We start from the raw sequence: 144,179 nt of genomic DNA on the forward strand, positions 1-144,179 counted from the left end.
GTTCCTCATTTTCTTAAGGGCTAGATTGTGAGATAGGTATTTGGACAGAGGCTATATCTACACTACAGACGCTACCATAGCACAGTTGCAGGACTGTAGCTACACTTTTGAGGCACAGTAATGTAGTTGCTTCCTACGTCATCATAAGGGGTTTTTCCATCCATGTAGTTAGTCCACCTCTCTGAAAGGGGATAGAAAAATTCTGTCGACCTAACTGTGTCTGCCCTGGGGATTAGATCAACCTAATTATGGTGCTCAAGGCATGAAATTTTTCACAGCTCTGAGTGACATAGCTACTAGGTTGTTCTAATATTGAAGTGTAGACCAGACCTGAATGAGGGGCAGCACATAGGCATGTGTCCTCTGGAGCAGCTCAGGGGGGAGATTGTGATTTAGAGAGTGTCACTCTCCCTCCTGGTTTCCCCTTCTCCAAGGAGTTAACTGTACTGGATCCATACCTGGCATAGCTGTGCCACTGGTGTATTGGGGAGCAGAGCTGTGGTTCTACCTGGCCCATTCCACTTCCTCATTATTCTTTATTTGTTTTATCATAGTGCCTAGAAGCCCGTGGCTGGGATCAAGACACGAACTAAAAGACAGTCCTTGCCCATAATATCTGACAATCTAAGTCTCCATCTGTGCAGGGTGGAGGAAGTATCCTCCTCTACAATATCTTGCACGGTACCCCCATTATGTCCCTGCACTGCCATGCAAGCTGGGCCGCAATCTGCCCATGTGTAGTATTTTATTGCATACATGGGGACAGGTTAGCATCGCAGTAGGAACCTTACATTTTCCGTTTCCTAATGATGTTATTTATTACTTTGCAACCTTAACACTGCAGTAAAAAAGTTTTTTTTTCTAGAAGCAATACTGTGTATCAGTGATAATGCTACTTCGATGACATCTAATTTGTAATTGTTATAATCCTCTCTTCAATAAGTATACGAGTTGACCTTTTTTTTTTTTTTTTTGGAACAGTGCAAAACTGCCAAAGTTGTACAGTGAAGGGGTGGATCTTTAGGTATTAATTTATGTGGGAAAGTATAATCAGAATGCTTAATCCATTTATATCATTTATTTAAACAGAATATGACAATTAGGCATGGGAGGGAAATGGAATCATGCTTCTTATTTTTAGGAACCTTGGATGATCTCTTTATTCTCAAGGACTAAAGCCATGTTCACAGGAGCGGCGCCAGGGTTTCTGGCGCCCTAGGCAGAATTCGGGGGGCAGCATTTTGTGCGCTCCCCATGGGGCGCGCTGCAGCTTCCGATTCCCCTCCCATCGCGCTGCCGAAGGACTTTCCACTGAAATGCCGCAGGCGACAGCGGCAGTCATTGAGCTGCTCAATTGCCTGCCGCTGTTTTCCGCGGCACGTCGGCAGAAGGTCCTTCTTCGGCGGCGCAACGGAAGCTCCCATGCGCCCCATGGGAAGTGCACAAAATGCCACCCCCTGAATCCTGGCGCCCTAGGCGACCGCCTAAGGTCGCCTAATGGAAGCGCCGGCCCTGCATGTTCATTTCTTGAGTGACCATCAAAGCATTGCTCTTTCACTCTGAAGTCTTTGTCCGAAAAAGTGTCCTTCCTCTTCAGTAGAATTTCTGCTGCCCCCTTTTCAGGCAATGGTTATTGCTGGTAAAAAAAAAAATAGAATTATACCTTATTTTCACACTCTGAGAGAAACACTAGGCTGACATTAGCAATAGCTATCTCTGCTTAAGGGACATGACATCACCTCTTTAATAGTGGTTATTATATTTTTAACTTCTATATGAGAAGGAAATAAAATGGCACTAACAGCCTGATTTGTGGTTTTACTGCTGGGGAATGGGAAACAATTTCACCTCACGAGAAGACAAAAACATGCCCATTCAACAAGTACCAGATTCCAATAACCTTGCTCATGTTCTGTGGTACCTTTCTCCACAAGCAGCCTCATTAGTTTCAGTGGGACTTCTTGTAAATTCTTCTTGTAAATTGTTTTGTGTTTCTACAGGGCCTAGCACAATGAGGTATTGGTCCATGACTGGCGCTCCTTGGTGCTATGGTAACAAATAAATATTAATAATGTCTGGTTAGGTACCTTCAAAACGATTAAGGGTGGAGAATCTCATCTCAATGACTAAATGCTGCCCATCCTTAGAAATCAGTGACCCAGTCTCTTCCCCTTGTTTTTTTTTTTGAAACATGGAATAATATATTACTTTTGTTTAGTCAAACTTTTCTGTTTTTAATTATAAGGCTCATACCATCTTTTTTCATTTGTGATCTCATTATAATTAACTTAACGGGCCATAACTTAACTGATGGTTCAGGTATGCTAACACTTTCAGCTATGTTATTCTTACCTGTAAAATGCAGATGAACTTAGTTAACTTACTGTACTTTTGTTACTGTTTTCCAGTTTAAATTTTAATATGTAAAGTGCTGGGTTACTGAAGGTTTTAGAGGGACTTTTGTGCCAGGAGTAAACATCTATCAGGAAACTTAAATGAATGTGCATTTGTTTTTAATTAGCATTCCCTTTCTTTGACTAATGGTCAAGGATGCTGGTTATTTAAATAAGTGTTTGCTGCCTCCCCATCAAACCAACTCTGTGCAAGTTGTTCAAATATATGGCCCTGATCATACTTTGCTGGAGATTCTCATAAATAAATTATCCAGTTTGTACTTGTGGAGAAGTCTTAACTATATCCCCTAATAACAAAGCTTATTTGCTGCTCTGTGGAGCAGCATCAGTGTGCCAAATTCTTTAATTTGGTTACATTAATGCAACCCCACTGATCTGATTGTTAGACCCTCATTGACTTGTTCCAAGGAGATAACTGAGGGCAGAACTTGGCCCTATTTGTTCTGTAGACATACACACACTTGCATTTTATTGAATAGCGAGGAGAATTTGAAACTCTGGTATTAAGAAGTAAATATGTATTTAAAAGACAGTGAAGTTTATCTGTAAATACTTCTAAATATTTTCTTGGTCAGTGGTTAGGGTGACCAGATGTCCCAATTTTATAGGGACAGTCTCAATTTTGGGGTCTTTTTTCTTATATAGGCTCCTATTGCCCCTCACCCCCTGTCTCGATTTTTCACACTTGCTCTCTGGTCACCCTGTCAGTGGTCCACCCTGAATATTTGCAATTATTGTTCAATGCTGATTTTTATGAAGGAAAAATAAAGAGAAATAAAATGTTTTGTGTATAGTTGATACAAATAGCAAAAAGTTACTTTTGGAAACTGTTGCTCTGTAATCACACTAGGATGCAAGAGTGAATAGCTGAAAATTTATTTTATAAAACCTCCAATTTTGAAATAAACTGACAGAATTTCTTTACATATCTGTTGTCTGCATATTTTCCTATGCTGAAAAATTCCTTTGCTACACTTACTTTTTCAGAAGAAACCATTTTGTTTCCAATAATGTTATTTTCATGCTTAGAGACTGTATTTGCTTGTTATAAAGAAATCTTAAGAAACAGTTTGACAAGCAGAAAACTTACAGACAGTGATTGTTAGAAAACAGGAGTCTAATTTTCTCTCCCAGTCACTTTTTAAAAGGAGTAGATGTTGAGTTTAGGAAGGTGAAGGTTTACCAGCATGTAGAATCAGGTAGGGGTCAAGTCTTATGTAAGCTTCCAAAAATAATTTTGCTGAATCATGCATTTCCAGAGGTGGATAAATATCAGCTTTAGAATAAGACTTACTGAGCTCCGTTTCACCTATGATTTTAAGCATTTGAACTGGTGGTTCAATAGATGAATAGCTGATGCCTGGATCCATTTTACAGTGTTCTCCAGTCACTTCTCTTGCAGAACATCAGCGATGGGGAAGTAGCAGAAGCACAATGAGACACAGAGAACCAGGGTCTGGATCTCTGTCCTCAAGAGCTTACAATCTAAAATGGACAAACTTAGACATGCACATAAACAAAGGAAGGTGGTAGGGAAGAGAGAACTGTGGGTTATCTTTCAGTAAATGTGTGACAGCCTGAATCAGAGCAGAAAGTTTAATGGGCTATCTATCTTGCGTACTTTAGATGGCCCCCCTTAGTGTAGAATCCACACACCTCACACTGTTTAATGTAGTTATCCTCCATAATACACCACTGAAGTAGGGAAGTACTTAACCATTGGACCATCCTTTCCCACATAAATCCTGCAGGTAGTAAGTACCTCTAAGGATCTGTCACTTATACTGTCCCAATCCTGCTTCCAGTGGTGTAAATGCAAAACTTCCACTGGCTTCAGCAGTGCAGGATCCTGGTCCCTAGATATAATAAATGCTTAGAACAATGGAACTCAGCTTGTGGTTTTTAATGGTACAGTGCATGAGAATAGAGTTAGAAACAAAGCAAAAACATTTGCAACATTTGTTGCAATATGTGGCCCTGATCCTGTAATTGGGACTGTTCAGGTGTGATGCCTGGTGGCCAAGGTGGACTAGGGGCAGTCCAAAGCAGCAGTCAAGTGCATGGGTGGTCAGGTTGCCAGGAGGTCAATCAGTATCAGAGGCAGTCTGGGGCAATGGTTGGCATTCTCACAAGAGTCTGTAGCCAGAAGATCCAACCCAAGGGGCTAGATCAGCTGACTGGGGAGGTGAGCTTGGGCGAGGCAGCAAGGCAGGGTCAGGCAAGGCGATCTAGACAGCAACCAACGGGCAATGGTCTATTGCTCAGATAGCTTCCATCCTCTTCCTGTTGAGGTCTTTAAATAGCCCTGGTACCTAATGAGAGTGCTGCCAGTCCATCCAATGAGGGGCCTGGGGTGTGGCTACTGTGGGTCTGTAGGCCTTTAGCACTAAAGCTGTAGGTTGGGGTAGCATTTCAGTACACTGTTGTGGTGCAGTGGCTAAGGATACTGCCTAAGTACTTAGCAGGCTTGATGAGATTCTGACATCAGGTGAATCTAACTGCAGAATTGAGGCCTAAACGTGTGGGGCCAAAGTTCTACAGGCCTTAGGAGTCGTGTGTGTATGGAGTGCAGGATTTGAACTCTGGGAATGTATGAGTGGATGGAGTTGGACTACTAGGAGCTGAAAGTAATGCCACATGTAATTGCTTGTACCATAGGCGCCAACTTTCCCTCTTTCCCCTGGGTGCCCAACCCCACCTCTGCCTCCACCCCGCCCCCACTCCACCCCTTCCATGAGGCCCCACCCCCATTCCAACCCCTTCCCCAAAGCCCCCACCCCAACTCAGCCCCCTCCCTGCCCCTATTCCAACTCCTTCCCCAAATCCCCACCCCGGCCCCACCTCTTTCCCTGAGTGCACCATGTTCCTGCTCCACCCCATCCCCCTCCTGGGACATGCTAAAGCTCCCAAACAGCTATTTGGCAGTGGCTGCTCGGGGGGGAGGGGGAGCTTGGCTGCCAGTGGGTGCAGAGCACCCACTAATTTTTCCCCATGGGTACTCCAGCCCCGGAGCACCCACGGAGTCAACGCCTATGGCTTATACGTTTTCAACAGTCTCAGACTTTACCAACACCTCTGTCCTTAGTTATTAATAACATGTATGTAGGTAATTTTTGACTTGCAAAGATAATCTTCAGGAGAGCTTATTACAGTGATTTCTAAAATGCCTTGCTAGTGACTTTATGCAATCCTTGAGTGAGTAGTGCTGTTAGCTACCGAATATTTTCCCCTGCCTCGATATACATGCTACCTTTGAACACAATGTGAGAGTGGATCAGAGTGAAATATACAGCTCCATCTGTTGTAAATACTTTGAATTCAAAATCTTTGCATTAATGTTTTATGGCTGGTCTGTGCCATTGTGGAATTTACTTTGCCATGTGTATGTTTAATAAGAAAATGATAATCTAGCTACATTATTTGTCAGCCATCACTATATATTGCAGGTAAATCTTTTCACTTTGCAGAGTAATGATGGTCTAAGAATCTCACGTGTATTACAATTGCTAGTTAATAAAATTTCCCTAATACCTCCAGGAGATATCTTTTTATATTTGTGTTACAGATGGCTAAAATGAGGCAAGAGAGGTTAAATGACTTGCCCAAGGTTTTACCAAGAATCAGTGACTGAGCTGGAAGTAGAATCCCAGGGCCCAATCCTCAGGTGGCATAAAATACCAGAGTTCCATTGACTGACAGGTTATACCAGTTGAGGATCTGGCCCCTAAAGATCTGGTTACCTGTTCTCTGGTTTAATCACTGGAGAATAAAACCTTTCCCTTATATTTAATACTGTACCAAACTTAACTGCATTTCCCTTGAAACTGACATATTTTTGTAAGTTTTCCTATGTAAATCAGATTTCTTCATTAATAAATGTTATAGACTTGGAAGGAGAGGAATGGGCATAGTGTTGATTTGTGTTGTTATTAGTTGTGATCCAAGTCACTTCCCAAAGCTGTCAGCATAAACTTTTTGCTCTAGTTTCTTTATCTCAAGAGATGTGTTTTCATTTCAGGTTGAAACCATTGTTCTGATTAATCATCAAAAACTATACAGCTCATATGAAAAAATTACTTCCTAGGAATAATTGTGTACTTAGATTTACCAATATTGTACTGTGTGACAGTCACTGACACAAATAAATATTATATTTGATATGCAAAAGCAGGAGTGTCTAGATTGCTATTGGTTGTGTTTTCTTTCCTGACAAAATGAAGAAGCAAGTTTCAGATCAACAAATATAGAAAAGTCTTTGTTTACTAGAGAAATGGATTAATTAATTCAATATTAAGATTTTTTTTTAGTGTTTAAGTCATTGGTCCAACTCCAAGTGTCATTAAACAGATATCATTTTATAGCACATATACAATTTTGATTAAAATGGCAACATGGGGTTCCAGATTTGTTTCTTGCTCTGTTGAGTCAGAATGATGAGTTTTATAACTGCCAGCCTGTGAGCATAACCAGGGATCTGTAATGTCAAGCTGGGCTCTTTCCTTTTGAAATCATCACAAGTAAAGATGCTGCATGTCAAATTATAACCTCTATTTCTCTTGGGCAAACCTATTGCTTAACAGGAATAAAAAGCAGCAAAGCTATATTTAAGTCACCCAAAACATACACCCAGAGAAACACATTCCTCCCCCACACCCCGGGCTCAGTCCTCAGCAGAATCTTCAGCCCTCCAGGGCTCTGCAGCACACCAAGAACATATGCCTCTGCCCTGCTTCACCTAATGGAAGCCTAAGTTGGTCATTGGTGGCTAAACAAGGCAATCGTCCTGGGCCAGGCCTAACTTCCTCAGGGACACTCTTATAGACAGCATTTTCCTCAATTTCTGGCCCCTGCGAGCTTTGTCTCCTGCAGTGAGAGTCTGCTCCCCCTCCTTGCTAGCTGCCAACAGAGCTGGACTCTCACCTTTATAGCTTCTCCCTTGAAGCCTGGCACCTGCTTCAGATGTCAGGGAGGTGATTGGGCTCCTAGCAGCCTATTAAACTGTTCCTGACTCATGTGGGGTTTGAACTCCATGTCATTGAAACATTAGTCCTCATTTACACATGGGTAGCACGAGGCACAGACCACAAAAGCCCAGGCCTAATAAGATCTGCAAAGGACCCTTAAGGAGTTAGATGCCCAAATCTAACTGAAACTCCCTTGGGCTCCTTTGAAAGTCCCAGTCTAGACTTTTTAGAATGGACTCTGGGTATTGTTTTGCCCTGTATCTGTATTTTTGTATTGAGGATAAGTCATATGCATTTGTGCTTGTCATTTATTGCAGCTGCAGACATGCTAGTGCAAAATTATGAATTAGAAAAATGGCAGCCAGGTTGCAGTCCAGATGAAAATTAGATCTTAGTGACTCGACCAAAGAGTCACAGCAAGTCCAGTGGCAGAACTGAGAATAGAAATGGTCGGTTGCTTCCCAGCAATTTGCTTCAACCGTGGAGCCATACTCCCTCCCAGATAATTGTTAGCTTATTTCAAAACGTGTCAGTGAAGTTGTATGTAGTGTGTGTAGTAAAGTAACAAGACAACATTGTAGCTGGTCTCAACAGCAGAAAACAATAGAGGTCACCATTGACTTACAGTAAGAAATCACTTCAGGATCCATTTTAGACAACTGAGCAGATGCACAGAGCCAAAAAGTACGACCTATTTTCTCCTGGGATGATTTCAAAACTCAGTAGCACGAACAAAGCCAAGTACTGGAACAGAATGGGTAAAATAATTTTAAAGGTTGCAATTCTGAGTATTCTAGCACAAATGGGGTGGGGGGAATCTCTCATGACAGAATAAAAACAAAACAACTAAACAGTATGAATTTTGAAATGGAAAAAAAGAAATTTCTCTTTGCCTTACAACCTTTGTCACATGGAATAAAACATCATCTTTTTTTAAAAAATATAGAGATATGCCTCTCATAGAACTGGAAGGGACTGTGAAAAGTCATTGAGTCCAGTCCAGTCCCCTGCCTTCACAGCATAACCAAGTACTGTCCCTGACAGATTTTTGTCCCAGATCCCTAAATGGCTCCCTCATGGATTGAACTCACAATGCTGGGTTTAAGCAGGCCAATGCTCAAACCACTGAGCTATCCCTTCCTTTTTTGTTAAAGATTTTAATTCGTTGGCAGTGCCTATTTCTCTTGCTCAATCCAATCAACTTGTTTTAATAATAATAATAATAATTAATAATAATGATAATAAATAACAATAATATATAATAAAAACACACTACAGGATGTCCAGGAAGTTGAAATGCCCTGCATGCTGTACTTGTTTAGTGTTCTGTATTGCACAGGCTACATTACATAGCCTAGTGTTAAAATCTTTGAAAGGAATTTGTGAAGAAATTATCTGAATTTACAGTCTGGGGATAAACATTTAAAATCAATTTTACTTACAAAGCAGATGTCCTAAAATAATCAGTGTTTTCAAAACAGAAAAACAATCAGAATAGGGTGACCAAACAGCAAATGTGAAAAATCAGGATGGGATGGAGGGTAATAGAAGCCTAAATAAGAAAAAGACCCAAAAATCGAGACTGTCCCTATAAAATCTGGACATCTGGTCACCCTAAATCAGAATGATAAAAGAGGATAAAATACAGCATAAGTGTGATCCTTACTGTATCATTACATCAAATGTTCCTGTGACTGATTGAGGGAGCAGAGGTGTGGAAATGAAGGTAATTGCCCATAATTCTTTCTCTGAGTCCTTGGCTCAGATCTTCAAAGGTATTTAGGTGCCTAACTCCCACTGACATCAGTGTTAGGTGCCTCAATACCCTTGAGAATCTGGGCCCCTTTGCTTATTTTCCATGAATAAGCTTTCAGTTTTGAACTCTAATTCCCCCAACCTGCCCTTTAGTTGAACTTCCCCTAATCAGAAACAAATTGTTTCTTTAATGGTGGCCTGCAAAGAATTTTTAAGGATTGTTTTTTCTGCTAAATTTTACTTCAGAAATTATTAAGAATGCCAGTTTCCGCCAGTGCTCCAGACATAAGTGGAGAAATAGACTCGTGTTGTGACAACTCCCACTGCATAGGACTGAACAACTGTTCTTTCCCAGGTTCTGTCAGAGGATATAATTATTCTTCTAAGAAGGAGCAGAAAGATGCCCCTTGTATGCACTAGAAATACCTAGTCATTTTGTTGTGTTTAATAACGGGGACAGTGCTCAGTGTCAGTCAGAGGTTCACCCATGTGACGCAGGTGATGAAATATTTTGCACCTCTATAGCACCTTTCATTTCAGGTTCTCAAAACCCTTTACATATATTAAATAAGCCTCACAATGCCCCAGTTGGGCAGTAGAAAGCCCTCCACCAGGGCCACCTACTTGGCCAAATGGAAGCGATTTACCTGTTGGATGGCAAATAAGGGTTTTTTTTCTGAGCAAGTCCTGTTGCAGATCATTCTAGACTACCTCCTGCACCTCAAGCATCAGGGTTTGTCGCTCTCATCTATTAAGGTCCATCTAATGGCCATCTTGACCTTCCACCCACTGCTTGATGGCAGGACAGTTTTCTCTCAGGATATCACAGCCAGTTTCCTCAAGGGCCTGGAACGCCTCTACTCTCATGTCATGGATCCTGGTCCTCTGTGGGACGAGAATCTGGTGCTGTCACAGCTCACAGCCCCCCCTTCGAACCTTTGACTCCCTCCTGTCTTCTTCTCATCTTCTGGAAGGAAACGTTCCTGGTCACGGTCACATCGGCCTGCTGAGTATCTGAGATTTGGGCGCCCACCTCGGCGCTGCCTTACATGGTCTCCTACAAGGACATGGTCCAGCTCAGACCATACCCGGCCTTCCTTCCTAAGGTGGTCTCTCAGTTTCATTCAAGCCAAGGCATTTACTTACCGGTCTTCTTTCCAAAGCTGTGTAAGTTGGAAGACGAGTGCAGGCTACATGCCCTGGATGTCAGGAGGGCTCTGGCCTTCTACAATGACAGGACCAAGCCATTCCGCAAGTCAATGCAATTATTCATCGCTGTGGCCAACATGATGAAAGGTCAACCCGTTTCCACTCAGAGGATTTCCTCCTGGATAACTGCCTGCATTCGCCTTTGCTATGATCAAGCAAAGGTGCTGCCCCCAGCGATCGTCACTGCACTCTACCAGGATACAGGCCTCTTCGGCAGCCTTTTTGGCCCAAGTACCTATCCAGGACATCTGTAGGGTGGCCACCTGGTCATCAGTCCATACCTTTACGTCCCACTATGCATAGGCACCAACTTTCTCCAGCGCTGGTGGGTGCCCGTGTCCCCCTCCCCTGACTCCACCCCTTCCCGCCCCTGGCCCTGCTCCATCCCCAAAGTCCCTGCCCTAACTCCACCCCCTCCCTGCCCCTATTAGATCCCTTCACCAAATCCCTGCCCTGGCCCTGCCTCTTCCCCCAGCCCAGAGCACCCACGGAGTTGGCGCCTGTGCCACTATGCACTTACCCAGCAGGCCTAGGGTGATGCTGGTTTTGATAGAGCAGTACTGCAAGCCGCCAAGAGGTGAACTCTGAGCCCATCTCCATAAGTACTGTTTGTGAGTCACCAAAAATGGAATTGACATGAGCAAGCACTTGAAGAAGGAAAAAACAGTTACCTACATTTTGTAACTGTTGTTCTTCAAGATGTGTTGCTCATGTCCATGCCGTTACCTGCCCTCCTGCCCCTCTGTCGGAGTTGTTTGCAAGAAGGAACTGAGAGGCCGTAGGCGCTTGATATAACTTGGCATGAGCGTGGCACTCTAGAGGGTGCCCCAGCTGGCCCAATGGATACTGCTAAGGCAAATCTGACAACTCTGCACGTGGGCGTGCACACACCTAGAATGGAATTGACATGAGCAACACATCTCAAAGAACAACAGTTACAAAAGGTAGGTAACTGTTTTTTCCTATTTGTTTGCATAGTGCCTAGCATAATGAAGCCTCTATCCTGTTTGTGGCCTATAGGTGCTACTGTAGTATGTTAATAATTTGAACCCATCAAGTTATACATATGGTTAATTCATGAATACCTGTGTTATTACAATTACAGTGGAGCACCCATAGGGACACATATCTCAAAGAACCTCAGTTATTGTACAAGGTGAGTAACCTTCTCTTTCCTTCCCCCTGCAACTTTCCTCCTCTTGTTTGTCACACTCACTTACTGTGTCTGGTCTTAAATCAAACTGTAAGCACTTTGAAGCAGGGACATATAATCTAATGTGTTTGCACACTGCCTAGCACCATGGGCCTGATCCTAATTGTGGTCTTGATCTTAAGTGGGACCTTTGAGTGTGACAACAATACAAATTATTATAAGTATTCTGATTCCTTCTCATGTCACTGGGCACAAATAAGGCTCAGTCATTTCTGTCTATCCTGGACCGCTCTTTGCACATCCTTTGTGTTGTAAAGTCTCATATGCTTTCCTCCTCTGAGTATGCTGAAAGGAGGGTTTATTTTGGGCAGAGCCTTCTGCATGATCCTCCAGCTGCCCAAAGGCATGCCAGCTGTTGCAGTTGCTTTACAAACCTCAAATATTTTCATTTTCTTTTCTGGATAACTTTAGAGATAAGGGGTTGTTGAACTCTTTGGAGAACCTCAGCATTTGTCATAAATTAATTCCATGTAATAGTTTTCTAAGGCATTTGCTTTCAAAGGCATTTAGACATTTGTTTGTATCTTTGGTGGATTTTCAGCTTTCATATCCATATCAGTTGGAAATAACATTTGAGTTGAAGATTTGTAGTTTGGCCTTTAAGTTGTAGATTTTTGATGACCAAAACTTATGTAAACCTCGCCAGTTTGTTACATGATATCCTTCTGGACATCCCCATTGGCTTTCATGTTACTGCCAAGATATGCAAATTAATAATATTAGTAATTAATATGATTGATATTGCCCCATTCCTGCAGAGAGAAAAATAGTATTTTTTTGGCTATAGCTTACTGAGCCTCCTGAATTTTACAGTGCAAAGATACATGCAGAGGACACAATATACAGCAGCATGCAAATTATGCCATTGAAAGTGAATTGCAGTAGATGAGAAATGAATTAAGGAATGAATAATTAATTCAGTGGACCCAGGGTTAAGGTAAAAATGAACTCTGTCAATGCTCAGGATGTAGGGAGGGGCAAACTTACAGATCAGCTGGCAGAAGGTACAATGATTGAGGTCAGTGATACCTGTTAGATTTCTGACTTTAGTGAAGTTCCTGAGATGCAAAATTTAGTGCATGCAAGTGCTGTCAAATCTGTAAAATACCTCACGCTGGGCTTATAGGAAAATTTTGCTGCTGGCATCTAGGATGGAAAATGGACTAGAAAGAAGTACTTGTAATGGGGTGAGATCTATCAGCTGTTCCCAACTGACACAGTAAATCCTGGTTTCAGAGGCGTAGCGAGCGCCCTCCGTACCCTCTGACCGGAGGGGGCCCCGCAAGGAAGGGGGCCCTTAAAAGTGGCAAAAAAAAATGTAAGGTATAACTAGGTAAGTGACATTTATTGACGCTATTGCACAATCCATGTCGGTTTTACTGACAAAACTGTGAAGTCATTATGATACATCATAATGCTATTGGCTACATCAGTTGTCTGTCGGTCAGTTTCGAATTTTAGTTGGACCCATTCAAAGAATGTGTATTTGCGTTCATAATGGCGGTCAGCGGATGTTATTAATTTAGTTGTTTAGTTTTTTATCATTTCTGCATTGTAAGGGGCCCCGGACATATGTTCGGACGGGGCCATGTTCTTTGTTGCTACGGCCCTGCCTGGTTTCAACAATCCACCATGTCTCCTGCCTATCCACCCCAGTGTGTGTATGGGAGGGAAGGGGGTAATGGCATGGAACCTCAGGCTTCCAAAATTCTTTCTACCTCTAGTTCCATTTACTGGGCCACCAACTGCCATGGATTCTTTGGGTTCCAATGTTCCACCCTGTCTGTTGAACGATGATGCTTGCTATTTAAATGGCACTACAGGAGAAAAGCACATCATCCCATGTATGCACTGCATTACACATGCAGTTTGTCTGCACCCACCACACCCAGCAGTGAGAGTATAGCTGTGGTGAAGGCCAACTCTTCAGGCTCCAACTGTGTTGCATATAATATGGACCATCCCAAGGCTGCAATTCCTCAATTGGATGCTGCTGCACAGCAGCAACTCATGCAGCTCACCAAGGCTACAGGAGGCTGTAGGAAGGAGCTGGTTATCCAAAATACTGACCAGGCCCAGGTAAATCTTTTCTGGGACTATCACTAGGATAGGGGTAGTAAACAGGGGGGCTATGGGCCAGAAGATGCTTTTGAACAGAACCCAAAATCATTTTACTTACTTATTTTTATTATTTTCTTTGGAGTCTGGACCTTGACCAAGAAATATAAACCTTGACAAAAAATTGACTACCTCTGTACTAAAACACCATTTTGTCAGTGTGATGACCTCCCCCACCAGAAGTGCTGGAACTAAGAGTGGGGGATGCTGCTGCACCCCCTAGCTTGATGTGGTTTCCATCATATACAGGATTTACAGTTTGGTTCAATAGCTCTCTGCACCCCCATTATACAAATTGTTCCAGTACCCCATCCCCCATCACTGCCCAGGGTGATAGGAGGGGCATCTCTGTGATGAGATACCCCCATCCCACTGACTGCCCAGGGAAGTGAGAGGGGGCATCTATGTGAGGTAACCTCCATCTCTCCACTCCAACTCATAGGGAGGTAAGGATGCCAATTTTGCATGGACCTATTCCTGGAGGTTTCCTTATATGAGCTAATCTTTAATTAACAATTACTTTTCCATTTTTTGAAGACTCCAGGACCAGCCTGGAGGGTTGGCAACCCTAATGGGAGGGGACAGGTATGTGCCATAACCCCCCCATCCCTCTTATGCGGGGAGGTTAGAGGCAGCATCTGCGTGTGCTACCCCCCGTGCAGGGAGAGGGCATCTGCGCGTGATGCCATCTCCCGCCACGCAAAGTTCAGCAGGGAATTGAGGGAGAGAAGGAACGCACGTGAGTCCCCGGAATGTCCCAGCCGTCCCAAGCGTTTGCTGTCTCCTGTCACCTAATTGGCCTTCCTCTAAACCTTTGACCTCTCACCCCCCTTTTTACTCCAATCGCCTCACTTCTCTCATGGACCGGGGAGGTGGAGAGTATGAACTGTGGGGGATGGAATTCTCAGAGCACGAATACGCTGCCTGCGTTGGGCGGGCCTATTATTGTGGGCGGAGGGCTCGGGGCGGTGCTCTCTTTGCGTAGGGCCGGCCTCGCAGGGGGAAGGGAGGGCAGGAGGCTGTCCCGGGCCCAGGTGAATGGAGGAACCTGACAGCTGGGGGGAGTCAGGCGGCGGCGGGGAAATGGCGGCGGGAGCAGCACAATGAGACGCGGCCTGTAGCGGGGAGGCTCTAGGCTGGGTCTAGTCCGGAAGGTAGGAGGCGGTGGCCCTGGCATGTGTCCTCCTCGACGGCTTCATGGCGGGCTCGGGGACTCAGCACCGGGGATGGGCAGCTTCCGCTGGGCTAGTGATCACGGCCCGCTCCGGGCATGTGCGCGGCTCAGCCCCCTTGGCGCCCGGCTGAGCCTCCCTTTTCTCCTGGCGGCTGCAACGCATGGTCCCCCAGCCGGAGTCGCGCCGGGCCCCCGGCACAGCCCCCACCCCCCGCCAGCAGCACTTGGGGCCTGCTGAGACGTGTGCGCCCGACTCCTGGGCCCCGTCCCGGACACCGCTGCCCGCTCAGACGACAGGCCTGTGGCTCCTGGGGGCTGCTTCCCCACCGTCCCAGGGCCCTTGTCCTGGGTTTGAGTTGCGGGCGGAGGAGAGGAATAGTTGTAACTTAAACTCCCCCAAAGAGTAATATTAAGGATCTTTATTATCTTTCTCTTCCTTCGCCACCTCCCGCAATTGAAACGAGGGGGAGGGGCGCTGCATGCTTGTAAGTATATAGTGATAAAATTGAAAGATCTTTCTCCAAAACCTGTATGTAAAATATTACAAAGTGAAAGCAGTGCCATTAAAGCATTTAGATATCCTAGTTCCACATGCTATAGAAAGCTCTACAATAGAAAAAACAATAAAAAAGTGGGTCATGTATTGATATAACTTGAAACAAACTCAGACACTTCATTGTGTGTTGGTTTTCTTCCAGAGGTAACAGGCCTTCTTTGGTAGAAGATATCTTGTTGATTAGGTATCAGGGGGTAGCCCTGTTAGTCTGTATCCACAGAAAGAACAAGGAGTCCGGTGGCACCTTAAAGATTAACAAATTTATTTGGGCATAAGCTTTTGTGGGTAAAAAAAACCCCTCACTTCTTCAGATGCAAGATTAGGTTAACTTTGATAGCTAAAAACTTAGATCTTTTACACTTAATATTATTAGTTGTGAGTGTTCAGAGTGGGTTTTTTTTTTGTTTTGTTTTTTTTAAACATGAAATGATTGTTTAAGCCCAGTGACATGCATTCCACTGGTAGGTGAGAGAGATCCTGCCAATTTAGTTCACAAATCTAGGCACCTCTTCTCCCTCCTCCGCCACCCCAAAAGTGAAAAAACCTTGACCTATATCTTGAGTCAACCAGTATATGTTTAGTAATGCTCATCCTCCTTCCCCTGAGCCGTTGTCCTGTGTCTTGTCTTTCTCTGCTAGATTGTAAGTTCATTGGGACAATGAGCATGTCCTTTATATTTGTGAAGTGCTATGTACAGAAGCAGAGTTACATACATATTTTTAATAACAGGTCTTTTTTGATGGTTTGATATAGGCACATATGGGAATTGAGTATATTTTAAAATACTTTTCTAAAAGGAAGAACCTTCTACACTGGTCACATCTTGTGGGGTCATAATCTGTAGTACTTAATGAAAAATATGAAAACATTCCTCTTTAGTCATAAGCAGCTCACTCGTAAATAGTTGATTTTTCTCCTGTTTCTTCACTTTTAATTCATAGAGATAATGGTGCTCAGAACTATTAGATTGCACTAGTGCAATCTGCGTCATCTTATCAAGTATCAGAGGGGTAGCTGTGTTAGTCTGGATCTGTAAAAGCAGCAAAGAATCCTGTGGCACCTTATAGACTAACAGACATTTTGGAGCATGAGCTTTCGTGGGTGAATACCCACTTCATCAGATGCATTAAGCTCATTATCTCTAGCTTGCTTATATATATATATATATATATATATATACACACACACACATACACTTGCCCCTGGAAATTTCCACTACATGCATCTGACGAAGTGGGTATTCACCCACGAAAGCTCATGCTCCAAAATGTCTGTTAGTCTATAAGGTGCCACGGGATTCTTTTCTGCATCATCTTAGTGAAATTAATCTGATTTTGTAAGGGTATGTCTACACTACAAAATTATGCCCACTTAAGTTATGTCGACATACAGCCACTGCAGTAATTAAATTGTTTTTGCATGTCCACACTACACTCCTTGTGCTGACAGTACACATCCTTACCAAGAGTGCTTGCACTGATTTAACTGTCAGTGTGGGGCATTGTGGGACAGTTTATGAAAGGTAGCAATAGTCGATGTAAGCAACACAGTGTCTGCATTGACTCTGCATCGACCTAACTATGGTGATCTAACCACTACATCTCTCACAGAGGTGGAGTTATTAAGTTGGCATAAGGGGCAAGGTACATTAGCAGGAGCAACATTTTAGTGTAGATGCTTTCTGAGTTAAATCAACGTAAGCTGCTAAGTTTCATATTGCTGATACTCTTGGGGTAGAGGAGCTGTAACATTGATGCACCTGCTTATGTTCAGGAACAGCAGCGACAACAAACATGTGTTTTTGCTAGTGGGTAGGAAAGAGACAGAAAAAGAGTAATATCTCTTCTTAGGTTGCAACAATCTTGTTGTCTGGACACTAGATTATGTGTTGCATTCTTCCAGCTCATCCTGACTCAATGTGTCCTTGGCCAATTCACTTAACTTCTCTGCACTTCTGTTTCTCATATGTAATATGGGAATAATTGTTACCTCACAATATAGGGATAGAGGAACATTGTTAAGGAGTGACAATAACATATTCTCATGTGTTTGGGTTTTTTAAGCGTAAACTGTATTATAAACTTTTCTGGGCTTGGGTTTGTTTTGAGAGAACTAAAACATTTGCTCGTTGGCTCACTGTGCAGCCCACGGGCAAGCAGTGGGGTGGGGCTGCTGGGTTTGCCCCCTGCCTGGGGGGGGCCTGCCTCACAGCCCCACGTGCTGCGCTCTAAATGCCCTAATGGCCAGAGCAACACGTATCCTGTCTCCTGGTCCCCCTGCCTGGTGCACAGCAAGTGCGTCACTTCCAGGGCCTGCTGATGCGGGAAGTGCTGAGCGAGGGGAGGGTTATCTGGCCTGGGTTTGAGCTGCAGCTCGGAGGGGGGGGAGGACTGGGCCGAGACACCCCCCTTTCAGTTGGGGGTGGGGCGGCTACTGCGCTGACTGGTCCCAAGGCGGCCTCCATAGTGATCGGGGGGGGGGGGGGGCGGTTTGAACTGTCTGTGGGAAGCCAGGAAATCCCAGAGGAAGACCTGTGTGTGTTGTACCTGCCCTGCCCCAACTGCTGCCCCTCCCCTGGTCCGGGGACTTTCCCCCTCCCTGGCCCCTATCACACTGCCTCCCGCCCCTCGGGCTTCCTGTGTTTGTGTGTTGGACAGTCACATCCAATCCCTTCACACTGCCCCCCTTTCCCCTCCCCTTATTTCATAGCCCCAGAACAACCCTTCAAACTGTCCCCCTTTTCCCCTCCCCTTATTTCATGGGGGGATGATTCATAATTTTTTTTAAAATAATAATTAAAAAAAAGTTTGCTTTAATTGAAAAATTCTTAATAAAATATCACCCCTCCCCCTCACACCTTCCTTTTCGTCCCAAAGCTGTTTTGGCGGGGTGGCGCTGGGGAAGGAGGGTTTGTTTCCACGGGATGAGTGGTGCTGGGGCAAAGGATGTGTTTTGGAGGGGATTGGGTGGGGCTGGGGGTTTTGGCCCTCAGTTGTTTTCTTTGGAGTAATATGGTCCTCGCAAGTTTACGAGTTGTGGAGGCCTGGCTTAAGGGTTAACATCCTTTAGTAATTGAGAGAGATTTAAAAAACTAAGTTCAGAGCCATTATGGTTTAGTGGGTAGGCTGCTGACCTGGGGACTATCCCTAGCTCTGTCACTGAACTGCTGTGAGACCTTGGGAAGTTACGTAGCATCTGTGCACCTATTTTTCCTTCTTTCCTTTGCATGTCCTTTTTATTTATATTGTTAGCTCTTTGGAGCAGGGATTATCTTTTACTGTGACTGTACGTTTTCTAGATGATGATGCCTGTGGATATAAATGTAATACAAATTAGTAGTAAAACATGTTACCTGGGAATTTTCTTAGGCAACAGGCCCTTAAAAATGTTAGTTTGAAACTTGTGTGTGCCCTGTAGTTAAAAGTATGATCACTAACAGAAGATGCTTGGTGTGGGGTTTTTTAATTTATGGGGATAGCAACAAGTGTGGTTAGGCCCTTTAGCTTTGTTTTGATTTGAGACTATGTACCCTTTGTGCTGGTCCACCAGCCAGCCAAGTTGCACAGTTAGTAAGTTGGTGAGTCTGTATCTCTAGCTGATCTCCCTAGGCGTCATTGATAGATTTTTTTTTCCTGTTAAAACAGTTAAGGAAAAAATAGTGTTATACAAGTAGTTGAATTTGAATGCCCTTTTTAATAAGTAAACGTGCCAGATTTATTATTCAAATCTCTAATATATAAATCAGACATGATGTGATCTTTTGAAAATGCCTTTGGAAAATATCCTTGATCAGTAAGTAGAAGTCTATCTGTTAGTTACTGTTAAGCAGTCTACTACCATGTTGTCTGGATAATCTCCCAGATTTTAAAAACAGTGGCGCTTTCTGAGTTGCATACATGGATGCAAGAGAGAGATGCAAAGGTTCCCTACAGCAGATTTTTTTTAAAAAGTGGCTTCTACCATTTTTATTGCTTTATACCGTGTAAAGAGGGCCTGAAAAGTTCTTTTTAAAAAGAAGAAAAATTAGAAGTATTTGCATTACTAAAATTGGTCTTGCCACTGTTGCTGGAGTACTTCTTGGTTGTCTCAGAGTAGGTGTATTGTGAGCTGTCTTGATTAAAGTGGCAATTTTTGACTAGGACTTCCTTTCTTCAGAATGTTCATTATTAACTGGTGTTGAACAAGTGTTAACAAAACCAAAGTATTTTTATCAGCCTTTCTAAAAATTCCTTCCTTTTTCAGTTGCTCAGCTTTCACTCTCCTAATTCATATTTTATAATATCATTAGTTCTCCAGTCACCATAGGCTTCCAGATTGGGCAACCTGAATTTTCTGTTTAAGACAAAAACGTCTTTCAGATTTTATAAATGTAGAGAAGCAAAAAAGCACAGTGAACTTTGCAGGTTACCTTCAAAGCACTTAAATTTTAGTTGAGGTAGGTCCCTCTAATCGACTCTTCACAGGAATAAGACATCAAGGAAAATTCATCCTTTGAAAGTTAAAGTTACCGCTTGCTGTTAATATATCTTAAATTTGTATCAGTTCAATTCACAAGGCTGGATCAAGGTACTTTAAATCCTAGGATTATGCTTTGAATAGATAAATAGATTTTATTAGACAGAATTGAAAGTAGTTGGGGAACCATCAGAAGATGCACAGTATGGTGGAATTTCTCTTGAACAGTGGTAACTAGAACATTTAATCAGGAATTTTCCTACTGAGATCTTTTGGGGAAAAAGCGTGACCTATAACAGATGAAAACATTTTGGAGGAGCAGGTGTGCTTTTTGTTTTTAGTTGTTGTTTTATTTTTTTTTTGAAGGGGGGGGAGAGATTATAGGTGCTCCAGGTCTGTACTTTACCTTGAAGTAGTTCATTGAAAGGAACTGGGAGAATGCCAAAAAGGTTTGATATTCATTGGTCTTTGAAAGACATGCAATCAGGTCCCAAGAGACAAGTAATTTTCTCTGTGGCTTACTTAACATAGTTAGTGCTTTACTTGTGTAGGACTTGAGATGTGAAACCTGTGTCTTGGTTAATGAGTGCTCTGGCAAAACTGCAGTCTGTTCAGAGCTGCATTTTACTTATGCAGAATGGAAGGGGAGTTCCAGTAAGGAAAGTCATGGTTTCAATAATACTGTTTGCCTTTATATCAGTGGATAAGGGTCTATAAGGAATTACTGGATAGTGTTTAGTGTATGTTGTGGCTGGGATGAGGAGCAGGTGTTCTTTTCTGGCAGGGTTTCAAGCAATATGCCTGTAACGATTTCAAAAATGGCAGTTGATTGCCAAGAATATTTATAATTTCTAAAAATGTCCATCAGTCCATTCTATCCCTGCTGCCCACCACCATTAATGTTCTCTCCTACTAAACTCAATCACTCTCTCCCTGAATAATCAATAAGGGACTTGCTTCTGAAGCTCTGTTTATTGCCATTAGAGCAAGACTATTAACACAAGACAGCAGGAAAGAAGATAAGTTAGTGTGTGTTTCTCAGCAACAGTCAAAAGCCTGTTATCCAAACCTCTCACTCAAGCTAAGTAGCTTCATGTTCCATGATCTATAAAATACCCTCTTTCCTTTATTCAATTAATTCTATATCCCACACTCCTCCCTTTCTCTCACTTTCCATTTAGATACTTAGGCCATGGCTACACTTACAGTTCTGCAGCGCTGGTAGTTACAGCTGTGTTCGTACAGCTGTGTAGGGCCAGCGCTGCAGTGTGGCCACACTGACAGCTACCAGCGCTGCAGTGTGGCCACATTTGCAGCATTTGCAGCGCTGTTGGGAGTGGTGCATTGTGGGCAGCTATCCCAGCATTCAAGTGGCTGCAACATGCTTTTCAAAAGAGGAGGGTGGGGTGGAATGTGACAGGGAGCGTGGGAGAGACAGAGAGATTGGATTTTTGGACTTGACACTGTTCTCAGCTCCCTGCCTTGCAAGTTCTAAGGACTGGAAGACTCACAGTGCCTACCTTCAATCATTTTAAAAGTTCTGACCCCTTCTCCCACCCCTCTCTCATTCACTAAATGCAAATTATGTACTCCTAAATAGCCGTCAGACCAGATAAGCATCTGCTCAACATGGACTTCCCCCTCCCCCTCTGTCGTGTGAGCGTGCTGTTTCTGTCTTCAAGCAAACAGCTGTGAACATTCCAAAGTAATTCCCCTGCCTGCCTCCGCTCGCTCAGCAAACAGGAGCTGTGTTTGTTTTTTAAATAAGCAGTTTGGCTGAACTCCGAGCTCTCCCTTTCTTCCGGTTTGTTGTGGACAGGAATTCTGCGATACCTCCTTATACCCCAGAGGTCAATAAAAGCGCTGGTGGGGTCCACACTTGCTGTCCAGCGCTGGAATCGCTACACCCGAGGCTCGACTGGGTGTACAGCCAGCGCTGCAACCAGGGAGTTGCAGCGCTGGCCGTGCTTTGCAAGTGTGGCCGCATCCTAAGTTGCAGCGCTGTAACCCCCTCACCAGCGCTGTAACTCTCTAGTGTAGCCATGGCCTTAGTTTGTTTTACATGCTTGATTAGGAGAGGTGGTGCAGTCATCTTGAGCTGCTTATGTCACAAAAATTGGCTAGGTAAAGCCATGATTTGGACCAAAGTAAGTGTTTTGAAGTGTTTCTGTCTAATATGATATCTGGGAAGAAGAAACTAGATTGAACGAACTTGTGTGTTTGGATATCTAATGAAAGATTTCAGCAGCTTCATACGCAAAGAGCTAGCTACTGTGAAATCTAATAACAAAGGTTAAATTTGGAAAGAAGCCAAACTCCCACATCTAAGCTTTTGGTTACTCAAAGCAAGTCTAGAAAGGAGTAGGAACAGAGCCAGGTGGATAAAAATCATAATTAATTTTTTTAAATGTACATGTTCCTAGTGTTTATACTTTCCATTTTGAAGTCTTAAATTGCTAAAGTGGATATTTTGTACTTGTTTCTCTAGTTTCCTAATTGTTACATGTAAAATCTAAAGTTATACTGTCTTTTTTTCTAAGAAGTTTCTCATGTAACAGGTTGATCTATGGAAAGATTAAGATCCCATTAATATCCTGCCCACGAGAACAACACAAAATTGATTAGCAAATAACCTGCACTATATTTACCAGTAGCACCATCTTCTGACACACTGAATTTCCACAAATCAAGAAAGCTGAACAACTTCAACCTGGCTGTACTCCTCTAGCAGGCGTTGTCATTTGAAATTAATGGGACTTATGCTCCAAAGTCATTTAGGTGCTTTTGACAGTGTCAGCCTTAGGTGCCTAAGTATGGGCTTTGGAACCTAATTTTACATTTCAGTGTTTGAAAATTTTAGCCTTTGTACAAAAACGTTCACAGTAACTTTGTCAGTGTACTGAAAGTGTAAATAACTTTTCATTGTTAATGCTGCAGCAGTTTTGTTTTGAAATGACAAAAATTTAATGTCACTAAGAAAATGTTAATGAAAATACAGGTTTAGTGCCTGATGCAGATAGCATACTTATCTTTAAGCATATTAGTAGACCCATTGAAATCAGTGGCACTAGTCATGTGAGTTAAGCTATGTATTTGCTTCTTGCCTGGTCTACACGGCAAACTTAGGTTGACATAAGCCATTTTAAGTCTATCTAATAATATATATGTCTACATTACCAAGTCCCTTCTGCCAACCTAGGTGGTCTCTAAAGTCAGCTTCTGTACTCCACCTCTGCGAGAGGTATATCGCTTAATTCGACATCCATGGGTCGACATAGGGATAGTGTAGACACTGCATTGCGAAATTCAAATGAATTGGCACTCAGGAGGTGTCCCACAGTGCTCCGCTGTGGCTGCTCTGGAGAGCACTTTCAACTTCACTGCGTGCCAGCCAAGTACACAGGAAACAGCTGCTCCCTTGTTAAAGCCCCGGGAACTTTTGAATTTTCATTTCCTGTTTGATAAGCATGGAGAGTTCGCCAGCACAGCTGATTATGGAGACTCAAGGCTGTAAACGCGCTCCAGCATTGAGTACACAGGAGGTGGAGGATCTTAATGCCATGTGGGGAGAAGAGTCTGCAGGGAGAGCTCTGATCCAGCAGAAGACATGCTGATATCTATGCCAAGATTACATGGGGAGAATTGCTACACCAGGGACATGCAGCAGTGCCACGTGAAAATAAAGGAGCTTCGGCAAAAATGCCAGAAGACAAGGGAGGCAAACACTTGTTCTGGTTCTGCCCCACAGATGTGCCTCTTTTATGAGGTGCTACGTGTGGTGAAGTACTGGAATGGGTTACCTAGGGAGGTGGTGGACTCTTCTTCCTTAGAGGTGTTTACGGTCAGGCTTGACAAAGCCCTGGCTGGGTTGATTTAGTTGGGAATTGGTCCTGCTTTGAGCAGGGGGTTGGACTAGATGACCTCCTGAGGTCCCTTCCAACCCTAATATTCTATTCTGTATTCCATATTCTATGAAGCTGTTGTGCTTTGAACCCCCCACCCCCACCCTGCACCTAGGGCAGTGGGGCTTGGGCTTTGGCACCTTACCCCCCACCCTGGGCAGTAAGGTTTCGGCAGGCTCAGGCTTCAGTCCCCTCTCCTGGGGTAGTAATTTTTGTTGTCAGAAGGGGGTTGCAGTGCAAAGATGTTTGAAAACCCCTGATCTAGTCTGATTTCCTGCACAATGCAGGCCACAGAACCTCACCCCCCACTTCGGTAGTAGGCCCATAACCTCAGGCTGAGTTACTGAAGTCCTCAAATCTTAAAAGACTTGAAGTTACTGACAATCTACCATTTATTCTAGTTCAAACTAGCAACTGACCCATTCCCTGTGCTGCAGAGGAAGACAAAAAAACAAAACAAAAATCCCAAAACAACCCAGAGTTTTTGCCACTTTGGTCTGGGGGAAAATTCCTTCTCAACCCAAAATATGGCAATCAGGTACACCCTTAGCATGTGGGTGAGACCCACCAGCCAGACAAGAGTTCTCTGTAGTCCCTCAGAGCCCTTCGCCTCTAGTGTCCCATCTCTAGCCATTGGAGATTGGCCATATGCCATTGTAGGCAATCTCGCCATACCATCCCCTCCATAAACTTCTCAAGCTCTGTCATGAAATAAGTTAGATTATTTTGCCCCCACTACTCCCTTTGGAAGACTGTTCCAGAACTGTAAAAGCAGCAAAGAATCCTGTGGCACCTTATAGACTAACAGACGTTTTGGAGCATGAGCTTTCGTGGGTGAATACCCACTTCCTCAGATGCATGACATGCATGACATGACATGCATCTGAGGAAGTGGGTATTCACCCACGAAAGCTCATGCTCCAAAACGTCTGTTAGTCTATAAGGTGCCACAGTATTCTTTGCTGCTTTTACAGATCCAGACTAACACGGCTACCCTCTGATACTTGTTCCAGAACTGCACTCCTCTGATGGTTGTCTGCTTTCAAGCCTAAACTTACTGATGCCCAGTTTATATCCATTTGTTCTTGTGCCAGAATTGTCCCTCAACATAAATAACTTCTCTCCCTCCCTAGTTTTTATTCCTCTGATGTATTTATATACCACAATCCTATTTCCCTTTAGTCTTCATTTTATTAGGCTAAATGGAGCCAAGTTCCCCAAGTCTCATCTTGTAAGGCAGGATCTCCATTCCTCTGATCATTTTAGTAGCTCTTCTCTGTATTTATTCCTGTTTGAATTCATCTTTCTTAAACATAGTAGACCAGAACTGCAGACAGTATTCCAGATGAGGTTTCACCAGTGCCTTGTATAATGGTGGTAACATTTTCCTATCTACACTGGAAATACTTCACCTGATGCATCGTATGATTGCATTAGCCTTTTTCACAGCTGCATCACGTTGGTGGCTCATAGTCATTCTCCTTCTCTGTCGCTTTCAACTAATATAGCCCCACTCTATAGCAAAAATTCTTTGTTAGTCCTGAAGTGCTATTAAATTAAACCTTGCGTTATTAATTTTCATCCCATTTCTGTTACTCCAGTTTTCAAGGTTGACCGTATCTTCTTGTATGATTCCTGTTGTCCTCCATATTGGCAGTACCTCCCAACTTTGTGTCATCTGTAAATTTTATTAGTACACTCCCACTTTTTGTACCAAGGTCATTAATGAAAATGTTAAGTAGATTGGTCCCAGGACTAATCCTTGAGGAGCTCTAATCGTAACCTCCCTTTCCAGATCTCACTCCTGCTCCTCTTTTCCATCTCATGGCCAGCTAAAGGAATTTTCTGTTTCGTAATAGAGTGTAGCTGCTAGAATAGATTCACTCCCTGAGCACCACATGTTTTCCCCATACTTTCCCTTGCAGCCAAAGGTCTTTGAGTGCCTTTTGAATAGCTTCAAAATGAACTGGAGCTAATTGAGACGGTCCAGCAAGGTGATTTTGGCACCTGAACATTAGTCTTGCCCCCCCCCCCTTTTTTTTCTTCAGGATTACCATTTTACTTCCAGTGGAACCTGCACTTTGCTAGCAGTCTGTTTGGGATCACATCGGGAGAGCTGCAGAGCAGTCTTAAAGATAACACCTGCCTATCTGCTCCTGTTCCAGAACCTGCATCATATTGGAAAGACTACAACCATATTCAGATAGGAGGAGGAGAAAAACACCTTCAATGGCACTTCACACAAATATCCACCATAACTACTTCCACTTGTCCTGCGAGTACCCTTTTTTCCCACTGCACGTACTCCTTCTGCTAAACCCTGAAATCTTGTAATTTCAGAAATGTTCCCTGCAGTGTACTTCAGAGTTGTGTACACATGCTCCCTGTACTGGATTTACAACTCAAAAACTATCTATAATACAGTCAATTAAGGGGAAGGAAGTAATTTCCTGTGCCCGTGGTTGTGCATTAATACTCTGTGGTTCTCTTTTAACTGAAGGTCTCTCCCAGCCCTACGTGTACTTAGCCTCAAAGCAGTTTGTAAGAATATAGAGAAAGTTAGGGCTAGTTAGAAAAATTTATACTATCTTCACGTTCAAACCTCTGCAATAGGCTTCTTTGAAAGGTTGTGGAATCCCCATCAATGGAAGGGTTAAGAACACATTGGGCAAACACCTGTCTATGATGTCTAAGTTTACTTGGTCCTGACACAGCATAGGGGGCTGGACTTGATGGCTTCCTGAGGTCCCTTCCAGCCCTACATTTCTATGACTCTGCCTCTAATAGGTTTTCTAGTCCTATTCAAAACTCAAGTAGGCGTAGAGAGGTTATTTTACGACTCTGTTTGGCACTGGTGAAACTGCTGCTGGAATACTATGTCTAGTTCTGGTGGTCTCAATTCAAGACGGATGTTGATAAATTGGAGAGGGCTCATAGAAGAGCAATGAGAATGATGAGGGTTAGAAGATCTGCCTGTTAGTGACAGAGTCAAGGTGCTCAATCTGTTTGATTTAACAAAGAGAAGGTTAAGGGGTTACTTGATTACAGTATAGACAACACGTAGTTAATAATGGGCTCTTCAATCTAGCAGAGAAAGGTGTTAGGTAATAAAGCAAGTCCTCACTCACCTCTCCAACACCCGAGGTTGCTGCGGAGTTGGAATATGGGCCCACAATTCTGTCAGAGACCAGACACAAATGCGTTGATCAACGGGCACACACTACCCCAAAAGCTTTAGAATAAGTGTGGCCCCTTTATTAGGGGTGGGCATCAATATTTATACACAGAAGTAAACAAAGTGATTAACAAAAGATAATGGTCATGCATAATCAATCAAGATTTTACAGGAAGAGCAAGTTTAACAAGTAAATGCATAGAGATAAAGGCTAATGGCTACTTGAGGAAGGGGGTGTCATGAGTAGTTTGCAGGTCAGTGCTTTGTTCAAAAAAGGTTCAGAAAGGATTATGCAGAGACGGCCAGTCTGGGTGTTTTTTGGCTCCAAAGTTCACCAAAAGTTTAGACCCAACATTCCTCCATTTGTAGCTTTGAGATAACTATTAATCAAAAAGCTACACCCTATTTCAAGATCTCAAGGGCCGCTTGGCAATTTCAGCCTGGGCCAATTCGAAGAGAGTAAGGCTTTTAGCTGAAGTGGGAAAAGAATAAACTGACTTACATGAGTTTATGAGGGAGGGGACACACTGAATACAGCAACACAGTATTATAAGGACTACCATGGCCCCAACAACACCCACCAAGAGGTTTTTAACCCACCCAAATCCGGGCAGCCAATTCCATAAGGCTCCCCACCAATCATAAGGTGGCTGGCCAGAGGAGTAGTTTTTAGCCATTTCCCTTAGGTGTTTGGTACGTTGAAAAGTGTCAGAGTAGGTGTCATTTACAAAAACACAGCATTTTTCATTTATGAGGGCGCAAGTTCCTCCCTGGGCTGCTAACATCATATCTAAAGCCATTCTGTTTTGCAAAGCCAACTGGCGCAGCTGGGACATTTCCCCGGCCTGGTTCTCAAATAGGGTTGCAGTTTCATTGGTCAAAGATTCTAATAGTCCCTGTAGACGGATGATAGCACCCTTCAAGCTAGTGTGACCAGCCCACCGCTGCCAGGACAAACCATCACGGAGATTAATATTTCTGTCAGTTTCACGGATGTTACGAACGTGGGGAAAATGAGGGGGGGTGAGGGAGATCCGAGAAGGCGGTGCTAGCCATGCCAAATAACATGACCCTGCCCAATCAGGGGAGAGGAAATAATAAGCCTTGGGCCCGCACACCCAGTATGTTCCATATAATGCGTTTTGGGTATTCCATTTCTCAAAGTAGGAGGTAACCCACCGCCCGTTGTACCACTGTTCCCCTGGTAACGCAGAGGGGTCGTTGTGTGAACTGCAGAGGCACAATTTGGTAGTGTTGTCCTCAAAGGGCAGTGTAGTACTGCTTGAGCAGTTGTAGAAGGCAATTGTGTATCCTTTAACAATTAGTTGGACACCCTCGAGCTCTGAGCAGGGCTTTTTAAAAACTGACTCTGAAAACCTGCCCCTCCATGAAAAAGTTGAAAAGGTTGGATCGGGGTGAGGGATCCACATATGGGATAAGTGGGATGCGCAAGGCTTGAAGCCAAGATTTTACTAAAGGCGGTGCCATTAAAATATATGTTGCATTTACTTGTTCCCACAAAAGTTGACCCTTTTTCTTTAACAAAACACAGTGATCCTGTTTGATTGGTTACCCTGAGATATTTGTTAATTGGCACTTCTGTTTTGTCCCATGTAAGATTGGGTTGGACTGGATCTTTTATTCTAGTCGGTGGCATCCAAGTCATATTAGCAGTGGTTAGGGGAATGGGTGTGAAGGGGAGTCCCTGTGCTGCATTTACTGGAAATTGAGTACATACCCAGCAATCACTTCTATTTCCTAAAATACGAGTTTTAACCTCATGGGAATATCTAATAAAAGCATTATCTTCATAAGCAGAAAATAAACTGAAAAAGCATAAAAAACATACAGTTGTCAGAATAAAGGGTCCTCTCATTTTTTTCGAGTTAATTTAAGTCTAATGTCTGAGAGAGGTAAGCTGGTCCACTGGTCGAAGGCAGTGTCCTCAGTGGTGACAAGAGCTGCTGGTCCGTCACTGTGGTCCACTACGGCTGGCTTGACGTGGGAGTGGTGGATCCAAGATTTGCGTCCTTCCAGGAACACTGCAGTCTGGGTTGTCAAAAGAACCTGGTGGGGTCCAGTAAACCTTGGCTGGAGGGTGTCGTCACGAACGAACTTTTTGGCCCAGACGAAGTCCCCTGGTTGGAACGGGTGGATTTGTTCCTCCAGCGGCACGGTCTGGGAAAACTGCGAGGCTTTCCAAAGGGTACGGAGGCGAGCCTGTAGGGAGAGAAACTGACACGCAGTCATATGATCCCCTCCCAATAGTGAAACATCAGCACGTGGTAGCGCCCCGCCTTTGAAAGGGGGGTGTCCATAGAGCAGTTCAAAGGGGGATAATCCCAATGCGCGGGTTGGGCGAGTACGAAGGTGAAACAGGACCAAGGGAAGTACCTGAGGCCACTTTAATCCTGTTTCCTGACAGTATTTAGCCAATGTAAACTTAAGTTCCCTATTCATACGCTCAACTTTCCCGCTAGACTGGGGGTGGTAGGGTGTATGAAAGGAGTGTGAAATGCCCAGTCCTTGTTCTAAATGGCCAAGGACATGACCAGTAAAGTGAGGTCCGCGATCTGAGTCGAGCACAAGAGGGATGCCAAAACGGGGTACAATATGTCTAAGGAGAATCTTCGCCACTGTGGCAGCAGTACAATTAGCAGTAGGAAAAGCTTCGACCCAGGAAGTCAGAGGGCAAACCAAAACAAGGAGGTGCTTTTTTCAAAAGCCTTTGGCATATCTGCAAAATCAATTTGAAGATGTTGAAATGGAGCAGCAGGCGGAGGTCTTCCACCCTTAATTTTGTTAAGAGGTGGAGCAGGTCCATTACGCTGACATGTGCTGCATGCTTTCACTATTGATAGGCAATAGGGTTGAATGCCTGGAGCATACCAAAAGCGAGCGATAGTGTCCACGAGGGCGTGCGTGCCGTAGTGACCCCCTTTATCATGGTGCCAGCGAACTGCCACAGGGTATGTGGAGCGAGGGAGGCAGGCTCGGCCATGTGGCATAAGCCAGGTCCCTTTGACCAGAGTGGCCCAGAGGCTTTCCCATGATTTTAGTTCAGCAGCGGGTACTGGTACGGGGTGCGGTGGAGTAAAGGAGGAGGTTGCAATAGCCAATGTGGGCATGGCTAAAGGTAAGGTGGCAGCCTTCTTGGCGGAGGCGTCAGCCAGGGCATTTCCACGGGTAATGGGGCTACTATCTTTAGTATGGGCCCGGCAGTGAACTACAGCCAGGACGGAGGGTTTTTGGAGGGCGTCCAAAAGCTTGTGGATGAGGGGGAGGTGCTGAATGGGTTTACCGGCAGCTGTCTGGAAACCTCGAAACTTCCAGAGGTGGATATGACAATGCACAACTCCAAAAGCATATTTGCTATTAGTAAAAATGGTAACGGTCTTACCAGCGGCCAACTGGCAAGCTCGGGCCAGGGCATAGAGTTCAGCGGCTTGGGCTCCCCAGTTGCCTGGCAGTGAGGCGGCCTCTTGAATGTCCCATTCAGAGGTGACAGCATAACCAGTGAAACGCTTGCCATCAACATAGAAGGAGCTTCCGTCCGAGAAGAGGATGCAATCGGGGTTGTCCAGTGGCACGTCAAACAGGTTGTCTCTTATCTGTAAGATGCTGGAAACTACTTCCACACAGTCGTGCTGGTCCTGGGGGACTGGCAGGTCAGGAAGCAAGGTAGCTGGATTAAGGGGTCCACACCTTTCAAAAATTAGGTTAGTGTCTTCTAAGAGTTCGGCCTCTAGCTGTTGCTGACGATGGGCCGAAAAGACTTGGGTTGTGCCCCTACGCAGAAGGGCTGACAAGGCATGAGAGGTCCAAACCGTGGTAAAATGACCCAGGGTTAGGCTCTTTGCCTTTGTGATCAGCAGGGCAGCTGCTGCCAGAGTCCGGGTGCAGGATGGGGTTCCCTGAGCGACAGGGTCGATTTGCTGAGAGTAAAAAGCAAGCGGGAAATGGTGGGGCCCGCTCAGCTGGGTAAGGACACCACTAGCAATTCCGCCTCTCTCGTGGACAAAAAGGTGAAAGGGTTTGCTGTAATTGGGGGGGCGGAGAGACATGGAGGAGGCCACACTGTCCTTGAGTAACTGAAAGGCTTGAATAGTGTCCGGGGACCACTGCAAAGGGTCAGGAGCAAGGTTAGCAGTGAGTCGGTGGAGCGGTTTGCTTAACTCCCCGCAGGACGGCAACCAGGGGCGACAGAAGCCAATTAATCCTAAGAAACCTCGAAGTTGTTTCTTGGTGTTCGGTAGAGGGCAGTTTTGAATAGTCTTTATGCGGGCTGGGTCCATCTGTCTTCCTTCTGGGGTTAACAGGAAGCCCAGATATCGGACCTTCTGTGAGACCCACTGAATCTTTTTAGGGTCTACCTTGTGGCCTCTGGTGTGTAGGTATAATAAAAGTGCCTTACCATCGATGCGGAGGGCAGCTTCTTCGCGATTACCTAATAGGATGTCATCTACGTATAGGACCAATGTGGATCCCTGCGGACTGGTGAAACCTTCCAAGTCGTGGCGGAGGCACTGGCTGAAAATCGTGGGGCTGTCTCTGTAGCCTTGAGGAAGTCGTTGCCAGACATAACTTTGTCCCTCCCAGGTGAAACCAAAGAGATACTGAGAGTCTGGGTGCACAGGAATGGTGAAAAAAGCTGATTTTAAGTCAATAACAGTGAACCACTCAGCATCCCAGGGGATTTGGCTGATGATAGTAGCTGGGTCAGGAACTACTGCATGAAGAGGGACCACATACTGATTAACAACTCGTAGATCCTGTACAAAGCGCCAACGAACAGGGTCTCCGTCCTTTTTAGGAGGCTTTTTGACAGGCAGTATAGGGGTGTTACAGGGAGTGCGCTGAGGGCGGACTAGCTTTTGTGCAATGAATCCCTCAATAATGGGGCGGATGCCCTCCCGGGCTTCCAGCGACAGGGGGTATTGAGGGACTGACGGGGGGGTTAAGGAAGGCTTTACCTGAATCCTTACGGGCTCTGCCGAAAGGAGCAGGCCAACATCAGTGTGAGAAATTCCCCAGAGGGTTGAAGGCAAGTCAGTGAGGTCAGGGGAGAGAGAGGGGGGTGTTTCCCAATTACCCTGAGTAGGGGCCGAATCTCCTAACACTGTCATCAATAATCCTACCCCTTCAGGAGTGCAGGTTAAAGTAGCCTCAAGCTTACAGAGTAAATCCCGGCCCATCAAAGGGATCGGACAAGCTGGGGAAAAAAGAAAACGGTGAGAAAAACATTTATCAGCATAAATAACATTCAAAGGCAAAGTGAGTCCCAGAGACTGTGGGTTGCCCTCCACCCCAGTCGCAGTTTTAACCTCAGAGGATAGCCAGGGAGAGGGGGCATGATTTAAAAGAGAGAAAGTAGCCCCAGTATCAATGAGGAAAGAGACAGGCAGTCCCTGGACTGAAAGGGTTAAATGAGGCTCTTCGCTGGGAGGAGAGAAAGTGAGAAAGGAGCCGGCTAAAGACATTAAGGAAATAAGACCATCACATTGTTTGCCTTCGCCCCCGGGGTACCGTCATTGAGGAGGCTGAGTTTGCTGCGGCTGCTGCTGTTTTCCATAGTTGATCCAGGCCTGGGGGATGGGCTGAGCTGGTGGTGCAGGGGTGTATTCCTCACTTGTGTAAGCATCTGCGGATGCAGCCAGACCTTCTGGGCGTCCCCAGGGGCATTTACGTTTAAAGTGACCAGGCTGTCCGCACTGAAAACAATTTCCTGATGGCTGGGGTCGCCAGGACCCTCTTCCCCGGGCACCCTGGAATCCCCTGCCACGGCCACGGCCTTTGCCTCGAACACCACCGTGAAAAGCTAAAGCCATCAGCTTATATTCTTCCTTTTTCTCTTTCTTTCTACTACTTTCCCTTTCTTTCTCCCAGGCAAAATCAGCTACTTCCAACACTGAAGTGACTGACTCACCTCCCCAACCAGGGCGAAACTTTAAGAAGTAATCCCTTACAGGGGGCACCGACTGATTCACAAAAAATGAAATAAGAGTAGGGTGGTCTGCTTTTCTCTCAGGATCCATCTGAGTGAACATTCGGGCCCCCTCCAATAGCCTCGACCAGAACTTTCTGGGCGGCTCATCAGATTCCTGCCGAATCTGCATGAACTTAGCCTGATTAGGCGAGCGGCGAGCCATTTCCTTGAGTCTCTCTAACAATCGCTCTCTATCTGTTCGCAGCTGAGTCAGCCTTAGCTGAGTCCAGTCTAGGGGATTCCAGCCAGCGGCCAGATCCCGCCTATCCATCCAAGTAACATTAGCTGCATTGCTATCTCCCCATGTCCTTTCTGCCATCCACAATTTACTACGTTCTTCTCCAGTCAAAACTCTACTTAACAACTGATCCACATCCGTATAAGTAGGATTATAACTTAAAAACAATCTTTCTAGAAGTTCTATGATCTTTCGGGGATTTTCCCCAAAAGACCCTGACAACTGTCCCCACTCTTTCAAATCCCATTCTAGCCATCCTTTATATTCCACAATACTAGCATGTTGCAATCGTCCATCATTGCTCATATAAGGTTGATCGTGCACCTGTAAAGGCATCTCTATAACCATACTTTTATTATTCGCAAGAGATTTGACAGAGACATCCTCTAGGCTATCCTCAGGGGGGGGGCATGCACCCTGCTGTACCTGCTTGGACCTAAGCCTAGTAACTACTCCTCCCGAGGTTGGCCCCTCCAATTCCTCCTCATCCTTCTGCACAAATTCCAATCTGGGATCCTGCAGATTCCCCTCTGCTACAAGGAGAGAGTTCCCCTGCGGAGGAATAGGGGCAGGTGCAGAGGGGACCAGCTGACGAGTCAAAACACGCCGTGGTCTACACCCTTCATCGAAATAACCTGGAGGGGGTTCACTCTCGGGAGAGTACCTGACTGCCATAATTTTTAAAGATTTCCACAGCTCTGCTGCTGTGTCCCAACAAAACCAGTAACATAACTGTCCCGGATGGTCTTTTTCGATCTGGCTCTTTACTCCTCTTAAGGCAGCCTGCTCGAAAGAGCCATACGAAGGCCACCTCATCTCCGAGTCGGCCAATACCGCGGTATACCCAGTCCAATTCCTTACACATAGTGTGTACAACTTCTTCCTAGACATTCCTGTCTGTACTGGGAGTTTCCCTTCATTCCATAACTTATTTACAATCCCCAACGGACTCTCAAGAGGCACGCTAGTCCCTTGACCCATGGTGTCTGACAGGAGCCCTCCAACTGGCGTTTACCCTGCTGTCCAATACACGACCCCTCAATATTGAATTGGCTAGGAGAAATCTCCTGTGGCGCCTTGCCAATTCATATATGAGTGGTCTGACCACTGGACAGAGGTACCGCACCAGAAGGAATCCCGGACGAGCCCCCAAATTGTTAGGTAATAAAGCAAGTCCTCACTCACCTCTCCAACACCCGAGGTTGCTGCGGAGTTGGAATATGGGCCCACAATTCTGTCAGAGACCAGACACAAATGCGTTGATCAACGGGCACACACTACCCCAAAAGCTTTAGAATAAGTGTGGCCCCTTTATTAGGGGTGGGCATCAATATTTATACACAGAAGTAAACAAAGTGATTAACAAAAGATAATGGTCATGCATAATCAATCAAGATTTTACAGGAAGAGCAAGTTTAACAAGTAAATGCATAGAGATAAAGGCTAATGGCTACTTGAGGAAGGGGGTGTCATGAGTAGTTTGCAGGTCAGTGCTTTGTTCAAAAAAGGTTCAGAAAGGATTATGCAGAGACGGCCAGTCTGGGTGTTTTTTGGCTCCAAAGTTCACCAAAAGTTTAGACCCAACAAAGGCATCACATGATCCAATGGCTGGAAGTTAAACCTAGACAAATTCAGACTGAAAAGGCATAAACTTTTAACAGTGAGAGCAATTAACTGCTGGAACAGTTTCCCAAAGTCATCATGATAGTGAGTTTTAAGTGTTCCACTACAGACACTTCAGAGTAGAAGCTCAACATTCTGAAAATCAGACTATTTAAAGTTGTCTCAGGTGGGGACACTCCAAAAATGAAATTCTCCAAATCACTAGTCACTTCTGAAAATATACACCACTGTTCTGTATAATCATTGTGGAAGGAATGTTCCCTGTGATCAGTAGTTCGGTTCACAGTAGTGATGACGGAAGACTTTCTTAATGTTTGTTTGCCCTTAAACTATTTGCTTAGGAGGCTACTTGGAGCCGATGTGAGTTTTGGTACTGATTTCAATGGCAGAAGGATTGGGCCCATGGTTATTAAGAAGTCAGATAGTAAGGGTAATTGCGGAGAGAATTTTAGCCCTACTCTTATAATTAGGATGGTATTTTATTTTACTGTATGTATCTTTTTTTGTGTACAAAATGTGTATTATTTATAATGCTAATAATTGCATCTAGTCAAAGAACTAATGTTTTTTGGTTACTGCAGTAGTGTCAAGAATTTGTTTTGTTGCATTTTGTTTTCCAAAGAATAGTTAACATTTAAACACTGCTAACCTTAGGAAAAGGTTTATTTGCTACTTAATGTTACTATGGGCTGCCAGCCACCCTGAGTTGTCAAACTGCTAGTTTATTCCGTCTGAATACTTTGTTTGGTTCTGAATGGGAAGAATGGAGTTTTTTGTGTTTTTTTTTAATCCCGGAGATTTTGCATGAAGTCTTTAGCAGTTTTAGAAATGACTTCGTGACTGTTGACATAAATACTGATTCTGCAATGGGACCCATGCTGGCAACCCTTACTCCTGCATGGAGATCCATTGACATGAGATCAATTGTGCAGATCCAGCAGCAGGATAGGGGCCTAATGAGTTAATTTTGTGAATTATTTTTAATAATTCCATGATTGCCTATGGTTTTATTAGAAAATTAGTGTAACAATTTGAGGGGGGAAAACTTCTGTATTTCAAACTATAGAAGATCTTTAAATCAAGCAGCAGCTTTGATAATTTGTATTGGAAAACACTGTCATTACCACACTTCTGGAGGGTTTTTTAATTCTGAAATTCTATTTTGGCTTTTTTTCTGGCAATCTTTGAATTACTAACTATAAATAAAGTAAATTTTAAGGTTTGGTTTTTTTTTATTCTTTTTACTGCACAGCTCTTTGAATTACTTTTTAGGTACCACAATGCTTGTGAATCAGTGTCTGCCCTTCCTACTGGCCTGGTGTGTTTTGGCTAAATTTACTGACATTTGGCTGAACTTTAAGTAGCAATTAGCCAAAATGCCTGGAAGATTCTTGCCAAGGTTTTCAGAAGTGACTATTGAGTTTGGAAATTATATTTCTGAGTGCTTAACTTGAGCCACCTTGAAGATGCCTGATTTGTAAAGGGTGGGTCCTCAACACTTTCTGAAAATCAGGGCCCTTTAAAATTAGTATAGTTAGGCCTCCCAAATCAATAGTTACTCTTGGAAATCTCAGCTTTTAGCTTATAAGTGATTTTTTTTAATATTGCATAAACAACTCAAAGAAAATTTTAGTTAATCATACTGCTAAACTAACCTTGTAAAGCTTATGAACCAGTCATAGCAAGTGTTCATAGAATATTAGGGTTGGAAGGGACCTCAGAAGGTCATCTAGTCCAACCCCTTGCTCAAAGAAGGACCAGTCCCCAGATAGATTTTTTTTTCCCCAGAGCCCTAAGTGGCCCCCCTCAAGAATTGAACTCGCAACCCTGGGTTTAGGAGGCCAGTGCTCAAACTACTGAGCTATCCCTCCTCGCTTAATTAATCTTTGTCATTTATTTTACCTTTATTAATCACAGATGAATGTGAGCCCTATTATCCTACAAAAATGAAAAACCTACTTTGTCTATACAATTTCTTTCTCCACAGTAACACCATTGTACATTAAGTATCTTCTCTTTCTAGTTTTGTCATTTAGTAGTGTCATGGTTTCCCCTTTTCGTTTTTTGTGTTTTTTAACATGCTTTCCACTTACTATAGATTGCTTGTTCGGTGTGCAGTAAAAGAGACCTTTGACTAAAATTTGACTGGTATCTGCAACACACCGCAGTGAAGGAAAGGAGTGGGTTTTGTAGTTTGTTTTGGTAACCATTCGCTATTGCCATCATTCGGCAGTGCTCACTGGCAAGTTGTTGATTCCTTAGGCCTTCAGACAGGAAGGGTTGCTGTCTGCTGCAACAGGTCTTTGTCCAAGGTTTCAACCAACATCATTTAGATGCTAATGTGTTGTAAACTTGCTGTTTTGTACTAGAATTTGACTGAGTTTCTGGTATGTGGCCTATCTGGGATACATGTTAATTTTGACCTCAAAAGGGCCTATTGTGCTGAAGGGCAGTCAGTGTCTGATTCATTGATGCCCTCAATTAAAATTTCAATCCCCTGTTTTACAGCTATGTAGTGTTAAAACGGAAGTCAGTGAATTTTTCATGAATCAGTGATACTTAGTCCATTTCCATTTTGTCACCTTAATATATTTGCCTCCTACATTAATAATCAAAAACTAATATTATGTAGTGTATGAAGTTAGATATTATGCCAAAGGATTGTGGCATTTTTTTCTGTTCGGATTAGTACATCATTAGAAATTAGAAGTTCAATATTATAATAATATATTTTGACTACCTCTGTGCATCAGAGAAAACATTCTGCTCCTCTTGTGGAGAGAACCATTTCTATCTTAAACAAGGTGTTTTTTTTTTTACCAGATTTAGCAATTTTACTAGATAGAAAACAGTGATTTCTTTAATAATATACTAACAGCATCTGAAATGATTTTACTGTTAGACTAGATACTATTTCAATAGAAATTATGCATGTTTTAGACAGTGCAAATGAGCAGTTTGATGGTAACTAACAAATTAGACATAACAGGAACTCATTAAACTTCAGCTCTGATCACTAAATGTACCAAGTGGTTGTCTGTACTTTCTGGAGAAAAGAAAGGAAAAAAGAAATTTTATCCTGGAGAAAAGGGTCATTACATGAGACAGAGACATGGCTTAATATGATATCTTGAGGTATAAAGTTCAAGCAGTTTTCTTTTGCACAAGAGTACAAAATATATCATCTGATTTTACATACTGTACCTTATATTTTCCTGAATGTAATGGAAAATCCTTTTGTAAAATGAAATAATAATTGTGTTTGCATTTATTTCTCCATAAAACTAATGCATGCTATAAGCCTTTTAAAGTATGGTGAATATTAAGTTTCTTTAAAACTCCATTTTGGTAATAAATGAAAAACACAGTGAAGGGGTTTTTTAAGCTGTAAATCTAATTGGACTCTAGCAATTACTTTAGCAAATAAAACAGAAAATATGCAAATATCTCCTGAGCACCTAGAACCAATATTTCAGACACTCACTGTCTGTATCCCCAGCCAAGAAAGGACATATGATGATTAGATTTTGAAGGACCATATGCTGTTGCCACAGAGCGAAATATTAAAATGCAAGAAAACAGACTACCACATGGCATGATTGATTTTTATGGGAGTTCATGTTAAAGTGTTCTCTTTTTATATTACCTTTTAGGTTACCTAGGGTGAAACAAAATTACAGGCTTGAAACTCTGGAAAAGCTCAGTAGCAGCATTCGAGGTAAAAATGAACACACTGAAGTAATCTTTAGGAATGTCCTTTTTTGTTAATATTATTAAAACCTATTAGGATAGAAATTCTTATCAAGGTTCATTTTGTATTTTAACTTTTCAGTAACAGTTTGTTTACAAAAATGGATTTTAGAACTTTTTTTTCTTTTGGTGAATGGTTCAGTCATTCCTGGAATGCTTACACATTGGATGAATAAATTGAGTAATTTCTGTTGCTCCCTTTTCTGTATGGGGATGTATATAGTTGTGGATACACGAAGTAGAATTGCTGCTTAGAGACTATCCATACTTTTGGGTTTCAGATGCAAGTCTGTGGAGCAGCAATTACATGTTTGTATTAAACTAAATTATTTGTTAAATCCTGATAGTTGCATTGTACAAATGACATTTAAATATATGGATCCTTTTTAAATTGAACTTCGATTTTGGATAATGCACCGTCTTACTAGAAATTAATAAGATATATTTTAAATTAATTCAAATATGAATGTATTGACATGTTCAGGAGGTAGTAAAATACGCTCTGCTTTTTCATGCATTGAGGGCATTTGTTGAGGCTCAAATTAAAATTTGCACAAAACATAATTTGAACTGTTTTTGCCTTTTTTGTTTAGAAGCGAAATGAAAGGAATTCTTTATTGATGTGTGTGAAAAAATATAGCATGATTAAACAAGATACAGAACTACTGCATTTCTCTTCTAATTGTCATTCTTGTTGACTAATAATAGCTTATTGGGTTTCAGCAGTTGCTGAATTTAAAGTATGATTTTTGTAGTAGTTTTAATGTGTCCAGGAAAAATAGATCTTGTAATTTATCTCTTCATTTCTTGCTGAGTCTTCCTTTTTTGAACTTTCATTTCTTGAAATATTTTTTACTCATTTTAAAAAATACAAATTTCAAAATTTTTAACATCTAATTCTGACTGTTAAACTAAAATACTGGAGACTATGTTGTCGCTTTCAGGATAGACCTTTAACACGAGCTTGCCTTTCGTGTGTACTGATATAGATACATCTGTGTATGGTTTTGAGAAATTACATAAGGGATATTTATATTACTACTTATGACCAAAATATTATTGTCTGTTCTTTTACAAATTCCTTGTATTTTGCACTATTTACAGAATTTTTGAGCTATCCTTTTTTAATTCCACACTCCTGTTCATTTTTATTTCATTTTAGAGCAGAAGTTTGCAAATGATGCAATTAATGTATAAACTGATATCATGATGTCAAAATGCAGTTCAAAGAACACAAATACAGAGATCTCAGAAATTAAAACGGTAAGTCTGTGCTTTATAATACGAGAGAAACAGATTGCAAACAAATATATGTGTATCAAATTAGGCATTAACGTGTTTTATTGAATTTCTTTAAATGGCTAAACCCTTGGAACAATACTGTAAAGGCTTTTTAGGTTCACAGTCTAGGCTAATATAACATTACTGAATAATCTGTAGTTTAATTTTATATATACACACACAATTTTTACTAAGAAGTAGCTTTATTTTCTCCATAGGTGCGGACTATATAAGAGGCAGGTAGCTAACCAAAAACAATTATAAATACTTACCATTAGATTAGTCAAACTACAGACCTTTAAAAATTTTATGAAACGTAACATGATTTGAAATATTTAACTTATTTTTAAATTTCAACGATATTTTAGATTTAAACATTTGGAGTGTTGTGAACTCAAGCATTAAGATGCAAGTGAATTAGATTCAGAATGAATATATACTTTTTTAAAAAGAATGGAAGAGTGGAATCTCGCTCATCTAAACTGAAAGAAATACAGGAAGTAAACAGCACAAAATAAGTCATATTTGATTAAAAAGTACTTTGTTTTAACGATAAGGCAAAAAATAGTAAGGATTTGCACTTGACTCAATTTTAGCAGGAGAAGAAAACACTGTCAGTTACTTTTCGTAGTGGGTAAAAGTGGTTTTTTGTTTTGTTTTTTGTTTTTAAAGTTCTCTAGAAGGTTCCACAATGAAGAGTGGTGCAGAATGTGGTTTTTGTTTTTGTGTTTTTTTAATTTACAGTAGTGTGCTTCTGTCTGTGCTACATTTTTAGCTAACCTGGAACTCTGCTCAGTTAACTGGTGTGGTGAACGTGTGCTGTCCTGATTCTTGTGACTGCTGGGAGCCAAGGCTGCTCTGACATAAGCTTAAAATGGCCCCAATGAGCAATCACACGAGGCTGGGACCTCTGGAGCTGGGTGCTTTGGCTACACTGCCTCTGTCAAGGCTAATTCCTCACTCTGGCACTTGGAGTGCAGAAGGTGGGGGCCCGCAAGGATTCTAAAAATTAATACTGGCCATTCCAGGCTTGTATTAAACTCCCAAGGTTACAGCTTTTCTCTGATCTTGAATTGGTAGATGGTGCCACCATCCAAGGGCAGAGCCCCTTTGAGAGCTCAGGAAGGCGCACTTGGGAATTTCTTCCTGTTGGGTACCCTCAAGCCTGTTTACAACCCCCCCCCCCAGGGAAGAGCTAAGGAAGGAAGGAAATCAGCTGTTGCCACCAGCTAATTAAACAACATGTGTCTTAATAGGTTTGCGCACATAAATCCAATTCTGTTTTTAAAGGTAAATTTTATTTTTTTTTAAAAAAGTGAAAATGCATCTGGGAACTCAGGCTATTGCTAGATTTTAAAAGAGCAACTACAAGAATTAAGCACCAAGAATAGCTTTCTTGCGGTCCAGCTTAAAGGTTACAAGCAAAACAAAAGCACCTGGGGTTAGCACAGGAATCCACAAGCCATAAAGAAATAAAAGGGATAAACCTAATTGTGTCTTCCTAGACGTTTCCTGATCTACTTGCATATCTGGGGTTTTAAATGAGTAGTTTCTAGGCATGGTACTGATGATTTTTTTCATACCTGGCCCAAGCTTCTTACAGCATAGTTGCAGCCCTGTCTGCCTCTCCCCAGCTATACCAGCAAACATTTTCTAGTATAGAGCTGACCTTAGTGTCAGTTCTTTAGTCTCCTTTCTCATTACCACAGTTTTAATCTAGGACAGGTGGGCAGACTATGGCCTGGGAGCCATTTGGGGCTGGCCTGCAAGTTCCCACTGGGAAGCTGGGTCGGGGTCGCACCACGCTGCTCCCGGAAGCCGCGCCATGGCCCCGCTCTGAGGATCGCAGGCTGCTCCACACCTAGGAGCCAGAGAAGGGACATGCCACTGCTTCCGGGAGCCGCTTGAGGTAAGCGCCGCTCAGAGCCTGCAGGCATGAGCCACTCCCCATGCCCTAGCCCTCTGCCTCAGCCCTGATCCTCCTCCCACTCTTCAAACCCCTTGATCCCAGGACAGAGCACCCTCCTGCACCCCAAACCACATCCCTAGCCCCACCCCAGGGCCCACACCCCTGGCCAGAACATGCACCCCTGCCCCAGCCCTGATCCCCCTCCGAATCCCTCGGTCCCAGCCCAGAGCACCCTCCTACACCCCAAACTCCTCATCCCCAGCCCCACAACCAGAGCCGCCCCCTACCCCCCAGACCTCAATTTTGTAAGCATTCGTGGCCTGCCATACGATTTCTGTTCCCTGATGTGGACCTCAGGCCAAAAAGTTTGCCCATCCCTGACCTAGGATGAGGTACTTCAAAGGTCCTTAATTTTCTGAGACTAAGTTCTGAATTGTCCACCATTTCAGCAGGTCAGGAAGAATCCGTCAGGAACTCCAGCTGTTGACAATACTACATGGGTTATAGAAGAAGCTCTTCAGAGGCAGGTCAGTCTAACATGAGCCTCAACATAATCCTGATCTTATTAAAGAGGCTTTGCTGAGCAACAAAAAAACAGCCTTTTATTCTCTCAGTATGCTTGTTGAGAAAGCAATGTTCTGCTTACCTGTTGTATAGCAGGTGTATAAAGATATATTTTTGGTTCACATCTTGTTATACATCACCTTAAAAAGTCTAGGGTTTTTTGGTGTAAGGAAATTAAAAATGAGGTTAAATAATTGCACCATATTTCCAGTGAAAGAATCCTCAGGGAAACTTGTTCCTAGAGGGCTTTTAAGTATTTCAAGTACAATACATTCTCTTTGCACTTTTCTTGAGTTTAAAGAAAACAAACCTGAGATCCCAAACTTTTCTAAGAGATATTGGAAGACAAAACAAAAACTAAGCCCTGGTCTACACTACAGGGTTAGGTTGAATTTAGCCGCGTTAGGTCAATTTTATAATGAATGTGTCTACACAAGTACCCCAGTTCCACTGACCTCAAGGGCTCTTAAAATCAACTTCCCGGCGAGGGGAGTAGTGCTAAAATCGACCTTGCTGGGTCGAATTTGGGGTAGTGCGGACACAAATCAATGTTGTTGGCCTCTGGGAGCTATCCCAAAATGCTCCAATGTGACAGCTCTGGACAGCACTTTCAACTCCGATGCACTAGCGGGTACACAGGAAAAGCCCCGGGAACTTCTGAATTTCATTTCCTGTTTGGTCAGCGTGGCAAGCTCAGCAGCACAGGTGACCATGCAGTCCCCTGTGATGCTCCCTCGCTCTCTTGGTCAGAGGGAGGCCACTCACTCTGACCCTGACCTCACAGGCCTAGCTTATGTCAGACAGGCAAGAGCCCCCAATAGGGCTGCGTGATTATTAGTCACTACCAGGCTTTAGCCTGGGCTTGGGTAGCTCAAGTAGTCAGCCCTTAAACACAGTCCACCAGGGTTGGCAGGGGCCTGGGCAGAGCTCAGGCAGCCAGCAAATAAACAGTCTCTAAGTGCTGACTTTTAAGGGAAGCTCCTCTTCAGGGCTGGAGCCTCCTTGTGCAGTGTGGGGGGGAGTTCAGCCACCCTGGGTTGGGGTGGCAGGGGGACGCGCTTCCACCTTACTCCACTGTGTCCCAGCCCAGGGCCCTGGCAGGGGCACGAGTGGCTGCCCCAGCATCTGCAGGGATCTGGCTGCAACACGCCGACTGAGCCATGCCAGGCTCTGCAGCTGGCTGCTCCGTGACTGCCCCTGGGCTACTTTCTGCCACTCCAGTGTTCAGTACCTGCGGCTTCCAGGCCTCTTCCGACTCCTCAGGATATACAGCAGCAGGTACTCCAGGCCAGTCATTGTCAGCGTCTGGGCATCGAGAACAGCCAGGCGCAGGTTCCTCTCGGGGATGCAGGAGAACAGGCAGAGCGTCCTTCTCTTCTGCAGGCTCTCCCCCAACTGTGCTATGGGGCCAGCCTTTTATACTTCTGGCCCCGCCTTGGTACTTCCAGCTAGCGGGGGTGGGGCAATCTAGGCTCTGCCCTCCAAGGGCCATGTAATGTTCCCTCGCTCTCCTGCTCTCAGAGGGAGGCCATTCAGGCTCACTACATTTCCCCAGAATTGTAAACAAGGTCCAGCATGGAGCGAACAGAAGACACTGGATCTGATTTGCTGTATGGGGAGAAGAATCTGTGCAGGCAGAACTCCGATCAAAATGAAGAAATACTAATATATATGCCAAAATCGCACAGGGCATGGTGGACAGAGGCTACAACAGGGACATGCAGCAGTGCCACCTGAAAGTCAAGGAGCTCAGGCAAGCCTATCAAAAGACAAAGGAAGCAAATGGTCACTCTGGGTCAGAGCCCCATACATGCCGCTTCTATGATCAGCGGCATGGCATTCTGAAGTGGGGGAGCCTACCAGTACTCCACCACAGTCTGTGGACACCTGCAAGGGAGGAATCTCATGCAATATGGAGGAGGATTTTGTGGAGGAGGAGGAGGAGGAGGAGAATACACAGCAGGCAAGTGGTGAATCCGTTCTCCCCGGCAGCCAGGACTTTTCATCAGCCTGGAGGCAATACCCTCCCACGGCGGGATCCCTGACCGTGAAGGTGGAGAAGCCATCTCTGGTGAGTGTACATTTTGTAACTATAGTACATGGTTTAAAAGCAATAGTGTTTAATGTTTGATTTGCCTTGAAGACTTGGGATGCATTCATGGCCAGTACAGCTACTGGAAAAGTCTGTTAACGTGTCTGGGCATGGAGTGGGAATCCTCCAGGGACATCTCCATGAAGCTCTTCTGGAGGTACTCTGAAAGCCTTTGCAGAAGGTTTCTGGGGATGGCTGCCTAGTCTCCACAGCAGGACACTTTTACCACACCTATCCAGTAGCAAGTAGTCTGGAATCATTGCGGCACAAAGCATGGCACTGAATTGTCCTGGGTTGTGGTCGCATTCAAGCAACATTTGGTCTATATCAGGGGTCGGCAACCTTTCAGAAGTGCTGTGCCGAGTCTTCATTTATTCACTCTAATGTAAGGTTTCATGTGCCAGTAATACATTTTAATGTTTTTAGAAGGTCTCTTTCTGTAAGTCTATAATATATAACTAAACTATTGTTGTATGTAAAGTAAATAAAGTTTTTAAAATGTTTAAGCAGCTTCATTTAAAATTAAATTAAAATGTAGAGCCCCCTGGACTGGTGGCCAGGACCCAGGCAGTGTGAGTGCCACTGAAAATCAGCTTGCGTGCTGCCTTCGGCATGTGTGCCATAGGTTGCCTACCCCTGGTCTATGTCTTTCTGTGTTAGCCTCAGGAGAGTGCTATCATTCCTGGTCGCCTGGTTGAAACGGGAATTTTTGTAAGGGAACAGTAAAAGGACCCCATTCAGGCTGGGCTGTTTGCGCTTGGCTAAAAGGAGTAATCCCTGAGAATAGCCGTGCGGTGCGGGGAAGGGTGAAGGGATCATCCCAAATAGGCACAGGGAGGGTTGAGGGGAGGTGTGTGCTGCACATCCACCCAAAAACTGCAGCTTCTCCTTTTAAGTGGCAAACCCAACCAGCATTGCTGCTATGGGAAAGGAGGGCGCTGCAGTTAGCACACATTCCCACATGTTATGAAGGCGTTAGAAGCCAAACCCGCATACCCTTTGGCTTACCATGGCTGCCTGGAAACCGAATTCTGTTGCCCAGCCGTGTGTGATGTCACCATTCCGTCAGGCGCTCAGTATAAAAGGCAAAATGTGACCTTGTACCTAAAGAACATGTGCTGTCTGCTGTGAATTGCTTCTTTCACTGTGAAAGAGTCTCTCTTTTGTTCTCAGAAATGTATCATCTTAAATTTTACTCTCCCTTTTTATCCCCCTGCAGGTGCAAATATTTCTGTGCTCCCCCTATCATCTCCGTCCCTGAGGTTATCGCAGATTAGAAGGTGGAAAAAATGCACTCGCGATGACATGTTTTCTGAGCTCGTGCAGTCCTCCTGCATTGATAGGGCACAGCTGAATGCATGGATGCATTCAGTGACAGAGTCCAGGAAAGTATTAAGTGAACGCGATGAGAAGAGTCAGGATGCAATGCTGATGCTAATGGGGGAACAAACGGACATGCTCAGGCATCTGGTGGAGCTGCAGGAAAGCCAAGAGCACAGACCGCCACTGGATCCACTGTACAACCACCTGCCCTCCTCCCCAAGTTCCATATCCTCCTCACCCAGACACCCAAGAATGTGGGGGAGGGAGGAGGGCAGGCTCCGGGCACCCAGCCATTCCTCCAGAGGATGGCCCAAGCAACAGAAGGCTGTCATTCAAACAGTTTTGATTTGTAGTGTGGTTACAATAAGCAATGTGGCCTTGTCCTTCCCTCCTCCCCCACCCCACCCTACCCTTCCTGGGCTACCTTACCAGTTATCTCCCTTCATTAATTAAAAAAAAAATAATTAAACAAAAAAGCATCGTTTCAAAACAATATTGACTTTATTTCTTTTGCCAGCTGTGATCGAAGGAGGGAGGGTGGTTGGTTTACAGGGAATTAAAATCAACAAAGGGGACAGGTTTGCATCAAGGACAAACACACACAACTGTCACGCCATAGCCTGGCCAGTCGTGAAACTGGTTTTCAAAGCCTCTCTGATGCGCAGTGACCTACCTGTGCTCTTCTGATCACCCTGGTATCTGGCTGTTCAAAATTGGCAGCCAGGCAATTTGCCTCAACCTCCCACTCCGCCATAAACGTCTCCCCCTTACTCTCACAGATATTATGGCACACATAGCAAGCAGTAATAACAATGGGAATATTGGTTTCACTGAGGTCTAACCTAGTCAGGAAACAGCGCCAGTGAGCTTTTAAATGTCCAAAGGCACATTCTACCACCCTTCTGCACTTGCTCAGCCTATAGTTGAACTGCTCCTTACTACTGTCCAGGCTGCCTGTGTATGACTTCATGAGCCATGGGAGCAAGGGGTAGGCTGGGTCTCCAAGGATAACTATTGGCATTTCAACATCCCCACCAGTAATTTTCTGATCTGGGAAGTAAATCCCTTCTTGCAGCTGCTCAAACAGCCTGGAGTTCCTAAAGATGCGAGCGTCATGCACCTTTCCTGGCCATCCCACGTTGATGTCGGTGAAATATCCCTTGTGATCCACCAGTGCTTGCAGTACCATTGAGAAGGACCTCTTGCGGTTTATGTACTGGTTGGCAAGGTGGTCCGGTGTCAAGATAGGGATATGCGTTCCGTCTGTCGCCCCACCACAGTTAGGGAAACCCACTGCAACAAAGTCATCCATTGTGACGTGCACATTTCCGAGAGTCACTACCCATGGTAGCAGAACATCGGTGATTATGTTGGCTATTTGAATTACAGCAGTCACCACAGTAGATTTGCCCACTCCAAATTGATTCCCGACTGACCGGTAGCAGTCAGGCATTGCAAGCTTCCACAGGGCTATTGCCACTCACATCTCAACTGTCAGGGCAGCTCTCATCTTGGTTTTCCTGCACGTCAGGGCAAAGGAAAGCAACTCACAGAGTTCCAGGAAGGTGGCCTTATGCATATGAAAGTTTTGCAGCCACTGGGAATCATCCCATACCCGCAACACTATGCCGTCCCACCAGTCTGTGCTTGTTTGCCAGGCCCAGAATCGGCGTTCCACTGTATCAACCAGCCCCACTGCCGCCATGATGTCCCAGCTGCCACATCCCATGCTATGTCCATGTCCTCACAATCGTCCTCGTGCTGCTGTCTCTTAGCCAGGTTCTGCACATAACTGTAGTATAATGCGCAAGGTGTTTACAATGCTCACAAGAGCAGCAGTGAGCTGAGCAGGCTCCATGCTTGCTGTGCTATGGCATCTACATGGATAACCCAGGAAAAAAGGTGCAAAATGATTGTCTGTGGTTGCTTTCACAGAGGGAGGGCGGGGAGACTGACGACATGTACCCAAAACCACCGCAACAATGTTTTTGCCCCATCAGGCATTGGGAGCTTAACCCAGAATTCCAGTGGGCAGCGGAGACTGAGAACTGTGGGATAGCTTCTCACAGTGCACCATTCCATAAGTCGATGCTCGCCACGGTAGTGAGGACGCACTCTGCCAACTTAATGCGCTTAGTGAGGACCTAGACAATCGACTGTATAAAATAGGTTGATTTTATAGAAGTCGATTTTTAGAAAACTAATTTCGTAGTGTAGACGTACCTTAAGGCTCTCTTTCTAGAATGCTTCAACTGAATGCCAACGCAGAGAAAAGGAGTTTCATACAATCATATTACAGAGATTATAGAAATGGGAAGGGTGCATTATGTCATCCAGTCTATCTCCCAAGGTCAGCTTGTTTGACTAGTTCCGAAGTGTGGTTCTTACAGTTACAGATGAAAGAAACTGACTTTACACAAGACTCTGAAGTGCAATCCAGAATTCTTAACTCTTAATTTTGGAAACATCCAAGAAATCAATTACTGTAGAAAGGAAGAGAATCCTATTTCATTGAAAGTGAAACTTTTCCCACTCCATCTGGTTATTGTTGAGGTTTTTCTCCAAGGTTAGAGTGTCTTTCATGAAAGACTTCTATTTCTCAAGTGAAAAACAAAGTGAAATCTTAGGGTAAATCACAATACTGTTTTAATTTTCAGTTCTTATGTTCACTAAATATATCTTTGATAAAGCAAGTGGAAGCAAATAAATGTTTAATGCTGTTTTTAAAATATACAAATGTATATGCTACCTTTTGTTAAATTATAGTATTGTGAAAGGTATATTGTGTGTTTGGCAAAGAAAGGACAACTTCTGCCTCAAAGACGTTATCCATCAGGATGGCAGCAAATTTAAAAGCAAATAAGTCATCAAATGTACAAAAATAGGAATAGACTCTCTCCAAATTTTGCAGGAGCTGGCATGGAATGCTTCCAGTTAGTATTTTCGATTTCATGGGTTAATGTTTACTTTCATCTGTTGATGCTCAAGTTCCATTACATTTTCTTCCTTGATACTCAACAGATGGAACATGATATAATTTTTTATCTTTCTGAGTTTTATTTAAAATGATGTATTTGGCTGAGTTTGAGTGTTGTAGCAAGAGAGAGCAGTTAAGCAGAGAAATTTGAATGCAATTTTTGTATAGTTGACGAATGACTTGCTTTTAAATTTGCTGCCTATCCTGTGGATTCATTCCTGGAAACACATTTCCTGAACATCTGAGTGTTATTTAGAGGGGAAACTAGAAGTTTGTTGGTAGAGTTAAAGCTGGGTACAGAACTTTGACATCCCTAGGATTATGTCAGATAGAAATTCATAGATCAAGGTTAGTAACTGCTGAAAGAACAGATTACTTAACTATTGGATATGAAAACAATTATCTTCTGTTGATGAAACAGAAAAATCCTAAAATGTATCACAGATTCGTGTATATGATATGTTACACACACAAGAATTACGTTAAAAACATAAAGTTGCAAAGTCAAGTACTGAAAAGTACTGAAAACCTTAATTTAGCCCCTTTGTGCTTACATGATCACATACTAGTTTTTCCACAGGACTCCTGTCCTCATTTAGTTTACAGGAGAGATAGTGCCTACTTACTGAGCACCTACTCTATATTTTGTTTTCTTATTGTTTGTGACCTCAGTCCTTATCTACTGCATACTATTCAAATTCTGCTCTGAACACAGAATTATTAATTTTCTTTGGGTTTTTCTGTGGCACTCAACACTATAGTATCCAGGGGCTTCACAAACATTAACAAATTTATCTTCACAACACATCTTTGAGATGAGGGGATAGTATTATCCCCATTTTACAGATAAGGAGCAGAGGCACAGAGATTAAGGTCAAAAATTTCCACTAACTTTGGGTGCCTAATTTGAGATGACTGGGACCTGATTTTTTTCAGAGTACGTAGCATTTGGTAACACTTTATATGTTCAAAGCATTGCTCCCAGTCTTCTTTACCTGACATTTCCTAAATCAAGTGATTTACTTTGCAACTTTAATGTTTTTAGGTTTTGTTTGTAATATGTTTTATTTATACACATGTGCACACACACACTTTTTGTGTAAAATCTATACAGAAAATAAAATGTACTCACCCACTGCTGAAGTGCAGCCACCTCAAGAGTAGAATGTAGTAATTTTTTATGATGAGACTAGTTACTCAAACTGAAATTACAAAGAAAATATTTACTAGGCAGAGTGTATTACTGAAGTAAGTAGTAATGTGAGCAGGATTCTGGCGTTAACCGCTTTTGCTCTTTCGAATCTGTTATGGAATCTGTTTAATGAATGGGCTAGTCAGGACCTTGGTTTTACATTTGACCTGAAAGATTTCAGCTCCAGCAGCACATTTTCTCCCCATGAGACTCAGGGTATAACTTCAATATTGCTGTGAATGGAAGTACCACCTTCTGAATCACTACCACTCTTTGCGGCATCTGAGTTTTTCTTGGAGGTCTCACATTTAAACACTCACCAGACAGTCACAACCCAAAGTGGTATGGCTGCTATCCTACCAAGGCTAGTAGGCCTAAAATTGGACCTGTCAGTTTTGTTTTGATGCAGCAAATAAGCTTGCATGTTGTGCTGCCTCTACTCTGTTTTTGTGAGCCAGCAGATAGCTTATACAATAATTCTGAAGCATTTTTCCCTCCCCAAATTTGGCTTCAGCAGCTTCTTTGGGTTTTCTTTTTCACTTCCACTAATTTACAAAGTAATGTAGAAGATAAAGATTAACAAGTATGTTTATTGCCCACACTGACCTGGCAGGCCAACTATTTTACTTTGTCCAGCTGTTGTCTGCTTCCCTTCTTGGATAGTTTCAGGGTCCAGTTAATTCCTCTCAGTAGATTCTGAACACAAGTACTTAGTTGTTGACTGTTTCCAGTTATAACCTTACATTTTTTTTCAGATAAACCAATTAATTTTTTCTTGGTTTCTAGATACTTCTGTACTATTTCAGTTTATTAAAGAACTTATTGTTTTTCTTGCTTTTGAAATAGAAACTTTGAAGGGTACAAATCTTTCATTATTCTTCTTCCAGGGCTTGCTCATGTCCATACCATGTTAGGTATGTGCATTCCGCATGGACTGTTGCCAGAGATTTTCCCTCAGCGGTGTCTGTTGGGCTGGCTCCAGTACCCTCTGGCGCTGCACGAACTTATGTGGGTTGGCATGCAAGTCTGAGACCCCTACAGACATGGTTAGTGTCAATTTACTCCCCGAACAGACACCACTTAGATTCAGTGCTCACTCTTCCACCCCTGGTCCTGACCTTCCTGGACTGGTGGAAAGACCCAAGGTCAGTGATGATGGGAGTACCTTTTGTTATCCTTTGAGCCATCAGTGTCCCTAGTGTTGGACGACTCAGATCTAGGTTGGGGAGCCCACCTCCACCTGCTCAGGACTTGGGGCCTATGGTCCCAGGAAGAACTGTCCCTGCATGTAAATATCAGGAAACTCAGGGCTGTATGCTTAGCCTAGCAAGTGTTCTTCCCCCAGGTCTCGGGCAAGGTGGTGCAAGTTCTGACAGACAATACCATGGCCATGTTCTATATCAACAAACAGGGAGGTGCTCGATTCTCTTCCCTATCAGGAAGCCATTTGTCTGTGGGACTTTGTGTGTGGCACTCCATCCACATTGCATCACCACACTTTCTGGAATCCCAGAATACACTGGCAGATCATCTCAGCAGATCCTTTTTCTCTGATCAGAAGTGGCCCCTTCATCTGGAGATCGCTAGGTTCTTCTTCCAAAGTTGGGGTTCTCCCTGGGTAGACCTGTTCATGACCAAGCAGAACAGGAACTGCCATCAGTTTTCCTCGCTACACAGGCACAGTCCAGGCTCCAACACCTTCTTGTTTCCATGGATAGGGCTCCTGCTGTATGCTTTTCCCCAGTCCTTCTGGTTCACAAGGTCCTCCTGAAAATCAAGCGGGACAAGAGGGTTATTTTTTTAGCCCTGGTGTGGCCACGTCACATCTGGTTCGGCACACTAATGGATCTATCAGTAGGATCCGCTCTTCCAGTTCCACCTCCGCTCCGTCCGGACCTCATCTCAGAAGACCACAGCTGGTTGCTCCTCCCCAATCTTGCCTCCCTTCACCTAATTGCGTGAATGTTATATGACTGAACCCTGAGGAGCAGGCCTGTTCAGGGCAAGTTCAGCAGGTCTTATTAGGTAGTAGGAAGCCTTCCACTTGGGCCATCTACCTGTCCAAATGGAAGCGCTTCTCCCTGTGAGTGTCTCAGTGAGATCTCTTTCCCGTTTGTTCTTCCCTCCAAGTTATCTTGGACTACTTGCTCCATCTAAAGCAGCAAGATCTGGCCCTGGTATCTCTCAGGGTGCACTTAGCAACAATCTCGGCCTTCCACCTGCTGATGAACAGCAGATCAGTGTTCTCTAATCAGATATTGGTTCGGTTTCTCAAGGGATTGGCGAGATTCTACTCTCAGTTACACAAAACGATCCCTCCATGGGACTTAAACCTGGTTCTGTTGGGGCTCATGGGCCCTCCTGTAGACACACTAGCATCGTGCCCTCTACTACTTCTCTCTTGGAAGGTCATCTTTCTGGTAGTGATCACCTCATCCAGGAGGGTCTCTGAAATCAGGGCCTTATGTCAGAAGCACCATACAGTGTTCTTCAAGGACAATGTCCAACTACATCTCCACCTGTCTTTCCTGCCAAAGGTGGTCTCACAATTCCATAGCAACCAGGCTATTTTCCTGCCAGTTTTCTTCCCAAAGCCTCATGAGAATTCTGAGGAGCAGCAGTGTCACTCATTAGGTGTTAGACCTGCCCTTACCTTCTATATTGAGTCTTTTTCAAATCTAAACAACTCTTTGTAGCAATAGCGGAAAAGATGAAAGGGCTTCCAGTGTCAGCCCAGAGGATCTCCTTCTGGATAACTGCCTGTTTTCGGGCTTGTTATGAGCAGGCGAATGTCACACCTCCAGCCTGTCCTAATCACTTACTCCACGGGAGATCAGGCCTCTTCATTGGTGTTCCTTGCACAAGTCCCAATCCAGGGCAGCAACTTGGGCATCAGTGTATATTTTTGCATCCCACTGTGCCGTCACTCGACAGGCTCAAGACGATGCCAGATTTGGAAGACCAGTGTTGCAGTCTGCATGTCCATGACTAAGCACACCTACTGAGGGTACTGCTTGTGAGTCCCCTAAAGTGGAAGCAAGCACTCAAAGAAGAAAAAATGGTTACTAACCTTCCATAGCTGCTGTTCTTTGAGAGATGTTTCTCATGTCCATTCCACAACCCACCTCCTACCCCTCTGTTGCAGTTGATCGGGAGGAAGGAACTGAAAGGATGTGTGGCAGGCGGCACCCTTTAAACCAGCACATGAGCGTGTGGCTCGAGAGGGCACTAGAGTCAGCCTGATGGATACCACTGAGGGAAAAATCTCCAGCAATGATGCACACACCTAACGTGGAACATGAGCAACACATCTCGAAGAAAGCAGTTATGGAAGTTTAGTAACCGTTTTTTCTGGTTTACCTCCATACTCATTTTAGACTGTGATCGGGTCAAATCTCAAAGCTAAACAAACATGTCCTTGCCCTTTACTCTGATGTGAGAGGGATATATAAAGAAAACCCTGCTGCTGTAGAAGTTAATGGTGGTGGTTCAGAAGAAGGCCTTTTTTCCTCAAGGCAGTACTGGTACTTAACCCAAATTCCCATTACATTATGCTATTTCAGATGCCGCTTACCTGATGAGACAGTGTATGTCATTGTATGGCATTACTCATCCCATTTATGTTCATTAGAGATCCCATGGTACTATTTGTTTCACTGTAGGATGGTGGTTGCTTCAGTAGTATGACCAAAAACAATCCAACTATGGTAGTTATCGTCTATCTTCTTGCATTTCTCCTGAGTTTAAATTGGATATATAATTCTTCATTTGCTCCAGAAAAGACTACTGCTCTGGCATAGGGAGATTGCTGTACTTTAATCCTAGAAATGACAACTTTTCCTGATGATAGGCAAAAAACAAAATTATGGTTTTAGAACAAATGTGATGATCAGTCTTTTACAAACACAGCCAAAACTGCTTATGAATATGAACTTTACGCCATAAATGATAGACGTCTTATCAGATAGATGGCATCTGATAAAGCGTAATGTCATGGGAGTTTGTCTCAGGAATTGCAGGAAGTTAATCACTGTTATCATAGAGGGGTATGAAAGAAGGGAGACATGCTCCATTTCTGGCTTTATGTCCAAAATTCAAAATTTTTGAAAGTAGTTTGGTCACTGGAACATGTTCCTGGAAAAAGAAAGAAACGTCATACAAGTTTTCTGAAATGAGTTTTGATGTCTCACCAAAGTTTAAACCTGTATGAACATAACCCATAGCATCCCCAATTACAAAATTCATAGTATTATCAACTTCCCCTTTGTTTGAACTGCACTTTCTTTTTTGGAATTCTGTAGCTGTTCTCTTCCAAACTTGACAATTTCTACTTATTTGAAACTAAAATGTTCCATCCAGTCTGCCAAATTTCAGCAATATTGTCATACACACACACTTCATTAACAAAGGAACTGTATCTTCTCCATCAAAATACATTTTGGCCTAGGGAAAAGTGCATTGGGCTGGGAGCCTGAATACCATGAGTCGAAGTCTTCCCCCCTTTGTTAACTAGTATTAATTATGAGTGATTCATAGCACTACTTATTGAGCAAGGTCTGGGTGTCATGCCCCTGAAATGAACACCTTGAGACACTGCTGAGAATAGAACGTCTATGACAGAGCCAAATCTCATCAAGTAAACCAGACTACCTCTCAGAATAATTAGGCCAAAGCTTCATGCTTGCCTGTGCTGTCTATGAAATGAGGCTACTCTTGCATATATCCATAAAGCACAGTGAGGTGCACAAATGAATGATCCTGTTGAGCTATGGAATCATATACCGCTTTCTACAAGGTGGTGAAACAGAATTGCTATGGTTTTTAATCCTTTACTTCACATTTTTGAGGTCCTTGATGCACACTTTAAAATTTAAGTATCTATTACACCATTACAAAATTAAAATATTGAGTTTCTAGTTTCCCTAATCTGTCTGATATTCTGCATTGTTTTTTCTTCTGGGGAATATTCAAAGGGAAACCTGTGTCATATTATTTCCTCATCAGAATTTTTCCAGCAAAAGAGAGACAATTATCACTCTTCTTTTCAGAATTTTAGAGAGACAAGGTGGGTGAGGTAATATCTTTTATTGGACCAACTTTCCAGAATTTTATCATGTTACTCTGTTTTACTTAAAGTGGAACTAGCACATGTATGTTATTTCGTATATCTTGTAATTTAACATGTTTCTGGACCTTGTAAATAAAGACTGTATTAACAGAATTAAAACAAATTCAAGAGTGTGAACTTGATGTTCCTCTGGGTTTCCCTTTAAAAATGCAGGTTCTCTGAGTTTCTGTGACATTGGTTAATAATATGCTGTCCTCAGTATAAATATGAAATTGAAAAAATGGCTGTTTGTTTAGACCTCTTAGTTTAACTCTGAATTATTGTTACTATTCTGTAGATGTGAGTAAACAAAAGGCTAGACCTTCCAAGAAATAAAATTCCAGTAAAGATGTTCCCAGATAAACTCATATCGAAAACCTGTCTTTTGCTTTGTGCTTTTAATAATGCATGATTTTAATGCCTTATTTTTTCATAGTAAGCTGTGCTGGAACAAAAATGCAATGAAAAAAACACTGGATGAATGAATGAATGAATGAAAAGCCCTGCTTTGCAATCCCTCAGCATGGCAGGACTGCAGCTTATGACCCCTGCTTCCTCACCAATGGGTCCCTTTTTTGGACTGCCATGGCAACAAGAAGCAATTCATGATAACATTTACACACCAAGAAAATATCAGGTACTAATGACAATATTATTATTCATTGTCTGTGCATAAGATTTTATTTTCATTCTATCTATTTATTCGAGATAATCTTCTTGAGACTGGTTTTCTTGTTGTATGCGCATTTGTGTTAAGAGCTTTCCATTGCAGAGGGACCACTGGACGGTCGAGATGATAAGGGAGCACTCACGGAGAATAAGGTCATTACAGAGAAACTAAATGAATTCTTTGCATTGGTCTTCATGTGAGGGAAATTCCCAAATCTGAGCCATTTTTTTTTTAGGTGACAGATCTGAGGAACTGTCCCAGGTTGAGGTGTCACTAGAGGAGGTTTTGGAACAAATTGATAAATTTAAACAGTAATAAGTCACCAGGACCAGATCATTTTCACCCAAGAGTTTCAAGGAACTCAAATGTGAAATTGCAGAACTACTAACTGGTTTGTAACCCATCATTTAAATCAGCTTCTGTACCAAATGACTGGAGGATAGCTAACGTGATGCCAGTTTTTAAAAAGGGCTCCAGAGGTGATCCCGGCAATTATGGGCCAGTAAGATTGACTTCAATACCGGGCAAACTGATTGAAACTATAGGAAAGAACAAAATTGTCACTGCATAGATGAACATGATTTGTTTGGGAAGAGTCAACATGTTTTTTATAAAGGAAAATCATGCCTTACCAGTCTGCTAGAATTTTTTGAGGGGGTTAACAAGCATATGGACAAGGGTGGTCCAGTGAATATAGTGTACTTCGATTTTCAAAACGCCTTTGGCAAGGTCCCTCACCTAAGAAAGTAATCTGTCCTGGGATAAGAGGGAAGGTCTTCTCATGGACTGGTAACTGGTTAAAAGATAGGAAACAAAGGGTAAGAATAAGTGGTCAGTTTTCAGAATGGAGAGAGGTAAATAGTGGAGTTCTCCAAAGGTCTGTACTGGGACCAATCCTATTCAACATATTCATAAATGATCTGGAAAAAAGAGTACAGAATGAGGTGGTAAAATTTGCAGATGATACAAAACTACTCAAGATAGTTAAGTCCCAAGCAGACTGTGAAGAGCTGTAAAGGGATCACACAAAACTGGGTGACTGGGCAACAAAATGGCAGATGAACTTTGATGTTGATAATGCAAAGTAATGCACATTGGAAAACATAATCTCAACTATACATATAAAATGATGGGGTCTAAATTAGCTGTTACTACTCAAGAGAGAGATCTTGGAATCATTGTGGGTAGTTCTCTGAAAACATCCACTCAATGTACAGCGACAGTCAAAAAAGCAAACAGAATGTTGGGAATAATTAAGAAAGAGATAGATAATAAGGCTGAAAATTTCATATTACCTCTATATAAATCCTTGGTACGCCCACATCTTGAATACTACATGGAGATGTGGTTGCCCCCTCTCAAAAAAGATATATTGGAATTGGAAAAGGTTCAGAAAAGGGCAACAGAAATGACTAGGGGTATAAAATGGCTTCTGTATGAAGAGAGATTAATAAGACTGGGACTTTTCAGCTTGGAAAAGAGACAACTAAGGGAGGATCTGATAGAGGTCTACAAAATCATGATTGGTATGGAGAAAGTAAATAAAGAAGTGTTATTTGCTTCCCTTCTCATAACACAAGAACTAGGGCTCACCAAATGAAATTAAGAGGCAGCAGGTTTAAAACAAACAAGCAGGAAGTATTTCTTCACACAATGCACAGTTAACCCATGGAACTCTTTGCCAGAGTATGTTGTGACGGCCGAGATTATAACGGGGTTCAAAAAAGAACTGGATAAATTCATAGAGGATAAGTCCATCAATGGCTATTAGCCAGAATGGGCAGGAATAGTGTCCCTAGCCTCTTTTTGCCAGAAGCTGGGAATGAGCAACTGGGGATGGATCACTTGATGATTACCTGTTCTGTTCATTCCGTCTGGGGCACCTGCCATTGGTCACTGTTGGAAGACGGGATACTGGGTTAGTGACCTTTGGCTGATCCAGTGTGGCCGTTCTTATGTTCTAATTGCAGTGCTCACGCTACTTCTTAACAGTTGCAGCAATGATAGTGGTACCATACCTCTAGCCAATTGGAAAGTCAAGACATTATTTTTCTGTACTAGCCACTGTTTAGTGTGCAAATTGGCCAGAAAGCATCGCTCAGGAGTATTGTCATGCTCATTTCTTTAATTATTTGAAAGCCTTATGTGTGACGAGTGATCTGAAACAGCTGCTTTGATACCTAAAATGTTGGTCATCCAGCTGTCAGAATAAAAATTGCTTTAAGTTGATGTAAATTTTTCGTCTAACGCTGGGTGAATCATACAAGTATTTCAACATGTAGAAGCCATAGAAGTATAAATGTGTAACCCATGTTAACATGGTATGGCTCCTTGTCCTTCTCTAGTGGCTACACCACATAGAGATTAGAGACTCCTGCTGCCTTTGAGCTAATGGATCTGGTCTTTTTGCTCAACTGGTGAGGCTCATATTTTTAGATCCAGAAGTCATCTGCAGGAATTAAATCAAGCACACTGAACTAGAGACATCATTACACGTAATAAAGATTTATTTAATCAGATATTGACAGTACACCTCTGCCTTGATATAACACTGTCCTTGGGAGCCAAAAAATCTTACTGCATTATAGGTGAAACCGCGTTATATTGAACTTGATTTGATCCGCCGGAGTGTGCACACACATTTCCCCCCCCCCCCCCAGAGCACTGCTTTACCATGTTATATCCGAATTTGTGTTATATCGGGTCACATTATATCAGGGTAGAGGTGAACTAGCAAAGTGAGGTACTATAGCTTTTAAAACACAGCCTGGTTTATAGAGCTGATAACTTGTTTCCATGTTTTAAATGAAACCCGACAATGTGCTTTGTGGCAAATAAATTTCTTGTCCTAAAAAATCAGTGGCAGTTCTTGGGGACTAGTTAGCTTTAAAAATACCCATTGGTTCATCCACAGTTCATCCAGGTACAACTTCTGTGGATAGTTTTTGCTTTTTTTCATTGTTTTTAATTACTCTACCTGTGCAAATAGTGACTTCTATCATTTGCAAATTTAGGTTGAACTGCTTGAAGCAGCTTTGGATCATAATACGATAGTCTGTTTAAACACTGGCTCAGGGAAGACTTTTATTGCAGTACTACTCGCTAAAGAGCTGTCCTATCAGATCAGGGGAGACTTCAACAAAAATGGAAAGAGAACAGTTTTCTTGGTCAACTCAGGTAACAAAAAAATGGGATTGGTTTGTTTGGTGTGTGTGTTTATTACGGGAATAATCCTTAATAAAAACTAGATAAAAGTGGCCAGTTTTGTTTCTGACATGCTGCACAAAATTGCAGGATAGAATTACTTATTCAGTCAGGCATAGTTTCCATAAATGGTTTGAAGGCTTCTATGTGTCCTTTACCCCATGACTTTTGTCTACTAGAAACTCCACATTTTTTTTTCTGTTGTTTTGCTAGTTCCCAAGACCAGACCAAGAAGTGAATGAGGGCCAATTTACTTTGAGATGTTTAATTTCTGATCTCTCTTGGTGGGGGATGAGAAACAAACATGGAATGGTATTGTGAGCCATTATGCTTCTTTGTATGGTGCCTGATTTTTGTCGTCTTATAATTGTGTATATCTAGTTTAGTTAATTTATTTATCTAGTTTTATACTAATTTTAAAGGTGTTATAAAACTCATGGATACAATAGCATGTACACTTAAGACTAAAGTATTTAAAAATTCTTTGCCATTTTGTAATTGAAAACTGCAAACTTTTTTTTTTTTCCCCCTAAAAGCAAATCAAGTTGCTCAGCAAGTGTCAGCTGTTAGGACCCATTCAGATCTGAAGGTGGGGGAGTATTCAGTTTTAGAAATAATTGAATCATGGACAAAGGAGAAGTGGAATCAAGAATTTGCTAAACATGAGGTGAGATGTGTAATATAAACTGCCAAAAAAGTGAAAAGTTTACAGTGCAGGTGATCTGGGGAAGAAACTAATTTTTACCCAAACTGAATGCTATGTTTTGACCAAGTCCTTCTCATGCTCGGTGCAAAGTTCAACATACTTGGGGTATTTAAATGCAAACCTAGAGAGAGAATATTCATGAGAGTACCCATGGTGTGTCTTTGAGAAACTGGGCTTTCAGTGCTCCTTTTTTCAATCACCATATCATCCATGACACTGATGATGGTGCCCAATCAATATTGGTATTGTCGAAAGCCCCCATTATTATTGGGTTTTCTGAGCATTTCACAGTCTCCATCACCACAGTGCTCAGGTGGTTGGCAGTATATTCCTACAACTATACTCTTATTATTCTATCCATTTTACTACATTTGACTCTCTGCTTTCTTTCACATATGGTGCCACTCTCCCACCATCACAACCTACTCTGTCATTTCTATATAGTTTGTACCCTGGTAATACTGTGTCCCATTGGTTATCACATTGGCTAACACTGGTACCATGATAGAGGTGCAAACTATATGTATTCACCAAATAGTAGTAGTACTAGTAGTAGTAGTAATAACAAAAACAGTAAGAGGACCAGAAAAATGCCAGTATCGCTAAACAGAGTAAAAGAGGCAGTTAGAAACCAAAAGAAATCTTTTTAAAGTTGGAAATCTAACATCCTACTCTAGAAAATAGAAAGGAGCATAAACTCTAGCAAGTCAAGTGTAAAAGTATAATTAGGCAAGACTTTGAAGAGCAGCTAACAAAAGATACAACCTAACAGCAAAAGTTAAAGTACATTGAAAGCAGGAAACTTGCCAAACAATCAGTGGGACTACTGGGCAATCAAGGTGTTTAAGGAGCACTCAATGGGGAAAAGATTGTTGCGGAGAAACTAAATTAATTCTTTACATTGGTCTTATTGCAGAAGATGTGAGGAAGATTCCTATACCTGAGCCATTTTTTGAGGCAATACTTCTGAGGTGTCAGTAGAGAAGGTTTTTTTGAACAAATTGATTAAATTAAACAGTAATAAGTCACCATGAGAACATGGTCTTCACGCAAGAGTTCTGAAGAAAGTAGCTTCAGTACCAGGCAAATTGGTTGAAACTATAATAAAGAAAAGAATTATCAGACATCTAGATTAACTCAGTATGTTGAGAAAGCATCATCATGGCTTTTATAAGGAAATGCCCCACAAATCTATTAGAATTCTTTGAGGGTGTCAACAAGCATATGGACGGGTGATCTGTCAATATAGAGTTCAGTACTTGCACTTTCAGAAAGCCTTTGACAGGGTCCCTCATCAAAGGCTCTCAAGCAAAGTAAACTGTCATGGGATAAGAGGGAAGGTTCTTTCATTAATTAGCAACTGGTTAAAAGACAGGAAACAAAGGGTAGGAATACTTGGTCCATTTTCACAATGAAGTGGGGGTTTTCCAAGGATCTGCACTGGAACCAGTATTGCTCAATATATTCATAAATGACCTGGAAAAAGGGGTAAATAGTGAGACGGCAAAGTTTGCAGATGATACAAAATTACCCAGGACAGTTAAGTCCAAAGCTGACTGTGAAGTGTTACAAAGGGATCTCTCTAAACTGGATGACTGGGCAAGAAAATGGCAGAAGAAATTCAGTGTTGATAAGTTCAAAGTAATTCACATTGGAAAACATAATCCAAGATAAACATACAAAATGATGGGTTGTAAATTAGCTGCTCTCACTCTAGAGAGATCCTGGAGTCATCCTGGATAGTTCTCTGAAAACATCTGCTCAGTGTGTAGTAGTAGTCAAAAAAGCTAGCAATGTTCATGGTAACATGGTAATAGCTAGTATTTGTTGCATTTCTCTTTGTATTTTTTAGGTTCTGGTTATGACATGTCATGTCATTTTGAAAATTTTAAAAAACGAATACTTATCCCTGTCAAACATTAATCTTCTGGTGTTTGATGAGTGCCATCTTGCAATCCAGGACCATCCGTATCAAGAAATTATGAAGGTAAGTCACCATTATTTAACCTTTTTATTTTCAGCGTCTCTAATTTCACTGAGGTTCAGATCACAAATCTGTTAATGAAAAGCTCACTGGCTAATTTGACTTAGTGTAAAGATTATTACTTAAAATCATTTTGGTATGTATTGCTCTCAAGAGGGGAAATATTTGAATTTTGGCTACCATTTTATGATGGAATGATGTAGCAACTGATAGTCAATGCTTTAACACTATTCAAAAATGTAACTCTTCATAAAATGGTTTTATTTGGTGCTGTGTAGGTTTTTGATTAGTCAAATTATAAATATACTGTAGAGTTTCTTGATTAGATAATTTATTCTAGTGTATTTATCTCAAATAATTTTATATTCTTATTAAGGTGTTCCTGTTTAAACTATGTTCATTTACAATTGGGGTAGTAAGAACAATAGCACTTTATTTTATTTCATGTAGATAACATGGGCTTCCTTCATTAAGCAAGTTGCTTGGAAACAAGAACTTAACACTTGTTTGTGGTAAAATTTCAGATTAGAAATGTGAAATGTATCTAACTTTTGCATGGCAGCTAAAATATGGATTTATACCTTAAAAGGTATTTAATATTTTTAAAATAAAATGCCCAAGTGTCACCCCTCTTCACTACAGAACTGACAATGAGAAACAATGGGAAGTGTACAGTGTAATTTGGGATGCTGAATTTACTGAAGAGTTATTGGAGTAAATTGACATCATAGAACAGTGATCCATAGAATGGTGAAACCAGTATCTTTACCATAACTTACATTGGTTTTTGGTCAGGAATTGATGTAGTAGTGCAGCTAATTTTATTGTAAATTTAAAATTGAATCTTATTTTGAGTAAATGGAATTACTGAACCTTTAAGAAACCATTGATAAAATAACCATTTGAGAGAGTGTGGATTTTTTTTTTTTTTTAAAAAATACATAGGTACTGATTTCTAAAGCTTTAAGCTTTCTTTTGTTGTGAGGGCATTTTTGGCCCTGTGAGTTATTTGTCCTAATTGAAGTGAACCAAGCAACTCAAAGAGCATCTACTTCTGTATCTTTTTTCCTTCATCCTTCCTTCTTCCTCCAACCTTTCCCCAATGAATGATAGGCTTAACCAGGGATCATGTGGTAGGTTTAATTTTTTTATAGTGGTATTTTAATCCTTTGACATGATGTAAACACTTAAAAGATGGTCGGTTTTATGGTATAAATGTTGACAAGGTACCTCACACCTGCTTTTATGTGCTTTGACTATCTCTCCTTAATAGAATGTTTAACAAATTTCTACCTTTGCATACTTTTACTAAAACAATAAAAGTTAAAATTTTATATTTAACATATTTCAATTTTCTAATTTAACTGTAGTTGGTTAGTTATATTAGATTGAAAATATCTATTGTTCTTTTTCTGACACCTGGTGCTGAAATACTAGTTGAACTTGAGATCTAGAAATTTATCTGTAAAGATACACTTGGGATGCGTTGGTGGAGGAATTGACAGTTTTATTACCCTGCTGTTCTGGTTACTTCGCAGATCTGTGAGAACTATCCAACCAGTCCTCGAATCCTGGGATTAACAGCTTCCATTTTAAATGGGAAATGTGATCCTGCTGAGTTAGAGGAGAAGATTCAGAAACTGGAGAAAATCCTAAAGAGCAATGCTGAAACTGCAACTGATTTGGTGGTCTTAGATAGGTACATTTTAATAGACAATTGTCAGTGTTAAATTTATATTTGTGTTTTCATATCAGTAAGACTGAGGAAGGAACACCATTAGTAGCTATGTTTTTTAAGCTCATGGATATATATGTGTGTATATATAAAATTATACATACAGTGCCATCACTTTATAAAAAAAATTGATGCCAGGTTTCTTTCTGAGTAGTGAGAGCTTTTAAATATTTTTAAAAGGAATGGTGAAGATTACCTAAGAAGAGATTTCTGAAAAGCAACTGTTCCTTAGACTGAGAGCTTTTGGGGGCAGGGACTACAATTTATTATATTTGAAAAGTAACTAGCATATTATTGGAGCTTTATAAGCTGTGAGCTGGTTTTGGCAGGATTTTACAACTCGCACTGTAAGGTCTTGCAGATGTTAAAATTTTACTATTGTTGTTAAAAAACAACAAAAGCAGTTCAGAAATACTGTCACAGTTAAGGACCGTTTTCTGTATGTTTGTATAGAGTCAAGAACATTGTGAGTGCTACCTAAGTACAAATAAGTAGTAATAATAGTATGTCTCTTGCTTGTCACGTAGCAGAAGAAAAATGTGTATGTTCATCAACTTTTGCATCTATAGTCAGTGAGTTAATTGTAATTGACCCTATTCCTCCCCCTCTCCTCCCCGTTTGGTTGGTATAAATATAAGTAGATGCTTTATTTAAGACAAAGTAAAAGATGGTACAATTGCTTTATCTACTAGCATACATTTCAGAGGGGGCCCTTATCTAAACTTGAACAATTCTCTTTTGCAAAGCTCACTTTCTTCTTTGAGTACTGGTTCCTATGTGTATTTCACACATGGGTATGCATGTGCACCATGCACATTCACCCAGAGTTTCTTAACAAGCACTGTCTGTTGGCCTGCATATGAGCATTTGCTCGCCTCGTGCTCCAGACGAAAAGCATAAGAGACAGTGTGAGCTGATGCCTCTACAGGATCTTCTTACCACTGCATTGCCTGAGTCAGAATCCTCTGTGTCCAGATATCTTCAGATTCTTTCTTCTAATACGTTGTAAATAGATATTGTAAATGCGTTTTTATATTAGTATTGTTAGTTTTTATAGTATAGCTAGTAGAGCTTGCTTTTCCTTTTGCTGGGGAGCCCCTTCCCTCCGCCTGGGACTGTGCCCAGAGTCTCGGGGTTCAAGAACGTTGCATCACTTGCCCTTGTTCCTTCCCCATGAATGAGGACCACCAACATTGCCTCTGCTTTTTGGATGATACTCAGATTTCTGCAAAGTGCAGCATCTGTTGCTCATTTTCCCCTGCGAACACGCACAGTTCATGAACCTTAGTTGAAGAAACACCTTATGGAGAAGGCTATGAGACCCCTGTACATCAGCCCCCAACGTACAAACAGCACAAGCTTGGGAACGGAGCCAAAAGCTGCTAAGCTCAAGGACTTTGTATGAGAGAAAGTGAAACTCATGGTTACGAGGACAAATCCCTGTCCAGGTCTCTTCCTAAGAGAAGAGATCCCTTTCCAACACCGGACAGGTCGAGCGAGTCTTCGCATGCAGATGTTAAGGGCTCAGGACTGCTTAAGACCCCCTAGCAGGAGGGTAAAGCATGAAAGAAAAAGGATCCATCTGTTCCATTGGTAGCTCTGTCTCCTAAACGTAAAGACCGGCATCCCAGAACTCTTGGATGGAGTTGGTGATCTGACACTTCAGCAGTGCAATCTCGTTCTTCAAAGGACCAGCCTAACAGCAATGTCTCAGGACACATCGTCACTTTTGATTATGATCACCGGAGCACCCCAAACACTTGGATGTATGGACACTGATGTCTCCTGAGAGGATATCATCTTTCCCTTATCCTCAATCCACTCTCCTCTTAAGCCTGTCCTGTGAAGGACTGCCACACCAGAGGATAAAACTGCTTAAGTAACAGAGGAGCCATCTCCACTCCCACCCTCAGAATCAGATGCTCCTGCCAGTCCTTTATCTTCTCTTAGAGAGATGAGTTCTGGCACAGAGTCAAGGAGATCTGGATGCCCTTCTCCCTGGTATGACTTTCCTAGGGATTGCTGGTACCTGACTCCATGGCAGCCCCCTCAACTGGTTGACCCCTCATATAGGCCCTATTGGGGCTTTTGGGATCCATATAGTAGACTCCTGGATCCATTCATGAGACCGAGACCAACCCCCTCCACAATCTTATCATCACCAGTGTTCAGCCAAGCCTCTGCGCAAGCGGCAGAGGACTCATGGGCTGAAAATCGAGGCATCTACCACCATGACCTCCACCAGTTCCACTTGGCATCCTTTGGATCTGTCAAAGTAGGATGTGGATATTGATCTGGATCCATAGGAATCAGTGATACCAACATCCTCATTTCTGGATTTGAGAATCACTCTGTCTTCACCAGACGACCACAAGCAATACCAGGAGCTACTGCAGAGAATAGTGAATCACTTTCATAACCCTTCTAGGGGAGATCCAGAATTCCCAGCACTGACTGCTTGATTTTCTGCAACCTACAGGTCCAAGCAAGGAGTACTCTGAGGTTGGACCTGTTGGGAAGATAGGTATTCTCCTGTGGGCATGCAATTCTGTATTACTATCTGAGGCTTTGTTACCATAAAAAGATTTTAACTTCTACTATAGACTTGCAGACTTTAAGGACAAACTTCCCCTTGAGGACACAGCCCAATATCAGTCCTTCATCGAGGAAGGCTGGCCAGTGGCAAAAACATCCCTACAAGCTGCAGTGGATGGAGCAGACATGGCAGCCAGAGTGCTAGCCACTTCTATAGTTTTGAGGTGTAAATTTTAGCTTCACTCTTTAGGGTTCCCCAGGGAGTATCATAACATACAGAGGACTCACCATTCAACAAATCAGATTGTTTAATGAGAAAACTGATCATTCTTTATGCTTGTTGAAATACTTTAGTCTAGATCAACCATCCGCACTCTGGGAATTTTGCACCCCAGCCCTGAAGAGAAAATACTGCATGCAGGTGTATAGACTGAGACCCACCCCCTCCACAATCTTGTTATCACCAGTGTTCAGCCAAGCCTCTGCACAAGTGGCAGAGGACTCATGGTCTGAAAATTGAGACCTCTACCACCATGACCTCCACCCATTCCACCCACCTGTAAAGGGTTACTGTTGACTCTTCGGTTGAGAACCTCCCATCGTTATTGATGCCAACAACTTCTAGCTCCCCTGTCTTTGGGGGCCAACTTGCACTTTTTGCCCACAATTGGAATGCTATCACAAAGATATTTGGAGTCTAGAAATTATCCACTATGGTTAATCCATCAATCTTCTCTCCTATTCTTCCCACAAACCCACTTCCTGGTTCCTCTTCAGAGATCACTTTCACAAGCAGATTCTTCTCCAGAAGGTGGGTTCTCTTTTCCAACCAGGGGCGACAGAATGACTGCCACCTCAGTATCCAGAGAGGGTTCTATTCCACAGACCTTTTTTTAATAAAGTCCTCCAAAAAGGTAGAGAGTGGATACCCATTCTGGACCTTCAACAACTGAACATATTTATTCAAACATCAAAATGCAAGATGGCTACACTAGCATCAATAATTTACCTCCTCTGTGTGGGGAGAAGTGGTCCATGACTCTTAACATGAAGGATGCTTATTTTCATGTAGATATTTATCCATCCCACAGAAAGTTTCTTCAGTTCCTGGTAGGTGACGTGCATTAATGATTTAGACTCCTACCCTTTGGACTAGCAATAGCGTCCAGGATAGTCACAAAGATTTTCTCTGGGCTGGTAGCCCAAATGAGATGTCACAGTTACTTAGGTTTCCCATATTGGGATGATTGGCTCGCAATAAATTGCTCCAACAATAAGGTCAGGTTGGTGACTTTGTTACTGCTTTATCTTCTAGCAGCGCTGGGTGTCTGTGTGAACAAAGAAAAGTCCATTTTGATCCCCACACAGACAATAAACTTTATTGGAGTGACATGACTTAATTTCAACTGGAGCTCTCCTCCCACAGAAATATTCCAATCAGTGAGCAATTTGATATCACAGGTTACTTGCAGATCAAAGACTACGGTTAAAGTATGCCTATCTTTATTAGCCCACTTGGCATCTTACATTTATGTGACACGATTCGCCAGACTTCAGCTGTGCTGACTACTGGCTTGGCTCTGGTCCATCTACTCACCAGACAAGGACCACATCAACAACAGCGTGACCATTCCCCCAAGGATCATCACATCTTTTACCTGGTAGTCGAACCTGGAACCGGTGCAAGTGGGAGTTCATGTCAACATTCCCATCCCTAGTGCCTCAGTCATAATGGACTTATCCCTTCTGGGTTGGTATGCTTACCTGAATAACCAAACAGTACACTTGGAACCCACAGAAGGCCAGACTGCACATCAACCTGCTAGAAATGAGAACAGTCTACCTCAGCCCATCGTCTTGCTCTCTTGGTCTGCAATCCCTCTCTTGCTTCAGGACAAAGAAGACCTTGAAGAGCAACTAGCAAAAGACAAAACTAACAGCAACATTTTTTTTAAAGTACATCAGAAGCAAGAAGCAGACCAAACAATCAGTGTGGCCACCGGATGACCGAGGTGCTAAAGGAGTGCTCAAGGGAGACAAGGCCATTGCTGTGAAGCTAAATAATTTTTTTGCATTGGTCTTCACTGGAAAGGATGTGAGGAAGATTCCCACACGAGCCATTCTTTTTAGGCGACAAAACTGAAGGAACTCAAATTCAAGACTGCAGAACTGCTAAAAGTGATAACTAACCTATTGCTTAAATCAGCCTCTGTACCAGATCACTGGAGTATAGCTAATATAACACCAATTTAAAAAAAAAAAAAGGGGGCTTGAGACACAATCCTGGCAATAACTTCAGTGCCAGGCATATTGTTTGAAACTATAGTGAAGAACACACAGATTAATACGGTTTGTTGTGGGAGAGTTAACAGAGCTTTTGTAAAGGGAAATCATGCCTCACCAATGTATTATAATATTTTGAGGATGTCATTGAGGATGTGGACAAGGGTGATTCAGGTGATATAGTGCACTTGGACTTTCAGAAAGACTTTGATAAGATCCCACACCAAAGGCTCTTTAGCAAAATAGGCAGTCATGGGATAAGAGGAACTGTCCTTTCATGGATTGGTAACTAGTTAAAAGATAGGAAACAAAGGGTAAAAATAAGTGTTTCATTTTCACAGTGGAGAGAGGTAAATAGTAGGGTCCCCCAGGGAACTGTATTGGGGCCAGTACATATTCATAAATGATCTGGAAAAAGGGGTAAATAGTGAGGTGGCAAAGTTTTGCAGACATTCACATCCAAAGTTGACTTTGAAAAGTTACAAATGTATCTCACTAAACTGGATGATTGAGCAAGAAAATGGCAGATGAAATTCAGTGTTGTTAAGTGCAAAGTAATGCACATTGGAAAATATAATCCCAGCTAAACATACAAAATGATGGGTTGTAAATTGGCTATTACTACTCAAGAAAGGGATCTTGGAATCATCCTGGACAGTTCTCTAAATTATCTGCTAAGTGTGCAGCAGCAGTCAAAAAAACTAACAATGTTAGGAACCAATTAGGAAAGGGATAGAAAATAATACTGAAAATATAATGGCACTATATAAAGCCATGTTACTCTCGCATCTTAAATAGTGTGTTCAGGTTTGGTCACTCCATCTCAAAAGATATATTAGAATTGGAAAAAGTATAGAGCAGTGCAACAAAAACTATTAGGGATATGGAACAGCTTCCGTAGGAGTATGGATAAAAAAAAACTGGGCATGTTTAGCTGCGAAAAGGGACAGCTAAGGGGCTTTATAACAGAGGTCTATAAAATCATAAGTGGTGTGGAAAAAATGAAGAAGAAAGTTTTACATACCCCGTCACATACACGGGAACCAGGGGTCACCCAATAAAATTAATTAGTAGTATGTTTAAAACAAACGTATGAAACACAGTCAGCCTGTAGATCCCATTGCTGGGACATGTTGTGAAGGCCAAAGGTGTAAGTAGGTTCAAAAAAGAATTTGATAAGTTCATGGAGAATAGGGCCATCAATGACTATTACCCAAGATGTTCTGGGATACAACCTTGTGTTCCAGGTGTCCCTAAACCTCTTGATTGCCAGAAGCTGGGACTGTATGACGGGATGGATCACTCGATAATTTCCCTGTTCTGTTAATTTTCTCTGAAGCATCTGCACTGGCCACTGTTGAAAGACAGGATACTGGGCTAGATGGACCATTGTTCTGACCCAGCATGGCCATTTTTATATTCTTATGTTCTTTAAAATATGGAAGAGTCAAGTAAGAACTGCTTCCTAGCTAAATGGAGATGTTTCTCTACCTGGGTGCAGATCAGTCAGTCAGTCTTCTTCACACTCTGCAGATATTCCAGTCATATTAGATTACCTCCTGTCATGGAAGATCTCGGGTCTCTCCCTTAGCTCACTGAGAGTCCATCTCACAGCAATCAGTACTTTCCTTCCTCCAGTAAATAGATGTTCCATTTTTACTCGCACAACAATAGTGAGATTCATAAAGAGTCTTTCCATCAATGGTCAAGGCTTACTTCAATGGGACCTCAAGCTTGTCCTTTCAGTACTCACCAGACCACCATTTAAACCTTTAGATATATGTTCTGTGTTCTCACCTTTCTGTGAAAGATGTATTTTTAGTTTTTACTTCAGCCAGAAGAGTGAACAAGATGGGGGTACTCATGGCAGACCCACCATATGCAGTTTTTCACAAGGAGAAGTATCAGAGGGGTAGCCATGTTAGTCTGGATCTGTAAAAGCAGCAGAGAGTCCTGTGGCACCTTACAGACTAATAGGCGTATTGGAGCATAAGCTTTCGTGGGTGAATACCCACTTCATCGGATGCATGTCAGGAGAAGGTTTCCCTTCACTTTCATCCTAAATTCCTCCCTAAAGTAATTTCTGAATTTTTTTGTCAAACAATCAGTCTACTTACCTGTTTTCTTCTCAAAACCTCATTCTTCCATTGAAGAGAAAACCTTAATTCCCTGGATGTCAGATGTTCCCTGACATTCTATTTTCAAACGACCAAACCAATGAGAAAATCAATAAGACTGTTTCTCTCTGTCGCAGAAAAGTTTCAAGGACAAGCAGTATCTTCTCAGCAAATCTCTAAATGGATTTCTGGTCGTATCACCACATGCTGCTAGAGTATCCATCCTCTGGATGGAGTAAGGGAATGCTCAACCAGAGACCAAACTGCTTCTACAGCATTTCTATGGGAAGTACTGATACTGGATGTATGCAGAGTGGCTATCTGGAGTTCCAGTCACACATTCACAAAACACTGTAGCTTCTCGAACCTCATCTCCAGTCTGAATACTGCTTGTCAGTCACCCACTTGTGGAATACACATAGGCACTAGCACTCAAATAAGAAATGAAGGTTTACTTACCTGTAACTGGAAGTTCTTCAAGATGTGTGGTGTCTAACTGTAGTCCACTACCCATCCTCCGTCCTCTCTGCTTTGGATCCCACTGGATTCATAGTTAAGAAATGGAACTGGAGAGGCATTGGCCCTTACTGCCTCTTTATACCCTCAGTCTGGAGCACAAGAAGACCAATTGGGCACTGCCTGTTGAGAATCTCCAGATGCGGGCACGTGGAAGCCATGCGTACCCATGTATGAAATATAGATAGGGATCACACATCTCGAAGAACTTCAGTAACAGGTATGTAACATCCATTTCATACATGACTTTGACACTTACTCACTCATTCCTGAAAAGTTCAAATATATGTCTTTAGCTCCTGCATAGTGTGTGAATTATATTTATGTAGTCTTTTTTGAGAGATACTAACTCTTAAGGCATTAAAAAATAAGTACACTATTTTTGATGTACTATATAATATCTTAAACTGTGTATTCATTTGTTTTCTGTTTGTTACTGCTAAAAAAATTTTAAAACCCTCTCAAATTGGGTATGACTGTCCTTCCTGTTTAATGTATAGCCTTAGTGGCTAAAAGCAACTGACTTTCAACAGCTATAGTTGACCAAATCTTTTGCTTCTCTCAATGAAGATATACTTCTCAGCCATGTGAGATTGTGGTAGACTGTGGACCATATACCGACAAAAGTGGGCTGTATGAAAGATTGTTAAAAGAATTGGATGAAGCACTTAACTTTCTAAATGACTGCAACATATCTGTACATTCAAAAGAGAGAGACTCTACGTTAATTTCTAAACAGGTAAGGACATTATGTCCGATGTAAAACACATACTTAGATTTTTATCGTTGATTGTTCATTGCTTTCCAAGTTAATTACAGAAACTTGTATTTTAATTCAGCCAACCTAAAATATATTAACAAAATTAATCTTAATTTCCTGTGACTGATTGTGAAGTTTTCCTTTGAACCGTGGGTGAAATCTATTGAAGTCAATAGCAGAACTCCTACTGATGTCCAGGATTTCACCCCCTAACTCTGTGACTTTAGAATTTTGTCAGACATGTGGATCATATATATTTTCTTTTTCATTCTGCATAATTATTTTATTGCTTATATATTGGCCATTATTGTTAAGACTCAGTGACTTTTCCAAATAAAATTTTAATAGTGCAACCAAAAAAAAAAAAGGAAATGGTGCTTCAGGAAGTATTCTGAAAAAATCTCCAGTTGGTGTAACAAGGTGAAATAAACTCTCAGACAGATACTCTGCTTCAGACTCTTCCACTTCTTTCAGTTCCCACATTCTTTGGGTCTCTTCAGTTACAGGAGCATTGCCTACATTACCTGCCAAATAAGCTGTAGAGAAAGGAGTGCAAAATTGCACAGAGATTGTAAAGAATCGTCCTGATTACGTCTGAGCAGTCAAGAATGGAGAGGCAGAGAATAAGGGGAAGAGAGAAGGATAGTGTTTTCAAGTGCAGTTTTCTAGAGCTATAAAAATCTCATGGTGCAATATTTTAACTGTATTGTGATGCTTTCATTGTAATATTGAATCAGAATGTGATGGGTCATGAATCTGTTTTAGTGATATAGCAACATCACAACACAATGTCAGTATGTCACACTATAATATTTTTATGTGGCATTTGGCCGCTTGACTCAGTGGCAAACGTGCTTTTCCAGCAGGTTGAATACTGTTGCACTCACTCTATTTAAATTAATTGAAATGAAATTTGTTTTTTCTTTACTGTTCTTTTCTCTGTTTAAAGTATAGTTTTCATTTTCTTAGTTTAATTTAAAAGGTTTCCTTTGATAGAACGGACTTCACGTGCACTAATTAAATACAGTGAATAATATATAATGAATTGAGAGCCTTATTTGTGGAATTTGTTGGTAAATTATCAGTCTCAGATAATGATGCAGAAGTGCCTATGGAAAATATTGCCTTGTTTAAAAACTTGTTTCCCCATTAGTCTAGGGGGACGATACTGTCCAGTTGCTCATAACTGCATTATGAATTATTTTTAGCATAGTTATTTTAAGGCAGATTTCCAGATTGCAATGCAGTCGGACTACAAAATAGTAATTAAATCCTTCTTGTCCAAGGACAAAAATGATAAAATATAGAGTGTAGCTCTAGTGGCTGATGTTTCTGGTGAAGAAGTATTTTTACGTTTTCTCCTATCATGTTTATGGGGGACTTCTAAATGAAATAACTGTAGCTATCTTTTACAAAGAAACCAACTACTGTTGTGCTTACAATGAGAATTATCCTCATATTAGAAATGAAAACCTAATATAAAATGAATAAATTATTACTTTATCCTATTGAACTGGAGTTTGAATTCATTTGTTGTAGATACTGTCAGACTGTCGAGCTGTGTTGGTTGTTCTGGGACCCTGGTGTGCAGATAAGGTAGCTGGAATGATGGTGAGAGAGCTACAGAAGTACATCAAACATGAGCAAGAGGAGCTGCACAGGAAATTTTTATTGTTTACAGACACTTTCCTAAGAAAAATACATGCACTGTGTGAAGAGCACTTCTCACCTGCCTCACTTGATCTGAAATTTGTAACCCCGAAAGTAATAAAACTGCTTGAAATCTTGCGCAAATATAAACCATATGAGCGGCAGCAGTTTGAAAGTGTTGAGTGGTATAATAATAGGAATCAGGATAATTATGTGTCTTGGAGTGATTCTGAAGATGATGATGAGGATGAAGAAATTGAGGAGAAAGAGAAGCCAGAGACAAATTTCCCTTCTCCCTTTACTAATATTTTATGTGGGATTATTTTTGTGGAAAGGAGATACACAGCAGTCGTCCTAAACAGGTAACACTTTTAAAAATGAAAATCTTAAAGAATGTAACACATTGCCAAAGGGAAATGTATGTTATCTAGGAAATTGTGCTGTATTTCAGGAAAGCCACTCCATTTTGTATTTGAGTCAAATAAGAGACCTAGGACATTCATCCAACAACCACTATGAGCTTTTGAGTAAAAATTTCAAAAGTACCTTAGTCACTTTTGAAAATAGGACATAAGCTCCAAAATCACTTAGGCACCTCTAAAAATTTTATCCTGTCACCATATATCAATGTGATTCCAGCTTAGTGGAGCCCAAGTTTATAATTGTAAGTTTAAAAAAAGTATATACATGCAATACTGGAACATTTGGAGTTTATTTATTTATTTATCTATTTATTTATTTAGTTTATCTTTATTCAGTAAAATGTCAAGCCCTTGTGTTCCTTATCAGCAACAATAAAAAGGTGGCCACTGGGGCATCTACTAAAAAATATTGAAGATGTGTGCAATACTCTAGTTGCATGAGGTATGTTTTTTTCCTAAAAAGGTGATCTGCATTAGCTATACATAAGCACCACTTTACCAATAAGTGCTGATTGCCCCAAGTAAACAATGAAAGAGGTACTTCAGCAAATAAATTAATGTGTTTTTTTTCTGTTTTTAAACAGCTAATATGCTAAAAAATACCCCCATACAATTTATTTTTGTGCATTCATCACATATTAACATTAAATATTTTTACTTAAGTTATAAGTTTAAACAAGATCTCTCATGGAAGGAAATGAAAAGTTATTCCTCCTAACAGTACATATCCTCTACTCCACCATGCACAAGCACACACCTTGCCATTTCCACAACTGTCATACACCACAGATCTTGCTTCACAGCTTTAGCGCTGTTCTGTTTCCACTCTTCTGTTCACATCATTTTACCAGAATATTTTTTCCCCAGCAATAGAAGTTGATTGTGTAGGAAGATGCTAAAGGGTTTTATGCAGAAGGATGGTATTTTCTGTAGTAATTCCCTGGGTTGTTTCTACAGCTTAATTAGGGAGGTTAACACACTTGTGGGGATGCAAGGACAGCAAGAGAATGTTATCTTTCAATAGTTGTGCATGAATTCTGAGTTATAGGATAAAATCTGCAGAAAAACCTCCAAGGGGGAGCAACCCTTATATGCAACCAACCCCCTATCAATCAGGTTTGCATTCACCAGTCCCTGTCAATCACGCTTGCATGTACCCTCCCTCTCTTCATTCTCTCTTCTCTCTCCTCACCCCACCAAATCAATCAGTGGGATTTGTATGAGCCTGCTCCTTGTACTCACCTTTCAACCCCTCTCTCCAATTCCAATCAGTCTTTTGTGTACCCAGTCCCCATTCATCAAGCAAGGTTATATGCCCCCTCAGTCAGGTTTGTGTTCACTCCAAATACATTTTCAATTATAAAAATAGTGGATAATTGTCAAAAATGACCCTAAATCCAAAACTGTCTTTAAAAACAAAAGCACACTCTGTTGCATTAGGGTTCCTCAGGATCCACCTCTCTGCAAATTTTTGTGTAGATACCTGTTAGACAATATTTTTATCAGTCAACAAGGAAGAGTTTCAGACAGAGCCCAAATTTAAAGACTACCTGTTTAGTTTCTCTTCATAATTTTTTTTAACATAAATTCCACAGAAAATTCAGAGGATATGAAAAGTAACTATGGTTGAAACTTCACACCAACTGATCTCCTCCATTTAGAGAGAAACAGGATTTTATGCTGACTGTTAAGCCCATTTTGGAACACAACTGTGAAGTCACTAATAGACACCTCTATATTTTTTGTGGGATTTTCCCCACACCCCCCCCAACTGTAGACACATTGGCTAAAATCGAGATTCGGTAAAACTTTGTTGTACTCATAAAATGTTTTCATATCTAATTACCTGTTTGCATCCAGAAACACACAAATGAAAATGTTTGCCAGGCATGCACATATGCATTCTGAAGAGGCATAAATTAAGCCATGTCTGTTTGAAGATATGGTCCACATTTTATTGAAAAGCCTACAGCAGTTACAACAGCTTATTGATTTTTGTTCAGTGGCGTTTGCAGTAAATGCTTCCTATTTTTTTTTAAACTGCATAGCTAAATAATTTTATTTCTTTTGGAAAGAAACGTAATGTTCTGCACCTGCCAGTACTTAAGATTTATTTGGAATTTGGGCCTGATCCAGCATCCACTAAAGTCAATGGAAAGGCTTCCATTGACTTCCAAGTTTTCGATTAGAACATTAGTGTGTGTTAATTGAGTGTACACTTTAATAATTTGATCACTGGACATATCCTTTGAAGTGTGCATTCCCCACATGCACACTTTCAGTGTATTTTTTTTCTTTGCGTTTTTGCACCCATAAATGGATATGTAAAAGCAGCAAAGAATCCTGTGGCACCTTATAGACTAACAGACGTTTTGGAGCATGAGCTTTCGTGGGTGAATACCCACTTCCTCAGATGCATAACATAAATGGATATGGTAATGGAAGTGTATTATGTGATACAAGTCAAGCCTTCCAGTGAAATGAATACGTTTTTAATAACTTTTTAAAAGTTCTTTACATTTACTGAAATCTGATAAATATGCCTGGCAACCTGAAATAAAGATTACATTATACTTCAGGGAGTAAAGGGGATTATGAAGTCACAGTTAATATAGACTACTAAATTATACATTTGATTCAAATGCTATTGTACTTTTTTCATTGCACTGTACATACCTGCTTACTTTACGTGATTTATAAATCAAACTACATCCTGGCTGCCACAACACTTCAAACTTACAGTACATTAGATTTATAAAGAATTAACAAAAAGGCACTTACCTTAAGACTCTGGGCAACCTTCACATGAATTATGGTGACCAAAGTATAAAATGAGTATTGAGCATCTAACTCCCACTCCAAAAGTCAACCATTGAACAAAAGTTCTCCAAAAAAGAGTCTCCCCACCCTCACGCAAGTTCCAAACTTAACCTTCATCAAACCCTTCCCTCTGCATAGAATCATATGGTTAAAAGGTACCATAAGGGTCATCTAGTCTAGCCCCCTGCCAAGATGTAGGATTTGTTGTTTTTAAACCATCCAAGACAGATGGCTCTCCAGCCTCCTTTTGAAAACCTCCAGTGAAGGAGCTTCCACAACCTCCCTAGGCAGTCTGTTCCATTGTCCTATTGTTCCAAAAACATTTGTGAATAGATTGGGTTTACAGATTACTTGGAAGGTCAGCAGATCCAAGGTGTTTGAGAACAATGGCTGAAGACCTCTCACTACTGCCAGTTCCTTGTCCTTTCAATTGAGAGGGATTCAGCTCAAAGGCATCCGCTGCTTGCAGTTGCAGCAATAGGGCACACAGAGAAAGGCAGTCTTCCCAAGTCGGAAGATCCCAGAACATTTAGGGCTTTATAAATTATAACCAACACCTTAAATTCCACCCAGAATCCAATAACCATGCCCTGCACATCACAAAGTGGGGCCAGATCAATATATAGTTACTGTTGACTTGTTTTGTTGTTGTTATAATAATAATAATTACACTTGGTCTACAGCTCCTGGAATTATGTAATGGAGTCTGATACTGGTGGTAAAAAGGGGTGCATGGATATGTCTACACTGCCATTAAAAATCCTCGGTTGCCTTGTGCCAGCTGACTTGGGCCATGTTTAATTGTGGTATGGACTCTCAGGCTGGTGGGAGGGTCCCAGAGCTCAGGCTGCAGCCTGAGGCCAAATGTGGATACGGCAATTAAACAACCCTTTAGCCCCAGGCCTGCGAGCCTGAGTCAGCCGGCACAGGGCAGCCTTGGGAGTCTAATTGCAGTGTACACATACCCTGTGGCAGAAACAGGTAGGAATTTAATATGAAATGATACTTAACTACTAATTCCTTTCTTTAAAAACTAGTATTATTGCCTAAATTGTAAATATTACTGGTCAAACCAAAAATTTGCCTAATCTATTTATAGTAATGATCACATATCATTTTCGCCCATTGGTTACAAATGCACAGCAAAATCTGTTGCATAAATTATTAGATGTGTATTAAAAGCATTCGTTCATTCATTACCATAGGTATTTTTGAACTTGTATTTCAGTTGTATACCTCGGGGAAATGTGAGGGAAAAAATCTATTTAAGAAGGTTTTTAAAATACTTTTTACTATTTTTGTCCATATAAGGAAAACACAGTATATGTGTGACATTCCTGGGTACAGTCCAGACTAATGAACAGTTCTGTCACCCCTGCCTTGCAACACTGGGTGTCTTACAATGCCTTACTGAAGGGGCTCCCACCTGTGCCACTCACAAGCAACCTTCCAGCATGCAAGCCGCACCCTAAGTGTTTGTGTGTAACTACAGCCTGCCAGCCACACTTGGGTTTTACTCTGTCTTTCCCCAGCCTTGGTTATACTGTAGGGTGTCCCCAACACAACCTCAGTCTTAGATTCCACCCCCCGAGAAATCTATGGCCATTGCTGCCCAGCCTTCTCCTGAATAATACAAGTTTTATAATAAAGTCCATTATTACTTTAATAGAAATAATATACATGTAACTTGCCATCCCAGTTGGATTTTCCCAGAGACTTCAATTTAAACATACTTGCTTAGATAAAACAATAAAGCAAGTTTATTAACTACAAAGAAAGAGATTTTAAGTGAGTACAAATAATGAGGCATAACAGTCTGAAATGGTTACATGAAAAACAAAGATAAAACACCACTGATACCTAACTTAACACACTGTCACATTCAAAGCAGAGCTTTCTCTCCACATCCTTCTTAGGATCAGGTCAGGACCCCGTCTCCCAAAATCCAACATAATTCTTTGTTGCTTCAGGTACTGTCAGTGCGATGGATAGGGAGAGAGAGGGAGGTGCCTTGCAGTCTTTAACCTTCCTTTTTATAATTTCGGTCCCTCCTTTGAAAAACATTTCTAGCTGGGTACGAGGGAAACAAAAGCCTATGAGGAAGGATGTTCCCTGCCGCATGTTCCTCACCAGTTTGAGCTATCTTTGTTTCTTTTCCTGCTTGATGACTCTGTTTGCTGCTTAAATGCAAATTAAACAGGTCACACATTCCTTTGTTTGAGATAGACCTGTTTGCCAACCTCGGTTTGGAACATACAGAGTTTACACCATATAGCAGAATCTTATAACTTCACATACAGTGTTACCCCACACATTTTATCAGCAAATTGAGGTTTTCAAATGAAACCTTACAAGGCATATTTGTACAGAGATCATTACAATACTGTGCAAGTTGTGAATATATGGATGCATTCTATCACAGTATGTTACTAGTTCATGGTTACAGATAGAATTAAAGATCTTAATACATTTGTCCTGTAAGTAATTGCCTATAAAGTTGTGCACTTTGAAATTTTATCTCAATATCATTAATTGTATATTTCTCTACAAGTGAAGTGCTTTAAGACCTTATGGAAACTTTAAGTAGAAATTCAAATTTGAGATTTCTTACTTTTGATCATCTTTGATGGAATAAAAGAGCTTTAGAGAATAGGAATGTCACCTATAAGAAGAAACAACGGTAAAGATTTTCAGGGTCTGTCTCCCCTCTCTTCCCCCTCACCCCTCTTCCTCCCCCCCCGCCCCCAAAATCAGGCACATAACTACCCTCCCACTTTTCTGCAATATCCCTTTCTAGTGGCTGGGCCAGGGAGGGATTGATGTCCATACAACCTTTGAACTTAACAGACTCTGAGTCTTTTAACACAGGCAGTAAAGACACATTTTTAGACCCAGAGATTTTAGGTTCATCCCCCACTGCAGAGGACTCACCATTGGGCATTGCATTTCACAAGCAATTACTGTGATTATACACACGTGTATTTATACAGACAGATGGCTAGTTGCTTAACTTATTCATGAAATCACAGTGTTGCACAGACAAATTTTTGTTAGGCCTATAAGAAGAAGGGAAAATATAAAAGAAGAGATCTATTTAAAAATGAATGCAAAAGGATGAATAAATATGTATAATCATATAATCCATGTTCAGTATTATTGAGAACTTATTATTAATTTCACCAACTAATTGAAAACATATTTAGATTAAATAAGAAAGGTACAGGTCTAGATTTTTAATCACCGTGCTAAACATATCTATATTCTCATTTCTCAAAACATTACAGCAAAGTCTTAAAACTTTTTGTCATTAGCATATATGAACAGAAAATATAATTTAAATTATGCAGGTATTATCCTTAACATTAACCTGATAATCTTACATTCCAACACAATTATCCATAACAGTAAAACAATTTCTGTATATCTCACTTTCTAATACTACCTTATTTAAGCTGCAAAGAATCAAGTGGGTCTTGAACTGTTTTGTGCTGTGATTGTAGAGTCAATGTTCTTTCGGAAGCTTTGTTAATTTGCAGAGCTAAGCCTTGATTATACAGCTAGCTCCTTGGTGCACGAGGTCCACCCACACACAGATAGTTCCAGGGTATGGGACCTTACATTTCATGTTCAAGATGTTTTTATTTGTGTGTGTGTGTGTGTGGTATACATACATGCTTTTCAGTTTGCTTTTCTATTTTTGAATGTGTGCATATGTATACTTATGCAGAATACACATTCAGTGTAGTTGACAATGCCACAACAGATAAACGTGTAAAATGTTTGAGTACAGAGGTCTGTAACATTTAGAATAGATGTGAACACTTGGTGCTGGTTTCTTAGTTTCTGTCCTTTGTAGATTTTGACCAAATGACTAGTGGTGTGGGATCCTGAGTTCTAGGGTGACCAACATGAGGTTCCTTTGGGGTATGTCTACACAGGAATAAAAAAAAACTGCTGGAGCCCGAACTTGAATGTCTATACTGTGATTTTTAGACCCACAGCCCTAGCTCAAGTCAGCTGATGCGAGCCAGCTGCAGCTGTGTTGCAGGTCTTTTACTCCTATGTAGACATACTCTACGAGGGGCCTTTTTATTCCAGTGGGGATTCTTGGCACTTCCTGAAAAGTAAGTGTCTTTAAAGACGTCTCAGTTTGGGCACCCAGAAACTGAGGAATCACAGAATCGCTGGTCCCTTCTGAAAATCTTGGCCTTCAAGTATAGACTTTTCCATAATAGACCCATAACAGAAGGGTTTTCACCATAAACTTTCACTTTTAGAAAAAAAACATACTAAGGTCATCTGTATATATGTTGGCAAAGTACCCGATTACCAAACTTCAATTTTTAATATAGGTCTTATAAACGAAAGATTAACTTTCATTTTCTCAGCTATGCCTGACTCCAAAATGTGTGTAATATTCTTAGGTTGATAAAGGAAGCTGGAAAACAGGATCCAGAGCTGGCTTACATCAGTAGCAATTTTATAACTGGACATGGCATTGGAAAGAATCAGCCTCGTAACAAACAGATGGAAGTGGAATTCAGAAAACAAGAAGAGGTAACTTAAGTGAAAAGAATTATACAATAGTACTATGTTCAGAATCATTTAATTTGCAGGCAAAATCTGTGTTCAGTAACTCCTGGAATCTCAGGAAGTATTCTGACTTGACAGATCTGCACACTTATTTGTGGTGCAGATGTTTTTACAAAAAATATGTGTGTTAGAAAAATTGGATGGTCAAGTTATATAATTGAATAGAATTTAAAATAACTAGTTTCTTGTCTTGTCACATAATTAACCACTTAATTCTCCTCTAGAGGGTTAACAATGCTACATTACTGTTTCACAGAAAATAAAGTGTTTTGGAATTTCCTGACTGCTGTTTAGAATGTTAAGCTCTTTTGTAATAACAGTAAATTAATAATCATTAAAAGCTCAGATTTACATTGAGTCAACTGTATAATGAAAATCCATGGTCTTGAATTTTATGTTGGGACCTTTTTTAAAAATTTTTTTTAGCTTTTAACTGCATTTTGGATTTGAACTTGACAAAAGCCATATTTATAACCTGAACCTCAGTAATTGCTTTATTAAAAAAATTAAAATCGCCTACCCTATTACAGCCTGACATACTTTTTGATACCATTAGCTTATTAAATTCAAAGAAATAAAATTTAACACTTTAAAAAATACTTCCAACTTGATGATAAAATCTACGAAAATGGAACATCCTAGCACTCTGAAATCTGTATTTGAGTCATTGAGCTGAGTGACTGATTAATTTTGCTTTACAAGGTTTGTTAGAATATATTATTGGCCAGGATCTTTTTAACAATAAAGTTTTGTTGTGTGGAATGTTTGTTTGGGCTGTATGCATGATAGGGAGTGGGGGAGCGTTCACAAATGAAAGACTTACAATATTGCTGTGTATTTTTCAAGACTGTTATTAAATGGTGATGTGGTGTAACAGGTGTTAAGTAGAACCCATTAATGATTTAGCAACCAATTCATTTAAAAAGCCAATGGCTATTTTAATAAAATCCTAAAACAAAAGTCAAAGAGGACCAAAATTAGGGAGATTTAGTGTTTTAGCTGAAGGGAAAATATTTAGAAAGAACCCTCATATTTATCATTTAAAATACTTGCAATTTAAAAACAGTTGAAAAGTTAATCTTTGTTAGTTCTATTTCAAAATGGAATCTCTTTTGAAAATTAGTATATCCAACATTTCCAGAAGGTGGGTATGGGCGATGAGATGGAACACTTGATGATTACCTGTTGTGTTCTTTTCCTCTGAAGCACCTGGCATTGGCTACTGTCAATAGGCGGGACACTGGGCTTGATGGGTCTTTGGTCTGACCCAGAATGGCTGTTCTTATGATCTTGCCTACATTGAAATTTGAAATTAGTAAATACTGTTGGTAATTGTTCAGTAACAAACTTGATATAAAAAGTAGCCTAAAACCACATGAACTGCAACAAGTAGTTTACTATAATTTATTTTGTAGAGGAGGGAGGCTGTTTCTTTCACACATAGTATAATGGGCTATACATTCTTAGGGGTTTTTTCCCTTTTAAGTGAACCTGATTTTTACTTCCTTTATATTCCTTTTCTGGATTTTACAGTATAGTTAGACATTGTTCTCTTTGCAAGTATTTTCATCTGAATTTCTTATTTCAGTTTGTTTTTATATATCTGTTGTGACTTTCTTTTAGCAGGTTGACCATAATTAGCAGAAACATCAACTGTGAAAATTGTCATTTCCAAAATGATGCTTCAACATCAGAAATGCTGATTGGTTATTCCCAAACCGATGTTCAGAAATGCTTTTCTGAGCACAACATTGCTGAAGTATAGCCAAAAGATATGTAGCATTGTAAATAAGCGGGTTTTCCCCACCCTCACGATTAGTGGTTCCCACATTTTTTTTAGATTCCCTCATAATTTGATATTTAAGATTTAATTCCTAGGAAGCCATACTGTTTTTCTGATTAAATGTTGTTGCTCTAAGAGTCTCTGAAAAGATTTTTTTATTGTTGTTTATTCTGGTTGAGCACTGTAATCCTTCTGATTCTTTTTAAACATGTTTTTAGAATTCCAATTGCATCCTTTTGGGTTTGTTTTTTTTTACGTAGCATTATAAAATTCATTAAAAGTAATTCAAACAGTTATGTACAGAACTGATTTCTTAGACGTTTCTTTTCTTGATTACTTTTATAGGTACTTAGAAAATTTCGAGCACATGAGACCAACTTGCTTATTGCTACTAGTATTGTTGAAGAGGGTGTTGACATACCAAAATGCAATTTGGTGGTTCGTTTTGATTTGCCCACAGAATATCGTTCCTATGTGCAATCCAAAGGAAGAGCTAGGGCACCAATCTCAAATTACATCATGTTAGCAGACACAGACAAAATCAAAAGTTTTGAAGAAGATCTTAAAACATACAAAGCAATTGAAAAGGTATGTATCCAAAGGAACATACTTCTTGGTTAGCAGTGTAGTAAAAAAAAAAATAGCCTGTTTCTCATCACATTCTGTTCTTAAAATGTTAAGATCCTCAGAAACAAATGCTCGAAGTCCGTTGATACTAGTGAAACTGAAACTGAACCCATCGTTGATGATGATGATATCTTTCCACCCTATGTGTTGAGGCCAGGTGATAGCAGTCCAAGAGTTACAATTAACACTGCGATTGGACACATCAATAGGTATGAGGCAAATTCACTTTTTTCCTTACACTTTGACATCTTCAGATACTGAAGTTCTCCATTGACTCTCACAACAGGGCAGCATAAGGCATGGCACTGCAAACTTCCTCATAACACTATACCAACATACTTCAACTCTGTTCTCAATGAGATCACCTCAAGTTAGAGAGGGCAGGCCTGTTGTCAGATCCATTCAGTCCTTGTCTGAGACTGCCGACAAGGATACCAGTTCTGATGGTTGGATTAGTGATGTGGATTCCCTTTCTACTAGGAACTGCACAGGGATGTGAACATAACATGGCTGATGTGTACTCCCATTGCTTAATGCATTGTTGGAATGTATTGAGTTACTATGATGATATGGGCTGTATAAAAACCTTTGTAAAACAGAGACCACCAGCACATTTAATGAAGTCCACTATTCAGCCATCAAATGGGTAGAGATGCAGTTGCTTTTGATAAGGCTAAATTTAAAGAAGTGCTATAGTTGAGAGAGGCCACATAAAACCCTCTTGCTCACATTTCTGATAGTTTATGATCTGCAGTCTTATTTTAAAAAGGGTATTGGATGATGCCATTAAATCATTTTACTTCACTAAATATTAATTTTGGGAAATTCAAGAAATAGGCAGAACTAAAATCTTCCATACTTCCTGCATTAGTAATTTGAGAGTCCCTGTAAGCTGTACATCGGATCTTGCTTTTGGATTTAGAAAGATCGGCTTTTTAAAATCTATTTCAAATTAGGTATTGCGCAAGATTACCAAGCGATCCATTTACTCATCTGGCTCCTAAGTGTAAAACCCGAGAACTACCTGATAATACATTTTATTCAACTCTCTACCTGCCAATCAACTCACCTCTTCGAGCCTCTATTGTTGTAAGTAGTTGGTATGGGGATGGAAATAAGTGAATTATATATGTATATATGCGTGAATGAGTTTTCCATTGGCATTAATTTGTAGCCAGTATATATGCTGCTTTTTTTTGCTGTAACACACTCTGTAACTACTTGCAGACTACATCAGCTTATTTTGTTTGTAGTCTGTTTTCTCAGCAACTTCCTTTCATTGTACATCCCAAAGACTTTTGCTGCTTTTCCTGCAGCCTCATCTTCATACACATTTGCTTATTTGAGTTGTGGGATGTGCTTCAGATATATATTTCTGCACTTTGCATAGGCAATATAAGAGTTGATGATGTTTTTAAAAACAGTAACTCCTTTGTGATGAGTTTTAATGTCTCTTCTGAGTTTATGAAACCATTATAATGTTTATGTTAAGTTCTGACCATTTAAATATATTGGTAAACTATGTACTGGTAAAGACAGATTTAAGAGATTTTGTGAAATATTTTGTAGGGTCCTCCAATGAGTTGTGCAAGACTGGCTGAGAGAGTGGTAGCTCTTATTTGCTGTGAAAAACTTCACAAAATTGGTAAGAGTCTTTGAAAACAAGGATCTCTTTGGTTAAGGAAAAAAACCTTTATATTGAGGCATTTGGAAAGTTGTAGGTATAGACTTCTGTCATATATAATATGGTAGTGGAGTTCATGATTTAACCCCCATTGTGCAATGTTCTGTGATGTGATCATATAATGAAATAATTTAGCATGCATCCATGTAGAGGTATAGAGTTTAAGGTTGTCAAGGGAATCTCGCCACTGAATTTCTGTGGTTTTTAAAATGGTAAATTCAATATCAGTTGCGGTAACATAAATTTTGACATGAAATATGGTTTTTATATAGGAAAAAATTTCAGTGTCAGCTAGCAAATCACATTTCAGAGTTCTGGTGTAATTTGAGGGCTATATTTCTTTGCCATGAGATAACCATAGAATATTATTTTCTAAGAGTTCATTATAACGCTTTTGTTATGTACAATCCAAAATTCAGTGCTTTAAGTGGCAGCTTCTCTAGTTAACTACAAAATATTTATGAGAACTCTAATTTCTTCAAATGCTGGTCCCTATGTGTGTTCCATGTGTAAGTATGCATTTGCACCATACACCTGAATCCAGAAAGATCTTGCAAGTAGCGTCCATTGGTCTGCCTCCAAGCCCAAGTTTCCCTTTGAGCTGTGCACCAGGGATATAAGGGGAGGTGTGGACTGACTCCTCCAGTTCCTTTGTACCGCCACAGTTGGAATCCTCCAGTGTCTTTAGCTATCCTCACATCGAGTTTGTCTTCATGTTGTAAATATAATTGTATATACTTTAAGTGGTTTTATAGTTTCTGTACTGGTAGTGTAGTTTAGTTCCTCATGTGGTAGGGAACCCTCTCTGTTTCCCCTTTTGGGAGTAGGACTATGCCAGAATTTCAGGATTCAAAAACTCTCCATCCCGCTCTTGCTCTTTCTTGGGCAGTGATGACCACCTAAGTTCCCTCGGTTCCTTGGCTGCGTAGTGGGGCAGCCTGCACACCAAACCCCTCATCCCCGGGCCCCTCCCCAGAGCCCTCACCCCCTACGCACACCCCAACCCCCTGTCCCAGCCACCACCTGTACCCCAAACCCCTCATGCCTAGCCCCACCCCAGAGCCCCCACCCCCAGCCAGAGTCCTCACCCCCCCTGCACGACAACCCACTGCCACAGCCCTGTGAAAGCTTCCATAATACCGGTACCAACATTGGTGCTGACCACGGCCTTAAAGAGTCGAAGTTCCATCAGCTGCCAGTACCGATGAGTACCAGATGGGATCCTCTCTCCCCAGCTCTGTACCAACCTGGTCCTGAAAGCACCCGTCAACAAACCGTCACGGCACCGGATCCAACAGAACTGACAGCCAGGACTGTTTGTACTCCAGAATGGACTGAGACATACACTACACTAGAGGAAATCTTCATCCTCCTGGACTTGCAATTTCCTCTATTTTTTGGCCTAGTCCTTCTGAGGCCCATATTGACCCCAGAGAGGACACTCCTTCAAGGAGGAGGAGTCACTCCCTCTATTCCATCTGTAAGCCAGAGTTTTCTTCCGCTGTGTCTTGGACCTGTCCTCTGCGCAAACAGGATTACCCTCCAAGAGAGCACTGGTACCCACTGTCCTGAGGTTCATCCCAGCCAGCCTTCAACCCTTCATACTGGCCCTGTTGGCATCCATGGGACCCTTATGCATGACATACCGAATCCATGCACTCAACCAGAGAGTCTCACCATCCTTCTCCTACTGGATAACAGCAGCCAGTTCTGTATCATCTTCCAGGAAGAGGAAGATGATGAACTGGATCCTCTGGTACTAGCAGTGCCAATAGGCATATCATCTTCCTCACCTCATGAAGTAGTTGCCCGGTCTTTGCTCTCACCCAGTGACCCTAGGCAATACCAAGCACTGTTGCAGATGTTGGCAGCAGAGCTTCAGATTCCATTAGAGGAAGTTCAAGATATGCAGCACAAATTCTTGAACATCTGGCAGCTGACTGGATCCAATTGGGTAGCATCCCTATGAATAAGGCAATTATGGAGGCCAGCTAAAGTGGTATGGTGTACACTGACAACTTGTACCCTTACTCCTAAGATGAAGAATTCTTGTTCACCAGCTCTACCCTTAACTCCCTAATAGTGCAAGCAGCCATGGGAAGATCCAGGCAGCGACTCCCAGGAACTACCCATACTTACAAGGGAGCTCAACACCTTGACCTTCAGAGAAGGAAGGTATTCACATCCATCAGCCTTCAGTTGAGAATTTCTAACTATCAGGTCCTCTTATGAACTATGCAGTGTTACTGGAGTTCAAAGAGAAAACTCCTCCAGGAGGAGAGGACTCAATTCCAGACCCTTTTTGAGGAAGGTAGACTTGTGGCAAAACCTCACAGTAAGCTGCAGTGGAAGCAGCTGATGCCACATCAAGATCTATGGCACCCACAATAGTAATGTGCCAGGAGTCATGGCGCCACTCTTCAGGGTTCCCAAGAGAGATTCAGAACACCACCAAGGAGTTGCCTTGTAATGAAACTGAGCTCTTTAACGAGAAGACAGACAAGTCTTTGCACTTGTTAAAAAACTGCAGGTCAACCCACTGCTCGCAAGGCATTAATTCTCTGGGCCTGGAGAGGAAACTTCATAAATGATCATATAGGACAAGGCCTTTTTCCTTAGCCTTTTTTTCACCGATGACCCTACAAAACTGTGCAACAAGTTACAGAAATCAAGTTACAGAGTCTTCTCCATATCAGTGATAGCTACCCAACCTCAGCCACCAGCTAAACTATAGAGTGAGTGCCACCTCAGCATCAAGGGAAAGGGTTCTATTCCAACTGTTTCCTATTTCCTAATAAAAAGGGAGACTGGAGGGATTCTTGACCTACATCAGCTAAATACCTTTATTTACACATTAAAATTCTGCCACTGGTTACACTGGCGTCAGTAACTCCTTCCCTGGAAAAAGACACATGTTCGCAGCTGTCCACATACAAGATGTTTGCTTTCATGTGAACATCCACCTATCCCACAGAAGGTTCCTCATATTTCTGGTAGGTCAGGAACACTATGAGTACAGGGAACTCCTGCACAATCTGGCAACAGCACCCAGGGTCTTTACAAAGGTCTTTTCAATGGTGGGAGCACAGATGAGATGAAACAGCTACACCATCTTCCTGTACTTGGATGACTAGCTTCGAACAAGTAGATAATGCCTAAGAGCTCTGTTGGCAATCTTGTCATTACTCCTGTTTTTTGGCATTATTGGCAATCTACATTAAAAAAATCTGTCCTGATTCCATGCAGAGCAACTGGACTTAACTACACCAAGGGCCTACTTTCCTGTGGACAATTCCATGCCATGAGCAGTCTAATAAACCAAGTCACTCTCAGATGTTGAATGGTCCAGTTCTGTCTTTCTGTGTTAGGCCAAATAGGCTGCTATACCTATGTAATGCCTTTCATCAGGCATCTCCATTATCTACATGTCAGATAATTATCTGGCTCCTGTCAGCATATACATCAGTCAGGCACAACTCTGTAGTGACAATCGCTGTCATGGTCAGAGATTCACTCATCTGGTGGATGAACTTGGGACATGTATATGTTGGAGTCTATTTCCTAGCTCCCATAGCCAACATGACAATAATCACATTCACATCCCTTGTGAGCTGGGGATCCCTGTGCATGGACACCTCGGAAAGCCAGTATGCATATCAACCTCCTAGAACTAAGAGCAGTCAGGTGGGCCTGCAATGCATTCCTTCCATTTATACAATCCTACCATTTCTGGATAAAGAAAGACCTTCTAACTCAAGAAGGCAGCAAGGTTAGGCATCCCAACCCAGATTCTCTTCATCTCACAGCTTGGTATTTGGATAGTTTTCAAACCCAAAGCATTCATATTTGGCAGTTGAACTATTCTGAATAATAGTAGAAAAGATTCTATCAGAAGATGTTACCTAGCCACAGATAGGCATTTCTATATCTAGGCACAACAGATTCAGTATTATCAAAGTCAGCGGGTATTCCTGCTATTTTAAGACATCCAGTCTCTATGTTAGCTTGCTGTGGCCTCACCTAGCAGCATCAGTGCATGCCATCCTCTGATTGATAACTACTCTTTACTCATTTGGTATCAACCAGATTCCTAACGGGTTTGACTAGGACAGATCCACCAGTAATGAAGCCAGTGCCACAGTCGAACATCAGTCTTGTACTTTCAACAGTTACCGGGCCACCTGTAGAATCGTTGCCCATCTGCTTAATGTCCTACCTATCAAAGACGGTCGCCTTCCTGGTTGCCATTATGTTGGTCAGAAGGGGGAATGAGCTGGGGGATCTTATGGCTGACCCACTCTACACTACATTTCACAAAGATACAATATCCTCTCTTCTTCATCCGAATTCTACATAAACTAATAGATTCACTTACCAGTATTCTTCCCAAAGTCTCACGCCACGAGAAAAGACAGGAGACTTCTTTCACTTGAGCTCAGATGAGTACTGGTGTTCTATATCCAAAGAATGAAACCTTTTAGGAAATCTCCTAGACTGTTTGTTGTTGTTGCTTGACCTCATGCTTTTTCTGCTGTATCTTCTCAGAGACTCTAGTGGTATGTCTACACTGTAATTAAAAACCCACATCTGGCCCATGCTAGCTGACTCGGCTCATGGGCCTCAAGATAAGGGGCTGTTTAATTGCAGCGTAGGCTTCTAGGCTCAGGCTAGAGCCTGAGCTATAGAACCCTTCGAGGTGAGAGGTAGCCTGAGCCCAAATGTCTATTCCACAATTAAACTGCCCTGTGAGCCTTAGTCAGCTGGCACAAGCTAGCCATGAGTCTCTAAATGCAGTACAGCCATACCTTGCATGGATTTTTTTCTTTTTTTTAACAAACGCATCTATTCCACTAGAGCACAGAAAGCCTAAGTAGCTTCTCTCAGAGAAGACTCTCTACTGGACATTCAAGGTGGCAACCTGGAGTTCCAGCAACGCTTTCGCAAAACATTATATATTGGCCCAAGATTCTTCTGCTGACATAGCCTTTGGAGCTGCAGTCTGGCAAGCATATATATTGCCTGCATCCTCGCATCCTCCTCCTCTTTGAATACTGTTTGTCAGCTATCGTGTGGAATACACATAGGGACCAGCACACAAAAAAGAAATGGAAATTACTTAACCTGTAACTGGAAGTTCTACAAGACGTGTTCCTATCTGTATCCCACTCCATACCCTCCTTCCCCCCGGCTTTGAATTACAACTGGATTTGTGGTAGAGAAAAAACTGGAGAGGCGTTTTTTAATATTTATCTATGTTTGTTGGAAATTTAAATACCCGGGGAAAATGAATGAACTTTCTGGGAACTGATGGTTCACTAGGCAGTTTTAGTTTTAACTTCCTCTAATTTTGATTCTTAAATGGCTTAGAAAAAAAATTAGGCCTTATAGTCCTCCCATTTGTGTGCTTAGTCCGCACTTCTACTTATATCCCCAGTGTAGAGCACAGGGGAAACCAGGGCGCAGGCATGGGCCAGTAGACACTATTTACAAGATTTTTCTGGTCTCGGGCTCATGATGTGCATGTGTATCCACATGTGGAATACAGTCAGGGACCACACATCTCGAAGAACTTCCAGTTAAAAGTAATCTGCGTTTCTAAAGAGGGCAAAGCAGATTTTCTCTGAGCCATAGAACATGGTCAAAAAATGAAAATCTAATGCTGACTTCAGCTGTATCTCTGCTAGTAAATACGTCATAAGTACATTTTTCTATTGGTTTAAAAAAAACAACAACACTATCCTGTAGAATATTGCTAGAGGTGCTCTAAACCAATACAGAAAGTCTGTACATATCCAAAGAAAAGGGAGTAAGAAATCCTGGATAGTTGACATTACTGTGTGCAAATTAGTCCAATCAAGTAACTCAGTCCCAGGCTTCCTTTAATTGGTGTGGGAAGTTGATTTTTCTGTGTCAACTTCAGTACAGGGAGAATATTTAATTTTTTTATTTTAAATGTACTTTGTAAATCTAGAATTCTGCATCAGTATTATTTTTACTCAGAACAAATTAGCAACTTTAACTGGTAAGAAGTTAATGTGTACACGGTATCATGAATAGCATGTTCTCACTACTATTTAATGAGACCACCTAAATATTATGTAGCCTCTAAGGATATGTTTACACTTTAATCGGACACCGGTGGGTGGCCCATGCCAGCTGACTCAGGCTTGCGGGGCTTGGGCTGTTTAATGGCAGTGTAGATGTTCAGGCTTGAGCTGCAGCCTGAGGTCTGGGACCTTCCCACCTCGCTGGGTATTACAGCATGAGCTCTAGTCTGAACCCTAACATTTACACCACAGTTAAACAGCCTCTTAGCCCAAGCCCTGTGAGCCTGAGTGAGCCGGCATGGGCCAGCCGCAGATTTTTTATTGCAGTGTAGACATACCCTCAATTCCATCTAACCTGCAAGATGCTAGTTATTTTATTGAATGAACACAGCTAATCCATAATATTTGAAAAATTGGAATGTGATTATTCATACTACTATTCACCTGTAACTCATTAATAAAATTAGGTGAACTGGATGATCACTTGATGCCGGTTGGAAAAGAAACGGTTAAGTATGAGGAGGAACTTGATTTACATGATGAAGAAGAAACCAGTGTTCCAGGAAGACCAGGATCTACAAAAAGAAGGCAATGCTACCCTAAAGCTGTTAGTATCATTCATTGCTGTCCACATCTAAGATTTAATAGATTCTGTTATAGACTAGAAATAAGACAAGCTTTCTAAGTTTAAGTCTCTAACTTGTCTGACAAAGAAGTGTTTTTCAAATGAAGGTTTTATTTTAAGGTGTGTTTCAAACTTTCTAGCAGGATGGTCTTTACATTAAAAAATGTGTACTACTAACTTCTAGCTGCATGTCTCTCTCTCTTAGAGAAAAGAGGGTAGGTACTAGCTGTCAAGGTAAATTTGTTCAGAGGAATGAAAAGTATTTTGCATGCTAGCTAGCAATTTTTTGTTTAAAAAAATTAGCTAGTTGCATTTTATCCCATGTATAATTACTATGTATATTATAGCTTTCAAAGCTGGTGGAAAGAAACAAAAAGAAATTGTGAAGTTTTGGATGAAGTTTCTTTTCTTATATTGAAAAAAAAATTGTCTAGTTGTCATATCCAGACAGTTTTTCTTCTTTACATCACAAAGATAGCTCTCTATCCCTGCTGGAGTCTTGAAAATCATGGACCAAATTCTGTTGTACCAGTGCAATTCTGTTGAAGTTAGTGAAGTTTCACTAATGTAATTGAGTGGAAAACTTGTCCAAACAAGTGTCAGAAGAAGTTTGTAAAACTTCAGCATCCAGTTCAATATGTCAAAGTATAGAAAGTGAAGAATTTCTTTTTCTAAAGTCTGTGAAATGAAGTCATATGACTCAGACTGTTGTTGTGCTGTGGGTAATTTTGACTTGTGGACATTTTCCAGAGGCAGAACTTGCTGCTTTTTATTAATTTCAGATATTTACTTTTGATTTAAAGTTTTACCATTGAACGTGGAACATCAAATTCTTTTGGTTTGAACCGTAAGTTGGTAGAGATTACTTGTTTCAAATAGAGATTTATTACGGCACAGTGTTGGTATAAGTCATGCTATTTCATAAACATGTTTATCACTTTACAGGAGTATTCGTCCATTAGATTTGTTTAACATAATATATAATAGGACAACTAGTGCAGAGTTGATCTGTCACTTTGACAGGTTTGATATAAGCTGCATTCGTTATTCCTCGTCGTGGAAAGTTCCAAAGGTTCATTATGATGGGTCTTCAGCTTGCTTCCATGGATGTAGAACAAGCCCCGTCAGTCACTGATAACAGAAGGCGGCCCCATTCCCTGAAATTCCTTCCAGAGGATTGATAATTAGTAGTACAGGATATATCCTTTCAACCAGTGTATTTTGTAGCTGCTCAGGAGGGCCATGGCAACCTCAATTAAAAACGGAGGCAAGAGACTGGAAAGGCAACCCGAAGGTTCTACCATATGCACCAGTCCAGATCCAACCTGGTGTCTGTCCCAGAAATAGACTTGGTGCACACACGTATCTCACTCCTCTCCATCAAGGACTTGGTGATCCCAACTGAGGGAGATTTTTCTACCAAAAAGACATCATGGATGGGAGAGTGGACTCCTTAATCAGAAGGAGTTGCAAGGTGACTGTGGACATCCACAACCTCTGTGTACTTTGCAAGAGAAGTTTTGTGTCATCTTTCTGGAGAAATTCTTTATCAGCAGCCTCCAGTCACATCTAGGGATATTCTGTTGCTCTCACCTAGAGCAGTGGGATACAATACAGTATCATGTAGGCATATGTAGCATCAATTGTAGAGAATATTTGTCCAGGTAAATCAGCTTCTGGCAATTCCCACACACTCCAGGGGGAAGCTTTCTGGAAACCAATGGATAAGGTAGCCACAGACATCGGAAAAGTCTAGGGAAAACTTGGCCCTCGTCAGATGTTATAGAAAGGAATATAGATAACATGAAATTTTCAGTCACAGAAGTACAACAAAAGAGAGGACCTCTTCAGAAGCAGTCGATTGAACAATCCAGGGTAAATGGGGAAAACTTATTTTTTACAGCACTAAGAACTCATCAGTTTGAACCACTGGTATTGTCATATTTCGTTTCCATCAGAGTGTCCTTCCCAGTATCTATTACCTCAACAAGGTGACTTTTTGCAATATGGTTTATGCTCAAAAGGCTCAGTAAAATACCTGTCATTCTGAGATGATTTTTCAAACTGGCAAAAAGAAAACTCTGTTTTGTTTTGTTTTTTCATAGAAATCAAGAGTTTTTCGTGTGTTTTTGTCCCAACTCTTTACATCTGGAAAAGAAGCTTTAGCACACTTCAGATCTACAAGAAGCACTCAGCATTTTTTATGTAAAAGCCAGGAGGGTATCTGAAACACCTAATTTTTTTTATTAATCCAGATGGATCATTTTTCACTCCCACAAAACAGTAAACCTTACTCGTATATCAAATATCAAATCCCATTTCTTAAGAGTAATGATGAGCACAGGAGCAGAGAAGTTATATCGTTTCTACAAGGAGAGCTGGAAGGCAGTCACATAGTCACCATAAATGCATATGATCACTGAAATCCACAGATTGCTCATCCAAACTTCAGCCAGTGTCATTTTAGGCAGAAGAATTCTGTGGCCAGTGCCACAGCCAAGGAAAGATGGGGCGTAAATATTGTTTCCCTCATTTTTTGATGTACATAAGTAAAGCATGAACTTGCTTCTCATTTTGGAGGCATACTACTGAGAGAATCCTAATGCAATGGGTCTTTGAATCTTAGTAGAATGAAGAATGGGAAGACTTATCCTACCTTTATATAAAAGCTGCCTTTATTTGAGAAATAAGGTCCATAGAGCATGGACACAAAGGGCTCATCCAGAGATGGATAGATATGGAAAATGGCATTCAAAGCTTTCATTTTATTCATAGAGAAGATTATTCTGGTGCTCTGCAGTAGGGGAGACTTTTGTTTTTCAATGTAGAACACAATTGTTAATTTAGGAAAGTAATACTTGTCTCAGCTAGCAGGAATTTATCGGCATGAGGCATTCTCCTGCTGACTAATGACTGTGAAGTCTGGTTTTGACCCAAACCTGCAAGTAGGCTGAAGACCATTTATAATGGGTCTTGTTGTTTTAAAAAAAAAAAAAAAGAGGGGGGGGATGGGAATTCAGGTTAGTTTGGGTGAATTTTCTTATTCTGCCTTTTAGAAACATATCTCCAAAGGTTCTAATAAAGTATTATAATTTTGTTTCATACCAGTCTCAACAGATCTTATGAAATATTTGTTCTAGGAATGAGAATTCAAGTGAACTTTGCTGAATAGTCATATTAATGTATTTTTCTCTCTTTGATTGTAGATTCCAGAATGTTTGAGAGAGAGTTACCCCAAACCTGATCATCCCTGTTATCTGTATGTAATAGGAATGGTGTTAACTACCCCTTTGCCTGACGAGCTCAACTTTAGGAGGCGAAAGCTGTATCCTCCTGAGGATACAACACGATGCTTTGGAATACTGACAGCCAAACCTATACCTCAGGTAATTAATCTGACTTTCTCTTACCCGTCTGTGCCTGACAATCCTACTACTATTCATGACTCAAAGCACTGAGGCAGGCCAGAGACCAGAACGCACATGTCAGTTCTGCCTTCCTGGATCAGTCTTGAAAACTGGATCTCCAGTTATCATAGAGTATTGTATATAGTTATTTCCACAGTTTAACTTCTTCCTATCAAACATTTCTCACTGTAATTTTATATGCTCTGATTGAGAGTGCCAAATTCTTCTCTTAAGGTAGGACATTTCTGACTAGCCTCATCTGAGCTGAACATGGGAAATAAGGCTAAGCACAGGCTGAGGAAATATACCTCTTTCTGTGTTTTTTCCCAATCATCCATTGTTAGGGGTTCTGTGTTTATGTTGCGCTCAGAACAATTCATGTTCTGTTACCTGTTCAGAGGGCTTATCCACACAATACCAACCTTGGCCCTGCACTCAGCAGTAACACCAGCACTCTGCAGCTCCATCAGCACCTCTATAGCAGCAGGCCTCTGTGGGATCACAGTGCAGGGGTAATGGACACTTCTAGAGCTCTGCTGCTCCTTCACTGTAGTGTCCACCTCGCATTCCTGGGGTGCCTGTCCCACATTCATCAGCTCCCTCACTCCCAGAAGATTGCATCTGACTATTGGTAAAGGTAATAACCTCTCCCTCCCCATAAATCATCCCATAGATTTTGTGTTTTATAGTCCCATTACACATCTTCTTTCTCAGCACACTCCTCCCCCAATGAGGTTAAGACCCTTTGGGCCACTCGTTTATATTTCTATGCCCTTCTGGGCACAGAATCTTATCAGTCAGCCTCTAGGAAACTATGTAATTCCAATTACACAAAGAGCAAGCACTAGTGAATCTGCTCATGCACAGCATTACCACCGAGCCCGTTTCTAGCAATCGTTCTCCACACCTGCCTCCTATAAAATTGGCTGACAAGTTGAGAAACAAGTAAAATCCTTCATGCTAGTTCTCAGTAACACAAGGAAAGGGATGATTGCATTGTTTTTTATTCAGATTCTGATCAATCCTGAAAGAAACAGTTAAGGATCAAATCCAAAAGAAAATGTCCTTCACCTAGCACTGCCCTTGTTATTGGTAAGAAAATGCAGGGCAATTAAGAAAAACTCTAGAGAGAAGCCAAAGTTTAAAAAGGTAACTTTATCAGGTAGTCCCTGCTCTCTAAAAAAGGGTCATTTTCTAGGTCAGAGAGAACTTAAACTTGTCAAAATGATGGCTTCCACTGGCGTTTATGTATGTGTAAATTAATGTTCTTTAATACCTAAATCCTGACAAAAACATTAATCACTGTGCTATAGGGATAATCCTATTCTGGAAGAAGTATGTATAGTATTTTCTAAGACATCTTTCAGTATATACTTTTTGTTATCTTTTGTTTTCTCTTTATGTACAGATTCCTCACTTTCCTGTGTACACACGTTCTGGAGAGGTTACTATATCTATTGAGCTAAAGAAGTCTGGTTTTATGTTGTCTTTACAAATGCTTGAGCTGATCACAAGACTTCACCAGTACATTTTCTCTCATATTCTTCGGCTTGAGAAACCTGCACTAGAGTTCAGACCTACAGAAGCTGATTCAGCCTATTGTGTTCTACCTCTTAATGTTGGTAAGGATTGAGTTTCTTTAAACATTCCCTTTAGTTTACATTATAACAAACTAGTTACTTTAGTATTTTGTCAGCCTTCAGAGTTATCATATTTCATATATCATTTAATATAGTAACAGCAGAAATATAGTAGTATGCAGGTTGGTTTCTGTTACCTTTCCCCGCTTCTTTGAAATTCTAAGTGTGCTTGAAATTAGCACAAATCATCTTTTAACAGTATGTTTTCAGGTGAACCGGGAAGAATCTGAAACTATCTAGATGTGCTGTTATAAGTGCAAGGTTTCCCTCAAGATTTTAGGGAAGAGGGGAGGCAAAGAGTATATTGACAGCAAATAGTCTTTGCAAGTTAAAAATAATGCAGCTTCCAGTTTGGGAAACCCAACAGAATAAATGAAATATGTCTCTTCTTTTTAAGTTGATGACTCCAGCACTTTGGACATTGACTTTAAGTTCATGGAAGATATTGAAAAATCTGAAGCACGTACAGGCATTCCCAGTACAAAGTACACAAAAGAAACTCCATTTATTTTCAAATTAGAAGATTACCAGGATGCAGTTATCATTCCAAGGTGAGGATTGTATCATCTATGACATTTAGTGAGTAGAAAATGTATCTGTATAAATATTTGCCATATAAGTGATGTAACTTATGTATTGGAGCAATTGCCTGTACTTAGCGTACATAATAAACCTGATGACAAATTATATTATTTAATAATAGAGTTATTTTGATGACAAGTTTGTGGCATGATTCATACAGAAATATAATACTGGGATTTTAATGTATGGTCACTACAAAATCTGTTACATCCCCATAAAGAACAGTGCAAGTCACCACCTAACTTTCATAGTATTCTACCAAAAGCTGTGACTCTGCCAGCAGCTAGTTTACTAGAACTATTTTAAATTGGGGAGACTGGTGGTGATCCTGTCTCTAGTTACATCTCCTTGATGCTGAAGTCTTGCCAGAGCAGTCCCAAAGACAGTGAAGAATGATCCTCTCAGTGCAGCTCCATCAGCAGTATCAGTGATGGGAATGATGGTGGAGACAAGCTGCTAGCGGACCACCAGTATTTTAACCACGCGTCATCTAAGAATGGCTTAATGGCATGGGGGAGGTCCTAAACTGGCATAAATATCATAGTTGCATTGACTTCAGTGAAACTATGACATTTGATCCCAGCTGGGGATTTGCTCCGTTGTGGTTAAAGCACAGTGGATGGTCTTCATTAGCACCCCCTCTGTTGCTACCCCCCAGTGGAACTGCATTGGTAGTAGTAACAATGGGAGATTTAAGAGTTCAGGATGGGGAGACTTGAATTACACTCCTAGCGAGAATTATTTGTTGCCAGCTGGTAATGGCTAGGCAAGGTGGGATGGACAACATGGACTACTGACATAATTGAATATTCTGTCTCATTTGTTTGTATCTTAAAAGAGAGAACCTCTTAAAACCTGCAAAGAGTGCATGTATTCAGTCTACATAAACACAGTTACCCTTGTTATACCCCTGTTTGACTGCAAGGGATTGTCTCTTAACTATGTGTTTGTACAGTGCCCAGAATCATTAGAGTACACATAGTAAGTATTCAAGGGCTGATAAGATAAATGAGTTTCCTGAAGGCTGCTTTAACTTAAGCATCCACTGTTTTCTAGAATTTTGGAAAAAAATAAAAAATCAAATGGTCATGCAAAGTAACAGTCTTGGTTTCGACTTTGGAATAAGGTTGAAAAGATTAAATACATTATTAGAGATTTTACTTCATTTAGAGAAGTCTACTCAGATATGTAAATATTTAGATAGGAATTGAAAATGACAGACACATCAGAAACGAAGACCAAAGTGCCAAAAAAAATATGCAAATCTCATTGTTAAGAATATATCTTGCTAGCTATCACAATTTGTGCAAAATGGCATGTGAACATCTCATTTATACTTGCTTTAAAGGGCAGTACTAAACCTCTGGAGTATTCCAGTGCTAGAAAATGGATATTTGAAACTTTTTCTACTTTTGTAAGAAGGAAGAGACCATAAATGGGTTGAGAACCAGGCTGAGATGCCAAGTGTAGTATTGGTATAAGTTTATATCATTCTGGCTTCTGTGGAACATTCACCTACCCTATGGGAGAAACATCCTCCCATCTTTCTTCAAGGGATTTTTTTAATTTTGCATTTGGCTTGTGTTGTTTTTGGTTTGTCTTAGGGAATTTTTTTATTTATTTGAAATAACAAAAAAAATCTGTTTATTTAATCATTCTAAAATTGTGTGATAGGACCAATTTTTTTTATAGAAAAGCTTAAACGTATTTAAGAGCTTCTGAAAAATTAAAAATATTGGGACTAAATTTTGATATTGGTTAACAAAAATATTTATCATTTGTAAAATAAGTACTCAGATTGAAGCAGACAGTCTAAAGTATATATTTATTTCATTATACATAACCCTTTTAAAATTTATACTTAATTTTATTAAAATTAGGTGTTCTGGGTTCCTATCTCTTCACAGAAAATAATTTATAGGGTAATTAATTTTTTTCTACTCTATTGTATATAAGGGTACGTCCATACTACAGGATTATTCCGATTTTCCATAAACCGGTTTTGTAAAACAGATTGTATAAAGTCAAGTGCACACGGCCACACAAAGCACAATAATTCGGTGGTGTGCGTCCATGTACCGAGGCTAGTGTCGATTTCTGGAGCGTTGCACTGTGGGTAGCTATCCCATAGTTCCCACAGTCTCCCCCGCCCATTGGAATTCTGGGTTAAGATCCCAATGCATGTTGGTGCAAAAACAGTGTCGTGGGTGATTCTGGGTAAATGTCGTCACTCAATCCTTCCTCTGTGAAAGCAACAGCAGACAATCATTTCGCACCCTTTTTCCCTGGATTGCCCTGGCAGACGCCATGGCATGGCAGCCATGGAGCCCGTTTTGCCTTTTGTCACTATCACCATATGTATACTGAATGCCGCTGACAGAGGCGGTACTGCAGCTCTGCAGAGCAGCATTCATTTGCCTTTTCAAGATAGCAGAGACGGTTATCAGTTGTTCTGTACCGTCTGCTGCTGTCATGGGTGCTCCTGGCTGACCTTCACTGAGGTCGGCTGGGGGCGCAAAGACAAAAATGGGAATGATCCCCCAGGTCATTCCCTCTTTTATGTTGTATCTAAAAATAGTCAGTCCTGCCTGGAATATGGGGCAAGTGTACTAGAGAACCAGTGTACCAGAGAGCACAGCCGCTCCGTGTCAGGTCCCACAGAAATGATGAGCTGCATGCCATTCTAGGGGGTGCCCCTGCAACAACCCCACTGTTGCTTCCCTCCTCCCCAGCCCTTCTGCGCTACCGTTGCAAGGTCCCCCCATTTGTGTGATGAAGTAATAAAGAATGCAGGAATAAGAAACACTGGCTTTTTAGTGAGATAAAATGAGGGGGAGGCAGCCTCCAGCTGCTATGATAGTCCAGGCAGGACATTAAACGGTTAGGGGGAGAGGAGCCCAGCATCCCGCTGCTATGATAGTCCAAGCAGTACAGAATCTTTTCTTTAGACATTGGGGGGGGAGGGGGGAGGCTGATGGAGTTCAGCCCCCAGTTGCTATGATGAGGACGATTACCAGCCGTTCTGTACCATCTGCCGGGAATAACCAGGAGTCATTCCTATTTTTACCCAGGCGCCCCCGGCCGACCTCACCTGAGGCCAGCCAGGAGCACTCACGGGCTGATGACGAGGATGGCTACCAGTCCTACTGCACTGTACCGTCTGCCACCGGGGAGGGGAGAGGACGCTGCTGTTCAGTGCCCCAGCACCGTGTCTACCAGCAGCAGGCAGTAGACATAGAGTGACATTGAAAAAAGTCAAGAAACGATTTTTTTCCCTTTTCTTTCACGGGGTGGGGAAGGGGAGTAAATTGACAAGATATACCCTGAACCACCCCGGACAATGTGTTTGACCCTATAGGGATTGGGAGCTCAGTCAAGAATGCAAATGCTTTTCGGAGACTGCGGGGACTGTGGGATAGCTGGAGTCCTCAGTCCCCGCTCCCTTCCTCCATGAGCATCCATTTGATTCTTTAGCTTTCCGTAACGCTTGTCACACAGCACTGTGCTGTGAACTCTGTATCATAGTCTGGAGATTCTTTTCAAATGCTTTGACATTTCGTCTTCTGTAACGGAGCTCTGATAGAACAGATTTGTCTCCCCATACAGCGATCAGATCCAGTATCTCCCGTACAGCCCATGCTGGAGCTCTTTTTGGATTTGGGACTGCATCGCCTCCCGTGCTGATCAGAGCTCCACGCTGGGCAAACAGGAAATGAAATTCAAAAATTCGCGGGGCTTTTCCTGTCTACCTGGCCAGTGCATCCGAGTTCAGATTGCTTTCCAGACCGGTCACAGTGGTGCACTGTGGGATACCGCCCGGAGGCCAATACCGTCGATTTGCGGCCACACTAACCCTAATCCGATATGGGAATACCGATTTCAGCGCTACTCCTCTCGTCGGGGAGGAGTACAGAAACCGATTTAAAGAGCCCTTTATATCGATATAAAGGGCCTTGTTGTGTGGACGGGTGCAGCGTTAAATCGGTTTAACGCGGCTATAATCGGTTTAAACGCGTAGTGTAGACCAGGCTCAAGTTCTTATACTGCACTCCTCATCACCAAAGTCTTTTGGTTCTGCACAAAAAACTAATTACTTAAGTTATATAACAGCTTAGAATCATAGAATATCAGGGTTGTACAGGACCTCAGGGGATCATGTAGTCCAACCCCTTCTCAAAGCAGGACCAGTCCCCAGATTTTTTTGCCCTAGGTCCCTAAGTGACCCCCTGAAGGATCGAAGTCACAATCCTGGGTTTAGCAGGCCAATGCTCAAACCACTAAGCTAGGCCTCCCCACAATGCAGAATCAGAGCCTTAGGTAGAAAATTTGCTCAAAGAATACTTTTCATTCCAAACTATCTGATTTTGTTTAGGTATCGAAATTTTGATCAGCCTCATCGATTCTATGTAGCTGATGTATACACTGATCTTACTCCACTCAGTAAATTTCCTTCCCCTGAATATGAAACTTTTGCTGAATATTATAAAACAAAATATAATCTTGACCTGACCAATCTCAACCAGCCACTGCTGGATGTGGACCACACGTCTTCAAGGTAAGGAGATTCTGAATAGTATAAACCTAGTTTAAATCTTTGGGTTTTATATCTTATGGTTTTGCAACATTTATAAAGAACCGTTTAGTTCTGCTGTAAACTGTGTGATAAAGTTGACAATCTTATTTTCAAAGATTTTGATGTCAATTTTTGGGCAGTCAACTTGAGTCATCATTAAAGGGCCTGATTTTCAGAGGGCAAATACTTTCTGAAAATAAAGGGTTTTTTTTTTGTTGTTTTGGGTTTTTTGTGTGTGTTGATGGTCAAAATCATTTGAAAACGTAGTTCAACACGGTTTAATTAGAATTTTTTGTATATTTGCATTAAAGGAAATCTCTTCACAATATATTTTTAGACTTAATCTTTTGACTCCTCGCCATTTGAACCAGAAGGGGAAAGCTCTTCCACTAAGCAGTGCTGAGAAGAGGAAAGCCAAGTGGGAAAGCCTGCAAAATAAGCAGGTAATGAACTGCTCTCCATTCTAAATTGTTTAATTCAGCTTATTTAATTAACCATACTTAAGAACTTTTGAGATTATTTTTAAAAGTAAAACTCTCTCCCTCCTTCAAAGATATTGGTTCCAGAACTCTGTGCTATACATCCTATTCCAGCATCACTGTGGAGAAAAGCAGTGTGTCTCCCCAGCATACTTTATCGTCTGCACTGCCTGTTGACAGCAGAGGAACTGAGAGCCCAAACAGCCACTGATGCTGGTGTAGGGGTTAAATCACTTCCTGCAGACTTCAGGTATTTACTGTGTTACACATATATGTATAATAAATCTTCTTGAACAACTAAGTGAAAATTTGTAAATGCTGCAACAGTGCAAAATTGATCTGCTCTGTATGACTTATATAATTTTTTCAGTTGGGCATATAGCTAGAAAATACTTGATTGTAAATTGTAGTATCCAACTCCACTATGATTGTTCTTTCTTTAAAAAAAAAAAAAGCCATACTTTTAAAATATGTAAAAATGTACATACATAAGGAGTTTTCTCATGCCTTCGCTTTGAGATATTTTTTAATCAAAGTCAACATTTATTTTGCAGATATCCTAATCTGGACTTTGGGTGGAAAAAGTCCATTGACAGCAAGTCCTTCATCTCTATTCCTAGCTCTTCTTTAGCAGAGAATGAAAATTACTGTAAGCACAGCACAATTGTAGTCCCTGAAAATGCTGCACATCAAGGTGCTACTAGAGCCTCCTCTGCAGAAAATCATGACCAAATGTCTGTGAACTACATAACACTGCTCAGTGAGTCACCCAGTAAACTCCAAATTGATGTATCGGTAGAACTTGCAGCAATTAATGGTGTTTCTTATAATAAAAATCTTGCCAATGGCAATTGTGATTTAGTTAATAGAGACTTTTGCCAAGAAAATCAACTGAATTACTGCAGGCAGGAAATACCTGTACAACCAACTACCTCATATCCCCTTCAGAATTTATACAACAGTGAGAACCAGCCCATGCCCAGCAATGAATGTACTCTGCTGAGTAATAAATACCGTGATGGAAATGTTAACAAATCTACCTCAGATGGAAGCCCCAAAACGATAGTGACCACCAATATTTCAGAAGCTCTTAATTTTTCAAAAGACAGAATGGATTCTGAAAAGAACTGTTCCAGTGGATACTCCTCAAAAACTCTTGGCCCAAACCCTGGTCTCATTCTTCAGGCTTTGACTCTTTCAAATGCTAGTGATGGATTTAATCTAGAGCGGCTCGAAATGCTTGGTGATTCATTTTTAAAGCATGCCATCACTACCTATTTGTTTTGCACTTACCCAGATGCTCATGAGGGACGCCTCTCATATATGAGAAGTAAAAAAGTGAGTAGCTAATGATCTGTCACTATTTTGTTAAACATTGGCTACAATACATGATTTATAGATAAAATATTTGAACACTGAATAGGTAATATGTTAATATATTTTTATATGTACCAGATATTTTCAGTCTAAAACAAAATTACATTCTGTGTTATAAATTTGCTAGCATGCATATTAGGAATACAATTATACAATACAGTCCTCTCTCCTTTAAAATGACTAAAATAATTCCTTTGATATACCATCAAAATGAATTAATATCTGGATTATATCGTAATTAAAGCTACATTTATGGACAAACTCCTCCTCAGAACTGTTAATTTTTTTTTAATTTAAACAATGGGCTTGTGATACTCTTGTTAAGGTGGTGTGGTAATCAAGAATACTACTGTATAATGGGATGTGTATTGTGTAAATGTTTACTGTTATTCAGAAAGTTATAATTTTATTTATAAATAAGGCTTTAACTTCTCAAGAAACTATAAACATAAATATTAAAAAGTTACTTCTGTTTTTAGGCCACGATTTGGCCAGTCACAGGTACAATGTTAGGAAGGCTGCATAATAACCTCTGAGAACCTCTGTATGTAAATTATTGTGTGTGTGTTTTGTTTTAAATAAGAAATGCATGACTGTTTTAAAAACATGCTATCATTTATTTTAAAGGGCCAAGAATTTATTTAGGCTTATAAAATTGACTATATTTGTATTCTCATATACCTTTGTATACATGTATATGTAGATACTTATAAGCGGGTTTTTTTTCTTAAAGGTCAGCAATTGTAACTTGTATCGTCTTGGGAAGAAGAAAGGGCTACCTAGTCGTATGGTGGTATCTATTTTTGATCCACCCGTCAACTGGCTCCCCCCTGGTTACGTAGTAAACCAAGACAAGAGTAACACAGACAAATGGGAGAAAGATGAAATGGTAAGTGCTCATTGAAATATGTTAAGACATAAACATCTTTTTGTATATAATATTATATCACAAAGTGGAGGGATGGGAAAATGAGCTCTCATTTTATCATGCCTCAGCAAAATGTAGCTTCCTACATCTTCATTTCCTACTTTTCTTTAAAATATCTATATCATTTATGAAAAATGTGGGGGAAAGAGATGCTGATGGAGAATTTAGGAAGGGCAATTTGTGAAACAAATTACTGAACATGGTTCAGAAAGGAGTGTATATCCATTATTCTCAGCAAACTTTTGTGGAAGCTCACGTAATTTGAAGTGTTTCTTCCCTCATGCAAACTCTGAAATATATGTGTAAATGATGTTTTTGACTAGCATTTCTGTACTGCACACTATTGGTGGCTAAACATCATTTTGCTGAAAAATGAGCCCATCTTTGGCAAAATGGGCAGCACATCAGAGTCTGTGAGCTAGTTTTTGTCCTGTTTTACCAGGTGCCCTAACTAGTACAACTAATATTTTCTTAGTTGTGTGATTGAGTGGAGTGGATGGTTGGTTTGAGAAGGTTGTCAATAGTAATTGACTGTTGCTAGATGGCATTTTATCTTTAATGGTTAAAGATTGATGATTCCTTTTCTACAGTGGTCTCAAACAGAAGGCATAAAGAATCTGTTTAGCTCCTATCCAGAGTGAACACAAAAAGATCCTGACTACTTTTAGATATTTTGTTTGTTTCTGACAGTGCAGTTCTAAACTCATGTTGTACAGTTCATCTGCTGACCCTAAACCAGAGTTACAGCTGACTGTAAACTGATCTTTGATCCCTAATGTTAAGCCCCGATACTGCCAAGGGGATGAATTTCACTTTTCTGTGAAATTGTGCCCACCAGCAGGCTCAGAATGGCAACTCTCAATTAAAAACTTTGCAGATTTCATTTTGTAATTGAATTGTAATACCTGTATGTTTCATCCTATGAATTCTCAGAAAGTTAGAGTAAAAATGGGTGCTCTTGCTTTAAAAAATAAAAATAAAAAAAAAAATCACTAATGATATGGCATTAATGACTTAATCTGGTAAATATTCAGAAAAAAAATTTTTTTTGACTCAATACCATACTCTGACTACAGAACCACCAGAGGGCACACAAGAGGACTGTTAAACAGATGTACTGTCTGACTACATCTTTATTGAAGACTAAAACCTGATTATTGTAGTTCTGTATTCTGCCAAAGTTTCATTTCAAAAGGATTTATTATTATACTATTCTAAACATAAAATGGCATATTTGAGGCTGCAGCTGATAAATTACTTAGGGGAAAAATTTATTCTTTGTAACCCTTTAACTGCTTATGTCCTTGCCAGTCACAAATTTTATACATATATTTCAGTCCAGTACTCATATTGGACAGTGATCTCACCAGATATGTTTATTGCTGCAAAGTGGTAAAATAGTTGTTTTACTGTCAAGGAATAAATTTCATTCTTTCTGGGGAGAGGGCTAAGTAGAACTCTGATAATACTTTGAATAACTGTTGTTAAAACATTGTAGACAAATGCTGGGATTCTTGGCCTGGCCGAACCATATATGAAAAATGCAAATACACCTGTACCCCGATATAACGCGGGCATGGGGAGCCAAAAATCCCTACTGTCTTATAGGTGAAACGCTGTTATATCTGGGTAGCGGCGGCAGGGCTGCAGTGGTGATTTAAAGTGCTCCAGGCTCCGGCTGCTGTGGGGAGCCCGGACCCTTTAAATCGCTGGCCGAGCCCAGCTGCCTCAGCCCTGGGGTAGCGGCAGCAGGGCTGCAGCAGTGATTTAAAGGGCCCTGGGCTCCCCGCAGCAGCCGGAGTCCCAGACCCTTTAAAGCACTGCCGGAGCCCTGCTGCTGCTGCGCTATATGCGAACCCATGTTATATCAGGTCGCATTATAGCAGGGTAGCGGTGTAGTTTAGTTGTCTGATTAAATAACTAAATTTGAAAAAGCATAAAAGGAACATTTAAGTGTATTTGATCTTTGGTTTGAAATACACATAGTGACAGGAAAAAAATGTTTATAATTTATTTAAAATAAATTGAAGTTTGAGATGTGTGGGTTTTGACGTCTGGGGCAGTAGTTTCTGAAAAAGTGCTATCTAGCACAAAGAAAAATGATCAGAATTACCTTTTGGCTTCCAAATGACTATATAATGAGATATTAGGACTAGTTTATTCTTTCTCACAGAGTTCACTTATCTATATCAAAACTATTTTTTGCTCAGAGTTGAGGGTGGTTTTTTTCCCTTTGGGAAAATTTAAAACTGATAGATCTCATTCATAATCACTTAAGTCTATTTTGAAACTGCTGTTTGGGCATCTGTCATTCTTAATTGGAGTAGTCAGAATTCTGCTTTCAGGCCAGATAGGGAGTATGGAGTTTTTACTGTTCGTTTTCCTTTCTAATATGGAAATGTGGCCTCCTTATACTTCATTTTCTAAATTACTGTATGCTTCCTTCTGATCATATTATTTGGAACTCTGCATGTTAGGGCCATAGTATCTGCAAGCCCTACATCCATACTTTAAAATGAGGGCAAATATAAACTCTTCCATTTTATTCGAAGTGGAATAGTCCTTAGCCTTGTAGGCCCCATCCAGGAAAGTGCTTTGGGTCTGATCCTGCTCTCATGAAACGGCAAAACTTCCATGGACTTCAATGGTGCGGGATCAAACATGCAAGCAACTGCACTGACCTTAAGTGCTTTCTTGGGTCAGGGCCTTAGCAAGCTGCCAGGGCAATCCTTAGTTAGGTAACATTTTGACATACCTGTTTTTGATGATTTACTCCAAGCCAGACAAATTTGATACCTGTTATTTTTCATTAATAATATGTATCACTAAATTTTACTCCTTTCAATGACAAATGCACAGAGTAGAAATAAAATCGAGCAACAGTATAAAACAAAAATTATATCCATTTCTAATTAAACTAAAATGTAACCCAGGAGATTTTGCTTAACTGAATACCTCTTAAGAGAATTAACAGTCTCTTAATGTATCCCCTTTGGAGTAGTTTTTGAGTTATTGTATTGTTTCACTAAATGAGCACGTTAATATTTTGTCCAAAAATGCAGTTTTTAAGAAACATGCTGTCTAAATGTGTGTTTTCTACATTCTTAGCCTGATCTTATGAAATATTTGCAATATTACAAAAATGCATAACAAATTGGAAAAATCTTTTTGGCAAAACAGGGTATGGAAGATTCTCTGTTAGAATTATATTGTCTTAATTTTTTTCTGACTGACTTTTTTCAAATACAGCTTGTATTGCATAATCAAAAATTGGCCTGTTTCCTCCTGCCCCTCCCCCACCTTAAAAAAAAAGAAAAAAGTTAGATGACTTACCGAGTTACTGAATCCCCAGCACAATCTATCCAGGCCATCACCCACATAAACATCAAACTGGCATTAGAGCTCCTGTTTTTTTGTCTTTTCCGTCTATATATAAAAATCACCGTATGTTGATTCTCTAAATTTGTTTTCCTTCATGTTTGCCAGTAGACTACAAACTACTTGTTAATGTGTGAAAACTGACACTTTGCTGCTTAGAGAATAATTATTACAGTAGCCCAAGGATAAAAGGAATTTTTATAATTGTTTCACTGGAATCTTTTTTCATGTTTCATGTATGTTGATGTGAATATCTCAAAAGCATGAATATGGGGCAGCATGCCTATGATTTACCTACAGTAAGGTCAGCAGAAACCCTATAATTAAATGTATGTACTGTAGAAATGCTATTCATATTACCTTCCTTGATTGTGTATAGTAGCATTACTTAGCAGCCAGAGAGAAAGAAACAAATTTTGGTACATCTAATGTCACTATTTTAAAATTGGTGTTGCTGTGTCCCCCCAACCCCGTTTTCTATCTGCATGAGTGGGTTATGGGTGGTTTTTATTTTTTTTTAAGCGACTTATGTACTAGACACAAGTAAACAAAAAAAAAAAGCCTCCACTTTTTTTTGTATTCCTATGAAACTTAGATGCTCGTTGTAAGAAATTCTATTGTAACAATAAAGGTTGCTTATAGAAAATTTAATTGTACCACAAGGCTTTAGTCTTAAATGAGAATTGGTATTGCTCTTTGCATCTGATTAAACAAGTTAATCCATATCAATTAACAAAAAACAAATGGTCATGCTTTTAAAGTTCGCTGACAGTGGTTATAATTGAAAATTATCTCTTGTGCTTGCAGAGTTATGAAACTTGTTTGAAAGATAATGATACCTTTTTTTCCCCGTGCCTCATTTTATTTCTTTCAGACACAAGAAAGCTTGTTAGCTAATGGTAAACTTGATGACGATTATGACGATGAAGAGGATGAAGACCTAATGTGGAGATTACCCAAGGAAGAAGCTGACCTTGAAGATGATTTTTTGGAATATGATCAGGAACATATCAAATTCATTGATAATATGTTAATGGGATCTGGGGCTTTTGTGAAGAAAATTTCTCTCTCACCATTTTCAACCACTGATTCTAGCTATGAATGGAAAGCACCCAAAAAATCATCCCTGGGTAATATTCAATTTTCTTCAGATTTTGATGATTTTGACTACAGTTCTTGGGATGCTATGTGTTATCTGGATCCTAGCAAGGCTGTTGAAGAAGATGATTTTGTAGTAGGCTTCTGGAATCCATCAGAAGAAAACTGTGGTGTTGACACAGGAAAACAGTCTATCTCGTATGACTTGCATACAGAGCAGTGTATTGCTGACAAAAGCATTGCAGATTGTGTGGAAGCCTTACTGGGCTGCTATTTGACTAGCTGTGGTGAAAGAGCTGCTCAGCTTTTTCTGTGTTCATTAGGGTTGAAGGTGCTCCCAGTAATGAAAAAAACTGAGTGGAACAGCACTTCATGTTCTAGCAGGGAGAATTTTAACAGTCAACAGAAAAATCTTTCATCAAACTGTGCTTCTGCCTCTGTAGCCAATTCAGAATGTTCTCTGTGTAAAGAAATGGAGTATGGCTGTTTGAAGATTCCACCAAGATGTATGTTTGATCACCCAGATGCTGATAAAACCCTGAATCACCTAATATCTGGTTTTGACAATTTTGAGAAGAAAATTAACTACAGTTTTAAGAACAAGGCTTATCTTCTTCAGGCATTTACTCATGCCTCCTACCATTACAATACCATTACTGGTAAGTTGTCTGAAAGAAATTACTTCATTTCAGTATTAGATTGATATAAATAAAGGATATACAGTGCAGGTTATTTTTTGTGCATAGATCTTGACTTTTTTATATGTCAAAATAATTGCCTCTTAATACAAAAATAAATACCAAGAAGGATCTTCTTTCTGCTGTTTTTAAGAGGTCTGCCAGTTAACTGTGTGTGACCTCTCCCTCCCTAAAATGCTACCAGGGCACATGAGCGACTCACAATTCCCTGGACCAAGTGCATGGTATAGGGCACCATAATACAGGATTTTTTTTCTAGACTGTGGAGTTTTTTCATATTTTACCTCTGTCCCCTCTCTCATCAGCTGTTACGTGCTCAATACTAATCCTATATTCAGCAGGGTGACTTAGCAAAGAATCTCAGAAACTGCCATGCCTCTCAAACTAGCCACCATGGTTTTAAAAACAAAAAAAACAAAAAACAGTTTTTTCAAAAAATGACATTTAAAAAAAAAAAGTAGGTATTTCACTGATTTTCATCCCAAGAGCACCAGCTTGACCATATTCACAAACCACCTTGACTTCACTGGAGCCGAGATTTCACCTGTAGGCTGCATTAGGCTGTTTTTCGGTGGAGTGGCCAAGTTTGGGAATGCTCAGGAATACCTTTAGAGCCCAGTCCAGTGTGATATATGTATTGAGTGTCCTCAACTCATACTGAGGTCAGTGGTAATTGAGGAGGTTTGTACCTAATGGGATCTAGATCTTAGAAAAGGATCACTTTCAATCAAGTGACGCCTTGACCAAACGTCATGGGGCCACGGAAAGTGGGAGTGATGATTTTCCAGGAGAAACTCCTCTCAAAAAACCCTCAGCTCTTAACACACATCCTATTGAAATGTTAATATGCTATGATAGAGGTCTAACAAGGAGAATATACGTAGTATTAAAAATTAACATAGCATTTTAAAGTGCTTTACCTGGAGAAAGAGCTGTTCTTCTACAGACATTAAGCTTCACAATACTCATATGAGGTAAGTGGTAGGTAATTATTCCTATTACACAAATGAGAAAATTGAAGCATAGTGTTTTGACCAAAGTTACACAGTCAGCGGCAGAAACTTGAATGGAATCTAGGAATTCCCAGTCTCCTACTTTAGTTGACAGGGAAGAATATTTGGGGGAAACTATTAATGTTAGTGATATATATTTTCATGAACAGTAAAAGTTAAAATGTGTCAGGATCCATATGATAGGTACCGAAAACTGCTTCATTCTAGTCATTTCATTTTTAAAGCTTTCAGTTTGTTTGATTTTCTTTCTCTCTTTCTTTCTTCCTCTCTTTCTTTCTACATTAACAACAAACCCCCTAATTCAAAATTAACATCAGCACATCTGAGAGTGAAACATCATTGAACACTTAAACTACAAAAAGTCTAAAGGAATAGAAACATTAATATTGAAAGTGCCCCACTTTCTTTTTTTAGTGTATTGATTTCTTTATTGAATTTTTGAAAGCTTGGTTACCATTGTCTATTCAGATGAACACAGTTGTACCGTCACTTGATGTTGTTTTTGGTCAGTCAGATTTAAGGCATTTGAGCCTTCATTATAAGCCCATATTTTTGCCACGGTGCTGTAAGTATTTGGTTCAGAAGAAGCTTCATTATTACATATAAATTGTGCAGCTTTTTCTTATATTTGGAATCCATTAAAACAAACAGAACAACCTTTTAAGATAACACTGAAAACAAAATCCAGTAAAAAGATATCTGTGTTTAAACATGGATAGATATTTATCTTTTTTTGAGCATTGGTTAACTTGTGGTATTTACATAGTAAAAAGCCAAACCTTCTATCCAGAGAGGCTAGGAAAGAATGTGTTAGTTAAATAAACGTAATTGTATTGCTGTACATTTTTTTTATTTCCAATGCTTTAAGATTGTTACCAGCGCTTGGAATTCCTGGGAGATGCAATTTTGGACTACCTCATAACCAAGCACCTTTATGAAGACCCACGGCAACACTCTCCAGGAGTTCTAACTGACCTACGATCTGCTTTAGTCAATAATACCATCTTTGCATCATTAGCTGTAAAGTATGACTACCATAAGTACTTCAAAGCTGTCTCTCCTGAGCTGTTTCATGTTATTGATGACTTTGTACAGTTTCAGATGGAAAAGAATGAAATGCAAGGAATGGATTCTGAGGTTAGTAGTATTTGAAAGTATTTGCGTTCAGTGTCTGATTTTAGCATGTCATCAGAATTCTTAGCACAATGCAGGTTTTTATAATGTGTTAGCTTTGAATGTATAGCAGCCAAAGAAGCAGATGGATGGCAATAATGTAGTAGTTTACTTAGCATAACTGCATGCTTTCGTTAAGCAGTTTTTACTAAATGAAAGTGCTCAGAAAATAATTTTTTATTGGATTGATACCAGATTTTACCCCTGAGATCTTCTGTGATATCCAGAGTAGGTGATATCACACTTTCATGCTTACACCAGTTTTTCCCTAAACTACTTCAACAGTGTTCTTCATCACTGACTGAGAGGCCCTGTATCCTCTGGCCAGGGAAACGCAGTTAGTATCTTTCAAGTGAACTATTTTAAGAGCAGTTTGGTTGAAGATTTGTAAACACAGGCTTTGGACTGGCCAAGAAAACTTAAGTAAATTACATGTTGATGGACACTTGTTTTCTGGGAAAGGAACTAAAACCAAATCATTTCAGATAAGCTACTAAACAACCACATAATGGCAATGGCTTTCTGTCTCAGCTGATCTGGGTCAGATTCAAACCAACTACCTAGAACAGAAAGATGAGACTCTTCTTTTTATTATCAAGCCCATCTAGTCTTCCTTAACATTTTGGTTTGATCTTTGCCTGATAAGTGTCCTCTGTAGTAGTCTTAAAAAATATGGTTTAATTGCTTTTAGAGCAAGAACCTACCTTCAAAGAATAGTGTTGATTAAATCTGTGACTAAATACCTGCCATCTTTGTCTTCAGTAGTTTGTTCACTCCATTACTCAGTTTAGATTCAACTCCTTTATCTCCTTTATATAGGTATATATATAATCATTTTTATAGCCCTTGCATTTACTACAAACCAAAACCTTTGAATTTTCCATTGCAAGATGAGAAAACAACTGAGGAGACAAGTGTCAAATGATTTAATCACAAAGGATCAGACTCTGCCACCGTTATATTGTGTAGTATTCATTATGGTGGGTCTGCCCAGTGTGAGTAAGTGGCGTAGAAGCTAGCCTTAAAGTTTTACAACAGTGGTTTTTGGCTTTGTGAAAGTGACCTAATCATTTAATATGGTTGAGGTGGTACCTCAGAAACACTAGCAGGTTATCAAATGGCTCGAGTTATTTAGTTCTTGTTTCTATCTACCACTCTACCTGCTCCCTATGCTAGTCTGGCACTGGGTTACTGTGTCTCTTCCTTTAATTTCATCACAGTTAATGCAAGAATCTTTGCTTTAGCAGATCCTGCCAGTTGAACCAATCTCCATGCAACTCTCCTTGTCACCAGCTCTTCTTTTTTCAAATCTCACTCCTAAAACATCTTTTGTCCCTTATCTTGTACCTTACATTTATTATTTATAAGGGGAATAGAACTTCCTAAAGTGTTTTGCTGTTCATATGGTGTGAAATACACTGTGCAAATACAGTGGCATATTTGTTTAACAATAAGATTGCTGTTTGAAGAGTTTTCACATTCAGTCTAGTTCCCTGTTAGACCTATTTTAGGAGTAAATGTTGATGGGACTAATACATGGAGTAATACTGTACCTTTAAAGAGGGCAGCCAAAGTATTTGCCGTAGAATTTTAAACTCCTGAACAACCACCAAGTGAGTGAGAGGCGGCCAGCAGGGGAAGAGAAAAGATAGGAAAATGTTGATTTCCATTTATTTGGGGGTGTGGTAGTCAAAAGCAGTTTTATTCAATTCAGCTTCCTGTGTTATTTACACTAAGGCAAAATGTGGACAAAACTGCATGTAATTGAAAAAATATTATTGTAAAGGACTATATTAAAATCAAGATGTGCACATCACACAATACGTACACCTTTTTGCAGTGCAAAAATAACAGAACTGCATAAAAGCAGTAGTAAACCATAGAATAAAATGCTGCATATATGTTAAAAGCAGTCTCTCTGGCATCAAGTAGTTGAGCATACAAATAGTGTAAACACAGTCTGACGCTACTGAGTTGTTGTTAATAATGGCTCTTTTCAATTACACTTATGCTACACCTGCCTTCTATAACTAAGAACATATGGAAAGAGTGTATGTGAGTTACATACCATTTAAACATGGTCTTTTCAACAAAAAATTAGACTTAGGCTTTGAAAGCCTCCTTATAGGAGATGTTTAAAATATGAACTCTCTTGGTTATGCATGGCTTACTAGCATTAACTGACAGACACAAGTCTGTTTCTTACTGGGAATAACAGACCTACGGTGAAATTCTGCAGAACTAGTACAAGTGGGATTCAAAAAGCATATATGGTATCGGTATGTGGTGGATTTATTTTATTTTATTTTATTTTATTTTTTACACTCACATGTTTGAAAAACACTAGATCCAGCTACTTGGTTTCATTTGGGAATACAGCAATGATTTAGCTGTGGAAAGGTGTCATTGAAAGACTCAAAGAAGGCACATGGGACAGGGCATTAGAGAGATCTTCCATATCTGAAGATTGTTGTTTTTTTTTAAATGTTCAATGTGACAACTGTCTCTTATAATTTCAAACAGCTCAGAAGATCTGAAGAGGATGAAGAGAAGGAAGAAGATATTGAAGTACCAAAAGCCATGGGAGATATATTTGAGTCACTGGCTGGTGCCATTTATATGGATAGTGGGATGTCTTTGGAAATGGTTTGGCATGTGTACTATCCTATGATGAGGCCATTAATAGGTAATGTGTCAGCTTTCATAGAGAAAAAAGTTTTAGTATTTAATTGTCTTGTAAGGGGGGAAAAATCAAGTTTACCTCTTTTTTTTCTTCTTTTTTTTTTTAAACCATAGAAAAGTTTTCTGCAAATGTGCCTCGTTCCCCAGTGCGGGAGCTGCTGGAGATGGAACCAGAGACAGCCAAATTTAGGTAAGAGTAAATTTGCTTGGTAAGCATTGCTGTAAAATATTTTTTAAACTGTGCTTCATAGACTACTAAGAAATGTTAATGGATATTGATTGTGTTTAATCTGTCCTATACTGAGCGGGAAAGATGTTCTTTGTGCTTACTGATTACTTTTTTAGAACGTTTACCCTCAGAAAACTTTCTGAGTAAGATAAAAATAAAGTCTATTAAATTATATATTTTATACACATTATATACTTTATCCATAGGAAGACCATGTGAAGAGTCTTTTTTCACCTTTGCTTATGTTGGTGATAATGTGTGTGTTGTTTTTTTTTGTTTTTTGTTTTTTTTTTGCAGTCCTGCAGAAAGAACTTATGATGGAAAGGTCAGAGTAACAGTGGAAGTTGTAGGGAAAGGAAAGTTTAAAGGTGTTGGCAGAAGCTATAGGATTGCCAAATCTGCAGCTGCAAGAAGAGCACTACGAAGCCTCAAAGCAAACCAACCTCAGGTCCCAAACATCTGAGACGCCTCTTAAAACAAAAAAAAAAAAATTTAAAAAAAAAATTAAAAATTAAAAATCCCACAAAATAAAGTAATTTTTTTTTAAGTTGATGTTGAGAGGAACAAATTGAAGACAGAATTTAATGTTTGTTTGATAACAGAATAGCTAACAAAACATTTAACGTGTATAAAATTTTGGAACTAATTGTAGTTATAGGGTTTTGCGCAAACACAATCTTGTCTTCTTTCCTCACTTATGCTTTGTTTAATCACAAGAGTGCTTTAATGATGACATTTAGTTAGTGTTCAAAAGAATTGTTGTCAGGTTTTTTTGGTTTATTTTTATTGTCAGTACAGCTTTGCTTAGTGTTAGAAGGCCGGGGATCTTATGCCTAATGCAGATGCTTGATTTATACATAGTAATCTTGAAATTCCTCAATCTGTGCACTAGTGCCAGTCATAAAGCAGTTTATAAACTGCATAGGATGATTTGGTATAAAAGAGAATAAGTGTGCCAGTATTGTCGTCCCTTCACCCCCTCCCTTCCCATGTCATCTTTGCATCAAGATGACATTCTCAGTCATTATTGCACTTATTTGTTAGGGACAGGTCTTTAGTTGAAATGGCTGGCATACTGGCAGAAATAAATTTCAACTTCCTGATGCCACATAGTCTTGCATAAAAAGGTTCTTGCCTTAAACGTAAATAAACCCTCATTAACAATCTTTAATTTCTGATCTTTCTGGAACAAACTTGTTTTACATTCCCTTCATTTTTATTATGCATTTTATGATGATACAGCTCTATATTTACAGTACAACACATTAGTATAGCTGTGACTTAACTTATTACAGGATTATAATAGAAATTGTATTCATATATATGTAATGAGGTTATTTTTAACAATTCAGAGGAGTGGTTAGTCTACAGAATTTTTTTTAATACCACAAACAAAAAATGGTCTTTGGCTAAAATTCCAGTTTTACACAAACGTGCAAACTAGATAGTTCCAAGACTTGGAAACAAATAGTAATGAATAACTGCACAGTGCAGGCTGTTGCTCTAACAAAATAACCTTAGACATATCACACCTAAAATATGCTGCAGATTTTATAATCAGTTGGTTACTTATTTAACAAATGGAGCACCTTTACACTTGGAAATATTTCCACATAAATTTCTTACTGTGCTTTTCACAGAGTTGAATGCATATTTCACTTACCAAAGCTGTGCTGTTAAATGCCATGAAAGCTGATGTTTGAGATGAACTGCCGTACTTTTGATAAATCTGTGATTTAGGTCCTTAATTTAGAGAAACTAGCTCATTGTTTTTTCAGTCTATTGGGAAAAAATCATACGTTTTTAGGCTTTGCCTAAATCATACATGTTTCTTTAATTAGATTTTTGTAGGCACTCTTCACTTAAATACCTCAGTTCTGTTCTGTTCTTTGCATGCATTGTTTTTTGTTTTTGTTTTGGTGCTATGTTTATATATTATGCTTGAAATTTTAATTTTTTGCACTGTAACTATAATACCTCTTAATTTACCTTTTTTTTTTTTTTTTTTTTTTTTTTAAAGCTGTGGGTCAGTCTTGTACTCCCACCAGTATCAGCAGAGATTTGCTGCAATTTTGCCCTGTTAATTATGCTTGAAGTTTGAGAAAGCTGAGCAAGGTGTTTTAATGTTTTCCAGCACATTGGTCTGAACTTGGTGCTGTTTTATGTGTTTAAATTACGAATAAATACTGTATTTCCTGCTTTGAAAACCCCACTCCCTCCGTACACTCTCACTAAATAACAACAAAAAACCAAACCCTGTCAGCTCTAGCTTTCTAGAAAATAGAAAAAGAAAACAAAAAGCCTTCGTGCAAGGGATGGACATTAAGCTTCTCTGAAATACAGAATTTTGTAATTAGATTTTCTATCTAAAGTTTTTTTAATCTTAAAATTATAATAATTCTTACAAAAATCTGAAAACAAATTGCTGGTATCAATAGTATAATAATATAAGTGCAATGTTTTAAAAACAAAATAACTTTACTGTTTTGGTTCTTTAATCATGAGAGTAAAAATGTATCCTGGGAAGTTTAAAACCCGCAAGTCTTGAAATATATTTAAATTAAACTTGTTTTATGCAAAAAAAAATCCCCAATAATAATAATAATAACTTTGTATGAGTAAATTGGTATGAATCACCACACAATTAAAAATTTATTGATAACCATTTCTTTCAGCCAGGAGTCAGGATTTTACAGCACACCAACGGAAAGTGGATTATCACTAATGTGAAAATTCCATGGCTCCTGGCCCAAAGGTCAATTTTTAAAATGTCATAACATCCTTAAGGCTTAAAAAAAATAAAAGTTAATTATATTACAATGAATAATATAAAATAAAAATGGTGGGGTCCTCTGCAAACACTTTGAGAAATAGGTTTCTTTTTTGGACGTCTGAAGGTCATGGATTCTCACAGTTTTGAGGTAAATCTGCTAGCAGTAAAAAATGACATGGAAAAATCAAACTTTTGCTACCAAGTGTTTGATGTAAAGAACACAAACAAACTGAATTTGGTGTTATGCTCTGTATTTCAGCAGTGGTCAATGATCCCCTTGTTACCTGTTTCCTATGAATTAGTAATAAGAAATGTATTGTGGCTGACTATAGTTTCTGCTGCTGCTGTTTTTTAAATGCCGTAACTCTTTTCCAGTGTGACCTCATTGAAATATTTCAAATCCTTTGGGATAGAAAAATCATCCTAGTTTCCATGCTGTACAACTCTTGTGTTTCACTCTTCAGTTGATATGATTATGATATTGGACAGTGTATGCTATTAAAGACCTAAATCTGATCATTTGAAGGTTGGGATAGAAATCACTTGGCAATGCTGTAAGCACAAGTGTAAGTGGACTGTTGCAACCCATCTTCAAAAGCAACCACACAGATGCCTCATAAATAGTGTGGGGGTTAATTGGCATGAACTTTGTTTTTTATCTTCTTAGTTCTATTATACTGTACTTTAAACAGTCCTCCTAACTATGCTGTGTTTTTATTTTATGGCTTTTTTTTTTTTTTTGCGCTGTTCTATTCATGTAGCACAAATAAGCATTGCACTTGGTACCATGCTTTACCTCATTTCAAGGAAAAAAATATGCTCAACAGAGAGGAAAAATGTGGTTTGGCCTTGCTGCTGTTTTGATTTACTGAATTTGAAAAAGATAATTATAATGTCTGCAATGTGTCATTTACTTGCACAACTTATATAGGTCATTTGTAATGTCTGTGGCATTTTTACTGGGTATGAAAATACAACAAAGACGTTATGAAAATCTTGATTGTATTTTAAAGCTATTGTTTTTTACTACATCATTTTTACTGTTATGTGAAGTAATTAAAATTAGAATGACCTCTGACACTCCTGTAGTTATCTCTGAACAAATCAACATGTTGTGCGCATAGTGTAGTTTTTACAAGAAGACAGCCCATAGCAATTTGGTCAACTTCAACTAAATCTCCCCTTTTTCTGGATATTGAGGGATCTGTAGTGACTTCTGAAATGTTTATTCAGCTTGATGCTGCTAACATTTATATCAAAAGGCCTACTATTTTTCAGTCTCATTACATGAAGCTATGCTGTGACCACAGAGTACAGAATTTAACAAGAATTCAAGCCAATCTGAGTACCAGTTCAGAGTATAATGCAAAGCCTAATAGACACAGGGACAGATCCTTAGTTGGTGTAAATTGGTGTGGCACCATTGAGGTTTAGAGTCATTTCAGTTTACATCAGCTGAGGATATGCCATTAATTGTTTGTGTCTGAGTTTGGGTTTCTGTCCCGGTGTTTAAAAATAGTCGTCATCTGGGAAATATGTGCGCTTATGTGTGTGACATACATACTGTAGACACACCTATCTATATAGAAAATACAAGAGGCTTTGGATCACAATCTTAGCAGCACTTATGAAGCTGAAGACAACACATTCCTATGTAATTTGCTGTGATGTTACACTTGTCTGTATTTGGCCACATCCCATTCACTTTTTTTTCCCCACATGAACAGTCTCATTGAAAATCAGTGGATCTATTGTGAGTCCAGTGAGAAGGATTTTTACCTGTGGTACTTGATTGACACATTTGTATTTTTCAACCACTTAAATCCATTTTAACTTCTTGAAAATTTTATCTTTATTTTACACATTAAGTTAAAAAACATAAAACTACAATTTACGACCCTGAAATGTAATCTAAATATCAGCTGTAGCTCCATTAGAATTATGTTGGCAAATATGAGTAGAGGTCATTGCTGTATACTCCACTAGCAGTTAAAATTAACTTATTTCAAAAGTAACTATAACTATATACACTTTACCCAATACATCCTTTAGATCTCTTCCCCCTTTTAATTTGGATAGCAACCACAGACTATTTAAATTGCTTTGTAGATGCACTCAAAATGCACTGCAGCAGCAAGTTATGTAGAAAAAGGACAAATGTGGACAAGAACTGGGAATTGCAGGTGTTTTTATTGTATATAGTTTGACATAAAGGGTGGTTAAAATCAAGTAGAATGAATAACAAAATTTGATGAACAATAAAATATTTACCATCACATGCTGCAGCTATCTTTAAGGGACATAAAATGTAATTCATTCATACTGTAATCATGCTGCAGAAATGTGCAGCCTGCACCTTATGGATCACAATTACTTTTAATAGTTTTTTGTAACAATTGTAGCTGAGTATATCTCCAATAAAGTTATGGTCTGTTCACTTTGTGTTGTCTTTCTTTAGTTTAATTAGACTGTTAGAGCCTTTCAAGAAATATTAATCTTTTATTACTCACAATTTTTACTTTCCCATTTGAATCTAAGTAACAGTCTTCAAATGTAAAATGTATTTAAATTAGACTAGGAAATAATGTTTGTGTACAGTTCCACTCATCCCATTCCACTGATGGCTAGTCAGAAAAAAATTCTCAAGGTTTCTTTAGAATTATTTTAAACCCCTCATGCATACCTCTTAAGTCCAGTGAGAAATAATTGCCCTGCAGCCACAACTGGATCTGTGTGGGTGTGCCCTTACACCTGCACAAGATCCCCATGAAGTCAGTGGGACGTATATGCACCCGGGTCTGTCTGCAAAAGTGGGATTGCACAATTTGAGTCAATATTTTTAAGAAACAAACTTGTTAACCTATGCAAATAAAAATACATTGCCGGTAAAATTTTTTTCCATTTATGGTGTTTTTCATTTGGCATCTCATCTGGGATTCTGAAAACAGACTAGTCCAGCTTGTGCACTAGTACAGTGCTGCAAAGTTTAAGGAGGCAAGAGAAACCTGTCAGTCACCAATCAAGGATTTGCTCTCCCTTCTAGAAAACTCCCCAGTTTGATCTGCCTCTTGGGGGGAGGGCATGGAGGGACAGCCTGGAACAGGGGTTCTCAACCTTTTTTCTTGCTGAGGCCAACCCGAGTATGATATAAAATCTCCATGGCCCACCTGTGTCACGACAACTGGTTTTCTGCATATAAAAGCCAAGGCGAGCATTAGGGGGTAGCAAGCAGGGCAATTGCTTGGGGCCACCATAAAGCTATGTTTCTCAGGCTTTGGCTTCAGCCCTAGGTGGCAGGGCTCAAGTCTCTGAGCTTCAGCCCCATCCAAGGGGGCTTTGGTTTTCTGCCTTGGGCCCCAGTGAGTCTAACACTGGCCCTGCTTGGCAGACGTCCTGAAACCAGCTCATGGCTAGTTGGGTAATAATTTCATGGATTCCATTTAATGGAGTCTGAAGTACTGAGTTATATGAAGAAGATGCAAGATCACCATTCAGACTGCCACATTTCTTAACCTTTAAATAAAATGATCAAAGTGGCTTGTGTGCATTCCCTTAAAGAAAATGACCTTCATACTTTCAGGTGACATTGTACACAAGAAGAGGGCAGTATTATCTCCTGCAAACGTAAACAAACTTGTTTGCGTGAATGGCTGAACAAGAAGTAGGACTGAGTGGACTTGTAAGCTCTAAAGCAGGGATCTCAAATGACCACGAGGGCCACATGAGGACTATTACATTGGCCCGAGGGCGGCATCACTGACACACACACCCCTGCTACCCCAGGCCATGCCCCCACTCCACCCCTTCCGTGAGGCCCCAACCCTATTCCAACCTCTTCCCCAAATCCTCACCTCTTCGCCGCCTCCCCGCTCCCTCCTGGAAAGCGCTAAGTGCTGCCAAACATCTGTGTGGTGGCAGGAAGCGCCTGGAGGTAGGCAGAGGAGTGGGACGCTGTGCGCTAGGGGTGGTGGTGGTGGGGAAGGGGAGCTTGGTGGCCGCAGGAAATAACTCCGCAGGCCGCACGTGTGTGAGACCCCTGCTCTAAAGTTTTACATTGTTTTGTTTTTGAATGCAGTTATTTTTTGTACATTATTCTGTTTGTAAGTTCAACTTTCATAAGAAAGAGATTGTGCTACATTACTTGTACTATTCTGTGTTATAATTGAAATGAATATATTTGAAAATGTAGAAAAAATCCAAAAATATGTAATACATTTCAATTGGTATTCATTGTGATTAAAACTGCAATTAATCCTGATTAAATTTTTTCAGTTAATCGCGTGAGTTAACTGCAATTAATTGACAGCCCTAATTCCTATTATTTTCAGGATGATTTGAATAGTACAGAATAAAGTTCCAGCCAGCAACACTTCAACTACATAAAAGGTTGTTACAAGGATGAGGGAGAAAAACTGTTGTTCTTAACTGCTGAGGATAGGACAAGAAGCAGTGGGCTTAAATTGCAGCAAGGGAAGTTTAGGTTGGACATTAGGAAAAACTTTGTCAGGATGGTGAAGCACTGAAATAAATTGCTTAGGGAGGTTGTGGAATCTCCATCATTAGAGATTTTTAAGGGCAAGCACCTGTCAAGGATGGTCTAGATCAGATGTGGGCAAACTACATGGCCCACGGGACCATCCTGCCCAGCCCCTGAGCTCCCGGCCATGGAGCCTAGTTCCCAGCCCCTCCCCCGTAGCCATGCTGCCCTGCAGGCCACACTCTGGCCCGCCACTCCCGCTGGGCAGTGTGTGAAATGCAGCTGGCTCTGGTCGGGTGTCACGGCTCTGAGCTGTTGCTGGTAAGGGGGTGGGGAGTGGGCAGGGCTGGGTAAGGGAGCAGGGGATCTTGGGGGGGCAGTCAGGGAGGAGGGGTGGTTGGATGGGGCAGAGGTTCTGGGGAGGGTAAGGGAATTGGGAACAGGGAGGATTGGGAGTGGGAGTCCCGGGGGACCTGTCAGGGAGCGAGGATGTGGATAAGGGTCGGGAAGGCAGTCAGGGGACAGGGAGCGGGGGGGGTTGGATAAGGGAGTGGGATCCCAGGGGGCAGTTAGGAGCAGGGGGGTCCCAGGAGGGGGTGGTTAGGGGACAAGGAGCAGAGGGCATTTGGATAGGGGGTGGGACCAGGGGAGGGACTGTCAGGGGGTAGGGGTGTGGATAGGGTTTGGGGCAGTCGGGATAGGGAGGTTAGATAAGGGGCGGGGGTCCTGGGAGGAGGCGGTCAGAGAACAAGGAGCAGGCAGGGGTTGGATGGGTTGGAGGTTCTGAGGGGGGCAGTTGGGGTGGGAAGTGGGAGGGGGCAGATAGGGGGTGGAGACCAGGATGTTTGGGAGGCACAGCCTTCCCTACCCAGCCCCCCCATACAGTTGCACAACTCCGATGTGCTCTCGGGCCAAACAATTTGCCCACACCATGTCTAGATTCCTTAACATGAATCCCCAGTGGTGCACAGCTGACCCCTTCAGGAAAAGGAAAGGGGAAACCTAGGGGGTTGAATCAAGCCCAAAGTCTTTATACATGTGCATTGCGATGATGTACCTCATTGTACATGGGCGTTAGATATAGGCTACCATGTTAATGGGAAATAGCAGCACAGTGACGTGTAAGAGGCACATTCTGGACTAGGGTCAGAGTGTTAACTTAGTTAAGGTGCAGGGTTACTTAGTGCAACTATCAGATACATACACTTTCTCCCAACTAAGCATATGTCACTTCAACAGGGGCAGCTAGAATAAATGATTGTTGTTTAATATTTCTATTGTGGCGGTGCCCAGAGGTCCTGATCAGGACTGGGTCCTGTTGTGCCAGGTGCTGTTTAAATAGAGCCCCTACCCAGAAGTGTTTACAATCTAAAATGATGAGCAGCATGCACAGGCGGTAGGGGTGAAGGATCAAATATATGTTGCCTTTTGTATGGATTGGAAGGGGAGAGATTTCTGTGTCAGGGAAACCAGAAAGATAGAGATTGCAATAATCAAGACAGAAGATGATGGGTGGAGGAGGGTGCAGAGGATGCTGGATAAAAGTTTTAGCTGTATGCACAGAAACAAAGGGTCGGGTTTTAGAGATCTCACAGAGGAAGATGCTGAGCTTTGGAGACAGCCTGAAGGAACAAGATGGAGGAGTCCCAGGTGAGTCCCAGATCATAAACCTGATATCCAGCAAGGGGCAAAGGTGTTGCCAAGAGTGACAATTGGGGAAGTAGAGAAGGTTTTGGAACAAAGATCAAAAGTACATTTTTGCTGAGTCAAGTTTTAAGCAGACAGGGAGACATGGCAAGCTGAGATGCAGGATGCATAGCGTGGCCAGATGTAGTAGTGATCTCTCAGTGTAGTAACATGATGGTCTTTGCTGCTCCCATTGCTTTGTAAATATCCAAATTCACAGAAGCTTTGGTGTAGTCCTATGATGTCTAGAATCATTTATGAAGCAAATCTTACCACGTTGGCCTGATCATTGTCTCCATCCACAATGACTTTGTGGTGAAATTGAGCTCACTCCCATGTGGACAGTGGCTTGAGAAGATCTGATATGTACAATATTCAAAACTGTGGCTGTCCATCTCCAGCAGTGCTTTCACCAGTGAGCTGCAATGGTGGGAAAGTTTTCAGAAAAATCCTACTGATTAAAGGTGTAAATGAGGTGACAGCTCAGCTGCTTTAGGGGTTAGAAGTTCATGGTATTCAACCGCACCCCATATTTATTCTGTATAATGAAGCCAGGATAGGATTCAAGGATGCTCCTTACACCATGCTAGGACTTTTGCTTGAAGTGAGTTCTGACTGTCCCTGCCTCCTACCGAATAGGAACGCCTTCTGCCTGCATTCCTGGTGTAACCATCTTCCTTCTTCTGCCGGTTCCTGACCCCTCTCTTGGTTTTGGAATCCGTAGAAAGAATTGGGTCTTATCAGACAGGTGCCAATTGCAGAAGAGACTGTAAGAGGGGGTGAGGATCTTGTCTGAGAGGCAGGTGTTACCCGCCACATACTCTAGCGCACCCCACCTTTACCCCTCCGTAGTAGCCCAATTAATTTAGGCACCACACACTTTCCCTGGGCATAACCTGGTTAATTTAAGTACCTGCTCTAACCCAGTTCCTAAGACTCAGGGCATACTCTTCTGTGGGTTTGCAGGGCCTTTTGCCAGTGAAAGAGCCTTACAAAGTAATATCCGTAACTTCTATTTATGAAGTTACCAGAACAGAATGCACACGCTAAGCATACAATACTCACCACCTCCAAAAAGGCAGACAAACTTTTCCTGGTGGCAAGTCAGGATCAGGTTGTATGGGGATCCTCCAGCATCTGTACAATATGGTTGGCAGGGTGCTGAGGACTGGCAGCTCTGATTTTGGGCTGTATCCTGGAGTTAGCGTCCAAAGAACTTCCCTTTAGAACCCCAGTTTACATAGTTAAACCTGAGTCCTGCTTAGCTAGACCTTAACCAATCGTAAACTAAAGTCTGAAAAAAACAGCATTTTTCACCAATCCTAGCCCATTCTGAAACAATTCTTTAGCCAATCAGACCCCACCACCTTAGTTGATTGAAATCTTGCAAAATTAGTTATGTAGCAGACGAAAACAATCAAAGAATCAGACAGAACCCATGCAGATAAACAATAGAGAAGTAGGGACTGTTAAGGGCAAAACAATAATAAGTATAGATTTCACAATCACAACTGTTAATAAATGATGCCATCAAACAAAATGTTCTTTCATCATCTTAAGATCTGTTTATCTGTTAGGCCAGGAGTGCCTTCTTAACAGCCTCATTTTACATTGTTTTGATGTAATTTAGATGGATTGTGAGGATGTGACTCTGCTTCTTCACTTACGGCTGCTGCTGCTTACTAAAGAAAAAACCCTCAGACCTTACAGCGGCAGCTGACTATATTAGTGGTCTTTTGCCATCAATCAGTTTAAAATCCCCAGATGATGACTATACTCATTGTGAGTGTTAATGTTTAATGGCACATGGAATCAGCACCTTTACCACATGAACAGGATCCTAAATCATGCTCTGCAGCAATCTGTCTGACATGCAGCACAGCACAATTATTTGGCTCAGAAAAAGAGAAGCAACTGCTGCTGGTCATTTCAGCTGCCTGCTTGAGGTGAGATAGGCTGATCTAAATCTATTTGAGATTTAACTCTTTGGATAGAGTGGCACAATCTTTAGCTCTCTATTAGGTGGTCAATCCTCTTACTGAGCTAAATCAGATACCCTAACTTAAAGAAGAACTTGACTTCTCCCAGAAAGCAGAGAGGTTGTGAGCAGCCCCGAAGAGAGTAGGGTGCCCGGATGCCCAGTTTTCGACTGAAACACGTGGTCAAAAAGGGATCCTGGTGGCTCTGGTCAGCACTGCTGACCAGACCGTTGATTGTCTAGTTGGTGGCACTGCACAGCGGGGCTGGCAGGCTCCCAGGAAACAGCCGGCATGTCCTCCCTCTGGTTCCTACATGTAGGGGCAACCAGGGGGCTCGACACGCTGCCCCCGCCCCAAGCACTGCCCCTACAGCCCCCATTGGCCAGGAACTGCGGCCAATGGGAGCTGCGGGGGCAGTACCTGCACATAGAGCAGCACGCAGAGCCACCTGGCCACGCATCCATGTAGGAGCGGGGGTGGGGGGACATGCCTCTGCTTCTGGGAGCTGATTGAGGTAAGTGCTTCCTGGAGCCTGCACCCCTGAACTCCCCCCAGTGGCCCAACTCCCTGCCCCAGCCCTGATCCCCCTCCCACCCTCCAAACCCCTTGGTCCCAGCCTGGAGCCCCCTCATGCACTTCAAATCCCTCATCCCCGGCCCCACATCAGAGCCCATATCCCCAGCCAGAGCCTGCACCCCAATCCCCTGCCTCAGCCCAGAGCCCCCTCTCACATCCCAAATCTCTCATCCCTCGCCCCACATCAGAGCCCACACCCCCAGCTGGAGTCCTCAGTCCTTCTTACATCCCAGCCCCGTTTCAGCTTGGAGTCCCCTCCCACATTCTGAACTCCTCATTTCTGGCCCCATCTCGGAGTCCACGTCCCAGCCCTCTGAGCCAGCCCGGTGAAAATGAGGAAGTGAGGGTGGGGAAAGCGAGTCACAGAGGGAGGGGAGATAGAGTGAGAGGGGTGTGTGGCCTCGGAGAAGGGGTGGGGCAAGAGTGTTCGGTTTTGTGCAAGTATAAAGTTGGCAACCCTAGAATAGAAGCCAGACTGAAGGATTCAGCGTTGACTTGGAGTCAGTGGAGGTTATTCTGGATTCCATAAATGTAAGTATGGAGAAGCTGGCTGGATGCAACAGTGACTGAAATCAAAATCGGCAATTTGAAAGCTTTTCAACAGCGTATGCAACAGAAGCCTTTGATGTCCAACTTCTAATTGGATCAGTGGCCTGATCATAAATCATAAATTCCTACTAAACTGTCATTGATTATTTTGGACAATTTAACTGTGGAGTCAGCTATCCATTCCCCAGATTTCTGCTCAGTATGTCTCTACCACTACACTAGCCCTACATTCATTCGGTTGGATTCCCCAGGAGTGTAATTAGCAGTACATTTTAGGATTTTGGGAGACCCTGTGTGGTGACAGTAGGCATTGCAGGCTCTGTTGGTTTGTCTGGGAGCTAGAGAGCTAAGGATAACTACCTACAGGATCTGATCTGTAGTCAGCAGCCCCAACTCCCTGAGCTCACAGGGACTGCTGTCCTCCAGGCAGGATGTGTGTTTGCACTGCCACCTTCCCTCAGGGTTTACACCGCGGGAGCACAGCTTTGCTGAGTAGTTGGGGCTTTATAGAAACCTTGCTGATGGTGGCTTTCCAGGCACTGAATTAGTGTACGTTTCAGCTAACTTGGCGACATGCCTCCCTGGCCTGCCACATACCTACTTACGTCATGTTATGTTCTTGATACTTGGACATAATATTCTTCATTTCCCATCCTAAACCATCCATTTAACCTGCCAGCATGTGTACCTGTTGCGTACTGTGACTAAGCTCTGTTAATGCAGTGTTGTTGTAGCGGTGTTGGTCCTGGGATACTAGAACAACAAGGTGGGTGAGGTACAGTTAAAGCACATTCCAGCCCACAGACAATTGTGAACGGTGAATGAACTCATACCCATGTGTATGTTTTTTAAAGTGCTTTGGGGTAGACAGTGCTATTGTACAAGTTACTGATGAAACAGGAATCAATGCAATGGTTGATAAATGTTGATACTGTATGTTTAATACAGTATGGTGGGTGTAAATCCAGTGAATTACTGTAGGCATTTGCTATGCAGTGTATCTTGATTTTTCACACAAAATGTGAATTATATGATTGCTTAGTAATATTTCATATTGGACTCCTATACACTATAATTAGCTTCTGAAATCTTAGTCAATGGCTGAATTGTTTGCTGGTCAAGTTCATATATAACAAGGTAAATGAAGCAGCGGTGTAGGGTGAAGGGGTCGGCAGAAGTGGATTTCAGATTTATTCCTTAAAGCCTTACATTTTAAAGAAACAGAACTCAGGAGATTAGTATTTTCTAACAGTATTTTAATACGCTTCTATATACAGACTAGAAGGACTGTATTTAGATTGCAGTGATCAAATAGTTCTGTGAAAGTTTGTGTTCAATGGCAATATTATTAATAATAAAAATCATGAAGACATTTCTGTACTGCAGCTATTAACTGCATTTCAGAGAATTTGACTTCTCTGGGTATATTTAAAATAAGATAGCAAATTGGTTTAATCCAGAGCCTAGGATTATAATTTTTTGTTTTTGTTCCACCACAAAACTCTCCAAAACTTAGAAAAAAAAAATCCCACCATCTCTGAAGAAGAGGTAAGTGATGCATTTCAGTATTCTGTCTGATTTTACATTATTAGTCACGTTTCCTCATGAGCTGGAATGAGACTGAATGAGGTAGCAATACACTATAAACTATTTCTATTATTTATTTAAGAAGGGCTCTTCCAGCCCAAATGATTCTAGGATTCTGTGAAGGGTAAATTCAGCACTTGTTAGTTTTATTAATGTACGATTACTACAGTTCTTCTGGGTTCATAGCCAGTTGTTTACTTTCCTCGTGAGGGCGTGTGTGTTGCTCCTGGTATATGTTGTTCTGTACACCACACCATAGCTGTCCATGGCACTTTCCAACAAAATAAGACTAATAGCCTGATTTTTCAGAGATGCTGAGCACTCTAGCTGAATTCAATGGCCCCAGAGAGCGCTTAGCAGTTCTACAAAAATCGCCCAACTTCCCTTGTGATGCAGAGCTTAGGGCTCAAAGCATCAAGGAAGCATTCCTTTGCCACTAGAGTCAGTGGGGACTGAGGACCCCTAGTACCTCCCAGGATTAGGGCCTTTAGTTAGGCCTAGACAGCATCAAAGTACAGCATTACAACCTGGAAGCTCAATTGGAGGTTTATTTAAACATTTTGTTTCCATTTGACATGCAAGAGAAACTTGTTTGCAGTTCTCTTCCCCATCCACCCAGCGCTAGCCTGTGTATGTGTAAAATGTGCCCTTGGCCCCCAGATGATATGTTTCCATTTTATAATTAATGCTGAACTTGACTTGAGGCAGATACCAAAGGACAATTTTTTAAACAGATGTTGCAGGTCACTTGTAAGTTATTTGTCAAATAAATTTCGGAACACAAGCCGCTGCCTTTGCCATTGTAGCCAAAGGCGTATGCTGTTCAGCAGCAGTAATTACAAAGCCAGGGCACTGCAGGGAAAATTCATCTTATTTAAATGTGCTTTAGTGTCACTAAACATCTTGCCTGGCCATTAGGTAAGTTTTGTTAGACACATTCAGCTTGAGGTTTTTAATTTGTTTGAAGTATTCTCTGAAACAGAATTATGCTGGAGTTTACATAAAATGAGAGAATGACATGAAAAGTTTTAACTTAAGCAGCAAAATATAAAGGCTAATCTTATTTAAAAGTAATATGTGTGTCTTGATTGAGTGCCCAGATACACTCAACTGGGACATTTTAGTGGAATCGGTTCTAAGCTGTTACACTGAGTTATACAGAGTAGGTTTTCCTGAGCTCACATTGCCAGACCTGAAATACTCATGTGGCTGCATTTAATAAAGAAACGAAAGTCCTGGGTAAGGGGATATGATTTTTTATGACAGAAGGAATGCAAATAACTTTTAGTCTCATTGCCGAGACCGGGTTTGGGCTGATTTGATGGAGTTTAATAATGACTTATAACCTGTGCTGACAATGTGCAGACCCGCACAACGTCATTTAACTCATTTATTCTGCTTGCTGTAAAAACAAAGAGATGGCAAATAAATATATGGAAAGTTCATTGTTTGTCAGAGGGCCCAAGCCAAAAGTTTTCAGTGACCTTTTAAAATATGGTCCCAGGCTAGTACTAAAATGTCTGTCACTCAGCGCACACACTTGCACAATTTGGCCTTTTAACCCATGCATCTTGTTTTTCTCTCTTTCAACTGGTTGTATGAATTTCAAATCAGCTGCAGCTATTTAAGTTTTTGCATTGGAGGATTACTGTAAATTGCAGTCTGACAATTACAATGTACAGCGCACTAGAGAGTTATTAATGGATAGGCCTACTGATGGCCTTTCAGCGCTGACTTGGGCCTGGTATTCTTCAGTCATAATTAGATCCAGTGGTTGAGGCCTATATGGATGATGCAAAGGAGGGGGCTGTCTGTGGAACTCCACTTTATCAGAGGAAGATATCAATTGATCATAGATAGTTACTATCGGCAATGTCTAAATCTCTAGTTCACCTTCTTCTTAATGACTTGTATTGGCTTAAGAAGCGAAGTTATTTGACAGAATGTAGCTCAGCTGACAAAGGCTTGCAGGTGGTTTTAATAGAAGATTGCTGTTGCTAGAGATCTTACTAAAGACAGAGCAACAGTTCAACAGACACAATAGAGGCCAGTAAAAAACCAGTCTGTTACACCACTCACAGAGAATACTAATAGGACTGTAGCTGAAGTTAACCACCACTTCCATTAACTTGGCACTTTTTTTCTTTACAAATCCTGCACAAGGCTTTTCTCTTGGGATTCAGTATTTATTTTAAGGAATGAATTATGTGTGGGCATAAATTATATTTGACAAATGCAAACTTTTTTTTGGAGGAAAAAAACTTTAAAACTTTTTTTTTTTACTGCCCTACAAAAAACACTTTTCAGAGCATGTAATGCTCCTGAAAAATTAAATATATATCTTATTGTAAAGAGTCAAATGGCCAGGAAGAACTACTATACTTAATAAAAGTTGAAAATAATGGTCAATTACTCAGAATAAAATAAAGATTAAAAAGGCTACAGATAGATCATTTGGATTATATGTGACACCATGAAAAATAATTTAAACTTTTTTTAAAGTCCAAGACAGACACTGCTACGTGAGCCCTATTAGGAAAGTTGTATGTGCCCTAAAGTTTATATCCTGCCTGATATTCACAGTATTTCCCATCCTGTTTTTTATATTTGTATTATTTGTACTTATGACAAATATTCTTAAGCATCTGTTAGGTTTTCCAGTCATTTTCAGGGGGTTTAAATCTTGCCTCAGTCTCTTAAAAACATATTGAGATGAAATCTGATTGCGTAAGTCATTGGCAAAGGTGCAAAAACTTTGTGTTTTGGAGAGCTCCAAAATGAATTGAGTTCTTGAGTTTTAGATAATTTTTGTAATGCTGCAAACCAAAAGCAGCCTTCAGTGTTTTATTTTTCAAATTGCTACATTTTATAGAGATGCATTTAACATTGCGGAGCAAGCCTTTTAACAGTTTTGGAAAGAAAAAGTAGCATAACTATAATATTAAAGAGCCACTCAGCAAATTAGTAAAGCATTGACAAAAATATACTTCGTGCCTATAGTGCTTTATTATCGGAGGATCTCAAAATACTTTTCAGGCAACTATTAAATAAAGTTCATAACACTTTGCTGAGTATTATTATTCCTGTAATCAGTGGAGAAACTGAGGCATGGAAAAATTAAGTGACTTGCCATGGTCACATAGCAAGTCAGTGGCAAAGCCACAAATGTGAAATCCTGGCTGTATTGACATATATGGCAAAAGTCCCATTGACTTCAGTGGAGCCAGGATTTTACCCAAGAATTTTTGACTCATTTGTTTATTATTTGTGTTGTACTAGCACCTAAGAGCCCCAGTCATGACTCCAATGTGCTAGGTATTATGCAGACATATGGTCCACTCATTAGAATAAGCAGCCACCAACCAAGACATTAAATTTGCATGGTGCTCAATTGTTATTGAAATTCTTATTTTAGGCATCAATACAAAGCTTCAGGTATTAAAGAGAAAGTGGGCTCATTAATACATGGGATTGACAATGGAATTAATGACCAAAATGACAGCAATCTGGAATGCTTATAGACCCTGATTCAGCAAAACACTTATGCACTTACTTAAATCCATTCCTGTTCAGCAAAGCACTTATGTGCATGGCGATGACCCATTAACTACAACAGAACTTAAGCATGTGCCTAAAGTTAAGAACATACTTAAGTGTTTTGCTGAACTGTGGCCTCAAACCTGTCTTTCAAAAGGATATAAAAGTTTGTAATTTCAGGGCCTGGTTGTGAACTCCTTGCTCATACTCCTCAATGTGAATAAGGCTCTCACAAGCTGACCCTTAGGAAACAGTGAAGACTTTGTAAAGGCACCTATTAAAACACCTGGGTAATCTGAACAGAGCATTAAAAACGAGAACAAATTGAGGGAAAAACCACATTCAACATTCCTGGTGCAGATGACTGGCAAAAGATGCACTAATCACAATAGGGTATACGGCACCTTGCAATCTGTCCTGAGTAAGGGGCAGTGCAGGTGTTGAACTGTGGCTTAGAGAGTTGACTGGCACACTGAGGGAAGTTTGGGTGGATACAAGCTCCTCTTAAGTGTCTGGAATGGTGAATATTAGGCTGCCAACTTCTCTCCCACAGTGTCCTTGTTGGGATCCCAAATGTGGAAGTAAAGGGATGCAAGGGAGAGGGCATGACCCCTTACTTTCCTGGGCAGGTGTTATGTTCACAGTATGCACACAGACAAGTTAGAAAAAACACAAAAATACTGTAAGGTAAAAAAATTCTGTAAGGTTGCAACATAACACTACTTTCTTTTTTAGAATCCAGAATCCCAATATGCAAGAACTAAAAACAAAGACAGACAAAGCAGGCTGCTCCCTAAGGCACAGCTCAACCCACTTCTCTCTAGGCTGGCTTGTCTTTGCAAAGTGTCCAAAGAGGACCTAGATCACATGTTTTCTCTCAGAACCCCAGAGCCTGCAAGCAGGGTTAGGAAACCCCTTATAATTTAAAGTGATAGAGTGCAATTTTAACACAATTTTTAATATACCAGTGCCTAGGCTGGCTCATGTTTGAGCCCTATGTTCTTGTGCTTTGTGTATTGTAAGTTCTCCAGGGCAGGAACAGTCTTTTCATCTCTGTGTGTTACAGCACCCAGCACAACAAGGCCCCAACACTGACTGAGGTCTTTGGGCATGACTGTGATATTTATTTAATAACTATGATGGAGGTTATAGGCAGTGTGGATCCACAGGGGCAATGATCCCTGCATGCCACAGAGCAGGTCTCCCCAACATCCCAGAATAAGCTCTTGTGTAATTGAGCTGGGATAGGCCTGGCACTCAGCCCTGCAATCTCTGATTACACTTCAAACAAGCAAACGCTGAATGAGCCTGTTATTGAAAGAGGAAGGAAATCAGATTCTTGGCTTTGTGTAACCCTGGCTAAAAAGAGGAAAATATTGGTTTCAGTTTCAAATGGAGTAACATTTATTTGTTTGTTTGTTTCACCCAGGCTCAGCCCAGCTCAAGGGATTTTGCTCAAACTGAAAAAAGGAAAAAAAACAAAACACTTCACTTAGGTGCAGAGACCCAAACTGGAGGATTTTAACATTAAAGTTGAATGTTTTGGAAAGTTCTGAGAGTGCTCGAACAAGGCACGGTCAGATCTTCTGCTGGTGTCAATCAGTTTACTGCCACTGACCTCCATGAAGCTATGCTCATTTACACCAGCTGAGGAACTGGCCCTAGGTATTTGTTTTACAGCCATCTCTGTACCAGGCATGGCTGATTGGCCCCTGTAATGTGCTGGACATTGAAAATACCAGTATTGTTTCAGCCTGCTGGCATTGTAATCTGAATTGCTGTAGTTTCATAAAGAAACGCCATCTGAGAAATTCTGTCATTTGTGTGAGTAGCATACATAGTTTTACTCAGTTACTTGGCAAACACCCAAAAGCATTCATTCAAATTAAAAATTTATTGATAAAACACAAGAAAGAACAAGAAATCAAGACAGACATTTGTATCGGAACTGTGGTTGGGTGATTATGAAAAACAAACTTAATTAGAACCCAGAGGCGCCAACTTTCTAACTTCCCCCCAGGGTGCTCAACTCCTGCTCTGTCCCAGGTCCCACTCCCACTCACCCCTTTCCCCAAGGCTTCACCCTGCCTTTTCCCACCCCCTGCTCTACTCCCACCCTGCCTTTTCCCACCCTAGCTCTGCTCCTCCCCCTCTCCCCCCACAGTGCCTCCTGCACACTGCTGAATAGCTGATCATGGAGGATGGGAGGTGTTGGGAGGGAGGAGCACCCACGGAGTTGGCACCTATGTCAGAACCTTTAAAGCCTATCTCCTTTTGGAGGCAAAAATGTCAGTCTCTTATTTTCAAAGCAACCTTTCTTTGATGAAAACCTTTACTCTCAGTCTTGATGTGTAGAGGGCATCCTGTGCTTAACAGACAGACAAACACAAGGTGGAGGGGAGATGGGGTCGAAAAGAGGGTGAAATACAACTTTTGTTGATGTTTTTGAACTGCTGTACTGCTGGCTAGTTATGAGTGGATGCTGTTGGCTGGTAGGTAGCCCATGACACCTACTGCTTGGGTGCTGTTTTATCATCCGATCAGGGACATCATCTGATTGGATCTTTTCTTCTTAGACAAGGCAGATTTGGATGAATTCAACATAGTTGACACCATGAGTCTATGGTTACGTCTACACTACCCTCCGGATCGGTGAGTAGCGATTGATCTATTGGGGATCGATTTATCGCGTATAGTATAGACGTGATAAATCGATCCTTGATCGCTCTCCCAATGACTGCTGAACTCCAGCAGTGTGAGAGGCGGAAGCAAAGTCGACGGGGGAGCCACGGCTGTCGATCCAGCGCCACGAGGATGCGAAGTAAGTAATTTTAATTTGATCTAAGATACATCGACTTCACCTACGCTGTTCTCGTAACTGAAATTGCGTATCTTAGATCGATCCCCCCGCCCCCCCCCCAGTGTAGACCAGGCCTGTGAAATGCCAAGAGAGTGGACAATAGGACAGAAGGAAAGAAAAGTGGGGAGGGAGCAGAAAATAACACCACGAGAGAAGGGAAAACAATGCAGGATCTTATCTGCCTTTACAGTATGGGCAGTTAGATAACCCCATTGATCGGTGGAGGATTGGATGTCGTGATAAAGTGATGGCTTTTGGTATCACAGATGAAAACAAAGTTTCTTGAACAAGGTGAAGCCCAGCTGGCCTTTCTGTCAGGAAGAAAGTCCTTTAGATCAGTGAAGATGAGTTGCAGGGCTGGCAGTTCCAGGGATGAGCTGGGATGCAAGGTGGGACAGGAAAAAGAGGGAGAGTTGTACTGAACTGATCTGAAGAGATCATGTCTTTTTTCAAGGTCTTGGTTTAAGGAGCCCCAAAAGAGGACAAGTGGGTGTCACAGATCATCTCCTTCCTTATTTTGTCCATCAGTTAGGCCTAATATCCATCACACCAATTTTGGTCTATTAACAGCTGGTTCCACCTCTTTTATTTTTACCAAGCTGTCATAAACAGATAGTTAAGGGTTAATAGAACAGAAGTACTTCATGTCTCTTTTGCCTGTAAAGGCTTAACAAGTTCAGTGAGCCTGGCTGTCACCTGACCAGAGGACCAGTCAGGGGACAGGATACTTTCAAATCTTGAAGGAGGGAAGTTTTTGTATGTGCTGTTAGTTTTTGGTTGCTGTTCTCTCTGGGTTCTGAGAGTGACCAGACGTGCAACCAGGTTTCTCTCCAATCTCTTTGATACAGTCTCTTATATGTCCAGAATAGTGAGTACTAGGTAGATAAGATGAGTTAGGTTTATGTTTGTTTTCTTTATTTGCAAATGTGTATTTGGCTGGAAGGTGTTCAAATTTGTATTTTGCTGAAAGGATTTTAATTTGTACTTGGCTGGGAGGGTATACTTAGGCTGGGAGGGTATTCCCAGTGTCTATAGCCGAAAGACCCTGTAACATATTCCACCTTAAATTTACAAAGATAATTTTTACTGTTTTTCTTTCTTTAATTAAAAGCTTTTCTTGTTTAAGAATCTGCTTGTTTTTTTATTATGGTGAGACCCCAGGGGACTGGGTCTGGATCCACCAGGGAATTGGTGGGGAGAAAGGAGGGAAGGAGGAGAGAAAGGTTAATTTTCTCTCTGTGTTAGGATTACTTTCTCTCTCAGGGAGAGTCTGGGAGGGGGAGAGAGAAGGAGCGGGGGAAGGTGGATTTTCCTCTCTGTTTTAAGATTCAAGGACTTTGAATCACAGTGATCTTCCAGGGTAACCCAGGGAGGGGAAGCCTGGGAAAGGCAATGGTAAGGGAAAGGGTTTACTTTCCTTGCGTTAAGATCCAGAGGGACTGGGTCTTGGGGGTCCCCGGGCAAGGTTTTGTGGGGACCAGAGTGTACCAGGCACTGGAATTCCTGGTTGGTGGCAGCGCTACAAGTACTAAGCTGGTAATTGAGCTTAGAGAAATTCATGCTGGAACCCCGTCTTTTGGACGCTAAGGTTCAGAGTGGGGCATTATACCATGACACAAACATAATTTCAACAGTCCTAGGATTATATCAACATGGCCTTTTTGGTTTAGACCAATCCAGCTTCTTTGTCTGGTTCTTTTGCACATGTTACAACATTCTGTGTCGTAAACAACTTGACCTATTTGTTCATGGTTATCGTAACATCTTATGAACATTCACATGCTTTTTACACTTGAGCTTACCTTGTAGGCCCAATAGTTACAACAGGATCCAAGGAATGTATAAAGTTTTAGAGCTTTTCTAATAGCTTGTATTTAGAAAGCCTGGGAACTCGGAGGTATAAATCTTAGTAAATGGAGAACAATGCACTATTATTATTATTATTATTTATTTTATTTAAGTGGCAGTTGTGCCTAGGAGCCTGGACCCCCCATTGTGCTAGATGCTGTACAAACATCATCAGGGTTTGTCATATATTATGTCCAAAAAGTGAAACCTAGTGAGAAAGTGACCATCATAGGACTATCTTCCTCACCGGTGTTGTGACAAAAAGAACAAGGAGTACTTGTGACACCTTACAAATTTATTTGATCATAAGCTTTCATGGGCTAAAGCCCACTTCATCGGATGCATGCAGTGGAAAATACAGTAGAAAGATAGAGAGAGAGAGAGAGAGAACATGAAAAAATGGGTGTTGCCATACTAACTCTAATGAGACTAATTGATTAAAGTGGGCTATTATCAGCAAGAGAAAAAAAACTTTTGTAGTAATAATCAGGGTGGCCCATTTTAAACAGTTGACAAGAAGGTGTGAGTAACAGTAAGGGGACAATTAACATGGAGAAATAGTTTATAGTTTGTGTAATGACTCATCCACTCCCAGTCTTTATTCAGGCCTAATTTAATCTTGTCCAATTTGCAAATTAATTCTAGTTCTGCAGTTTCTCGTTGGAATCTGTTTTTGAAGTTTTTTTGTTGAATAATTGTAACTTTCAGATCTGTAATTGAGGGACCAGGGAGGTTGAAGTGTTCTACAACTGGTTTTTGAATGTTATAATTCTTGATGTCTGATTTGTGTCCATTTATTCTTTTGCGTAGAGACTGTCTGCTTTGGCCAGTGTACATGTCAGAGGGGCATTGCTGGCACATGATTTTAGGAAGCTAGGACATGATACTGGCAGTAACATGTAAAAAGACTACTCAATATTTGTTAAGGATAACATTTCTCAGTTACAACTTTTTTTACCCTCATGACTTACATCAAAAGTATCCAAATGCAAACCATAAAGTTCTTGAGTGCCGACGCTTCTTTTGTTACTATGGAGGTATGCCCCATGCAGACATATCGCAATAAGCAGTTCTCCCATACTCCTGGAATTCTCCATACTCCCAGTAATTTATGTGGCCTTCATATCTATATTGAAGATTAGGGCTGCTGGAATCAGCTCTATTTTATGCAACTCACATGCAGATATTGAGCTTTTTGTCACATTGTCAGTGCAGCCTTCATCTGGCACAGTCCAAGAGCCCCCCGAGTCTGTTGAAAACAAAAGAAGATGGGAACTGTCTTTGACTTGGAGGTTTTTGGAGGAAACTCACGGAATAATTAATTAACCTGTGGAACTCACTGCCATGAGATATTACTAGGCCAAGAAGACTCTGGGATTCCAAAAGGCTTGGAAATGTATATAAATAAGAATTCCAAAGTGGGAAAGGTTTCTACCTTCAAGCTCATGAAATGATGGGGGTTAGAGAGAACCTCCTTCTGTAGGAAAATAATTTCATAGCTGTCTATTAAAAGATGATAAGCACCTTCCACTGAAACATCTGGGAACTAATGAAGACAGGATACTGGATCACAGGTCTCATCCACTATGGCAATTGTTGCCTACTTTCCTATGAAATATACAACATGCAAACGTTGTGCTATAGAGTTAGAGGAGCTTGTTTCATACCTTTCACTGGGAAAGTATTGCTCATTTTGCTGATTTTTTTTTTAAATTTGCTCTCAGACCTGTTATTCCAAGATACTATCATTATTTGAGTGATTCATCATCACAGCATCTCAACAGGAAGTTGCTCATTAGAGAGAAAGACGTGTATATCAGAGAAGCTAGTCTGTTTAGCGAATTAACTCTCCTTCCTGCAGTCATAATGGCTATTGGCATAGTTTCTTTAAAGAATCTTAAGGTAGTATCACTGCCTTGTCTACATCTGTGGATGTTACTTTACATTGGTTCTTGACATTATGAACACGATAATGAAATCTTAAACTCTGGCATATACAAATTATTTGGAAAAATAAGTAAAAGTTGAAATCTGAATTGTAATACAAAAAGAGATCATGCAAGATTTGTAGCCTTAGCAAACACATACAGCTTCTGAGATGTGTCTTGTAAAATAGAACGTTTTTAAAATGTGGCAGCTCATGTAGATATCTTTTCAAACACTAAGGTAACTGGCATGCCCACCCTGTTAGCAAGCACAAGCTGTTTGGTTAACAAGGTTCAGTTGGCTAAAATTAAGGAGTGTTCAGGAAAGTTCATAACTTTTTAAAGATCAGGTTTATATTGCATCTCAGCTTGAAAAGAAGTGATCCTTTCAGCCACTAAATAGAAATTAGATGTTTTCACCACACCCCAAGCAGAGGAACAGGTTTGTTTGTAATGGAGCAGCTTCCATTGGGAACCTTTGGATCCCTGCTGGTAGAAGTCTGTACCTCTCCTAAGAGATTTATTTGTCTTTTGCTGGCAGTGGAGTCATCAGTAATCTTGACATGTATTTTATGTTGAGGCCAATCGCATGGGCCATATGAAATGCACTGGTGAGTAGGATGTATATTCAACTTCTGTAGCTATCAAAAGTCTCATTTCAATTCAACAGGTTGGATGCATTTTCTTACCTTCCCAGTGTTTTAGTAATGTCAACTTGGAAATCTCACTGCAGTCTGTTTTGGCTAAGTACATACACTGAACTAATTGAGACCTCTAGTATAAAGAGGCAAACTCCCTGAAAGTAGTTGGAGTGGCACTTCCTTAATGTCAGATTTGAATATAGCTGATTGATGTGATATTACAGGTTCCACAAAACTAATAACTGATGTGTGATTCTTCACTGGGTCATCCAGTTTTAATGACTCCAGATTATAAATGTATCTCCCTTCTACCTCAGCCTCTTTACAGCTCTGTTATCGCCTTGTCCCACTCCTGATTTTACACCTTCTTTCATGCTTCCCCCCCCCCACATGCTCTCTCCCCTCATGCAAATCCTTGCTCATGCCTCATTACTTTCATCAAGCCTCCCTAGGTCAGTCTCTTCACCTGTAATATTTCCACACACTCTTGCACCTAAACTGACTCCCCTGGGTTTGTTGTGGCCTAAACAAAGGCCTCACTCTTACTCAGGGAGAATCCAGTCTCATCAGTTTCAAAGGGTACGTGATGGCTGTTCAATGCTTTGTGGAAACAAGCCTTTGGACTGTATAAGCTCTTCAGAGGAGCGCCAGTGGGTATGTCAATACTTCAAATGTGGGGTATAATTCCTAATTCGAGGAGACATACCCATGCTAGCTCTGCTCCAGTTAGTGCACTAAAAGGGGCTAGTCACCCTGATTACTTGCCCAGCATCTAAGGGAAGCAGTGGCTTGTTCCTCCTGCTATTTTCAGCATTCTAGGTTGATCAGAGCTAGCATAGGTACATTTGCTTGAGCTAGGAATCACACCCCCAGCTCTCTGTGTAAACCTGTAATCTCCCAGGTCTTGAACTCAGGCCCAGGGAGTCCCCAGACAGCTACAAAACCCTGGCCCTCCACCCACTGAAACCAGCTGGGTGGAAAAGCTATAAAGGCTATATCTCCAGCCAAGGCACCACCCCTGGGAACTCTGGAGCATTGCCCTGGCTCCACCGATTGGGCCAACCACACTATTTCATACTTTTTGTTAGAAATTTGAAGAAGTGGTCCTGGGAGTGGTTCCTGAAAGACAGCCAGACTGCTCAGTCCCAGAGAGCATAAGAAAAGAGCAAGAAGCAGCTAGGCTCTCTGGAATTGGTAGCCTTTCAGAGAGGCTAAAACACCTGAGAAACATTCATTAGGATTAATGTCCTTCAAAACCTCCATCTTGTCAGAAGTAATAAAGTCCATGTCAGTGAAGTATATGGAAGTAAAGCAGACACACATTTCTGCAGTAGGTCACAGACTGTGAGAGCTGAGGAGAATTCTGAACAAACTACCTGTTATACTGCTTGTGCTACGAAAGCTACTCTATAAATTCAAAAACAAAGCAGGACCTCATCCAACCAAGATATATCTAATGAATTGCTGATGATAAAGGTATGTTTTCCCTAACACTCTTCTGCTCAAATACCAACTCTGCCTGGATTTGCTTTGCTTGTGAGATCTAGTAATGTCACAGGCTAAGGTGGTCTGAGTGCAGTATCACTGGATAAAACCATTCATTAAAGTAGATAGAGACGGGAGAGGGAACTCTTACCACAGCAGCCAAGGAGGAGGGGGAGGTGTGGGGGAACACTAATATCCCAATCCAGAGAAAAGAGTGGAGCACTCCCTTGGTTTTTAGCAGAGAATTACAGCAGTGTACCTCCCATTCACCATATTTTAACTACTAGGTAAAACTTGAGCTATTTCTTTTAACTAGATTGATACCAATGATCCAATCAGCTAGTTTTCATGGCAAAGTAAACACATCTGACTATCAAAGTGATGGTGATGGGTGAAAGAAAAAAGCTTATGATGTTTGTTAAAATGGTCATAAAATTTACACATCTAGTAATACTGTATAAATAGTAGAGCAAATGGAATGCCACTTGACAGATACAGGGCAATATTTTTAATTTTTTTTAAAATTTTTTTAATCAAATAATGTATTTGATTTTTTAAAATTATTCAGCCAACTCTATAGCTGGTCAAATAGTCTTCTCTCAAGAAATAATTTAACAATTGTTGATGGAATGCATACAATTATTCAATAAATGAACATTTCCCCTGATATTACATGAGCTATAATAAATTCTCAGTACATGAAACAGAAAATCCAAAGACCAACACAAATATTGGGTATTCAAAGCGGACGTTTTCCTTTTAAGTAATATATTTGTGTGGGTATTGGTGGTTTGGAAATTGACAGTGGGAATTTTATGCCCAACTGAGACAGAATTTTGAGATAAATGTATTCCATATTGACAGGCTGTTTTGCTTATGTGCAGTGTTTAAAATATTTATACTTCAAATGTTTAAGTTGTTTCCATTTCACTTTCAGTATAACTTGGTTTTTGCACATTTATATTCTTTGTTTACAGTGCCTTGGGCTTCCTTGAGCTCTTGATATTGAAAGTTGATGGGCTTTGATTGTTGGGATACTGTCTTCTGTCTCTGGTTCTAATCATACTACCAAACCAAAAGCATGCTCCAGGTAAGCTCCGGCTGAGAACTTGGTGGAGGTGAGCTAAAACTCTCACTTTGGACTTTAATGTGATTAAGGGACATAGTTAGATCCCATCTATAATGAAATATCTGTGCACATTTTGATCACATCAGAAGAAACCATGTTTTTATTGTAATCAAGCAGGATTGATTTTGTGATGCAGATGGAGACATAAAGGAAAGAAACTGAAACAAAACAACTCTCCCCCAATAAACACCTCAGGAATATGGGAACATAGAAAGGGAAATCACAGAAGTCACTGAAATTCTATCTTGGACTAAATGAAAAGAAACCAGCCTCCCGCTCCCCAAAGATATTAAATGAACATTGTCTCTTGCTGTTGGTTGAGCCTCCTTTCCCCACATCCTCTTGGGAATTGATGTAGGCAGCAACTATCACAATATCATTTCACTTCTCCACTTCAGAGACATCCATTCTTTTCTCCAGCAACTATGCCAGGCACTTCTAGTTCATGAAAAGTTCAAGGATTTATTAGTTTGTCTAGAGGACACCTGAAATATGACACTTTAAGTTCAATTCTTGCTATTTAGATAAAATGTTGTCATGACAGCCTGTGCTGGTTTGGGATGTTTAGTTCTAGGAAGTAACAAAGTCTGCCCCAGAGACAGTGCTTCACAGAAAAACTTAATCTGGGTTAGAAGACGTCTCCTTCAAGCATTATATCATGATAGGAACAGGAACCATTTAGCCCTCGTTTTATTCTTGTTTGTTTTTTCTTAGGATTTGTAATAAGCACATGGTAGGATAAAATATAGCAATTTTCTTTTAGAACTGTTCTAGAAAAATACGTGCTACTGTCACTGCTCATGGGGGAAAAAAGGGCTCCTTCCTTGCAGGTGTAATGTCTTTCTAATTCCATTGGAAATAAACCCATAGACTCCGCTTGTGATTACATCAACAGCGGGGCTGCCCAAAAGAGGAGAGTGATTTTGCTAAGTGGAAGAAGAGTGTATACAATTCCACCCAGTTGCAACCAAGATTTACTTTCCTAAAGGCAGTTACCAGGCAAGTCCATCCTAAGCTCTCTAATGTATTCCCAATAAGATCACTTCAGCCTCCTTCTTCAATTGACAGAAGTTCCGCAGATGGATCCCTGGGGACACAGCTGCCAAAGTATGAATTCTCAACTTACGGTCGTGTCCTAGCTGCCCTTCTCACTCCCAATTCATCTGTACTGTGAAAGTTCTGCAACCAGCAGTGCTGGTTTTGAGGAGGAGGGAAAGTCACCCAAGAAGTACAATAAGCTACTAGAACTGCACTTCTTGGAGTGTCTCACAGTGTAAGTAGCTATATCTACTAGTGCTGTGATGCTATCAGATCCCATAAGAAAGCAGTGTTGGACTGAGACAGAACTCATAGATTTTAAGGTCAGAAGGGATGATTGTGATAATCTAGTCTGACCTCCTGCACATTGCAGGCCATAGAACCTAACCCACCTACTCCTGTAATAGACTCCTAACCTCTGACTGAGTTACTGGAGTCTTCAAATCATGATTTAAAGACTTCAAGTTACAGAGAATCCACCATTTACACTGGTTAAACCCATATCCCATGCTGCAGAGGAAGGTGAAAACCTGCCAAGGTTCTCTTCTAATCTGACCTGGGGGAAAATTCCTTCCTGACGCAAAATATGGCAATCAGTTAGACCCTGAGCATCTGGGTAAGACTCATCAGCCAGGTACCTGGAAAAGAGTTCTCAGAGTCCTTCCCATCTAGTGTCCCATCACCAGCCATTGGAGATATTTGCTGCTAGCAGTCACAGATTGTGTCATTGTAAGCAGTGTCATCGTACCATCCCCTCCATAAACTTATCAAGCTCAGGCTTGAAGCCAGTTAGGATTTTTGCCCCCACTGCTCCCCTTTGAAGGCTGTTCCAGACCTTCACTCCTCTGAAGGTTAGAAACCTTCATCTAATTTCAAGCCTAAACTTGTTGGTGGCCAGTTTATATCCAGTTGTTCTTGTGACTACATTGGTGCTAACTCCTCTCCCTCCCAGATATTTTCTCCTCTGACTTATTTATAGAGAAAATCATATCTTTCCTCAGCCTTCTTTTGGTTAGGCTAAACAAGCCAAACTCTTTGAGTCTCCTCTCAGAAGGCAGGTTTTCCACTCCTCTGATCATCATAGTATCCCTTCT

General features: G+C 40.9%; 1 protein-coding gene across 12 annotated transcripts; it reads left to right on the plus strand.

Annotated features, from left to right (window-relative positions):
• The first annotated feature begins 14,616 nt into the window (after positions 1–14,616).
• On the plus strand, positions 14,617–118,768 carry DICER1 (dicer 1, ribonuclease III). Of its 12 annotated transcripts, none has more exons than XM_030558830.1 (31): positions 14,630–14,827; positions 38,436–38,500; positions 39,695–39,795; positions 40,589–40,796; positions 42,172–42,249; positions 55,414–55,614; positions 58,662–58,824; positions 59,388–59,518; positions 61,410–61,544; positions 63,080–63,240; positions 71,298–71,466; positions 73,027–73,499; positions 80,804–80,936; positions 83,101–83,343; positions 83,437–83,591; positions 84,339–84,471; positions 84,952–85,027; positions 91,581–91,720; positions 94,945–95,124; positions 96,554–96,767; positions 97,183–97,336; positions 101,740–101,922; positions 102,278–102,383; positions 102,494–102,669; positions 102,974–103,757; positions 104,530–104,685; positions 108,977–109,859; positions 111,780–112,048; positions 114,608–114,770; positions 114,881–114,956; positions 115,293–118,768. In XM_030558830.1, exons 6-31 carry the CDS (start codon positions 55,471–55,473, stop codon positions 115,456–115,458), a joined length of 5,766 nt encoding a protein of 1,921 aa, XP_030414690.1. In that variant the 5' UTR covers positions 14,630–14,827; positions 38,436–38,500; positions 39,695–39,795; positions 40,589–40,796; positions 42,172–42,249; positions 55,414–55,470; the 3' UTR covers positions 115,459–118,768. The 12 variants fall into 12 exon arrangements, with proteins under 12 accessions (XP_030414689.1, XP_030414698.1, XP_030414690.1 ...); XM_030558831.1 differs by having other exon boundaries at positions 42,175–42,249; XM_030558833.1 differs by lacking the exon at positions 40,589–40,796 and adding an exon at positions 41,523–41,722 and having other exon boundaries at positions 42,175–42,249.
• The last annotated feature ends 25,411 nt before the right edge of the window (positions 118,769–144,179 follow it).

Source organism: Gopherus evgoodei, chromosome 4 (assembly GCF_007399415.2).
Source record: "Gopherus evgoodei ecotype Sinaloan lineage chromosome 4, rGopEvg1_v1.p, whole genome shotgun sequence".
Classification (NCBI taxonomy): Eukaryota; Metazoa; Chordata; order Testudines; family Testudinidae; genus Gopherus; species Gopherus evgoodei.

Coding starts and splice junctions, on each gene's coding strand:
- DICER1 (XM_030558829.1), top strand. CDS start 55,471: ATGAAAAGCCCTGCTTTGCAATCCCTCAGCATGGCAGGACTGCAGCTT. Junction 80,937..83,100: donor AATTCAGAAAACAAGAAGAG/GTAACTTAAGTG, acceptor TTACTTTTATAG/GTACTTAGAAAATTTCGAGC. Junction 103,758..104,529: donor CATATATGAGAAGTAAAAAA/GTGAGTAGCTAA, acceptor TTTTTCTTAAAG/GTCAGCAATTGTAACTTGTA.